We start from the raw sequence: 144,179 nt of genomic DNA, 5'->3' as shown, positions 1-144,179 counted from the left end.
TTTAGTCCGAGTTGGGAAAAGGTCCCTGGGGGCACCGAGTTCTTATTGGATCCAAGCAGTTTGACCCCTCTTCTGGAATGGGGGCAGGGGGCGGGGGACGCCGTTGGCTGGCGTCTGTCCCCGCTCAGTGCGGCTCCGGCCCGGCAGTCCGCAAGCCGGACGCCGCCGAGCTCTGTGAATGGAAATCTTTGGGTGGGTGGATGATGCGAGGGCTGGAGCTCAGCGGAGGGGAGAGGGGTGTGTGAGAGAGTAGAGGGGGTGGGGGATGGCCGCGCAGGGACAGCCTGTAGTACTCATGTCTGGCCAGGGACAGACTTACTCTCTCTCCAGATGTTCTCTGTGTTTATAGCTGCTGAAGCGGGAGACCCAGCTCCCTCATTAATAAGTTGCTTTCTTGCACTGCAGCCAGGGGTCTCAGCCCAGAACTTGCAGCTGGAGGCTTGCGTTCCGCTCCCCTCCCCCAGCCTCCCCATCCCTAACCCCTACCCCGCCTTCCTCTCCTGCAAGCCTCCCAAAATACACGAGCACACAAAAAGAAAAACACCAGCAGATTTTTTATTTCAGAGAGTAAACACTTGGGCCGTGGGGGTCTGGAGGTTATGGGAAAAGAGGAAACCGTCAGGCTAATCAGGCAGCGCACACTTCCCCTGCTGAAATAAAACAGAAATCATTGCTCCGCAGGGTTGGCCGGTTAACCCTGGCGCTGCCAGCGAGGTGGGCGCGGCGAAGCTGGCTGGGAGGTGGGGCGGTCAGCACCCGGGGCTGCAGCTCGGATCCTCCAGCCAGGCGAGACCTGAGAGGTGTGGGCTGCCCGAAGCTGGGATTAAGAAATAGGCGGTTAGAACAGAAGAGATTCTGGACTTAGATTTAATTTTGCAAGAGGCTAGAGGGAGTTCTAGATGGGTCGGGGAGATAGCGGTCGCAGTAAGGCAGTGTAACGCTCTGCCCCCAGTGCTAACGTGCTTCGCTACGGTTTAGAAATGAACTAGAGTTGGGTGGGACTGATGGGTCTGGCTTGTAGTTCTGCCATGTACCATCTTGCCACCAGGAGCAAATCACCGAAACTTTCTTAGCCTCAATTTCTTCATTTGTAATGTAAGGGTGTCCCAACTCACAGAAGTACTGTGAAGCAAAAAGAAAAGTACTGTGGCCCAAAGAAGGCTCGGAACTGATGATTTCATAGGCTGCTGTCAATTGATCAGGTTCCCCCTGCCCCTCCAATCTCTCTCTCTCTTTTATTCTTTCCCTACTAACTGCCTTCAGTTTCCATCTTCACTCATTTGTCCCCTTGCTGTCTGTCTGGAGAACATAAATATCTCATGGGATGGAGGTCACAGGTCAAACACAAGGCCTAATTGCACGCAGAGAAATCATCTTTCCACCCATGTGTGGGCAGCTTGGTTGTCCTCGGGGCGAGTGGCCCCTTCTTTCAGTTCAGCCCTGGTCGCATTTCACCATGGTCAGTTGGTCATCTCCCTAGATCACTATTTTTCTATAACAGGGACCTGTTATTTCACTCCACTCTTGAACATCCCAGCTAGGCTCACTCAAGAGTCTTGCAAATTGTTTGACTCTTTTGGATTTTCTTGCTATTTAAGAAAATAGAACTTTGGAAATCGTTCACATCCTTGCAGATGGGATTAAAATACCCCAACCCAAAGGTACCAATTCTCAAAGTCATTTTACCAATCTTTCCCATACTTCCCAAAGTGGTGCTTGAGAAGTAGAAATGCCAGTGAGTTAAATGTCAATGGAAGCAGGATTCTGGTTGCCTTTGCCTTTTTCACTTGATGAAATACTTAACTCACACACACATATATATACATATTTTTTTAAATCAACCCTGACAACTTTCTGCCAAGTCTTTGACCTGCTGATTCTCACGGAGCAAAGGCTTTTGTCAGAGATGAGATCCTGTTGAAATTATGTATGAGAATGTTTCTAAGGTCTGTTGCTTTCCACTGATTCTCAAAGTGGTCTGGGATCTCCCAAGAGGTTGAGAGGTACTATCCTAAGGGAAGAGGCAGCATTGCGCCCTCCTGCAGCATGTTGTACTTAGAGGGTACACCATGATGTCTTGTTGAACAGCAATGAATTCACTGGTATAAACTCCCTTCCTATAAATCCCTTCTCTCTGCTCTGGTTAATCCCAAGAGAATGTATTTGAATCTGGAAACCATCTCCATCCCATTGTCTCAAGTATCACAGCCTTGCCTGAAGTCTAGCCATGTCTTTCCTTTCTTTTTTTCAACACTCTTTTTATTTCATGCCCCTGTGCAAACACCCATGAAGGTTATGGATCCATGACCTGTCTAAAGTGAGTGGGAGATAGGCATGTGGATGGGCCACATGGGTCTACTTCACAACATCATAGGAAAGCTGCACTGAGATCTGTTTCTTATGGATTTTCTAGTAAGCAATAGATCCCCCCCCCATCATTCTTATCTCAGTCGGGAGGAAAAAGTGTGGTAGATATAGTGCCTCCCCACTCAATGTATACAAAAACAACAATGGCAGATAAACCACTGGGTTATAGAATCTCCCACCCAACTGACCCTAACCCTTGGTCATCCTTTAGTCTTAGCCCCCATTTCTGATCTTTGCTTTCTTTTGGAACCATGGACTGTTCTATCCACTGCTACAAACTAGACCTCTCTAATCTAGGGAGAAAGGTTACCAGCTACTTTGAACTATCCAATTATGTCTCAGCTTTTCCTCCTTGGCCAATATATCAGGTGGATCATCCTAGCTGAGCAGGCTTGGAGCTTACATTCTGGTGAATGCTCATAGTTTGAATGAGTTTTATAAAGAAAATTGTGGCTACCTCTGGGAATAGACACATCTATAAACCATTCCTGAATTCTGGCAAAGAATCAAAATAATAGAAAACCAGGCTAGGTAGGGCTCTCCTGTAATCCCAGTGGCTCTGGAGGCTGAGACAGGAGGATCTTGAGTTCAAAGCCAGCCTCAGCAATGGAGAGGTACTAAACTACTAAGCATGAGACCCTGTCTCTAAATCAAATACAAAATAGGGTTGGGGATGTGGCTCAGTGGTTGAGTGCCCCTGAGTTCAGTATCTCCCCTGACCAAAAAAAAAAAAATAATAGTAATAATAATGGAAGAGTTGCTTCATTCACTTTAACCATGCATGGAATATTTAGGCATTTTCTCAGTACTTTGTGTTTTAAAAATTCTGAGTTTAGATTTCCTGAATAATAAAACCAATCTAGTTTAGATTTTTGGAATAATAAAACCAATCTATCACAATACAAAGTTTTGTTGAATATCAGTCTTTTTTTTTAAGCATGGTCTAGATCCATTTGAATTTCCATTTAGATATCTGTGCATATGCTTATATTTCTATGTTGCTTCCCTCCTGACCAATTACAAAATCGAGAGTATTGATGAAGAATAATTCATAGCCCATTTTTTCTCCAATTTTAAATAATCTCATTCTAGGAAGCTCAGGAGAAGGCCTGACCTTTTAGAACTCTTTGAGAGGTAGGTATCATTCATTAAATATCTTCTTTAAGTGATCTCACGTATGGGGTCTTTAGCTTTTACAGTACTCCTATTATTCCCATTTTACAGATGAGATGAACGAGATTCAGACAGGCAATGTTATCTCCCCAAAGAAACCTAACTTATTCAGAAGGCAGAGAGAGGATTCATAATTAAATTGAAATCTTAACTCCAAATTCATTCTCTCAACCATTATGCAAACTTCGCTTGCTCAGACATTTTTTTCCATCTTTATTGTTACCTTCCCCTTAGTGACTAATGTCTATCCTCCAGGATAAGAGAATATAAGCTTCCCTAGCTTTCCCACAATCCAGAGACCCATAAAAATCTCGTAGAGATGAAATAGGAAAACGAGTCACTGTTGCCTGATTAGTTTTGGACCTTCTTTTGGGTTTCTTTTGGTGCAACAATGGTTATTTAAGAGCATGATTAAGCCTGGTAATTTACAAGACTTTTCCTGAGAATAATTTTCCCTTCCTTGGATATTCTGTTAGGGTCTGAAGTGTTTTTTTTTTTTTCTTCTTCTTCTTCTTTCTCCTTTATCTAAATATGACACTCCCTTTGCCCCCTTACTCTGCCACCCCCAGTTGACCTGCTCTGTGAGCAGACAGAGTCACCCAGCAAGACTAAACCCTAAGAAGTTTCTGAAAGGTTATAGCCTTGAAGCCGTCCACAGTGTACATAGCACGTGCTGAAGTTTACACAGACTTCTCAGACCTCTGAATAGAGAGACTAATTGTGGGGAAGCTGCTTTTCAGCACACAGGATGGGCTGTTCCCTGTGGGTTTTACTATCAAAAGGCTTTTAAAAGTGCAGTGTAGCCATTGTTGAATATTTCACAATGAATTAAATACCATTTCTCTCCTCGCAGCTGTTCCGTGTGAGTGAGCGCAGAGTGTATTTTTTTTCTTCCTGGCAGAAGACGTCTGCTGTATAAACCCAAGCACTGGAGTAATGAGATTATTTGTGTGCGAATTCTTTAGGAAAAGCATTTCTTTATTTTAAACTCAATGTGATGTAGGGCTGCTGCTCTGGAGATGGGGAGAGGGAGAGCCTTAGCAAAGAATGGAATTAAAATGTCTCTGAGCAGAACTGGGAGAAGGGCTTGGGTTGAGGCGTCTAGCTTCAGCATATTTATCCACTTTTCCCTAGGGCTGCCTGCGTCTCTCAGCCCTACTGACTGGGCAATGGAGGAGGGAAATTCCATATTTATTTATTAAACAATTAATCACTTTTCCATCTGCCCTTTCAAAATTCCTTCCTGATCTCACAAGTTTTAAATGGAGCTAAAGGAACACTTGTTTTGCTCTCTGTTTTTATCTCAATGAGTTCTTTTTAAAATTAACTTGTAAAATACATGAGGAAAATGTAATACTTAGGGTGGTTTCTGTGATTTGCATATATTCAGCCTTCATGGTGCTGTACCATTAGAGCTATACCAAGTGCTATGGTTTGGATATGGTCTGAGTGTATCCCTGAGGTCTCATATGCTGGAAGCTTGGTCCCCAGTTTAATACTGAGAGGTGGTGGAACCCTTAAGAAGAAGGCCTGGTGGGAAGTGATTAGGTCTTTAAAAGGATAGATGCTTTTCTAGTGGGAGCATAACCTGGTTCTCCTGAAAACTCCCTTGAGTGGGGGTTATTATAAGCGAGCCTGGCACCTCCCCTGAATTTCTTTTACTTTCTGTCTTGCCACATGGCCTCTCTACCTCTCATACATGTTCCTGCCATTGTTACATTATTTGCCATGAGGTCCTCATCAGAGTCAATCAGATGTTTATGTACTCTTCATTCTTCAGAACTATGAATGAAATAGACCTCTTTTCTTTATAACTACTAAGCCTCAGGTATCTTGTTACAGCAACAGAAAATGGACTAAGACACCAAGAATCCACACATCTTTCTTTGCTTAACTTACTTTTCCTCTTTAATTTTTTAAAATTACCTTTTGTAGAAACTGAACTTCAGGTGAGTAGTGAGTCGGAACTAAGTATAAAATCAATTAAGATTAAATACCATTGTAGACCTAACTCTCCTAAAATATCATCAGGGAGTCACCAGCTGTTCTTTAGCTTCATTGGTGAATAAGAAAAACATGGGATTAAATGAGGGCAAGAGGTATTTAGATTAACTAGGGGGAAATTGGATTCTAAAGTTGGTTATTAAAGGAGTTTGTGTTTTACTTCTTCCCTCAACTATCTTTCTGGGTATTTCAGAAGGAGTTTACATGATTTTTTTTTTTTATTGTTCTCTATCTGTTTCTACTACATGTGACAAAAATTTCAAAAAGTTTTCATGAAATTTGAAGGAAATATTGTAGGGAACTCAAGTGGGAAAGAAAAGGTCAGATATGAAAAGAAAGTTGAGTTCAGAGTAATCTTTTAATTCTGCTTCAATGAGAGGAAGATTAAAAAGGACTCTGACTGGGTGTGCTGATACATGAACTGGATGAATAAGATCGGGGGATGAGGAGAGAAAGTTGGAAACATCCTGTACCTCTCCCATTATTATTATTTTTATTATATTATTATTATTACTCTTTATTTCCAAAATCTCCCCAAGGTCTAAGGCATAGTAGGCAGGTGGAAGTTAATCACTTTCCCCTCCCTTTAATGGAAGTGAAAGTTGGGCAGGAGAGAGAGAGAGAGAGAGAGAGAGAGAGAGAGAGAGAGAGAGAGAGATCTGTTCTGTTCTGGTTGCCTCTGAACCCTATCTTTGTCCTCTTCCTGACTATGACCTGGTACTTTTCCATGTACAAATATATACCATGATTAGTTCATTTAAAAATAATCACTATAAAATAGTACATCTCTTTAAAGAAAATTTGAAAATTAAAGAATAATAATGGGCAAAGGCTACCTGAGGTTTAACACATTGAGGTGTTTTTATGGGCATTTTTCTGTGACTGGTTTACCTGGATCCTGCACAGATGCCCTCAGTTACAACAGAGCTATTGCTCCCTCCCTGCCTCTGTGTCCTCATCTTTATCCTCCATCTTGTCTCCATGAAGGAAACTGTTGGCTACCCATCCCAGAGCTAGACAGTTGGTCCTTCTTCATTCCCTCCTTTCTACTTTATCCCTTGTGTTGGTTAGGGCTCCTTATGTTTATACAATGGTAGAAAACTGGTTCAAACTATCGTAGAGAGAATTTATTGACTTTCAGATGGGAAGTACAGTAGAAGAGGCAGCCTCCTCCTTTTCCTCTCTTGCCTGCTCTCTTCCTTCCTCTCCTTTTCCTCCTCTCTAGCTCATCACTTTGCTTTGCTAGAAGAAGGAAAGTCCATGGTCATAGACATCATCAAAAAATGTTTTCCTTGTCATGCTCATGTATAAAATTCCTGAGATGCATGCCCATCCCTAAGGCAGTTAATGAAATGATGGGGATGGGGTAGTCTAAATGACCGTGTTGGGGCTTGTACTCCCTCTGTGAATAGGAGGCATTGAGGGTACTGTGCTTAGCAGTTCCACTAGAGCTCTACTATGTGAAGAAGAATTTATTTCCTAAAAGAAAGTAGGAGGGGTTTGGCATTATAAGTAGAAGGAAAAAACTCAGGAGAGAAAAGCAGCAGGTGACCACCACCGTGCCCTTATATTCAGGCAGTCATTGAGTCGTGTCAACTTTATCTTCTAAATAGCTCTTGAATTTGTCCTATCTTCGTTATTATTGTGTGCACCTTAATTCAGGACCTGATTGTGTCCTCATGATATTGATGAGTACCTGTGTGTAGAAATAATTGCAGTGTGTTATAACCATGGCTTTTGTCTTCCCTATGAAACTGTAAGCACCTCAAGGGTAAGGGTTTTGTCCTTGTCATGTTCTTGGTACCTAGCTGAGTGCCTGAATTGTCACAGGCACTCAGTTAAGGTCTGTTGAATAAACCAGCCAGGATTATTTCATTTACCAGAATGGTTGTGATTACTGCCCCAGAATTTAAAATCAGTTAAGAAGTTCTAAAATCTCTCCTCTCTCTCTCTCTCTCTCTCTCTCTCTCTCTCTCTCTCTCACACACACACACACACACACACACACACACATACACCTTCAATCCTAAAGTCTTAGATTGATCCAGAAGAGGGGTGTCTGGAGCTGGAGATATAGTTCAGTTGATAGAGTACCTGCCTCGCAAGCACACGACCCTGGGTTCAATCCCCAGCACCGCAAAAAAAGAGGGGTATCTGTATGTGTGTATGTTAATGGTTCTTCTCCCCCTAAAGCTAAGGGACTTTACCATTTATTTCTATATCCCTGGTTCTTAGTCCAATAATTGCCACATAGCAGATGAGTTGATCAATATCTGTACACTGGTTGTCTGAATTCATCGCAGGTGGTGGAGGTGTATGTTGATATCTTGGCTCTTAATTGGATCGTAGGATTGATTTAGTGTCTGTCACATTAGACCACCTCTATTCTGTCCCTTCTCAATCAATGCATATTTAGTGAGGTCTTATTCTGCATGAGGTCCTGGGGCTACAGAGTACCATCCACATAGCCTGGATGGAGAGCTCAGAAAGACATACCAGGCTGGGCAGATTTGAAAGAGCCCTGCGGGGGTGGGGATGTTGAAAGGAATGTTTCTGCTGCAGACCACAGGTAAGACCACTGCAACCAGGATCCCTCTGTGGCCTCTGGATTATGTGAAAGTGAGGGTCTGCCTTGAGGACCACTCATTTCTCCAAACTTGGTCAGCAGAAGGAGGACAGAATTTGATTTGCAAAGGGGTTGTTTTAGATGTTTAGAATAGTGGCCACCCTGATTCTGCTTTATGTATCTCAGATCACTGTTATTCTTTTCTTCTCTGCCCTGTGTTGATTTTCACCTCCCTGGCCCTTGCCCAGCCCCTCCTTGGCCTTCCTGCCTGCATTTAGAGATGAGTTTAGGTTTTGCCTGTGCCTCCCAACCTGAATGAAATATTCCATTCTTGGGTCTGTTGCTCCTCACTTCATTAGTGTTCCTGATGTTTATAAAGCCAGGAGATAATATTTTTAGGTTCCATTTGGAGTTTCCCGGGCAGCCTATTTCTAAGCCACTTAGGAAGTTTAGAAAAGAAGGTCACAGAAATGTTAGATGTTTTTCCACTGAACTTTGGTTAAGCACATGGTCTTAAGATGGTGTTCATAGACCCCACTGGGCAGACTTCACTAGATGATAGAAAATTCTTTTTCCTTCTTTCATTTATCTTGTTTTTACCTCTGGAAAAACAAAGTTGTTTTATTTTTTTAAAAACAATTATATTGAGGTTGTCCATTTAAAGTTGCAACTTAAGTTTTTTTTTTTTTTTTTTTTTAGTATATTCACAGTATTGATCAAAAGTCACCACAATATAATTTTAGAACATTTTTTGTTGTTTCTAAAAGAAATCTCATCTCCATTTGTAGTCAGTCTCTTTTATCCATCATCTCCCTCACTGTCATATCTTAGGAACCATTGGTTCAATTTTGATCCTTATAAATTTGCTTGGGAGGCTGAGACAAGAGAATTTGGAGTTCAAAGCCAGGCTCAGCAACTAAGCAACTCAGTGAGACCCTGTCTCTAAATAAAATACAAAAAAGGGTTGGGAATGTGGCTCAGTGGCTGAGTGCCCCACAATTCCATCCCCAGTACAAAAAAAAAAAAAAAAAAAAAAAAAGCCTATTCTGGACTTCTTGAATAAATGGAACCATGCAATATGTGATTTTTTTAGTGACTGACCTCTATCATATGACATGATACTTTTAAGGTTCATCTATGTTGTAACATTTATCACTTCATTTCTTTTTATCTCCCAAATAATATTCCTTTACATAACTATGCCACATTTTATTTATGAACATTTGAATTGTCTCCACTTTGTTGCTACTACAAATAATGCTGCTATGAACACTCATGTACACATTCTTCATGAACATGTTTCCATTTCTGCTGGGTATAGACCTAGGAGTAGAATCATTGGGTCATGAGATAACTATATGTTTAACTATTTATGGAATGGCCAAACTATTTTCCAAAGTGGCTACACCATTTTCCATTATCATCAGAGAATGTGTGAGGGTTCCAACTTCTCTGCTTCCTCTCCAATACTTATTCTTGTCTCTTTTTTTATTGTAGCCTGCATGGTGAATGTGAAGTAATATTTTGTTGTGATTTAGATTTGCAGTGCCTTAATGATTCATGTTGTTTAGCATATTTTCATGGGCTTATTGGTCATTTGAATATATTCTTTGGTGAAATGTCTATTCGAATCCTTGACTCATTTTTTAAATTAGGTCATACGAGTTCTTTATATAGTTTAGATGAGATGATTCTCTTGTCAGATATATAATTTACAAACATCTCCTATAATGTCAGTTGTCATGTTATAATTTGCCACATAAAAAAAGATTTTAGTTTTGATCTAGCCCAATTTATCTACATTTCTCTTTTGTTTTAATGCTTTTGGTGATGTATCAAAGAAATCACTGCCTAATGTAAAGTTGTGACAATTTACTCCCATTTGTCTTACCCAAGAGTTGTGTAGCTTTGGCTTCTCCATTTATGTCTATGATTCATTTTGAGTTCATTTTTATGCACTGTGTGAAATAAGAGGTTACAACTTCTTTCCTTTGCCTGTGTACATCTGGCTGTTCACATGCCGTTAAAACTACTTTTTCCCATTGTCTGGCTATTCTTATGGATAAGGATTTTTTTAAAAAAATATATAGGTCACCTATATTTATGAATTGCTCTTTTGATCTATGACATAAATAATTATTTGTCTTGACTGGCTCTTCAACATTGCTCTGTATGTAAAGGAATGTTTCCAGGATACCTGAGTTTAGGCTTTCTTGATATTTGTGTATGTGTGTTTGTGTGTTTTTGTTGCATTTAAAAAATCTTGCCATTTATTATTTATTTCGAGTCAGACACTGCCAAACATTTTACATACATTGCCCTATTTAAATCTTACCCCAAATCCTGTGAATTATTATTAACTCCATTTTACAGATCAGAATGCTGGGGTTTACATAATTGAAATAATTTGCCAAAAGTTACACTGCTTGTAAGTCACAGACTGAATTTGAGCTCAGGTCAGCTCGAGTCTGCAATATAGTATCAAACATGGTGCTGGGCCCTGGGCAGGCTATCTGAAGCAATAACATCCCCAAAAGAATGTAGAGCAACTGTTATGTGTGTGGTTTGTGAAGAATGCACAATCTGCCAATCTAGTTTTGCTAAATGGTTATCAATTTCTTCATCTCTAAATAGGAACATTAACACCCTCCCCTTACCTCCTGTACTACAAACCAAAACAAACAGTATTTACTTTTTAAGCTTCTTCAGTATATTTGAACTTAAAGAAATCAGCAGATTTTTTCTAGGATCATTCCATCATACTTGCATGAATCAATTAAATAAATCTCTTAAGGTAAATTTGCCATCTATATCTGTAATATTGATGTTTCTTTTTCACTTTCCTTGCCTTGTCTTTGATGTGTTTCAGAGAAAGTCATTAACAGTTGCCAGGTAAACATCGTGAATCTGTAAGGTTTAACAGAGACAAGAAGTTTAATAAAATTAATATATTTAACTTGGGCATTTTGAAGGCACAAACACTGTGAATCCAAGAGAAGTGGAAACATCTCTTATAGTGGAGGTGTCAAAACCTACTATACCTGAGGTTATTCCCCAAGCCCTCCACCCTGTCTGGTTACTCTTTCTCCCTTCTTACAGATGCCCACTTGCCCCTGGTGCATAATTTGAGGTATGTGGCTTTAAAACAATGAAACATTTCCCAGAATGTATTGTTTGTGTGATTGTGTGTTTGTAATCTCGTGTCATATTTATTCTGAAATTTCTATTACAACATGTTACTATGAAATCCCAATACACATGTATAAGTGGGGGAAAAAAAAACACGAAACATTAGTTTTGTGGCCAGCTGTTCTCATTTCCAAGACTTCCCAATGTTTTCCTGCTGCAGCTGCAGGGAGATATGCTGCAGACATTAAAGCTTTGGGTGCAAGAGTTTATTTCATGTCAGTTTCCCTCGCCCCTTAGTTCCCATGGGAAGGGAGCTGCCTCTTTGCTCTCCTTTCCCTCATCCCCAGCTGTGATTTTATTCCTCCTCTGGTTCCTTTTGGAGCTCAGGCAGATGGGATCCTACGGTATCCACCTCCTGAGGACAGCTCTGCTCATTCCTATGCTGCTTAGAGATGGGTAGGAATTCGTGTTAATCATTTCGTCATCCACCACTCCATGCCTTCTCTCCCTTTCCCCCTACACACTCTTTCTTGGTGGGAAAATCATGACTCAGATGGTTTATGGTACTTAAGTGATAAAAGGTCTAATAAGAAATCTAACAAATTATGACAAAAGACTTGGCAGGAAAAAAAACACATTTAAAGGTCTTTTGAGTGGTAGGTGAGAGTGATTTTGGACACATGAATAATTTGGAAGAGTTGAGCTAATGTGTATCTTTAGTATTTTGCACAGCTGACTTGGATCAGAGTTGTGTGAAACACTGGATAGAGTCTCTGGACAGATACTGTAGGGAGAGACTGGGATGCTTCCTCTCCTCTTTGAATTTCTAAGAGATGCTGTGAAATGATGTTGGTCGAAGTGCTTTGTGATCTTCCATGCTAGAGCAGGTGAAGCATTGCTGTTTCTTCAATAAGAGAAAAGAGAAGATGCTTATTCACATTTAGTTTTGAGGTTTGACACGTAAAGGATTTAAAGTGATCAAAATCCTAAGAGTGTTTCCTAATTGCTTTTCCAAGGGATTCTATTTGCCAAATTATGTGGCTAGCTACACTGAAGTCATTGCTTAAGTAACTTGTTGATGGAATGTATTGACATGAACTGTCAGCATGGCTGCTCTCTATAGTCAGTTCTGAGCTCTTCTTCCTTCTAATGAGAGATTTCTTGTGTCTTGAATTGTCTATATTAAGCCTTTTAACATGGCTCAAAACTTCAGTTGGATTCAGAAAACAGCCACTTCTTGTCCACCTAATATGAGCTACTCTCCAAAATCTTATAAAACATTGTGTTTACCTAATACTTAATCTTGTACCCCATATCCACATGACAGCACTCATGTTTGCAATACATGTTTCTTATTTTCTGTTCTTACTCTTTGGTTAAAGCGCATTGATCATTATGCACCTGATATTTCTATTTGAGTAATACCATGGCCTTTATACGTACATTCATTTCCACTCATTTTTCTCTTTCAATCATGTTTTCTGTTTATCTTTGTTGTAACAGTTTATTTCTGCTTTGTAGGTGATTTTTTAGGACCTCGATAAATTAACAGGTGTGACTTTTACAGGCTCAGTGCTCCCTAGTTCTTTATTTTGAGACTAACCTCTATCTTGAGGAGACAAATCTATATGAAAATGCAGATCTCTTTGTTATTTATGGTACTATGTTATTTTTCTTTGGTACTGGGAATTGAACCCAGGGCCTTATAAATGCTAGGCAAGCACTGTGCCACTGAGCTCCAGTTCCAGCCCTATTGTTGGATTTTTTGCATGTCTTAGAGGTCTTGGATGATTAGTCTTCTTTAAGGTAGCATCTGAGAATGGAGGCACACCATGGCAAAGGAGAGTAATAAAGAGCTTATTGCCAGCCAGAGTCTAATTTTACAGCTTTTGATCCATTATGATCATTGTGAAGTGGGCATTCCACTTCAGCATGTAGGACACTTGCCAAAACAAGGCGACAGCCAAACCAACGAGTGCTTTCACCCTTAGTCTCAGCCAGAGGTTACAGACTCTTTTATTGATATGATTATTTATTAACTGAATAAGCCTGGAAACTTTCCTTGTTGCTGTAGGTCTTGATTTCTTGCTCTCTGTGGAAGGCACCCATACATATTAGAAAATACACCTTTTTTTTTTTTCAAAAAAATTGAGATTGTGATAGTAAAATAACAAAGCGAGAACTGACTCCAAATGCCATCATGCACAGAAGTAAAGTTGTACAAGAATCATCAGGCAGTGGGTTCTGCTAAAAGGCTTTGTATGCCAGAGATGGGAATCATTCGTGATTTTCGCTGTTTTTAAATGTTTGGGAATTTAACAGAGTTCGAAATTCACTTTTGATATTTAAATTGTATATGGAAATACATTAAAAATTAGTTGTCCACTCATTTGTATAGAACATCAAAGAAGATTGGTTAGTCTTCCTAAAAATATTTAGAAGGAAAGGTTTGTGTGAGTCTGAAGATTAAATTAATGAGAAACCTCATAGGCTGAAGTTGGCTTGAAAAGTTAAGCTCAGAACTATCAAGAAGATTTAGAAAATGGCTGGTCTGGTATTCCTCCATTTTTTATTATTAAAAAACTTGTGAATAAGCCAGGTGCAGTGGTGCACATGTATAATCCTATCTACTTGGGAAAGCTGAGGCAGGGAGATTGTATATTTGAGGCTAGCCTCAGCCTGCCTCAAAATAAAAAATAAGGACTGGGAATGTAGCTCAGTGGTAAAGTGCCCCTGGGTTCAATCCCAGCACAAATTTTAAAAAAATCACCCAAAAGATACTCGTATACTTGTATATGATAAGGAATGTGTGTGTACAAATGTGTGAGCATGTATATGAGATCTGGTAGGCTCAGATGAGAGAACTGTGCCATAAAATAATAATGCCCTTTTCTAAGCATGAAGGCCATCTATAGTGAAGATATTGTAGACCTGAATTTATCATCTCAGATCATATTTATTGTAAAATGGATTGTATTCATTCATTCATTCATTCATTCCTTATTTCATTTGCTTCTCCATTTATTCAGTATCTATTCTCCCAACATTTTTCAAGTGTTCACCCTAAGTCACTGTGCTTCAAGCTGGAAATTTAAATTCAAAATGAATTGAATGTGGTTCTTGCCCTTTGGGGGATCTGATTATTTTCAGTCATGTTGTAAGTGCTCCATCAGAAGCCTGTATGTACCCACTTGAAGGCTGCTTGTCACGAGAAGGCAGAAGAGGAAGGGTCTGATTGCATCCATCTGTAAGGAGTCTTTGAAGAAATTTAGCGTGAGAGGTGGCATATTATTGCATAATCATGTTTTTAAAATTTTGATGGGAATATTTTTTCTTTTTCCTGTTTTCCTATGTAATACCTCCCCAGAAGCTTGTGTGTCGTGTCACACAGGTCCGAAAATTCCCAGGAAGAGTGAAGAGCTGCCTGCAGCCATCTTGGGTGTGTCCCCTGGAACCCATGTCACTGGGGTTAAAGTCCTTGGCAAACGCCCCACTCCAGTGGTAGCAGCAGCCCTTCTGGACTGTCATATGGGTGCGACACCCCCAAAGATTTAACACTCTGATAAAAACTTTTGTTTTCCCATAAACTTATTTTTAAAAGAATATCAACTTGGTCTTTGAGCTGGAGGTGACTAGAGTCTGAACTGTGGTTCAGCGGAGCCTGAACGAAATCAACAGTATTGATAAGGATGGCTTTCCAGGGGCGATGGCTAATTGGAGATGGGGGTGGGGCCATGAGACAGAACATTAGCCCATCTATCTCGGCCTCTTTGCAGAGGTTTCCGACTGAGGGAAGCTAATCAGGAGACCTGCATGGGGAGAGAGGCGTGTTATTTAATTAGCTTTACAATGGGGTGACTTGAAGGCACGTGGTGGTTTTAATAGAGGGAGATAGATGTCCTTTTTTGCAGGGCTAATTGTTGGGAAAAAGCAGGGTCTTTGTTCAGGCCCAGCATGAGGGCTCTGATCTCTTGGAGCCTAGGGCTGCCCCTGCTTATAATTTTAGACAGAGCTATTCAAGGCTGCTCTATAGAGAAAAGAAGAACAAGAACAGTATTGTGTATGCAGGATCACTGCCCAAACCTCCCCAAAGTCACTGGGAAAAGAAAAAAAGAGAAAAAAGAAAAGAAAAGGAGAGCCAGAGGACCCAGCCATGTGCATTTTGGAGTATTTTCCCGTCGTTTATTTGCCATGGCTGTTGGAAAGGGCAAAGTTACACTTTCATCAACTTGGAGCTGAGGTGGCGTGACTTAACTAAACACCCCCAGAAAACCAATTAAGTCTGCTTTCCCACAATACGGCATTCGTCTTGCCAAAACAGAGCGGGCAGCTAGTAAGGAGCCTACGTGTGTTCCATGCTGCCAGTCTTGGTGGCAAGGTGCCAAGCAATGGCAGTGCCAGAATGCAAATTGTGGAGCCGATGCCCCTAAATAGCAAAATCTATGTTGCCAGACGGCAGTACCAGGAGCAGCCATGATTCTGAATGTCGGTTCAAGGGATAAGTGGAGAACGTTTCCTCGGATTCTTTTGAACCTTGGTCAGCACAGGTAGTCAACAGCAGTGAGAAAAACCTCATCCCAATTCTGGGTGGCAAGTAAAATGCATGTGTATGGCACAATTCAAGATGGGTAGGGATTCCTATTTATAGCAGCTGGAAAGTCAAATGGTAAGGCCGATTGCTTAAGATCTTATTTTGTTCATGTTGTACAAAATCACTGAATGGGTGTCAAATCTGCAACCCAAAGAAAAGAGACCTCAATATGGGCAGGAGTCCTTAAGGATGCATTTAAGTCTCTGCTGCTAATTCGTAGTGCTGCTGTGAGCACGATTAGAACTTCCACAACCATTATCTCACATCCTTGTAATTAGAATTAATTTCTGTTCATTCAAGAGCGATAGTGTTAAGGATTTGTGTGATTTACTTCCTTAGACCTGTCTTTTTCACAAAGTCATAATTTTAATGGCATACACCAACAGAGGATGTCATGGCCTCCCCTCTTCAAGAAGAACAGTATGTACCCTGGTTTGGATCAACATTCATGAGAAGTTTATTTGCTAACTAAATCCAAAGTCACAATTCTGATTAATTTGGGGGGTGGGTGGTACTGGAGATTGAAGCCAGAGGCGCTTTACCACTGAACTACATCCCCAGCCCATTTAATTTTTTCTTTTGAGACAGGGTCTCACTAAGTTGCTTAGGGCCTCCCTGAGTTGCTGAGACTGGTTTTGAACTTGTGATTCTCCTGCCTCCCAAGTCACTGGGATTGGAGGCGTGTGTCACCACATCTGGCCTGATTTTTAAAATTGACAGGAGCAGCTAAGAGTTTTTGAGTGCTCATTCTTTACCAGGCACAGTAGAAAACAGTGGAAAACATTTGGCATGCATTCATTTCATATTTAGCTCAACTCTGGGCACTTTTATTAACTCCCTTGAAGAAATTGAGGCTTTCTGAGTACAAAGGATTGACAGTCGGAGAATGCTGAAATTCAAATTCAAACTTTTGTCTATCTACTGCCCAAACTTGTGTCATTAATCACATTACCTTCCAGTTTTTGAGAGTTTAAGTGTATTCTATATAGGAGGGACACTTAAATCTGATAGTTTCTTCTTGGCTGAGAACTGCAAGTCTTCGTATGGGCTGTTTGGAAGCAGGAACATTTATTTGGATTCACTTCACTACCTCCACACCTCAGTTTATAGGTCAGTTCAATTTCAAAAAACAAAAAAATCCCTGTGGAAGAAAGTAGTAAAAAAAAAAAAAAAAAAAAAAAAAAAAAAAAAATGTGTGTGTGTGTATGATCTTTCCTGGATCTGAAATAGTTGTTGCCAGCCATCTGGTCTCTCAATGCTATGGAATTCTGTAGAAGTCCAGGGTATTTTTGATTTTTTAAAATTCTCAACATTATTTGGGATTTTTAATTCCTGGAAAGGGATCTCTCCTGGGAACTTGCCACCAGAGAGCTGACTGCCGTTTGTTCTTCCTCCCACAGACAGCTGCCAGCTCCCCACCCAGCTGCACCCTTTCCCCCTCCCCTTGGGTCCCTTGTGGTGCTCCCCACCCAGGGCCCTTTTGTGATGAAGGCTTTCAAGATGATTTCCCAATCTGGGGAGAACACATGTTTCTGATCAACCTGATGAAATACATTTCCATTAAGAGGTAACTTCTCTGTGGTTTCTACTTTCTTCATTCTCCACGTTACCTATCATTACCTATCATTTGGAGCCCCCAAGCTCTTGAATGTGTTTCATAGGCCTGACAGATTACACAGTGCTGCCTTGCATGTCACACATGTGGGATTTGCTTTTCTCCTCTTCATCAACTCAGAGGAAGAAAGGTTTTTATCGTATGGGAGCCAATCCAGACAGATGAGGCGTGAGTTGAGTCTGTTCCACCTTGTGTCATTGGCTGCATCATCCACCTCCATTACAGGACAATGCCCTATGCAGATGGAGAAAGCACAGCTGGCTTCTGAGAAATTACACAGGACTTCTCATCTCTCCTTCGAGGTGAAGACTGGAGAATCAAATATGAACTGTGATCACAGCAAAGTTGACATATCCCTTCTTAAGGTTGTTTGCATCTGAGTGAGTGGTATGGTTGGTGATGCTCAGTAAATTCTAAATATCAGTAATTACACTGGACACCCTAAAGTTGTTTTTCTGGATTTATGCTTTTTGCATATTTCATGATACATACTTTGTGCACACTTTTCAGGAGAGTACACACCAAAAAAGAGGTTTGAAGAACTGGGATTTACCAAGTGTTGAACATTTCACTTTCTCTGGTGTTAGAATTAGCACTGATAAGAGCAGGATTCATATTAATTCATTGTAATACCATCTGTAACTGAGTGACAGATGGGTAAGTGGAGATAAATAAAATGTTATAGATAACTGCAATTGTGCACTCAAAGAATGTTATATTTACAGGTTAGTGAGATGCTTTCAGTGTGGCACATTTTCTTTTCCTTGGGCTTCTTATATAGACCCGATTCTAGAAAAAGCGATGTGAAATAATAATGTGTTCATGATCCCCATTATAGCACAAGAGTAATGACAGACCCCAACCAAGCCCATTATTTCCTTGATTTCTATGGTTTAAGATCAACCAGTTTTTCTCCTATAATGTCTTGATTATCCACTAGCAAAATACAAAACAGTTTCTGAAACAGTATTCCACCATGGCAAGAGAGGTTAGGTCTTCTTTACACATGTCTGTGCCAACGGCTATGTTGGTGAGGCTCAGTTAACCTCCCTGTCTTTTCCCTTCCCATCTCAACACATTTCTATCACCACCCATCTTTACTTTCAACCCACCCACTTCCTCACTATAGGGATACCTGTAGAACAAAATGTCATATTTCAAAATACAGTGCTTCTGGGGACCTGACCAATTAAAGCAAATTTGAGAAGACAAAGGGGATTCGTACCTGGCACTGGGTTCCCAATAAAGTGTGTAGCAATGGACTCTTTCTTGTAAGAATGGAAAAAAATTGAGTTCATTGCATGCATTTTGCTTATCTTACAAATAATGTGCATAGCAATTATACATCTTACCTTCACGGCCGGCAGTGAAATGAAAGATTCAACTCCAAATTCAGAAAGTCCTAAAGACAGTTTCTGAGCAGCAGTCTGTGAAGATGAGCAGCATGCTGTATAAAATGTACAGACTAATCATAAAACAGTTGTTTTGCTATGTGGTGAGTCAAATGCCAATTTTCACAAACAACTGCATGTATCTACACTCAGAGGGAAACTCAATAGAATATTGTGATCTTAGCAATGTTCTCCTTCAGGTGGATGAATGGGAGAATAAGCAGAATATGAAAAATAAAATGTTATAATGACCTTTTTTGGTTACAAAGAGTCAGATGAACTCCTACCACCTTCAAATGAACACTATAGGAGGTAATAGTGACTGAACCTTACTTGCTGCCCTTAAGTAGACAGACATGCATATTCCAGTGCACACTTAGGGGTGTGCTTAGGCTGCTGAGCAGAGAAAGGGCAACCTGTAGGGATGTGGTTAAAGCTTCCAAGAGAGAAATTCTTTGCATGACAAATGTCCGTGTAGGGAAAACACTGAGAAATATCCTCTATGTTCTGTCTAGACTTTCAGTTTGACCTGCCCTTGTATCTTCTGTGACCTTCTGAGACCCCTTCACCTCAATTCTACCCTGGATCCTTTGCATATCTTTTAGTTTGAGGAACTCTCATGGAGCTGTTTTTTGATTCCATGCCTGTGGCCATGTGGGACATTTAAGTTGGCTTGATAAAGGGACTGGATACATTAACAGTTCTCAATGTCATCTTGTAATCTAAGAACGTAAGTTCCAGGACAACAAGCAGGTAGAATCACTGTGACTCCAAGTCTTTACCTCCTCCCCTTCACTACCCATGACTTACTTCATTCCCAGAGGAGATCTCTTCTATTACTTCTCCCTTTACCATCTTCCCTTTTCCTATCAGGACTTTTTCATCTTCTAGTTCCATCTTTTTCTTCTACTTAATTCCCAGCACCACGAATAGGATGGAGAAATTCTTCACCGTATCTCTGCTCCTTGATCTAGGGTGGTACATGTTAGTCTTTTGGGACAACTGACTTTGCATTTTAAAATGAAAGTGAGAGGGTTGGGGAGAGGGAAGAAGGTTCCATAATAAAATTATCTTAATGTGAGGTTCAAACCACAACTGCAGAGAACATCTGTTTTGAAGTTTGCTGTTGTAACCTAAGAGAAAAGTTGGGTAAGATCAGAGGAAGACTGTAGCCTTCCACCCGGATGGAACCACCTGCCAGCCTGGGGTTTGGGGTGGGAATTCTGTTCCCATAGGGGCCAAGTTTCTTGCTAGGAACCTGATTCTCTACTTCTGCCATGTTACTCTGCGCTAATGCCATCATCTTCCACCACCTTGAGAGGCCAATTTAGGACAACTTAAATTGGAATCCAAGTTACATGATCCTCACAGGTTTGTAGGGTAGCCTATATTCTGCATTATCCAGCTCCAGGAGGGCGCAACAATTCTAAGAATCAAGCTCAGTCTGCTTCAGGGAAGCAAACTGGCCTTGGGGGTGGAGGTAGTCTTGATTGGCAGCTCCTTGACTTTCTGTCTGAGCTGTGTCTGATTTGTTGCAAGAAAAATACGTGATGTCTAAATTGATGGATTTTAAAATGTCGCTTGGTCTGTGGATTAGGCCAATCCATCCCACATTGTTGGGGCTGCAGATGCAGTTGAATGGTTCATAATTATAGTCTAAAGAAACTGCAGACAGTAATAGAGCCAACCCAGACCCTTTTTCTCCTTATAGCCCATGCCAAGCTGTCTCCCACAGAGAATGACAGTGTGGTTATCCTGCAGTATACTTGCCCTGAGACAACATTTCTACTGAAGGAAATATTGCTGGATTTCTAGAAATTGAGTCGAATCATCTATCTGTTTTGTTGTACGTGGGATCTTGCTCTGTGTCTCCGGGATGTCTGGAACAGACCAAGTGAGTGACCTTGGCTTGTCAAGGTGATATCTGTAAATTTGCCAGGAGATGCCATGGAAGGAACAGCAATTGAGGGACCTGGTTCTGATCCCAACACTGTCTTCTTCAGGTGGCAGGACCCTGAGCAGAGTGATTTGATCCCACTCAAACTTGTTGTTCTCTTCTGGTAACTAGGAGGACTACATTTGGAGAACATTAATAGGATTCCATCTACCTTGATCATGTAAGGATGAAGATCTAAGATTTGTCTCCAAAGAGGCATCACTAATATGATCTTTCAGAATTCGAACTACAGTTTTCTTGTAATTCTTAAAACAAATACAAATCTATTTTCTTTTCCAATTAGGCTGTGCTGAATTTCTCAAGTGGGGCCAAAGCTGGATACTTTTCAACTAAAGCACTGAAGAAGGGACTTTAAGAGATATTTAAATTAAGCATAATAGTTATCCCCTTGGAGACAGTTCAGGTAAATTGAGGGTTTGAGCTATTCTGTAAAGACATGGCTGAAGAGAAAGAGTTAAAATGATTTCTCACATACTGTAGCATATACTGGATCTTAAAAAATATAATGTTTCATATTCATTGAACATTTTTACTTACCTAGACATAGAGCTAAAAGCTTTGTATACATCATCTCATTTAAGCCCCCAGTCTTAAAAGGTAGGTGCTATTTAAACATGGAGGAACTGAGTTTCAAGATTAAGTGACTAACTATGGTAGGTAATTCAGCTAATTAGTTGGTGGAGTTGGAATCTGGACCCGGGTCTTTTTCCAGAGCCCACATTACCCCTACGATCTGTTTTATTAAAGAGAGATTTCCAGGGCACATAGGCCCCCAACACTTCCCCTCCCTCCTCTCTTTCTCCTTCCTAACTGCAGTTCTTATCACCTATTGTTTATTGTACCTCCCAAACAATAGCTAATGACTGTATTACATGCTCTAGAGCTGGGGGTGATTTTATTCCCTGAAGCAGAGAAGAGGTTATGACACAAAAAGGTTAAGTGGCATTGGGTGAGGTCACAGAGTCAGTGAGCAGTGAGCAACACCACCTCTGAATCCAAGCCTTGGGTAACTGAACTCACCCTAAGGACTTTTGGAATCTGAGTTTAATTAAGAGAGTTATTTTAATTTTCCTTCCTATCTCTGACTTTCCATTTTATTGCTGTTTGATAATGGTAGATATTGAAGCCCCAGGCGTTTTTCTTTCCTAGTGTGTTTTTTTAAAAGACTGAACTTATCATATAGAAACCACTTGCTTTAGAGTTAATGTTTCGAAGTCTTTTTCTGAGTATGACAGGGACAGTTGCCTTTTCTCAGACAAAAAAGGAGACCACAAATGCAGCTCAAACAGGTTGTTAATTGAGAGCTTGAGAACTTTTTTTTTTTTTAAATCTTACATTTATACCAGTAAATCAACATCTGTGAGTCATAAACTCGCTCTGGATCAGCCGTTAGTGGTCTGAATGTTTTTGTACCTGCCTTCAGTAAAGCATATTTTAGCTCAAAACTCAGAGATTCTTTGTTTTGTTGAAGTTTAAAATTTAGGAGCAGACAACATTCTAGCACACTTTTGGAGAGGAAAAGTGAGTGTTCCATGATTGTTTGAAAGTAGGTGTATTTTTCAATTTTTTTTTTTCATTAAGTTTGGGGTGAAATTGAGGGAGGACTAACAAATAAAGGAGAAAGTTTGCTTTTTACACATTCCGTATGTTGAGGGAACTCCTATATAATACTGACATATTTTGGACATCTTTCATCTATCTCCATTCTCCTATGCTCCAATTCCTGCAACCCTTTCTTGACCTTTTTTGACTTGATGTTCCCAGTTTAGGGAGATTCAGCACTTGGTTGGATGTAATTAGCTAAAGCCCAAGGAATGTTTAAAAATACAAATCTGTTTTCTTCCTAGTGTGGAAGGAACAGACTATTGAGTTACAAGCAAAACCAAAGAAGTTATTTGTTTGATTTTTTTTTTCTTTTGAGTGCCTTAATAATCAGTAGATACAGTCTTGAAATATCTTGCTCAAATAAATGAAAGGCAAGGCTTGATTGCTCTTATTTTGCTAGTGGGGAAACTGAAGCACATGTGAACCACACTGGATATGGGGTGTTGGGAATAGAGATTCTGCTCTGTCAGGAGGGCAAAATTGTTGGCATCTTTTAATCCATCTTCACAAGCCATAGCATATGGAATTCAACCCATGAGTTAGGAAGAATTGGTGGCAGAGTAGAAGCCCACAGTGAGCAAAAGAACGATAGTTCCTTTTCAACACATATTTATTGACCATCTGTTATGTCTTAGGCACTGGGCTAGGCATTGTTTTTTTAGGATATAATAAGATGAAAATGTCTTTTGAATTCCATAAGAACATTTAGAAAAATCTACTTGTGTCTTAATGAGAATAAACATTTTCATATATCAAAATGGAATAATCAGGTATGACACAGGCCTTGATTGGATTGTGCCAAATATATAAAAATATTTTAACCTGACTTTATTAGTGATCCTTATCCCAAGGAAAGTTCAATGAAGTCCAAGATTAGATGTATATCTTCTGATTACATATAGGTTCATGTAGAAGAAACTTTCCTGAAGGTTTTTGGTGATCCCTGGCTATCTCATTTTGTTCAACCTCATTCTCTGACTTGGACTCAAACATTTTGATCTTCTGTGTTTAGGAACTGGGTTAGAAACAGGATAATTGACTAGTTGATTTGTCATTGTTGAAGAACTAGAAGGAATATATTTTCTCATTGCTAGAGTGAGAAGTGTTTACAGTTGAATCACAGCAAGCTTTTTAGAGTCTCAGGTTGGTGGGTGTTAGGAGCTGTGTTTAGGCTAACGTGGGGAAGAAAGTGGAAGAGCAGACTAAGGAAGAGAGAAAGGAGTTATTCAGAGAAGTTGCATTTGCAAATAGAAAAGTACTTACACTTGGATTTTTAAAAAATAGCATTTTCTTAGAATAGCACCAACCAAACAAAATTCCCCCAAACGACTCTTTATTTGCTCAGTCCTTATACTAATGTCCCAGTCAATAAGGCTGGATTAGTGTGAGAAGGTTTTCTTGCTGCTCATTTGGGTGTGTGAATGTACAATTCATTCATCAGCTGTTTCCCTAAGCTTTTCCCAGGATCAGAAGTGTCTGTTCTTGTCATCTGGAGGCCAGTATTGTTTTCTCATACCTTCTGGAAACACAGCTGGATTCCAACAGTCTTTGTTCTTTCAAAAATTAGGATGATCACATACAACTATTTTCTTCTGGTCACTGAAGAAAGGGGTATAATCTGGAGGTTGGACCAGGAGCCAGGGACTTGCTTTCTATTTCTGGCTCCTTCCCTTATTTGCTGTGGGAAACCTGCAAGTTACCAATGCTCCAAGGAGACAAAACTGGTTTTAGGTACAGGTAAGCAGGTGTGTTAAAATTTACCAGAGTCAGAGGTTACAGTTAAAGGCAAATGATGGGAGTTCAACATATGCTTAGAAATTTGGAAACAGAATTAAAAATATCTTTTGCAGAGGTTGTTTAGGGAGCTTTATGCTTAATCTTTTAATTAATCAAAGGTGGATATCAATGCTTGACTCCAGCTATGTTACATGATTCTATGTACTGGTTGTTTTGCTAATTAGGATCCACTCTCTCCATTTATAATAAGTAATTATCAGTGGCAAATTGTGAATTATTCGGGATCATATTGTGTTATCTAAGGTGCTGGGAGTCGCCAAATGTAACAGGGGCTGTGCATTGTGATTCTGTCATGACTGCAAATGATGTACTCCAGAAATTCAAACCAGAGCCTCTGCATTATCACTTTTTTGGTGGTGGTGGGAGGATTGTCCTTTTTATCTAGTAGAGGAGAATCTGTGAAAGGAAAGGCAAAGCTTTAGCCAACGGTGACATAATTAGAGGAACAGAATAATTAGAAAGAAACTACAGCTTCCACTTCTTTCCACCCACTGTATAGGTAAAATTGAGTATTTCTGGAAGTCGGCGACTGGGTTCCAATTTAGGGCCTCCATTATGCACTCCCCCGCAAACGCAGGTTTATTTGGGCTTGCATTTTGGGGTTCCATGTAGGATTGGTTCTGATCAAGCCCAGTAAAGCAAGATTTCTGTTTACCGAAGCTGTCCCTGTCAATTACCATTCCACGGGTGGGTTTTGAAAAGCTAAAGGCTCCGTTTTAGAAACAGCCTTGGTTCCTGACTCACTATCCGGCTGGAGTCCAATATTCAGAAAACCCTCTGAGGACACCAGTTCATGAAACTCCTGGGTCTGCCCACAGGCTCGCCCCTTCATCCACATGCCTCACGTCCTGTGTGTCAGTCTTTGTGAATGAATGATGTACACGCACTTGGAAAACTATGCTGCTACCAGGAGCGGCTTAGCAGCGGGTGACCAAGTTCTGAAGAATGCGTGGAGAATCAGACCGACTCTCCCCGAAACGGTCGAAGCAGCCCCTGCTTCTGGCCTGCTCAGTCGCTCGGGATCCTTCCTCCCTGGCGGTGGGTTCGGCGGCCTAAGCACTGCGCGCTTAGCGGCTGGCTGGTTGGGCTCAACGCGCCGCCCGCGCTTCCTTTCACTTTGGGTCTCTGGCGGCGATTGGCCGCGGGTGTCCGGCCCGGCCCCGCCCCCTCGCTCGGTGCCCCGCCCCTGGCTCCCTCCCGCGTGGATCGCCTGGGCCGGGGCGGGCGGAGGCCGGGGTTCTGCACTGCAGGAACGCCCTAAAGAGGAGGGGAGAGCGTTGGAGGAAGAGAGGGAGGGAGATCGCGGCTGGAAAGAGTAAGAGCGAGCCGTAGCAGCGCCGGCGAGGGCGGAGAGGAGGGAGCCGGGCTAGTGTCGCGGAGGAGGGAGAGGGCAAGGCGCAGGCGAGACTGGGACCCAGGCGCGCTCACTTCTCCGCAAAGTGCCAACTTCCCGGGAGACAGTGCCGGGCGCGCACCGTCCAGGCGCTGGGGAAAGTCAGCAGGAATTTGAGAGTTTGGGGGAAGAAAGTCGGATTTCCCCCATCCCCTTTCCCCTGTTAAGAATCCCTATTAAAAAGAAAAACAACAACAGTAGCAGCAAACTTGCTATCATCCCGTCTGTCCCCCACTTCTGGCACCATGAAGGCGGCCGTCGATCTCAAACCGACTCTAACCATCATCAAGACAGAAAAAGTCGATCTGGAGCTTTTCCCCTCCCCGGGTGAGTGGTGACTGCCGAGGCCCCCACCCAGCTCCGGGGTCTCCTCCACTTCTGTGCTTCTTCGGTTCTCCCTTCTGAGCTGTGCGTTTCTGCAGGAGCAGGGGATGCTGTTGGCAGCTGGAGAGAGGGAGAAGCGAGGAGGAAGGCTGTTGGTGGCCCAAGACCCTTGATTTGGGTGGTGGTATTTATTTTCACAGCTGCGTTTTTGTGAGTAGTGGGGAAAAAAGCTTACAGAATTTCCAGCGTCTGCATTCTTTTATTTTATTTTATTTTTTATAATTTTCCCATATAAGCGAGGGCCCTCTAGTCTTTATTTCTTATGATTATCGAGGGCTCAGACACCACCTCATAGGACATCGACTCTGTGTCCCTCAGAATGGAAGCTGGTTGAGTACCCTGGGCAGTAAAAGCTGGAAGGGTGTCTAACGGGCTGGCCCTAGAGCCTGAGAGCTATTTTCAAATAATGTCTTGCCTTCCTGAGCTCCCCTGTCACATGTCCCTGTGCTGTCTAGCTCCTGTTTTCTAGGTTGAGGGATAGGAGGCAGGAGGAGAACTGAAAGTATCCTCTTTGGAAAAGTCCGATCCTATTTACACAGGTTACTAACTTTACTCATTTATCTTCTGCCATCAAGTTGTCCTCTGGTACCAAAGATCTTAGAAGAAGAAAAGCATCCCAACACCAGATGAGACTTGTGTCTTTGGTTCATGGTGTTGTCTAATTCTTTGATTTGTAAGGTTTTAAAGAAGACAGGGGTAGAAAAGAAATTTCATTTATGTTTTAGACACAAATTTTGGTGTTGAGCAGATGGAGTCCAACTGTACAGGATTCCTGGAACTAATGCAGTTCGAGAGGGAATATGCTTTCTTTAGGGGAACTGCCAGCTATCCTTAAAGATTAGTGGTCAGAGAGGTGAAAGCTATAGGGAGGAGGTGATATATTCTAGAAAATAATCATAGTATCATGCATCTCTATTGTGCCCGATTATTAATAAGTTTAGTTACTATGGCCTGCCCTTTCTTTGCCTCTGCCATTTGTTGCTTATTTTAACCCTTTCTTAATCTGCCTAAATTTTCAACACAAGCTAAGTTGATGTTTTGTCATTCTGAGATCTTTCAGAAATGTTAATAAAGACATTTAAGTCAGGTTCTTTCCCCATGGGTCTCCTAACTTTCAATCCCAGGATTGCTCTGCACCGGGAAGATCAAACTTCTTGTCATCAGGATGATGGTCAGAGCAATGCTGAGATCTGCTATAGCCATGGAGACATTTCAAACTTAGAGCTACAATTCAGAAATGATCCTTTATAATGGTTGCATTTGGGGGTTCAAGGGAGCCAGAGTAAGTTTGGTTTGTCACAATTGATCCAAACCATATATAGGAGTAGAAAGATAGTTCACAATGTAGACATAAACTCAACTAATAGGTCCTTTCCTTAAAAATGGCTTGTTTATATGTGTTGTTATGTGTGTTTATGGAGAAGAGACAGATTTGGTCATCTGGGAAATGTCATGTAGATATGTCAGTTCACATACCTACAACAGACCTTTAGTGCTGGTAATGAACAAGGCCCCCTGACAACACATGTTTTAGATCACAGTAAACAGCTGAAGCTTTTTTTTTTTTTTTTTTTTTTTGGAATTTAATACTGAATCTTAGAGATTTAAAGTATAAGGTACTATTATTTTAGATAATGATAAATGTGAACCCTGTGCAAGTAACTTGATTTAACTTTCCCATCTGTAAAATGGGGACAGTGAAGCTTATTGCTGTAGTCAACAGTCATTACAATAAGCACCTTTACAATGAATTTCTTGCTCATAAAGGGTTCCAAGCCACAGAGCAGGCTGTGTAAGTCACCTTCAATACAACAAAATTTTAATTGGCCAAAGAAAGCTGGCAGTCTTCTGCCTTTATTATATTAAGGTTTGATTTCTAGCACTTTCTTGGGGAAAATAAAAAGGAAACTTGAAAATATATGTAGAATAACTAAATTTTAGCTTACCTTTTCCTTGGACTTTAATTGCTTATGTGTAAATATTATGCCTGTGTTATAGAGAGGGAAACAGAGGCACAGAAAAGGTAAGTAACTTGTGTAATAATATCCAGAAAGCCAGTGGCTGAAGCAAAATTAGTTCTAGTTTCCAACTTCTCAGTATATATTTTCATGAGTACTATTATAAGTTACCATTGAAAGCTTAGCAAGAAACTTCAATTAAGACCTGAACTTGCAGGTGCATAGATGGAAGAAACTTGACCAGGCTGCCTGCTTTTCAGTGCAAGGACAAGACATTGACTGAATGCAGGTTTGCCTTGCCCATCAGACCATATAGGACATGTGTTTAAAATTTAACTGTTCACAGCGTGACTTTGTGTCCACAGCTGTGACTTAAATATTTGTCAGAATGATTTTCTTTGAGTTGCTTAATTTCTTATGTGTGGGGACAACTAGTGGATCTTATCTGGCTTCAGTGATTAAGCCAAAATTTCCTTTCTGCCCATTCCCAAATTTATGAGAGCCAAATATTAGCAATAGGGAGGTGGGGTGTCCAAACAGGAGTCAAAAGGCCTGGAGTATTTACCTGCCTTTGTGGTTAGAAACTGGCAAGAACATTTATTCACTTGTATTCTATATCGAAACCTCACAGGATTTTGACAATGTGAAATATCCAATTAACATATACTTTGAAATAACATTGACTCTGAGTATCCCTCATGAGTATAAAGTGGGATATACTGTTGAATTGCACCATTCTCAGATTTTAGATAGGAAAAAACCAAACACAACCATTGAGTTGTTCCTGATTCTTTTCTGGATGTGTAGTTCACCAAGACGGGGTTGAGGCCACCAAGGCTGGGTGCCAAAGCAAACACATTCCCAAGTCATTTCATTTTTCCTCTCCTTCCCCATTCCACTCCACCTTCTTGGTGAGGTGAGCCTAGTTCCAGATAAGAGTTCTAATTCTGGATGTTTACCCATTTATAGGAATGAAAGGACCAGCCCTGATGTGCTTTCTACACAGGGAAGAGAGTGTCTATGGGTGTGTGTGTGGGGACTTTTATTGTTCTGAGAGATAGGAAGAAGCTTCATCCTTTGCCAGCATGGACAGTCTTTGCATCTTCATCAGTGTAGACAGAAAAGCAGAACTACTGGGCTATTAGGATTACTTGCGCACTTCGCTTCCAGGTCCCCACTGACCGCACTCCATTAATGACTAAAAAGCCTGGTAGTTCAGAGCAGGGACTCTGGAGCCAGCCTGTCTGGGTGTGAATCCCAGCTCATCCACTTAGGGGCTGTGTGACTTTGGGTAATTACTTAATCTCTCTGTGCTTCACTCCTGCATGTGTTTAATAATCATTTTACTTCATAGGGTTGGCAGGATTAAAACTATGAATATATGCAAAATCTTAGCAGTGTCTGACCTGTAATAGATTCTATTTAACAGTTAACTGGAAAGCCAATTTATAAAAAGTGACCTCTACCAGTGTAGGATTTTCAGAGGCCCTTGAAATTTTTGTGAGGCAGTAGGGTAGCTGCATTATATCTCTCTTTCAATATATTAGTATTTGAGAGGGAAAGAGGGTAAAGTTAAAGAAGACTACTTAGCTGAGATCTCATGCCAATGAAGCTTCTGTGTTCCAGAGAGCAAACATGGTGAGCAGGTAACTTCCAGAGTGTCTCTAGGCCCAGCTATCACAGTTAGTGGTCCAGGGGCTGGTCAGTTACTTAGGGAGATGGAGGTGTCAGTGTTGCCTCAAAGCAGGAAGTTCACCAAGTCTGGGGTCAAGGGGGACAGGATTGGTAGAAGAGTGGAGTTTTTCCATTATACAGGGTTGAGAAATGCAGCATGTCCAGCTATTATAAAAAACATCTCACATTTTATTTATTTATTTGGTTGGCAGAACTTGCATTCCTGGCATTTTTGGTTGGTTTGTGTTGCTGTTTTTTTTTTTTTTTTTTTTGTCTGTGTAACATTTTTTTTCCCCTTAAAGAGGCCAGACCACCATGTAGGAACATTGACTCCCTCCAGGAAACAAAGCAACCTATGGTCAACTTCCCAAAGCCCAGCTTGCTCTGGGCTCCATCAACATCCCTGCAAAGTCTCTGCAAAATGGAGAGCTGGTTGGTGTAGGTCAAGATTTTCTAGGAAAGAGAATCTCCCAGTTCCAAAGAGTATGGAAGATAACTCTCCAGTGGCAACAGAGAGAGTTTAATTATAGCCATCTCTCTGTTTGCAGAATAAATAACGCATGGCTATGGTACCATTTCACGAGCTTGCCTTGAAGGTGAATTCTTGCCTTCCCAGAGTCACTTCTAAGCTTCACATTTACTTTGGGATGGGGGAGATACTATTCTCTCCATTTTTTTCAGATGAAGAAAATGATATTCAGAGAGGTGCATACTTTGTATAATGCCACATTTCGAAACTTATAAACTGATGGGATGTTGTAGGCATTTTGTACCTAAAATAAAAAAGCCACATTATTCTCAGGAACTCTGGAACTTAAAACATGGGTGTTATGAGAAGGCAGTGCAAATTGGTGCTTTGGGGGTTCAGATGGTTTGGGGTTTCAGGGAGTACAAGGGTTTCCCTGCTATCTCTGCAGTCAGGTGGCTTCATTATCACCTGAGTGCTCCAGACTACTTGGGGAAAGGGTGTCCCCACACCTGGCCACCCAGATGTGTTACTTTAAGAAGATAATTAAAGGTTCCAGCAAAACTGACCTCATATGGTTGAGAGGAGAACTAGGGTTCTTGTGTTTTCAATGTCTTCCAGATGTCCTTGGCTGACTTGCAGGTGGGAAGGTAGTAATGTTCATTTCCAAGATTGATCCTTCCCTGAGCCTCCAGATTCTGCCCATTTTTCCTCCTCTATGGGCCATTCTGCTTTGCTTTGCTTTGTTCACAATCTAGATGATAAAAGATGTCGATCAGCACCCAGGTTCATTTTCTTAAGACAGTTGAAGTTTAATTTCCCTGCTTAGAAAGAGGCAGTAGGAGTTACATTGGAGGTCCATGCAGCAAATAGATTTTATTTTTTCCCATAAGATCATTTTTTTAAAAAAGTCCATTTTGTGTGTCAATGCATGTTGTTTGGAGTTATAAAGGTCTAAGGAAGGAAGGGGAACCCCAGAATTCTTCTACATGCAGACCTGCTAGCCATCCACAAGTGCATGGCTAATGGAGAACCAAATTCCTTGGGTCCTTATCTATAGCTAAGCTATTGGTTCTTCTATCACCACATTATGGGTGGGGGGCGGGGAGGTGTTTTCCCAAATACTTAGCATCCTTGGGTCCACGTGGTCAACACAAAGGAATTTGTATATGAACAACAGTCCCCATGTTTTAGATAGCAGCTACATAGTGACACTTTGGTCCCATTTCTCTGCTCAGATGGAATCCCTAATAGGATTTGCCTGAGTTTGCAGTAATTCAGGGCTGTGAATGTCAAGTCCTTTAAAATCTGTCATATTTTACCTGTTATGTGTCTTTAGCAACTTTTTCTCAGTTGGGTTAAAAACATCTTTTTTCAAAACTTCAGTGGATGTTTTCCAGATTTCATCAATAGGCTATTTCCAATTGACTGCTTTTCTGAAGCCCTTTCTGTGTTACCTGTATCTTTTAATTGTATAGTTTATTTAATCTCTATGCAGAAAGATATTGGTATGTAGTGTAGGTTGTGGTAGGTCTGATTTCATTGGCAAAGAGCCATGCTTACAGATACACTCAAAATATTGCTGTGCAAGCCATAAATATTTATTATTTGTCCAACATTGTCAGATTTTCCAGGTTCTTCCCAGTTGATTACAGCTAGGGTTCCAGTCGGACACTTGACACTCCAAATGTGGCTTCTTACTGCCTTTATATGACTTTTTTTTTTCAGTTGTGATTTTGTGTAACATTCAGTTCTATGTCGGAGAGTTGTAAAATAATCTACCTAGAGAGTACTATTAGACCCAAGTAGAATTGGGGATTTTGGGGTTGTTGGATTTCAGATCCTGATGGCATATAGATAGGGGGATCGTACAATTTATCATCCAAACTAGAACATTCTTGAGAGTATAAAGGAGCACTCTTTATAATACTAGAATGATAAGACTGAGCTAGGACTCTTGTAGAAGACATGGATCACTCATTTAGACACTAAATTTGGATCATACTACTCTTTAGAATGTCTTCACTCAGTTGCTAATCTGAGGGTTTAAACCATGCAAAGTAAGTAAACAAGACGAGATTAAGAATTTGAAACAATTTAAATTCAATGTGGTTTCCCCCAACCATGAGCTATATTTTTACATTTGTTTTTGACACATAATGTAATATTTCTCAGCGCCTGAGAAACAAGTCAAAATCAACCTCAAACAAATTCACATCAAACATTTGAAACCTTTCGATAGCTTCAGGTAGCTGTGATAGCTGTTAATTTTTGCTTTGCAAGGTTCTGCAGAGGAACTGTAAACTTTACATGTTGTGTGTGTGTATGTGTGTGTGTGAGAGAGAGAGAGAGAGAGAGAGAGAGAGAGAGAGAGAGATTATGATCTTTTGAGTTGGGGGAAATGTCATTCCATAAGTGAAGACAATTAAAATTTTTGTTTTGTTTCAATGTTTATCCAAGATGAGAAGTTTTACTGCTGAGATAAAAGGGGGCAAAAAGGGCTGGGGAGATAGCTCAGCTGGTAGAGTGCTTGCCTTGCAAGCACAAGGCCCTGAGTTCAACCCCTAGCATTGCCAAAAGGAAAAAAAAGGGGGGGGGGGGGCAAGGAAAGTTTTTTTTTTTTTTTTTTTTTTTTTTACTTACTACTAAAGTGGATGACAACAAAAACAAAAGTAAACAAGTCCTTGGTTCATCAGAAAGGGTGGAGGGGACTGGTGGGTTCAGTTGCAACATCTTTTTTTGGCGCTACAAAAAGAAAAGAAGAAGGAAGAAGGAGGGTAGGGCAAGAGTAAGAAACTGGGAGAAAGAACTAATGAAAGAATGAACGAACAAGAGGAAATAATTTTAAAAGGAATGTAAAGAGTTAAGCAATGTTTCCTAGCCTTTTGGAGAAGTCCCCATCTGGACCAAGGGTTGCACTTGACTGGGAATCCCAGCCTCAGGTGGCACAGTGGGCAGTCTTGGGTCTGTTGTTTTTGCTCTTTGGGTGTTTCTGAATACTTTAAAATCAGAGTGTATGACTCATCAGGGTGACTTGAGGGATGTTCTCTGTGGGTTCCAGGGGCTTCCATGGCTATTAGTGCAGGGGGACCAGGGTTTGAACTGATGAAAATATGCATGGATCAATGGTTATTTGTAGTTTCTGTGCCTGTTGGGCCCTCTCTTTCATCAGTTCTGGAGTAGGTCAGTTTCGTGGACCAGCATCAGGCAGAGAATGGCATTTCTGAAGCATTTGAAGGAGGTGAAAGAACAGGGGAAGGGCAATCTTCAACATAGAAAAGAACATGAGAAGGCTTCAAGTTTGGAATGAAAGAAAGGCTTACATAGACCAGAAGGAAAAGTCTTGGTTGTAGTAAAGGAAGAGGGAAGAAGGTATAAGGCCAGGACCACTTAAGTAGCAACATGTGGAATCTCAGGATGATTTTTGCCTTTGAAAGTGGGGAGATTTTTAAGGACAGAGCAGTGTTATTGAATAAGCTTATGAGAGAGGTGATTTTTTTTTTTGCATTACTTTTCCTCCCACTCATACTGTTAGTTGTTAAAACCTCTATCTCAGTTTATCAGAAAAGCGTTAAACCTCAGAGAACATGACAGAATCAAGCAGGTACATATTGTCAAGGTACAAATGGAAAATAATCTAGGTCAGGCAAGGGTATCTATTAAACTGCGTGTTTGTAGATATATAGTTTTTGAATTCTTTAGGAACTCCCACTGTGTGATAGGCATTATACCTGTTCAGTTTTAATTAATGTTGTTTTTTGTACAATTATAGTTTTGTACAAGAGTAACTCATTGTTATTCACATTCAAATAAAAATGTGTCCTTGAGTAGTTTTAAAATACCTTTTTGGGAATTCATCACGGAATTTTCAGTGGAAAAAATTTCATGTGATATACTTTTATACTCTAATATTTATACATTTTTCCTATTTGCTATTTCCTGCCTAACATTTTAGTTAATTCTATACACTATGCATATGTTGTTTTGCATCATTGAGAGGGAATCACACATGATAATAGTAGAAAGTAAATATTGTGTATGAAATGAATGGAGGGTCCACTAGGGGGGCCCAGCACCAGCTGGAGGGTCAGGGGGCTTCGATTCTGGCTATGACTTTGCAAATCATCTGTCTGATCTTGGACAAACCATTTCATTTATTTTTTTCTGGCACTCATTTCTTTGTTAGTCAAATAAATTAATGAGAGAAGATGACTTGTAAGGTGTCTCCTAACACTGTTACTTTAGGTAATATTTAAAATAATTGAAGCTTGCAAAGAGTACTGACTGCCATTCAAGAAGTGGGCAGTTTGCTAAATTCTGTTAATACAACTCAGGTCATTGGGGGAGCTGGGGGTGCTTCTGTGAAGGGCAACTTCTGAAGAGAGAGGTTTTAGGAATTGATGCAGGTCTTGCCCACTGTTGGGGAAACCGAGGCACACTGTCTCAGGTGACACTGGATCAAGTGTCACACCTTCCTTTTGGTCTTGCAACATGTAACAGCTTCATTTCTCTGTAAGGCTTTGCTACTGTGGCAGTGGAAGGAAGCTCTAGCGTGGGGTCCAAGCTGGAGGAAGGAGATGTGTGTTAGGGGTCCTGTAGGTGAAGGGGACTCTGTTTGTGCCATCAGACCTGAGCACGTGGTCTGAGTAATGAGCTTATTTCATCTAAGCTGCCCCTTCTTGTTGCTCTGCTCTGTTGAGAAACAGTCCCCTCCTGCATCAGGAATGCGTGCTGCTGTGAGCCACCTCAGCACCTCTTCCTGACAAACCCAGTGAGTCAAGGCCCTGCTGCCTGTTTGCAGAGGGAAAGGCCCAGGCCTGCTTGCTGGGCTGTTCACAGGATGGTGCCTGGGCAGTAACCAGCTGACCCTTGAGCAGCACAGGCTACAAGGTAGAGTCGGGGACAGACAAGATAGCACCTGCTTTGGCTCCCCAGCCTTCCAGGAAGCTACAACTAACTGTGTGTTGGGTGTGGTCAGCATAGTCTGCCTTGCTTTTCAAAAGCCGCTCTTGTCGTAGTGGAAGTATCTTTTCCCTGCACATCATTGCTATCTGAAATCTCACTTTATTTAGTTATTTCCACATTTTGAGCAGGATCTGTCACAGTTACCCTTTTCTTCGAGAAGCAAGGACCTAAATTCAACAAGCCAATGTTTTTGGGAAAAAACAAGGAAAATGACTGTCGACCCCAGGGTAGAGTTTTATTTACTGGTGTGCATTTCCACTCACCTTTTCTTTTCATGTTGCGTTTTATTTTCTATTAGATATTGGATACTAACTTTGTGCCAAGAACCTCCTTATTTTACTCTAACACATGATATAAAGCATAATTCCATTTTACAGATGAAGAAACAGGTTAAACAATTTGCCCAAGGTCACTAAGCTGTGGAGTGGAGTTTAGATTCAAACCCAGCTGTAGCCAATTCTAAAATTGGGCATCTGCTCTCTTAAGAATTCTCGGAGGGCTGGGGAGATAGCTCAGCTGGTAGAGTGCTTGCCTTGAAAGCACATAGGCCCTGAGTTCAATCCCCAGTACTGCCAAAAAAAAAAAAAAAAAAAAAAATTCTTGGAAATATTTGGATGTTTGTTGAATCGGGGTGAAATACTAAGATCTGCTATACATATTGTTTACCAGTTTATCTTAATACTTGGTTATAATCTAGTAGGTAGTGTTTGACATGCGCCTTTACTACATTTGAGCCCATAGTAATCCATCAAGGTACCAAAATTTTACAAATAAGGGAGGTGCAGAGCAGGGAGGCCAAGTTGCTTCCCCAAGGTTGCATGGCAATGAAGTGGCAAAGTTAGATGTGAAGCCAGAATTCACCAAGTGCCCTCACATTTGCATCCAGACACACCCATTTCCAATATATTTTTGTTTTAATTAATAGTAAGTGCATTCACTTAAACTTTAATACTAACAAACAGTAGTTTAAAGTCAAAGTGTCAACAAGACATTCTCTTCCCTTTTGCAGGTGGTAGGTTTCCTCTGCATACTTTATATGTACTTAAGGAGTCCCATGCAGTTGGTTGACTATTGAGCTATGAAGCAGGTTGCATGAACCCCAGTCACATAGGATCTAGAGAGGTTGCACCAATATCCATGATAGGATGGCAAGATAGTTCCTTCTCAAGAAGGAAAAGGAGGATGGGTGTGGTGGCACACACTTGTAACCTCAGTGACTCCAGAGGCTAAGGCAGGGAGAACTGCAAGTTTGAGGCCGGCTTGGTAACTTAGCAAGACCCTGTCTCAAAATAAAAAGGGCTGACGATGAAACTCAGTGGTAGAACACCTTTGAGTCCAAACCCTAGCACCACACACACACACACACCCAACAAGAAAAAGAAATGTGAACACATTTTTTTTTTAAATTTAAAAAGATTTGGAAAAAACATACACACACACACACACACACCTACTTCAACAACACATTTTATTAGGGAGATAATCTGATACAACTAAAATAATATAATCTGATACAACGTATAAATATACACACATACACACAAACACTTATATGTGTGTATATGTATTTATACACCCAGAGTTTAGCAAAGTTGTATTGGATTATCTCCTTAACACAATGTGTTGTTCTTACATTCCTAGCAATAAAAGTAAGCTTCCCTCCCACCCCTATCTAGTTTTGGTCATGCTAGAAACCAGAGCATTCCAGAGCCAAATGACAGGTTGTTAGCCCAGGAAGTATTCCTTTGGCATGTTGCTATTTCCTTACAAGTGGGTGTAAATCCTAGGTAACCAGTGGTGTCCTTGGGTGCCTCTGGATTATTGGGGAGGAGAAGGTGGCCATGGGAAGTAGGGGGTGGGACATCTGATTGTAGCAAAAATACAGAGAAGAGTTTTAATTTTGGCATTTTTAAAAAATCTGGGACTTTCTTAATGCTTGCCAGGAAAATTTTAGCACTTGTAAAGTAAATCCTAGAGTGACCACAGTGTATGTCTCCTTAAACTAGAGTTCAGGCTCCTGGCTTAATACTCTCCATTTGGAACAGCTTTGGGTCAGGCCTAGGGGTCCTTGATCTTGCTGTTGCCAGGTTGAACATTTTCTGTGCTATTGACTGAGTGGGTCTGCATGGGTGGTCATCCCATGTCCTTCTGTTGTCTGGAGAAAGAATCAGAATACCTGAATCTGTTTTCACTCTGAGACCCCAGATGATAATCACATCTCTGCACTATCTCTGTATGTTTTCTTATTGAAGGAGTTTGCTTCCAGTGAGTGAGTTGCCTTTCTTTGGGAGAGAGTGGGAGAGATAATGAGTTCACATTTCAAAAGTGCTCTGGAATCATTGGTGATACAAAGAATATTATTAAATTAGTGGGAGATAGGATACAAAGTGGTGTTGCTGAATACATAAGAACTCCCCATGGGTGAATCATGCACATGTGTACAGGAAATGCATTCTTGATTTCACATAGATCAAGAGTTCAATCTTACACCTTCCCTGTCTCCTAATGGAAATCAAATGTTCTTCAAAACTGCTGGGTGCTTTTTCTTAGTCTCTATATGTAGCTGTGTTGCAGGTACAAGGAGTAAAAGAAGTGAAGCTAATATTTACAGAGCACCTACTATGTGCTAAGTGCTTTATAGAAATAATTACTTTCTTTAAATAATTCTACAATGTTAGTGTTTTAATCCTCATTTTTGTAGGTAAAAATTGATTTCAGAATGGTTCAGATAATTTGCCCAGGGTCATACACTTTCAAAGTTAAAATATGAACTTAAATCTTTCCTGATTGTAATGGCCTGCCTACTTAGAACCTATTCTGAGAGAAAACTTGACAACATTCTTTTAAGAGGCCTTGGTTCTGTGCAGTATGTTCTCTTTCAGACTCCTCATTTTTTATCAGGGTGAGGAAGAAAAGATTCAGTTTATCTATAAATATTTACCATAGAGATGTGTAGTAGAGGGAAAGGAGAAAAAAAAGAAAAACATAGTTCATGTATTTTCCATGGTACATCTGAAAATGCACCATGGACAAATGAAAGAAGATAGACAAATGAAAGGTGGCTTACTAAATTTAATAAACTTGGGGGTTCTTTGCCCTCCCCCCCATTTCCAGACTGGGACATCGAGGAATGAAGAGAGGGCTCCACCCATGCTTGAGAATTTTCCAGGGAGGGGACATTTGGAGACACAAGTCTAGGCCTCGAGGCCACTTGATGCAGCAGGAATGTTTGTAGAAAAATAAACACACACATGGAATGAATCAACATCTACGTGGTGGACCTAGGGTTCCTCTGATTCAACTGGAGATTTTTTTTTTTTTTTTTTTTTTAATAAAGCACCTATTTCTGGATTTAAGTAGGTTTCTCTTAGGGGATCTTTGTGGTTTTTCTATCTTCTGTGATGGGTGGGTCCATGGAAAAACTTCGAAATTTCATGCTGGATACAGAGTCTCCAAAGGATTTGGGTACTGGGTAGACAGTGACTTAGTTTTTAATGAGATGGGACCCTGACAACTTGCCCTGGACTCACAGGACTTTGCCCAGCATATTCTGCCTGCTGGCATGGTGCAGGCAGTGAGCAGTGAACAAAGATAAAGCAAATCTCCAGTTGCCCTTAGCTGCCTTGCTTTGTAAGAAAATAGTATTTTCAGTGCTTTTATAGGCTAACCAATTCCAGGGAGGTAATATTTGAATTTCCAAAAATTGGTACAAGATACACACAAGGCTCCTCCTACACAAGCTAGTCACAGTATTTGTTAATCTTCCCCAAATTCCTGTTCCGACAGAGTCTAAGTGTAATTTGTCTCATTTAGTAATTGGTACTTGATTCTTGTTTTAATTACTCAGGTAGGCTTATTTATGCCACAGATTTCTTAACATAATCTTACGATATAGAGAAATTCACATTTTCCCATTTGGTAGAGAAGATCTCCAAGTCAAAGGGAAAAGATTTAAACGTGTTTTTTTTTTTTTTTTATAGTAAATGATCTTCATTTCTGAATCACATCACCTTATTTTATGATGCGGGTTATAGTAATATTCCTCACTTGAGGCAGATAAGACAGCCCTGGGTTTGAATTCAGACTTACTGCTTACTAATTTGTCCTCAAAATTATTTAACTTCCCTAAGCTTTGCTTTTCTGATCCTTAAATGGAGATAATAATAAAGAGCTTTCAGGACTTTTTCAAGGATTAGAGATAATTCCTGTAAAATCCTTTTTCACTGCCACAGGGTCTCAACCAACAGTATTATCATTATCTCGTAGGCCACCAAATTCTGTACAAATGTTCATTGCTGCTGACGCTGTTATTACTTCAGCGGTTGTTAAAACTGTGGTTACCGTTAACCTGGTTACAGAAAATTTTCCACTTGACACCCCCATAACCAAGTGGGCCAGAACAGTCCCTGTGGCCAGTTACATTATTTTCCAATCCCTCTCACGCGTACTTACCATGCCTGAGTTCGGACTTGGGTCAGTTTCCAACTCTGAAGTGTTATTTTCAGGCTTTACCCTGGCCTCTTCAATGCGGTGGCTTCTTAGAATGGTTATCAGGACCCTGAATTATTTTCATTGATGAAGTACTCCTCTTTGTCTTGGCATCCTTTCTTTCCTGAGAGGTATCCTGAGCATGGAAGGTTTAAGAGGGAAAACCATAGACTGCTGACACAGAAAGGGGCTTACCCTTGTCCCAGGTGTCACTTCCTAAACCTGACTGCCCTCCTCAAAGGGACAGTGAAGGTCCAGGTCAATAAATTCATTTGGCAACCTCCATAAGATACAAAAATATGGGAAAAAGCCCATTGTCTTTTCTTGCCCGGTCTCTGGCCTGTCCCCTACGTGTGTGTTAGACTATCCCCACTCTAGCCGACTTCCTAAAGTGCCGTGCAACTAAAGAAATCTGTAGTAACCGTGTACTTCTGGGGTTTGCCAGTTGCTGATTGCAGTGGTTGATTTACAGCCAGAATCTGGCACCTAGAAAAGGGGATCGTGTGTCTTTAAACAGCTGTGCGCCAGTGTGTGTAAATGTGCTTGCTAATCCAGTGACTAATTCAGTATATTATAAAGAAGCAATGAGCCAGCTGCCAAGGCAGGGCTGGATCCCAACTGGAGTGGTGTGTGAGGCTCAGAGAATTATTTCTTGAATTCTGACACACACACACACACACACACACACACACACACACACTTCCCTGAATTTCATCTTGTCGGTTCCCTGAACCAGAGTCAGCACTTGCCTTTTCTGGTTCCTGCCCCTCCTGCTCCTTTTCCCTCCTCCTCCCTGTGTTTACTCATCTGAGGGTGGGGCCCTGCTCAATCTTAGTCAGGGCCAGGGAACCAATCAGAGCTGCTTCAGGGCATTCCAGGGGACCGAACTCACAGATCCCTCTCGGAAAAGAATTTCCCAAAAAGATCCCTTGCCGTCACAGTGTTGTGACTACGCCTTCTTCAGTTCCCGTCCAGGGATCTTGTGCCTATGTTTGTTTGCTTGAGGTTCACCTTCTATCTGCCCCCGCCTCTGTCACCTCACTGGGGTTGGGAGAGAAACCTCCAGCCAGGGAGCAAGAACCAGAGTCTAATGAATACTTCTTTCCTCAGTGAGCCTTGTAAAAATGCAAACGTTGCTTTGGAGGAGGGCTTGGGCGGCCTTTGCTGGAATCATCTTTGGGCAAGGGTTTTTGTTTGTCTCTTGGAGTCCTCGGTCTTTCCTCTGAGTTCTCAGCATAAGTGGTCCCAGAAGCTGCAGACACCAGGTGTCTGCCTCTGGAAGTGGACCTTGCCCAACTGCTCCGAATGTCACAGTGAGCATAGCCTAGCTAACATGTTAAGCATTACCATGTGTCAGAGGTGGGTGTGGGTCGCTCATCCTCTCTGTCTTCCCCTCTCCGTAATGCCATCCATCTATTGTTGGCACTGTCCTTGTCACTGTATCTCCCCTCCCCATCAGCAGGCTCTTTCCTGGCCCCTCCTTCAGTGCTTCTGAAACCCAGCGCCTGCCTCAATCTCCATTGCAAAACTTCTCACATTAGCCATCATTGTAGTATTTCTCTCTGGTTGTGAGCACATAGCTATTGTTTGAGCAATAAGGTGCCATTTGTTTTGTTCACTAGAAGGGAAACTCCAAATGAGTGTCCCTGACTCTCAGTTACCAAGCAGATTCTGTTGCATTACATGGTGGGTCAGTAGTAGATCCTTCTCTTTTAAAATTTATTGTTATTTAAATTGAGATAAAATTCACAGGACAAAAATACATCATTTTAAAGTACAGGGTTCAGTGGGTTTTAGTACATTCAGAGTTGTTCACAGTCGTTGCCCACATCTAATTTTGGTATCTTTTAATCACCCCCAAAGTAGCCCCATGCCCACTCTCAGTCCATAGTTCTTTGTGAATTAAAGAACTGCTGTCTATCAGGGAATGAGGAAGTGGGCCCCTGTTGCCAATGAGAGCTTGGAACACACACCTGGGTGAGCTCTGCATCTCCCCATCTCCAAGGACCTTTTCAGTTCCTTCTCCCTCCTCACTCAAGCTCAGGCTGCATTGAGATTGCTCTCTTGGTTGGACTCCATGGTGGAATGAGCCAGTGTACGTCTGGGCTGGGTGGAGATAATGAGCGCTTTCACCAGCTGCATGCAGACAGTTCAGTCCGGGGAGCTTGGGCTGTGGTGGCTGCAATTTCCTAATGGCTTCCTGATGAGGCAGAGCCATTTATTAGCAGCGGATGAGGGCTTTGCATCCTGGTCTCTCCCTTTCCCACCTGACCCAGGCAGATGGAGAGTGGCTTGGGCTGCCTGCCCCTTGCATTGATCCCTTTTCCTCTACTCTCCACCTATTGGTCTGTCTTGTCCATTGATCTGGAGATTGGGTTTGCCTGGCGACCCTGTCAGCCTCTCTTGGGTTTGCTGCTGGAAGAAGCATCCAGGCTGTCTGCTCTGGGCCTGTGTGGGCGAGACTTTGGGGCAGCAGTGGGATTGCCAGAATGCTGTAGTCTGTATGTTTGGGGCCATTAGGAGAGACCCATTGTGAAAAGAAGAGGGAGAAACCTGTGTGGGCTACAATAGGTCAAAGCTAGGTGTGTCCTTCCTTGAAGCTTTAGGTCTCTGCTACCTATATACAATTTGCATTTAGAATTGGAACTGCTTATATTGCTTCAGGCCTTCATGCTTTTGGGGGGGTTAGACAGTTTCATTATAGACACAGAGGTTCAATTCATAGACCTTTGCCCTTGATTTTATGCCTTGGCTTTGTCACTGGGGTTTGTTGTATCCCTTTTTGGTTACCCTGTTTGGAACACCAGCGGGGCTGGAATGGCAGTGTTAGCTATCAAATGACACCATGACTTATTGTTCTTCTTTTAGTGAGTTTTAGATAAAGGTCCCTGAAATTAACTGCTTATCTTTGCTTTTTCTGGATAGACAGGGATAGTACCTTCACATTTCAGAACTGGTGTCCATAATGGTATTGTGCAATTAAAGTTGGGTTTCATAGATTTCTTGTTTTATGATTCCTTATATACGGCAGGAATCTGCTCGAAGGAAAGTCTTCAACAGTAGAGTGTGACCATTGTTACTCAAAACTTATAACCAGCAGTGGAAGCAGATAGCGTCATGGGTCCATTGAATCCTTTAATATTTGTTGGATCTTTAGATAATTTGTCTCTCTGTGGGTCTTAAGAAATGGACAGGAATATTGTTTATCAAGAACGATGAACCAGGGTGCTTGTTATGCAGACCTGGAGGACACTTTCCCTCCCAATTCATGGCAGTAAGTAAACAGCAGTGGTGTAGAAGGGGGGGAGGGAACAAAGAAAAAAAAAATGACAGGGAGTCACAAGGTCTAGAATTAGTAACTATGTGACCTAAGGCTATTGGTGTCAACTCTGAGCTTCATTACCCCATCTGTAAAAGAAAATGTTTTAAGTAGATGACGTCTAAGGTTCCTTCTCATTCTGAGTTCCAGGAATAGCGTAGGACCCCTGACCAACGATAGACCTCAGCTCCTCCTTCTTTCCAGCAGCTTCCTTTTCATTCATCTTATAATTGTGTCTGGTTGCCAGGAGGGAGAACCTCCCTCTGAGGAGTTGTTAAAGTTTTACAACAAATTCTGTACATTCTTCTTTTCTGCTTTTTTGGCTACAGATATGGGTTTATGCAGCACATATCCAGAGTGAGGAGGACAGAGGAGCAGAGACAAGGAAACGTGTGAACACTGAAGTAGAATACATGGGGTGGTACTTATTGCTCCAAGCTATAAAAAAGGCCAAAGCTGAAGAAAATAGGGGCCAAAATTATAGATTAGGTAGGTCTGCGTAAACCATAGAGTAGCCTCAGATGACAGGGTTAGTGGTGAACCTAATGGTTTGGGGAGAGTAACCCATTCTCCCTCCAAACTTGGTCTCTCTGGGTCCTAAGTACCTCGTTAGTAGCTCTGGAAACTTCAGTTCGGACTCTGAAATTATTACATAAGTGCCTTAAAGTAATAGGATTTCTGGCTCATTAGGGACACACATTTGGGTTTACAAAACTGAGTGGGGCCTGTATTCCATAAATTGTGGAATATGTAAAGCCTGAGACTCTAAGCTCCAGATGTTCTGGTTTGGGGCCATGCCATTGGTTTTTGGTGCGTTTTGTGGTGCACGGGCATTTTTTGAAGACTGTGATAGGTGAAGAGGGGATCTGTGTCCTGCACTTGCCAAACATGCTCTGGGTGGGAATTTTTGCATCTTCTCTGATGTCAGCCTTGCTTCAGGGTAGAAATGTGTCTCTCTTTGCCTTCTCTCCATTCCAACCATGTGGCTCCCATGTGGCTGTCTTACATTACACTAGGATGAGTCAGCAGGGCCCTTGGAAAGAACTGAATATTTAGCCTGTAGGGAGTTAAGGGTGGAGAGAAGTAGAATCAGTGTTGAATGAAATACTGAACCAGGTCATGTGGCTCACGCAGCCACTTGGATCTTTACTGTGTGGTGTATTTTAGGTGGTCAGTGCTTCATCTGAGTTTCAGTCTCTACCATCTGCATAGAATGAAAGATATACTGGAGTGCTTGCTTGCTGTCATCTCATGCATATTATCTCATTTATCTTAGTAGTTCAAGTTTATTAGGGCATCCTCCACATGGTCTGAACCCTGAGATTGACTCATGTACTTGTTTTTTTTTGGTGCTGGGGAATCGAACCCAGGGCCTTGTGCTTACAAGGCAAGCACTCTACTGACTGAGCTATCTCCCCAGCCCCTTGACTCATGTACTTGTGAAGATAATGAAGATAGTGTGGGGTTAGGGAAGGAACCTAGTTCTTTCCATGTAACCAGTGTCAGCTGTTGACCCTAGTGATGTCTAACCCTTACCTGCTCTGTTTTAAGCTTTTAAATTATAGGGCATTAAGTGCTTGCCACTAATTTCCTCTCAATATGGAAACAAGACCTGGCATATTCACCCTGAAATATATCCCCAGCTATTTAAATAAAAAGGTGGAAAATTATCTTATTTAGGACTCCTTTCTACACACTCTAATATTGTTTTCCAGGAACAAGGAAGGAAGTCAGTGACAGAAAGACAGAGGCACTGGTAGAAAGCTGAAGCCACTCTGCAGGGGAATCAGTATTAATTCCTGAATTTCTTGCTTTTGAGAGATTATAGCTTTGCACTTAGAATTCTTATGGCTGTAATGTGAACTGGTCCAGGGGGTGCTGTTGCTGTTTATCATGCTTTAATGCCATGAGCTTTGGTGACACTCAGAAAGAAGGAGGTGACTACTGGCAGGGACTCGGTCCTATGTCTCTTTCTCTGTGCCATTCTCCAGGGCCCAGACTCTGCAGTTTTAGTTTGGTGTCTATTGCAGGCTAATCTGACCACTGATGGCCCTTTTGAGTAAACCTGCAGGAAAATTAAGAATATAAATAACACAGTTGGGAAGGGTTAAAATTGATTATCACTCCAAAGTCATGTTGGAACAAAAGGTGAAATTCCAGAAACTAGAGAAACCATCTACAGGGGCTGAAGATGAGGGAAAGAAGAGATTTCCATTGAGATTCGTTGCAAACATATCTGTGAATGTCAACTCTTGACCTCTTTATTCCGCTCTAGAGAAGTGAGGAGGGAACTTTCCCATGGAAAAACTCTTTTATGGTGTCCTTAAACATGTTTAATTAACAGACCTGATAAGACTGTTGGCTCAGGAACCATAGAGCTGACCTCCATCGATTCCAAGAAGCAAACTTCTTCACTGGGCTAAAGACATCCTTTAGGCAGAGCAGGAACTGTGTGAGCAAAAAAGAAGCCCATTCCTAAGCAGGCAACATTCTTGGTGACCTCATCTTCCTCCTAGCTCGGGTCCAGTTGGAGCTATGCATACAGGGCAGACTTCCAGTTCCTCCTGTCTGGGACTCACAGTGGCAGATATAAATAGACCAACACTTTGTCTGTAGCCATTGTGCTCTAACTGCCCATTGTTTCTAGAAGCAAAGCTTTGCTTTGCTGCAGCATGCTCTTGCTGTCTCTCTCTTTCTCCTGTCTCTCCACTCTTTTCCCCTTTCTTTCTGTATTGTGCAGAAGTCTGAATCTCAGCTCAGCCATTCCCATCTGCTGCCTTTGCATTCGTTTGGTGTTTAGGGAGAAACTTGAAGCGGGGAATTGACTTCACATGGTAGAGCTGCTGAATACCGTGGCCTCATCTTTTGATTTCAGTAATACTTTTGTCTCAGTTTTTCCATGATATATTTGTGGTCAAGATGAAGATATGTGGCTCTGATGATAGTCAAGTCAGGAGGATTTGTAACTCATTGAGCAACTATACCCAGAGGGTCTTGATTAATGTGTCAGTGTCAAAGTAATGCATGGTCTTTAGTGTTATGTTATGGGGCTCAGTACTTGGTCATTGCCTTTTCAACATTTTTATCAGGGGCTTAGAATAGAGAAAGATGCAGAACACATACTTAGTAAGTTGCAGCTGGTGCAAAGCTGAGATGGGTACGTGATAGGACGAGGATGGATTCATGACACAAAAAATCTCTAGGCCTGGGCACATGGATCAAAGCAAACAAGGTGAAGTTTAATGTGGAGAAATGTAAAACTCTACTCTGAGGTTAATAAAATCCAGTCAATATGTGCAGTTTATGTGGAGCATATCAGTTTATATGGAGAGGGGTAGCAGTGTACTTTGAGTGACTTTGGGGGTGTGTCTATTAATGTTGTCCTGGTCTTCCATGACCAAAACTTGTGGGGTACAGTGATCATTTTGGTCTCATTTTGTGCTTGAGAAGTATGTTTGTCTGTAGATGCTTATGAAGCTCTTTAGGGACACAGAAATGCTTTTAGATGGGGGTGGATGACCAAAAACCATGTTACCACGAGTAGTTTGAGGAATCTGGGAATTTAAAAACCTGGACAGAAGGGATGACAAAGGAGAGCAGTTGAAAAACTTTTAGATAAGAAAGATTAAATTTGCAATGTGTCTTCAGCCAGAAGAACTGGGGTCGATGGGTAGAACTAAGAAGGCAGATTTAACCCAATGTGAGGGATCACTTTTTAATCATTGTCATGGCTTATGAGTGAAATGGAATGGCTCGGAGTAGGGAGCAACTGGGTGTCTGAGGTGAGGCAGCTTTTGGGGATGGATGGTGGGTTTCCCCAGGTTCTGCCATGTCATGGATCACCCCTCGTTCCTTTGTCGATTAGGCAGTGTGGGCTGGATGTGTTATGTGCTTTGCTTTCCTGCTGGTGCCTGGCATAGTGAGAATCTTTGTCTCCTACACTGGGAAAATGGACTTAGCTATTCTTATTTTTCGTCGTGGTTTCCCTGGGTTGAAAACAGACAGTCGTGCTGTGTGAATGTGTATGAGTGTGCATTTTCCTTCTCTGTCCAGATTTATTTATTAAAAGAAAAACACATCTGCATAAAAAAGCCTTAGAACTAGGAAGAATGTCCACTTTGTTTTTCTTTCTGTAGCACCAAGACATGTGGGGTTTCAGCTTCCTCTGAGGGGTTTTTGAAGACTGGCTTTCATCTCAAACAAGGCTTTTTCCCATTGGAAAGACGGTCCTTTTTTGGTTTAAAAATGTATTTATATAATGTATAAATAAATAAGAAAGTGGGGAGAGAATTTCCTTTCAAAACTTATGGAAAAATGTTTTCTGAACTTTATCAATTGAGAGTAAGTCGCTGCCCCATCCCAGCCTGTCCCCAGCCTGCCTTCTCTTTTAATTCCAGTTAAAATTTTTCTAATATTTCCTTCCTCTGCTCTCTTCTTTCTTTCTTTTTGCATCTCCTTCTCTGCCAGCTCTTCCCCTTCTTTCTCTTCCCAGGTCCTGCCTGGGGTCCCTCCTCCTGTGGCCATGGCCCCATGGCACCCAGCTCCTCTCTCCTTTCTCTGAAGCCCCTCTTCCTTCTGCCCTTCCCAGGCTAGGTCTGAGCCACTGGAGTACTCGCTGGAAAGAGGCCCGTCTCAGTGTTTGTTTCCTGCGTGGGAGGGAGAGGCAGGCCTTGAGAAAACAGTTCAAAAGTGCAGAAAAACTTCACCTCTTCCAGCCTAAATAAATGGGCTCCACTCCATTTGTTTGCCCAGATTTTTCCTTTGCCCATAGAGAAACCTCCTGATCCTCTACCTTGCCCCGCCCAGCCTTCCTGGTGATTCTCAAGGACCCCTCTTGGCCATGTCTTCATTGCCCCAGACCAGTGCCAAGTGGGCCCTGAGCCGAGGCTGGAGCAGGCCAGTGCTGGGTAAGATGTGTAGTAGTGCCTGTGATTCTGTGTCGTGCTGCTGTCTGCAGAAAGTCTTAGGATGGAGGCTCATCCCTCTGCAGAAAGAACTTTTTCTGTAGCGAAAATGAGAAGAAATGTTCTTGTGTCCCATCATGTCTGCTTCCCCTGTTCTTAACTCTGCAAGTCGCCACAGAGAAGAAATACTCAACTTTCATGTCTGAAGATCTGAATTTAAGTCCTGGCACATTGCTTTGCCGTTTAATCTTCTTGGGTAAATCACTAAAGTGACGGTTGCAAACCTCAGTTTCCTTGCCTGAGGGGAGGAGGTTATACTAAACTTGGTTGTTTTGAGGGACGCACTCAACTATTGGAGAAAATACTTTCCCAAGTGAAAAATTCTATCCAGATAGCCCTAATGATAAATACAGGAGGGAATAAGTGAAATTAAAATAAACTGGTTATCCCAAATTAACTGGCATCTTCGGGATCTTAGAGGTGGAAGCTTCACACACTCCTAGGAAGATGTGGAATATCAAATGTTTTCCATGTTCTCAGGTGGGGCTATTCTAAGTCATGTCAATACCAAAAGCCTGACCCTGTTGTATTTTAGTGGAGGGCAAGGCAGGATTTCCCTCATTCAGAATTGTAAGGGCTGGGAGTGTAGCTCAGTGGTAGAGTGTTTGCCTAGCATATTGGAGGTCCTGAGTTACATCCCTAGCATGTGCCTGGGCACACACACAAGTGCATCATGGGAAGAACCAATAGGATGCAGTATGGTTGGCTGTAAAGCTGCAGGAAAGGGCCATGCTCCCACTTTCTCCTTAGTGATATGGAGACTGTGGCTCTGTGGTTTTTATGACAAAGAAATCATACTGTTCTGGAACATTTAGGACTTATAAAAATAAATTATTTGGTGAGAGTCAAGTGTAATCCTGTATGTAGGAAATGATTTGAAACATGTGAAGCACTCTGTATGGGGTTTGAATGATTATCCAAAACTAAGTTATTCTTTAACTCTCTCTCTTTTCCTTCCTTCTTTCATTTCTTCCTGTCTTTCCTTTTTTAATTTTTTCCTGGTGCTGGGGATTTATGAGAGTGTCATTAATCTAAAGGTCCATAAATGACTATGGTAAAATGCAACTTGAGTTTTGGCAAATTCCAAATGTAGAGAAAAGGGTTTTGAACGCAAAATTACACTTTGATTTTGTGCCATATTGATAGGATTTTTTTTAAGACCAAAGACCCATTGGATTCATGTAACTGTGAAATTTCATGGCAAACATATTTCAGATAATTGCCTGAAAAAGGATTTCCCCCTTAGCAGATTGAAGGATGCAGAATAGGTATGAAATTAATCCAATGAAAAAGAAAGAGCCAGTTTTAGATGATTTCAATTTCCACTTGTATCTTAGAATGCGATTTTTTTTTCCTCCATTATGCTCATTTTCTCAGTTGTTTAATTGTACCTGGGGGAATTGTCACATCCTTCTCCTTGTTGTCTCTCTAAGCATTAGGTAATCCAATCATATATTTTTTTCAGTAATATTTTATAAGATGTTAAAGCAAGCCACCAATAATTTATTGAGCATCTACTATGTATTAGGCCTTGGCATTTTCACATGCCTTTCATGTAATCCTCATTGAAAGGCAGGTAGAACATGGTACAGAATGAAAGCAAGCTGCTCCTCAGGAACTTTGAGACTGTCTCATGTACCTTCACTTGACAAAACTGCTAGAGATAACACATATTAAGAAGTTTTTTTATTTTTACTTTTTTTTAGCAGGGCACCTTCATTCAAATATGTCCTCACTTTCAGGCCATTTACCCAATGTTTTGGGTGGGAAATTTGAACTGTTCTAAGGAACACAAAGAGAAAATTTAAATGCAGGACCCAGGGGGTGGTTCTGCTTGCTGGCTCTGATCCTGGAACGGAAGAGCCTTTCTGGGTTTCCCTGAACACCTGGAGTTGATTTGGGCTGTGCTCTGCCTTCCAGTACGTTTGCTGAGCTGGAGGATGGTGGAGGGGCTAGGAAAGAAATAAATCCAGTGATTAAAAATAGCTTTTGCATGTCAGGTGCCTGAACGAATTTGGGAACCTGCCTGCAATCCCTTTTGTCTGGCAGGTCTGAACCCCGACGCTGCCGAATTACAACTGCTTTCATTTGTTTTTCCTGCTTCCCTACCATGTAATGGTCAAGGGCTCATTGGAACCATGTGTGTGTCTGGTGAGTCACCAAATCCTCAGGACTTCAGTGGTAATAATGTGTTAAAACTCCTTTTGGGGGATGGGGCAGGGGGTGGCTGAAGGGAAGGAGGGAAAAGTCTGAGGTCACTTCCTACAGATGTTCAAAGTGCCTGGCTGTCTCTGCAGGCTTCTTTCTTAGGCCCTGCTGCAGGACCCAGGGCTGGCTTCATGGTGAAGTTTGGAGCATGCTCTGTCCTGTAGCAAACCATCTCTTTTGTCCTAGGGCAGCTTCCCTGTGTGAAGAGGCATCTACCTCAGAGTTGGCACATTGTACCCAAACAGCGTGCATTCCCTAGTGGCTGTGTGCATTGGCTGTAATTTGAGACCGGCTCCCATTTTTGAGCATTCAGGTCCGTGGAGGGTGAATTGGGGATTTTCTGTGCCACTTCTCTTTTCTTTGGAGTGGTGTCTGTTGGCCAATGCTTTAGAGGTGGTTGGGCAGGCAACCAGGTGTATGTTTCCCTAATTGATAAAGGAGTCCATTGCAGGTATCGTGGCAACCTGTCGTTGGGGACAATGATGGACTGTTTGATTGGATGGGTGACCCCAAGCAAGGTCACTGAGCCATTTCTTGTTTAGTTATTGTTGAGACAAGACTTCTGCTTGTCCTCTATCACTTTGTCACATCATTACATTTACGAAAACCAAGCCAGGGACTGAGGAAGGACACTTCTCTCCCTTCTTTACATTAACCTCAGCCAGAAGTGTTGTGGATTATATTAACTCCTTTGGATGGAAGTTCTGCCTGTCAGGCTTCTAGTGCCTCTAGTGGAGGATAGGAAGACCCTGGCTCTTGCTACTCCCCCTCCATTTTTTCATGAATGACAGAGGGCAGTGAGATCATGAATCTCTTCATTAGGTACGTCCTCTTGGAGGCCAACAGCAACTTCTCAAGGACAATCAACTCCGGAGCCATTGCTATCAGTTCCTATGGCCACAGCCATTTTGGTCTGAAGGAGTAAAGGGACCTTGTCACCTACACTGGGGCTTGTTCTAGGAAACTTTGCCATGGCCCTATGGTACTTTGAAGTTGTCCTTTTGGTACTTGCCAAATCTCCAGTATTTTTTTTTTTTTCTTTTCTTTTTTTGTATGTTCCTAGTTAGGGTTGAAAGTCCATGAGAATATGGTCCACTAGGAAGAATATTCCCTGAAGCCTTCTGTACGCAGGATGTAGGAGTCAAAGGGACCAGCTACCATCTTCATTAGAAATCATCCCTTTCTGATTCAACTTTGTCAACTTCTGGATCATGATAGTGTGACTTTAACAGAAGTTCTGTGATCCAAATGGGCCAATAAATATAGACTCAATGTAAGCACGAGGGGAAGTAATTTGAAGCTCTTTTCTCTGTCCTTGAGTATATCATCCTTTTGCAAGCTTTGATATCATGATCCTCTGTTATGTCAAACAATCAATCTGAAAATAAATTATTAGTGAAATCACATGTTGCCTGGGATTAGCTTTGTAATTCTTCATTGTGGTGTGTACATGTGTGTATGAGATGAAATTTTAACTGGGAAGGTTGGTAGATTTTGAGTAGGGGTTCATAATACATTTCCTTCTACTTTTGTGTATGTCTTGAAATTGCCAGGTGAACACTGTAAAACTTGTTGAAGGATAGAGACATCACCTCTTAACTGAATGCTTCTTTCTTTCTTTCCTCCTTTCTCTCTTTCTTTCTTTTCTTTATTTTTATTTTTTTATTTTTGCAGTACTGAAGATGGAACCCAGGGCCTTGTGCATGCTAGGCAAGTGCTTTACTATGGAACTATACCTCCAGCCCCTTAGCAGATCTCTTTTAGACATGAATCGAATAAGTGACTTACCCAGTGATAATATATCAATGGTTTAGTGAGATCAGAACTCCCAGATTTTGACCAACAAGCCAAGTCAACCTCATGATGTCCCTCTCCTTTTTCCTTATCTTCAGAATCCTGTTTTTTTTTATTTGGATAATTGTTTTTTACCCCCTATCCATATAAATCAGAAGCATTCTTCCTTAATTACATAAAGGTTAAGCCTTATATTATGTATACAATGACCCATTAGGGTGACTCAGGTTATTAATGGCAGGGAAGGAAACCAGGTTGTCATTTAATCCATCTGCATCATGTGGAAGGAAGGAACCCTCACTATCCTTAGTCCTAGGAAGGGAGAAGAATATAGATGATTCTGTAAATGGCTTTTAATAATGTCTTTATGGGGCTAGCCATATGAAATGCAGGGTTTCTTGGAATAGTTTTAAGTGTTGAATTAGTTCTTCAAATTTATCTGATTTTCAAACAAAGAAAGGTCTCATTGTCTCTTAGCTCTTAATTTTTTTTTTTTTTTAAATTTGTGATCTGTTCCCATTTGCAGTGTAATAGAGCAGAAAGATCCTGACTTTTAAGAGTTGGAAGACTGGCTTCTGGCCCTAGTTGGTCTCTCCTCCTGTGATTTAGACCTTTAATCTGAAGAAGTTTTGTTTCCTCATCTGGAGAATGGGAACCCTGTATATACCTTTCTATACCCCTGAGAGATAAAATAGTATATGTGGAGGTTTCTGGCAATCTGTATAGCAGTTCTCAGATGTAAGGCACATCATTCATCCTTGGTATTTGGTTCATGCTGCTCTGATTGTGACATAATCCAACTCACATGGCTAGTCTCATTGTAATCCACTGGGATTTGGCCCTGATCAGTGGTATACATGGCTGGGACCTGTGCGATGGATTTCTTATCTTTAGCTGTGTCTCTTAACACCCTAGGATTCCAGATGTTCTAGTCTTCTCTTCGTCATTTATTGGGCACATGGAGAGAAAAACTGGTGAGGCCAGTAAGACAATATGTCTTGAACTTCTTGCTGAACAAAAGCTACTTCAAGTTTAAATTCTATGTAATATTGTCGATATGAGCCATTCAGTTTCAGAGAACTCAAGAATGGTATAAAAAGACACATGAAACACCCTTGAAGGGTTCTTAGAAATGGAACAGCCCTTCACTTCAAGTTACATACGAGCGAATGGAAACCCCTGTTTTACATTTCACTTGAAACATGTATGAGGTGGTTGGGAGTTAGGCCACAGTGAAAATGAGCAGATGTTTCCCGCATTGAAAATACCACAGGCTCAGTATGCCTTGCAGATGCAAGGAGAGCTCCTACTCACCTTGACACTGTGCAGTCTTGGATGGTTATTCATTCACTAACTTAAGTACAACTTTCCTTTCAGACACCTAGAGTTATTATAATAAATATTAACTCAGATTTAGGATCCTAAGAAATGACCAGTGAGCAAGAAATCTAATTATAACATTTATGTCACCAATTTCCAGAGCATGTGTTGAAGAGTATCCACTGTACACTGTATTGGCACTGTCTTTCTTCAGGGTGGGTTCTCAGCATTTTGAGACAAATGTGTTATTTGAATTTGTATAGTGTAATTATTAACACAAAGGCCATTTCAGTATTTTTCCATAATTAGTTAACATCTACAGAGGTACTAATTAAATGTCTAAGTGCTGTTCCTAAAATGAGAAATATTTGGTGCTAATGTGAAAGTATTATAATAGGTAGTGAACTAAAATATTTAAAAAATAATAGAGATGTCTGCTTGGGCTAACCCACCTGTAATGATTTCATCATTATTATTATTGATCTGAGTAATTACCAGAACTGCTACAGTTATGAGCAAGCTACCCAGAGAGACTTCTTGCATTAGTGTTTTATATGATGAATTTAATTCTTTCTGTTAATATCCACTTATGAGCAAAATTATTCACTATCATTGAAGTACAATACCCATACCACTGAAAAAAGACAATTCTGACTAACTGTTCACTTACATATAGAAGTTTTTTTTTTTTTTTTTAAACAAAATATCACATTTTTCCAATGTGGGGAAAGCTCTGATTTTCTCTTCTGCATTTTTTGGGTCCAAGGACATTGCTGTGCCATCTACTGGAGCTTGAGCTCTGGATTTGATATCATTTGGACTTGATCCACATGCAGGTATCTCAAGTGTGCTGGGATGGGTTTACAGTTGGACTCTGAGAACTTTTTCAGGAGATCCAACACTTGAATCCCACAGCCAAAGGGACAGTGACCAGGTATCACCAATGGGACCCCTGTGCCACTTTGGCTGACTGCACGTGGACTCGGGGTTTTAAAGAGGGCGGTGAGGTGGACAGGCAAAATAGTGACTCCAGCTGCTTCCTTCAGAAAGAACAAGTGAGAATCCGGAAATGCCAGCTCCAAAAACAGGAAGCAGAAACCTGAGTGGGGAATCGTCCACTCAGCACTCCTGCCTAGACCCTGTTGCCAGAGTGTGTAGTTAGAGGAAGTGGACTTAGGGAAACCTCTCTCTTAGGCTTTCTTCTGTCACCCTTGACCTTCACCACACAAGGGCACCACGCTGTTCAGGTGCTCATGTTTAGGAGGTGCCTGAGGCCTCCCAGCCAGTCTGATCCTTCAGCTCCAGTCTGCAGCAGAACTGCGGCCTGTCGGTTTGGCCTGGCCTGCATTTTCCACGAGTTGTCCTGGCCAGTTTCCGTCATCAAGTAAAGTCCTTTTCATCAAGTCATAAATTTAACAGAGGGAACAAACACAAAACAAAACTCGCACAGTTCAAGTTCATGAATTTATGTTGGATGGGAGTGAAGGGAGGAAAGTTGATTCAAGTTTGGAAAATTTCAATTCACAAAGTATTTGTCGATTGACTTGAATGTTTAGCCTTGTGCTAGGAATTGGGGATTTTGTAGTTGCCCCTTCTCTCAGAAGCAACACTCTGGTTAACTGCAGTCCTTGTGTTTGTTTGTTTGTTTGTTTTTTGGTAGTGAAAATGACTTCCCTTATAAAGGGGAGACATTTCTGGACCTGCCACTTAGCTGTTCTCTGACTCGTCGAGTGAGGACGAATGGGGAGCATTGATGTTTTTCTCAGTGACTCATTTGATGATTCCTTCATTGTTTGAATGGATGGATGTTATGTAATCAACATTCCATCCCTTTCCCCCATTTTATTTTTCCCTAACAATCTGGGATTTTCCATCATTTTGTCAGTCTTCCTGGAGGGAGGCATGGTGATTTTTCCATTAGATTTTTTTGGGGCATGTCCCAGAGCAATCCAAATCATTACTCTCTGGAACTTTGGTTTCCCTTTCATTAGCAGAGCCTGGGATAGCTACTACAGTGAGCCCTCCTGTCCTTCCTGGTCAGAGATTGGACTATGAGCAGTTTCCTGAAAGCAAACAGGAGGGAAGTTGCCACCTGTTCTTTGTTTGTGCAATATAATTTCCATTCATTTTGACATTCAGAGGCAATATATTTGCTTCTTTTCTGGAGATTGCCATTTATCTTTTTCCTTCTACGTTCCCAGTTTTTTTAAGCCAGTAACACATTATGTATGTTCAGGGATTTCTTTTTAACTAGACAAAGTTTGGAAATGACTACAAAGGAACTTCTGTAGTACCTTTGTGTGAAACTTGGCACTTTTATAAGTCAATTTCAACCTGTGGTACACTGAAGATTCAGGCCTCTAAAATAATCATTGCAGTGAAGTGCATCCCGGCCAAAGGTCACAGTAAGGCTGGGAGGGATTAACTTTGGGTGAGAAATTGAAACTGAGATAAATTCAGGAGATGTTTGACTTTAGCCACTTTGCAATAGTTACTTTGCAATAGTTACGAACCTTTGCAATAGTTATGAACCTGTGAACGGGGTGGGCAGTTGCGGGAGGGGCAGGACAGAGCAGAGGTAAAGATACACGTGGGTCTATCTAGTGATGACACGTTGGCAAATCTGCAGGTGTTGATACACCTGTATCACCTTTGTAAACCGAGTTTTATGGATTTTACCTGCTACTGTATTCAGCCTTCAAGTTTGCCTGCTTACCTTATCAGCATCACCTTCTTTCTAGTCACCAAAGCCACCATCAGCTTTCACCAGAACTAATGCCCATAACTTTCTTACAAGTCTTCCCACATCCATTCATACTCACTTTCTAAACCATTTCTTACAGAATAGCCAAGGCTATCTTAAAACCAAATTGGTCAGCTCATTCCTTTGCGTAAACCTCAGTGACTTTCTGTTTTCCTTAGGATAAAATGGTAGATTCCTTAGCAGGTTTCCTGCTTACCTCTTCAACTTCATCTCAAGCCACTGTGCTCCTTGGTCACTGTGCTTCAGCTGCATTGACCTTTTTGGAACTCACACATGTCAAATCCCCTTTTGGATCTAATTACCTTCATCTGTACTATTCCCTTTGGCTAGAATTATAGTCCTCTTCCTTACTGCTCATCAGGGTCACCTGGATTCTGTGTTAAAAAACAGATTTCTGGGCTCTACTCTGACACCAATATGCCTGGTATGGGTCTGAAAATTTGAATTTGATAATTTCCAGTGATGCTGATATAGCTGCTCTGTGCACCATGCTTTGAGAACCATTGGACTGGAAGTCTTTGCTTCCTACATGCCCATGCATCTCTCAAATCTCAGGTCAAATATTTCTCTTTTCCTAAGAGATGCTCTTCCTGGATTCTCCAGGCTTGCAGGAATTCCTGTTTATGTTAACATGCATCTTGTACTTGTCTTTTGAAACCTTTATTGACATTGTTTTTGACCATTTAATTGTGTCAATAGATTTTTAATGACTATATTCACTGCACAAATCAGGTATCTAGGGGTCATTTGTCTTGTTTACTGCTGTTTCTTTTTCTGATTCCTTGCATATAACAAGTGCTAAATGATTATTGATTCAATAAATAAATATTCCTTTCTTTTTCATAGATAACTGTAAATATGTAGTAATGCTAATGTTTTCAGTGAATTTGAAAGATAAGAAGGGACTATATATGGTTAAACTTCTAGAGGCATACAGAAAGAATAGCATATTTTATTTGTTAGGGATGCAGGACATTATAGGCAAGAATTAGGGTTTTTTTTTTTTGTGTGTGTGTGTGTGTTTTAAGGGGCCTAGCATGTTGTGGAAAGCCCCTTAAATTTTACCTGCTCTAATGAGGATGTTAACATAGTTCTTTTTCAGCTTGCTTTCTTCAATCTATCCATACTCTGTCTTATGAATGCTTAATTGTCAATTTAATTTGTCATTCATATGTTCTTTTTTATTATTTGTTCTTTTTTATATATGACATTAGAATGTATTTTGATACATATATTTGATACATTTGATACATACATGGAGTATAACTTCCCATTCTTCTGGTAGTACATGATGTGGAATTATATTGATTGTATATTCATATATAAACACAGGAAAGTAATGTCCAATTCATTTTACTAACTTTCCCACTCCCAATCCCCCTCCCTTCCCTTCATTCCCCTTTGTCTAATCCAAAGTACTTCTATTTTTCCCTTCCCCTCCCCCACTCATTTGGAGTTAGCATCCACATATCAGAGAGAACATTTGGCCTTTGGTTTTTTGAGATTGTCTTATTTCACTTAGCATGATAGTTTCCAGTTCCATCCAATTATTAGCAAATGTCATAATTTCATTGCTCTTTATGGCTGAATAATATCCCATTTTTTCTTACAGATATGGAATGTGCAGATGTCCCACTATTAACTCCAAGCAGCAAAGAAATGATGTCCCAAGCATTGAAAGCTACTTTCAGTGGTTTCACAAAAGAGCAACAACGACTGGGAATCCCAAAAGGTATGCTGTTGTAGTTGGAAAAAGAGAGACCAGGGCCAGAGCTGTAGGGAAGGCTCATTCTCTCATCTATAGTGTGGCAGACATTGGACTAATTACACTAGAATCAGCAGCTCTGAGTTGTCATAGATGTCCATCAGAACAACCATAAACACACATATGGATGATGATCCACCTCCCAGTTTTGTCCTTGCCATTTTCTTCTTAGCACAGTGACTCGAGTCTGTGTATTCAAATGCTCTATTGATCTTTGAAAACTTCCAAGGCCAGGCCCTATTCAAAATGGATTTGGTCTTAATCGCTGGTGGCATCCATATTTTTTAAGTTCTTTAAATGATTCTAAAGTGCCAACAAGTTGGGGAAACTTTGTCTCAGAGTCATTCTGGGCCAGCATTTGTTGAAATCAGTGAGCTGTATTTCCTGAAATTTACTGATTTCTCTTTTCTCTTCCATGTACTTTGGTAAAACGTGTTTGCCCGTAGGGTGTTCTTATCTGAAAGGGTTTATTAAATTGAAGGGGTCTGGAATTGTCAGAAAGAAGAAGTGAGTTTAGAACACATCGTCCTTCACCAAGGAGCATTTTTCATGAGCAATCCAGAGTGGAAGGGACACATTTCTGTTAAGAGTAAGACTGTCTTTAGATCAGGACAGTTCTGCTGTTCGATGAGTGACCTCCAGCCTCATTAAACATGAGCTTTAGATAGAGTCTGTGAATGTGCCTATACATCTTTTTCCATGTTTTACAACCTTCCCACAAACCTCAGAGGGCAGCGATACCCAACAGCCTTTCACAATCACAAGGCAGAATAAAGTGAATTCTGACCACTGGGTTTTCCAGCATCTCATGACGCAGTCTGCTAGATTGAAGTGGGTACCCTTGGAGCACCTGTGATGTGACCACTACTACCTGCTGTCTGCTGAGTTTTTTGAGTGTCACTGGCAGGTATAACCGTATTAAACCTCAGGTCACATAAGAAGATTATATATCATCTGTACTACAGTGCTACTCAGAGCAGAGCCTGTGGTATGTACAGCTTTACCTGGGTATCGAGAATGATGTAGGCACATAATAATGTCATTTCCAAGCACCATTTGAATGATTTAGGAATACTAATTGCTACGATTTATTTCTAAGCATCATTGAGTAAGATAAAAATAATTGAGAATAATGATCCCAAGTACATTACAAGGCTTAAGAGTAGGGATAGGCATGTGCAATTTGTAGAAAACACTTCAGTTTGTTATTATTGTTATTAAAGAAGTCATTTATTCCCTTGTCTGGAGATTTTTTTAAGTCTAATGGAAATAAGTCAGTGAGAGAGGAGATTCATGGAAAACTTTGCCTCCATGGAAGGCAGGAAATACTCACATAAGTGTGACTTTGTGGCTGACTATAGTTCCTCCTAGCTGACAAAATAGAGGAGGTGGAATGTTGAATGTGGAGAGGAGGGTAATGGAGATGCGTGTGGTCTGAATTCACAGGCTGGCACCTCCTAATTCAGTGGATAGGATAGTGTCCTCATGTATGTGTAAGTTCTTCAGCATCTTCTCCAGAACCCAATTTATTCCATCTTCATTGCTCTCTTCCCTTAGACCCCCGGCAGTGGACAGAAACCCATGTTCGGGATTGGGTGATGTGGGCTGTGAATGAGTTCAGCCTGAAGGGTGTGGACTTCCAAAAGTTCTGCATGAACGGAGCAGCCCTCTGTGCCCTGGGTAAAGACTGCTTCCTTGAGCTGGCTCCAGACTTTGTTGGAGACATCTTATGGGAACATCTAGAGATTCTGCAAAAAGGTAAATGTGTGGCAACTGTGTGTGTGGCAGGTGGGGCGTTGTGTGAAGTTGCTGTAAGAGCAGGTAGGACTGACCCAGTGGTGAGACACCAGTGCCATTATCTGTGGCTGCCAGCCATGGCTTAAGCGGTTCATGGGGGATGTTCCTGGTGTTGTGCCTGTCATCTAGCAGGTGCTCAGTGTGTGTTTGTTTCTTTTTCTTCTAAGTATTAGGAGTTCAGATTTTAATCTTTTGGCACGATTGTACTCCTGTAGCTTCTTGTTGGGCAAAATTCTGATCTAGTCTTTCTCTTAGAACCATGCACTATTTGAAAAAGCAGTGCCCACAGCCAACCTTGGAATAGATTTAGGGTTTTTTTTCTTGGCAATCTTAGTACTCCCTTGTTCTATAGCCACATAATACCTGGTCTACAGGAAAGCTTAGTTTCTCCAAGGTCATTAATAGGACAGGCTTCTCTGCCCACTAACCGGACGGGAATTCAGTGGCCACAATACCTTTTACATCTGGAGCAGCAACTGAGGTTATATCAGGACGCTGTGTCGCAACCTTGTAATGACATGGCCTTCCCTACCGGCCTCCTCCAACCTTTTTGGACCAAGTGACTCATGTCCCACAGCTCTGGCTGAGTATAGAAACAGCAACAGGCGGCAAACTGGGGTGTTTTTACACTTATTTTTCTGTATTTCTTCTTAAAATAAATCGTAGTTACCAGCAGTCAGCATTGCCCTCCAGATGACTGTAAGCCTAGAAGCCCGTTGCCCTCTCTAACCCAGGCCCACCCTCTCCCTGTGGTCCACCAACTCCAACCCTTGGCACAGACACAGGGGGAAGGGTGCAAAGCTCAGGATTAGCACTCTTGTTCCGTATAATGCCTTCCTTTGTTTAAGACTATTTTCCACTCCTGCAGGGCTCAAGAGAGACTTGAATTAGATTCTTAGGGGCACAGAAGTGAAATCTTGAGTCCTTCTTTTTAACCTCTCTGCTGAAAAATAATAAATAAATGAACACACTCGACTGTCAAGTGAATCTTTCTGCGGCTGCCGCTACCCAGGGCTGGCGGGCAGCTTCACAGTCTTCTCAGCACCAGCATGTTATCAGTGTAGCTGCACGCACGCCCACTCCTAGGTGTTGACATGAGCAACCTGTTTATAGAGGGAACAGATATGGCAGACTCCTCACAGATCTGATTTAACTGCTGGCTTCTAAACAACAGCAGATTCCACCAGACCATGTAACTCAAATATGTTCTACAAATATAATGTTTCTCTGTGTTTATTGTAATGGAGCTGCCAGGTGCTCTTGGGTTGTCTAAACCTGCCCTGATCATGTTATAATTAATATCTACAGAGTGCCTCCTTGTTTCCAAAGTGCTTCAAAATACATTTTCTCATTGTATTATCAAAATAACCCTGTGAGATAGGAAGGGCAAGGACTACTGTGGTCCTTGTTTATGAAACAAGGCTCAGATTAGGTTATTTCCTCAATTTCCTTAAACTTTTTGATTTAACTTTTAAATATATTTTTCATTTAACTTTTTCATATTTATTTTTGTGGTACTGGGGATTGAACCCAGGGTGCTCTTCCACTGAGCTATATCCCCCATACTTTTTACTTTTTGTTTTAAGACACAGTTGCTGAGGTTGGCCTTGAACTTGTGATCTGCTTGCTTTAACCTCCCAGTCATTTTGGGATTAGACATGCACCACTGAATCTGACTTTTTTTTTTTTTTGGTACTAGGGATTGAACCCAGGGGTGCTTAACCACTGAGCTACAACCCCCAGCCCTTTTTATATTTTATTTAGAGACAGCATCTCACTAAGTTACTTAGGACCTTGCTAAGTTGCTGAGACTGGTCTTTAAAATTTAACTTCCTGCCCTGTGTTCTTTCTGTGATAATGGGGATTCATGTGGAACTTCAGGACCCTTAGATAGATTTTACCTGCTTTTTTGCAAAGGAATAACATAAGGATAAATAGTATGTAATTGAGTATGTTTGAGAAAAGAAATCATATCATCCCACCCAATGTTCCATCAAGAAAGGCAGTGAAAAACCATCCCTCTTCAGATTCATGTACTTGAAGAAATGAGCAAGATGTTTGTACTGAGGCCATAGCTTTGGTTCTGTCATGAAACCAAAGCCACACAGCACCCAAGAACATAGCTGTTTGGGGTGGGGTGGAAGGCCAAAGGTACAGGGGATGTTTCAATCTGATAAGCCACTAAAACAAAGTTTAATCATTTTATCTCAACTGGGAACTGTTTTTTTCCCCTGTACAGGCATAAACTTGTTTACCCATCAGCCCTTGTGCCCAACAAGCTATCAGATACCTGAGGAAAAGCCTAAACCAACATGCTGTCTTTATGTCTGATTGTTACAGTCAGATGGCTCCGTAAAAGAGTCAGAAGCTAACCTATGTGATTCTAGGGTAACCAGAGGATTCCAAGCTTACTGTGACTTGGTGGAAAGCATTTCTGTCCTTGGTTACCCTTCCTCTCCATCCCTTTCTACTTCACTGGGAAGGTGGCATCTGGCAGCAGTTTGATTATGTTGCTCTTCTGTCTCTTTACCCAAGCCCTTGTGGTTCACCAAGTGAAGTCACCTTACCAGTGTCCCCACTTCTTGTCTGGGCCTGAACTTGAATTCTGAGAGCAGTGGGGAAAACACAGAACAAAAACCAGACATCTGTTATAAGAAGTTGAAGATATAAGATCTACCTGCCTAAAGATTGCAATGTATTTCTGAAAAGGTTTCCACTGATCAGTTTGAGGGTTAGGCAGTCTTGGTAACCTCCTGAGAGACAGAGTCAAACCTTTGATTCTAATCTCTAACATGGTACTTGCACATATAGCTGAAAGATATTGACAGTGAGTGCTGGGTGTTTTCCCAACCCTGGATGATTACTCACTGATTCTCTTTCCAAGATATTAAATCCCATTTTTCAGCTACTGAAATAATAAACTTAACCATACTTTCATGATCTCATCCCTAGACAAGGCCCCAGTCAGGGTAGACTCAGACACCAACTCAGTTAATGAATTTGCAGATTTCTTAGAAAAAGAGTTGAGATCATTGTGGTCCTGAATCCAAGATCCTTTTAGGCCAAGTGTTACTTGCATGCTGGCTTCTTTATCTCACTCCCTACCCTGTCCATTGCAGAGGATGTGAAACCGTATCAAGTTAATGGAGTCAACCCTGCCTATCCAGAATCCCGCTATACCTCGGATTACTTCATTAGTAAGTTGCATCTTCGCTACTGTTCCCTTGCTTTGCTCATTATAATGGGACACTAGGAAAGGTCCCATCTCAGTTGATCTCAGCCTCCTTCATGGTAATTCCATGGAAAATCGTATTTTCTTAACTGTAGACACATTGTTATTTATTTTATTACTTCACAAATACAAAGGTTCAACCTATGTCCCTGCCTTATGAACCTGCAAATTCTTCGACACTACAGAGGAACATTACAACCTGGCCCTAAATTTTTGATCTATTTGATCCTATAGACTATAGTGGCCATCAGAGGATTGTGTTAGGAATTTGATCTTGGTCTTGTTCTTTCCTTTATAACTAGTGGAGTTGACAGTATTTCCTCTAAAATCCTCATTTAAGAGCATGCCATGTAGCTTTGCCAGAAAGCAAATATTTATCCTTTATAGTTAAGGATAGCTAAGTCCTAGGGAGGTGGCTAGAGGAACAGAATTAGTGCAAGGTTCTCCTTATCTGATGGCTTTCAAAGGGAGTTGTAAACAGATTTATTTTCATTTTATCTTTTTACTTTGCTTCAATTTTTATTCCAATAACGGCAATAATATTAGCTACTGTATGTCAAGAGCTTACTGAGTGTCAAAAATATTGGTAGGCATTTTACATAAATACTATCATTTGATCTCTATTACAATGCTCTGAAGAAGATTGCAATCACCCTTATTGATAAGGAAATTAAGCCAGAAAAGGGAAGTTTCTTATCAAGGGTCACAGTGGGATTAAAAACCCAAGGCCTTTGACAAAGTTTTTCCCTCTTAATCTCTAAGGTAGCCAGCTCATTCCATGTTGTAGGGCCTTTGTAGGTGGTGAAAAACTGCTTGTTTTAGGTATACATTTCTCTCTCTCCAATAGTAAATGTTCTTCATCTCCAGGCTACGGTATTGAGCATGCTCAGTGCGTCCCTCCATCTGAGTTCTCAGAGCCCAGCTTCATCACAGAATCCTACCAGACACTCCATCCCATCAGCTCAGAGGAGCTCCTCTCCCTCAAGTATGAGAACGACTACCCTTCCGTCATTCTCCGGGACCCTCTCCAGACAGACACCTTGCAGACTGACTACTTTGCCATCAAACAAGAAGTTGTAACCCCAGACAACATGTGCATGGGGAGGACCAGTCGCGGTAGGTTAGATCTCTTTAAAAACTCTTTGGTTTCTAAGAATTACCTACCTACTTTTGTGAATTTTGTCAGTCCTAATTTACCCCCTTATTATTAGCCCTCTAGATTCCTTAGCTTCAGCTTTCCCATCTTAGAATGTCCAGGTGTTGAGACTTTTCCATCCATCACATCCATCATGATGACAAAAGCTCCTCAGGGTCAGAATTTAAGTCTGGTAGGATCAACAATCAAATGACTTATTTGGGTAAAATATTTTATCCAAATAGTAACTCTAGTTGAATCTGGTCACTTTTTAAGGGCTTGCTCTCTTTCCTCTGAGAGGATTTTGCTCAAGGTGTACATAAAGAAAAATTGATTCATATCATGACCATCTTGAAAAACCTGTAAGCTTTGTATATATCCTGATATTTTTTCCACTATTTTCCTGAGTCAGACTCTAGAACCTGACTTGGTACCTGGAATGACCTCTGCTGCTCAGTCTGGGATCTTTAGCCTCCTGTGACTTCTTTGGTTTGGGAAGATACAAGATGGTTAACCAACAGTTTATTTGGAACCAGTCATCAGCAGAGTGGTGAAAGTGTGTATTTAGGTAGAGGACCAGGGAAAGAGGTGTCCAGAGACTTCCAAAAGAAGGTACTCTTGTTGATGTGGCTATTATAATAATGATAAAACATTCACTGGCAGTGAAGTAAATGTTTCAGAATAGAGTTGGTTGACATGAAGCAAGAAAGGTAAAATACACTCAACTTTGAAGATCAGTGCAGAAACACTCAGAGGTATACATAAAACCACATAAAAACGTGTCCAGATTGTTTTGTTTCTAAGAAAAGTGCTGTCTATTATAAAGAGGGGCTTGGTCATCCAAGAAAGAGCTAGCTGATTTCTGAAAAGCTAGAAAGGATGATTTTTCTGATGGATAAATTGGAAAGAATTATAAGTAGGAAGAGGATCAGGAGAAAGCTAAGCCAAGTGATTGATGAATCATTTGCTCTCAGAAGTCAGACTTGGGCCAGCCTATCAGTGATTTCTCTTTCAACGACTGACTCCCTGTTCTGTGGTTTTTGGCAGGAGATCCCAAGGAACCCATACTTTGGAGAATCACCAGTGCACTTTGTAGGCCATACACGCTCTCATCTTCTCTAAGCAATCAGACTCACACTTCCTCCCAGAAAGCTTTGGGATAACCAACAGTCCCTGTGCAGGGAAAGTCCCTGCAAAAATCAGAACCCATAATTGTCCTTCTTAGGGCCCCAGGGTGTTTGTGTTTTCAGACCAAAGGGGATGGGCGGGACCAGTTCTGCCTTCCCCTTTCTGAGTCTTTTATTTTGGGTGCATGTCTATTTTAATACATTCACACAGTGTGTATGTGTCTTTCTTCTCAGGCAGGTCAAAGAATTAGATCAACTTTCTTTCTCATGGTGCTTTCTCTGCATATATGTAATGAGACTGAGTTGTGGGTTTGGGGTTCAGCCATATTGTAACTTTGGATAGATCTACTGTCACATTGTTTTGAAATTGCGTCTGGCTTTGCATTTGTGTAATTGCCCCTTTCCCCTCTCCTTTTCTTGGTTCTTGGTTTTGGTCCCCACCACCCCTTCAACCCCAAACTAATGACTGTAAACCAAAAGTGACCCTTGTAAAGGAACATGAAGTATTTCTCTTTGGCTCCACTCTCACTTCTTCCCTCCAAGATTTAGGCTACAAAAACTTAAGGGAAAGACCATTTTGTGTAGGTCAGCTTTCTGTATGTTAGAAGTGCTGCAAATAAGACCAATTCCAAGGGCTGACTGAATCTGAGATGGTGTGATAGGTCCAGACTGAAAGCATTACTGTTAACAGATTGTTATTAATAATCATGGTATTCATATACTGCATTATAGTTTACAAAGTACTTCTCTGTCCCACTTACTGGGACTCTAAGGACTGTCTTTGTGTTAATCTGTTCAGCGGGTTGCTGTAGGGCTCCTGTCTACTGTTATGAGCGCTCTGAGGTCTGTTTTGTGGAGTCACAGAGTTTTGGAAGGACCTTGTTGAGGCATTTCTGAGAAAAGCTGGCCAGTGGATGTCTCAGAGGTCACGTGCTTCCCTGCGTGAGCACAGTAGCAGAACCAAATGTCTAATCCAGTTGGATTCAACCCATTTTTGGAGAAAATACCCGTAAATGAATGTTTCCAGCTCTAGGGTTGTGAAATAGAGCTAAAATGAAAGCTGCCTTCTGCTATAAACCGCAGTTCTCAACTGAGTTGCATTTGGCTCATGTTTGGGAGGTTGCCAGAGAGTGGTTATAGCCTAGTTTAGTGCCCTTGCTTATTGGACTCCTTGGAAACTCAACTGTCTTGCTTGTGGAAATTCTGATCTCCTTGCCCTCCAAATATAAAGGTGGCTGATAGAGATAAGAATCATTTCAGGAGACTTAAGCATTGATAGTATCTGAATATTGGTGACTTGGTGGGATGTTCTTCATGAAAATATAAGTTCTCTTTCTTAGACTTTTGGCATGCTTGTCTCACAGAGAAATTGAATGACTCTTAAGATCAATAGCTGGTATGAACAAACACCTTTTTATGAGATGCCAGAAAATTTCCTGTTCTACTATAAAAAGGCCAAGGCATTCTGTTTGTGAACTATTTCTCTGAGTCATTTAATGTGAACTGGAAGAGACGACTCCTTTACTTTTAATGATAATAAAGAGGTACAGATGTGACAGGGAATGGGTAGGCTAGACTGACCACTCCATGAGGCTCTTTGATTTGCCTTCTGGAGTTTACCCTTAGTGGATGAATAGAGGAAGGAATAAGATGAAGCAGATAATACGTCCTTTCTATTATAAGCAGTACTGGAGGGAATAGGGATTACAGAAAATCTACAACACTGGATTGTATAAAAAGTACATACTCGAATATATTTTATATGTATTTTTAAAAAAATTTTGGGGACAGCATATTTTCCTATGAATTTAATTTTAATTTGGGCACCTGTTCATATTTGAACTTTGTTTGTTTCACCAATCCACACTGTTGAAGGGGAGAATATTCTGGAAGTACACTAATGAGAGGTTATGCAAGCCAAGCTTATTCTAGAATTTGAAATTTATAGATCAACCAGTCTTGAACAATTGGAAACATTTAGAGGTCTTTCTGTAGAAAAGTTTGTACCTCCTTTTGCCTCTTGGCATGTGCTACATCAAGGTGGCCATCTAGTCTATAATTTGCTGTAAGTTGCCTGAAAATTCTCTGAACATAAAATATAGAAAACATTCCTAGGAATCTTTTAGCTCTTAGATGCATTTATTTTCCTCAAAAAATTTTTTTTGTTAGCCTCCTTTTTAATGGCATTTTTTGCCAATGGAAATTTCTCCAAGAGCTATTGTGCAATCGTAGCAGCTGTTTATAACCTGGTTTGGGAAATTAATGAACTTGCATGATCTTGTGGTCAGTTAAGAATGCCTTGAGCAACTCACAGAGTAGAGAATTTCTGACACTGCTATAGCCCTTAACTCCTTAATCAGCTTCTTTTTTTTTTCACTCTCCATACTTCCCCAGTGAAGCATACATTTCAAGTACAGAATCATTACTTGAAAAGGATAATGAATGTGATTTTGTATTTAAAAGATTGATAGTTTTTTTTTTTTTTCCCTCTAATCTCCTGGAAATAGCATCCCATAACTTCCTTCTCTATTTGGGAAGGCATAAAGGCAGGACATGTATTTCATTTGAAAATAGTATTTGGGAAAAATGTTAAAAATAACATTTCAGTTCCAAGGTCAAGAAAGGTCAGTCTGCTCTTAGTCTAATGGATTTTTTTTCTTATGATCAAAATACTTTGCAAATTGAAACTTTTGAAATCATGTCATTGGCTTGAGGTGGAAAAGGATTTCCTCTGACACTGCTCTGATTTCTTCATTATTTCAATGGTTCTTTTATATCAACTGGAAATTCCATAATATCATGTATGATTCTCAGCTTTGAGATTTCTGACTTCAGAATTTTTGAGATCCCAAATACTGCTGTGTCTCTCTGAGAGATACGAGCAGCATTTGACTCTGAGCCTCTGAACTAGGAGCTATAAGCCAGGCAGAGAGAAGCGGTGGCTTCAGATTGCAACCCAACCCCCTTTCCCAGAGAAAATCTGGAGCTTCTATTCCCATGAGCCCCTCCCTTCCTCCACCTCTCTTGCAGATCTTATTAGCCACCTGTCCCATATGAGGGTTTTTACAGTTGTTTTTCCCAATTCCTCCTCCCCTCTCCTTTTCCTACCTCCTCCTTTACCTCCAGGTAAACTCGGGGGCCAGGACTCTTTTGAGAGCATAGAGAGCTACGATAGTTGTGACCGCCTCACCCAGTCCTGGAGCAGCCAGTCATCTTTCAACAGCCTGCAGCGTGTTCCTTCCTATGACAGCTTCGACTCAGAGGACTACCCGGCTGCACTGCCCAACCACAAGCCCAAGGGCACCTTCAAGGACTATGTGCGTGACCGTGCTGACCTCAACAAGGACAAGCCTGTCATTCCTGCTGCTGCCCTGGCTGGCTACACAGGTAGGCCCTCTGCTCTTTCCTAGGCAGGCTGTCTGCACATTCGTATGGGGGCTGGGGTGGAGGTCAGGGGAAGGCACTGTGCTATCTACCCAGAGACCAAATGACACACTCTTTCTTTTTGGGTAGAGTGGAAAGATGTCTCTAAGAGTTTGTCAGTCTCTCAAGCTACTCTGCTTGTGAATAACCATTGATTTTTGGAGGCAAGTAGTATTCTATCCCAAAGTGGAATTTCTAAGACTGGCAGGAAACTTACATTTTTGGCCTTTTCTATATCTAGGGGAAGGGAACTATAATGATTTGGTGTTCTTGGAAACTTGGTCTAGTGGCCTGGCATCAAGGAACATTCTCTGGCCTGCTCTTGGGAGGTCTTTCCAAATACAAAACCAGCAACTGCCTTTCTCAAAGGCATAATTGAATGGCCTATAAGCTAGGCTGTTTTGTAGTACAGTTATCATTAGGCTAGCTGTTCTAATGTGGGAAAAGTGTTCTTTGTGGGCTTAAACACTGTCCAGATCCATCCTGGCCTTACATAGGAAGCCTTTTTTCCTCACTTAGTTTTATGGTCATTTTTTTTTTTTCCCAGGAGTGAAAACTTTAATTATAGTAGCAGTGAGTGAAGAAAGATGGCAGAAAACAGAAGATGTACATTACAAGCTTGGGCTTTGGTTGAAAATCTGGGAATAGAGTAGATCATTGATTGTTCAAATGAATTATATGGCACATAAGCTGCCGATTCTGGGAAATAGTACAGTTGGTATCTGAGAAATGTCCAACAAAGCATTAGTTGATGTGTTGCTCATCCAATCCTTTCTCTAAGATGTGTTTTCTAAAATGTGTTGTATTGTGGGTGAGCTTGTTTTAGGCTTTGATGACTGAGATGTAGTCTAGGCCTTTATTCTCTTCTAATATCCTCTACCCTGGACAGGTTATGTGTGAACTCTGTGTGATAGAAGACAGCAGAATCTGTGTTTCTATGGACATACCTGTCTGATCTGAGAGTGTTAGGTACCTGTTGTGCAGGAAGTCTCAGGATTTGTCTGAGGAAGTCCTACTTATCTTTGAAAACAAAACTCAAACAGTTAAAATTACTCCCCCCTCAAAGATCAAGGGTACATTACTTATTTTCCTTTCACAAAGATTCCAGTGTGGTTTGCCTGGACAGTGCTCAGGAATTGTGTAATCATGGTCTTTATACAGAATCATAGGTGAGGAAAGATCCCCTCTTCATTCTTTCTAAAATATCCCATGGTCTTGGCTTGAACATGGCTAACAGGTGGGCACTACATTTCAAGGGAGTCCTTTCCAGTCTCTGGATGGCAGATTGTTAAAGAGTTTACCCATTTTCATTCAAGACATCTCGGAATGAGGAAAAGTATATTGTATCTCTCTCAGGATGTACACCAGTGCCAGTGCCTGTAGGTAGAACTAGACTCTGGTTGGATGCACTGATGGAGGACGGAAGGGAGAAGTCTGCTTAATTGGAAAGAGAAGTAAAAGCCCAAGATAGTTCTAAAATGATTGACATCACCATTGTTTGGATATTGTTTTACAGGTGCTTGCCCTCCCTCCCCCTCCCTCTTTTCCTCCCTTCCCTTACCTCCCTCCCTCCCTCCCTTCCTTCCTTCCTTCCTTCCTTCCTTCCTTCTTTCCTTCCCACCTGCAATTAGGGGCAAAATAGTAAGTGGAAGAGAGGAGGGATTATGAGCATTTATAAGTCTTAAAGACTGAGGCAACCTTTTGAATTAAAAAAAAAAAAATAGTACTTTAAGTATCTGACCATGCTGTTGTTTCTTCTTTATAGTTGGGGTTTAACTTTGCAGACTCTCTCAAATAGTGGTGAGAATAATAGCGCAGAAAACAGAAGTCCTCTGTGTTCCCTCCCGGCTCTATCACACTGGGTGATTTTAAACAAATTCACCTTGTACCCTGTTCTTCTTTTAGTGAAGTGGAAGTGTTCATCCTTATCTTGCTGGTAGAAGATGTGTGAAAATGCAGTTGAACCAAATCAATTAATTAAGCAAATGAGTGCTAGACAGTGTGCTAGACATGGGAGGAAAATCCCCTATTTATAACAGATCAATTATTTCAGCAAATGAGCATGTGTTGAGTGCAGATAAGACAGTAGCCCTCAAGGGCTTGCTGTCCTACAGGATGCAGGTTATTGTAAATGACCTTAGACTCAAACTGGATTCTCTAATTGTTGTGGTCTGAATGAAGGTTGGGGTATGTTAGATGTATGGGAGCAGCCCCAATTTTTATATTTTTACTGTGTATTCCATGTCTAGTTAACACCCTTTGTCTGCACTGCAGGCCAAAAGTACATGGTGGTTCCCGGATCTTGTACCCTTCTTGCAGCCCCTTCTCATTTAAGATGCAGTCTAAGGAATGGGGAAGAGGATGGAACATACCCATTCTGCTTCTGCCTCATTCCCCACCAAAGGCAATGCCTACAAATTAGTGTCTGGCTTTAGGTAGACATTTAAGATGAGGCAAAATTTGAAAAAGTCCTTTGTAACATGGAAATCATTGTAAAGTGGCGGAAATACTTTTTTCTTGTTCATAAAAGTTACACATATTTTCTATCTCAGGTTCTGTCCCTGTTTTCTATCTTAAATTTCAATTGTTCCAAAATGTGTGTGGCCACTCAGGAGCAACAATTCTATCTATACATCGTGACTAGCTGACCCAAAGTCATGGGTGGATATTTAGACTCAGAGCTGGGAAGACTCCATCTTTCTGCCCTTAGACCACAAGCCAAGCTTTTACTTGTATCACCTTCAAAGAAATACATTTTACTTCTTCATAGGATGTCTTAGTTACTGCACTGTAAGTGTGGAAATCAGTTACAAACTGAATTTTCACATTCTCTTGCACTGTTACATTCTTTCTCCAAAGATAAGAAAATTGCATCAACCTTCACTGGGCTCCCATAGCAACTTGGTAAATTAGGTCGAGATGTGGGGGCAGATAACGTGGCTTGAAAGCCTGCCTGTTAGCTGAGTTAAGAATACATCAAATGCAGTGTTGGCTTCCGCCAAAATGTACCTCCTTACCTTACTGTGAACTGCTTACGGTTATCAAGCTGATACAATCAGAAAGCTCCATTTTCTCTTGTTCAAAGATACATTCTGAACTCCTTCTAATTACAACACAGTCTGAGGAAAGCAGCCCAGTGTTTTCTATATGTTTTATAGATTTTAGTTAAATGCTTTCCTGATCCTTGAAAAACATAGACCTCTCTGATTCTTTTTAGTTTGTTTGTTTTTCCATTTCAGCAGAAATAGAGCATTCTGTTGGATTATCATATAGAACTCTCTCTTCCCCTCTCTTCTTCCAGGCCCATTTATAGATGGTGAAACTGAGGCACAGAGAAAGTGACTTATTCAAGGCTGTGAAATTTCAAACTATAGGAAGGTAGAAGTTGCTCCTGAATTAAATCTTAAGTGCCAGATGTTTCATTCTGAATACAAAATCTGTTCTCCTTATTAAGGGTTCAGAGAATGCTCCTTGGATCTGTCTGTTGCTTCCGTGGAGGGTTGAGAACCTTGTCTCCATCTTATCACTTACACACACTGTACACATGAGGGTATGTGGGAGAGAGTAGAGCTAGACTTTGGCTTTGGTCCAGAGTTACTGGACTGTGAATCACCTTTATTGAATGTCACTCCAGGTGGCCAGACATAACCACAGATAAGGGTCCATTCCTACCATGTCTGCTGTTGTTAATGTGTGGGTCTGGTGGAAAAGCCCTTGTTAAGGTCTAGGTATATCCCTACCCTTTGAGTTGCAGTTATGAATGAAGTGGTTCTCTTTTTACCTGGAGCCTGCAAAAGGCCAAGCCCAAAGTCATCCATTAACTGTCATGGAATTGTGTTTGTATAGATTTTTGTAAGCAGATAGTCTCTCAGTTTAAGACTCAATTGGGACTATCTGGGATTCAAGTTCCAAGTCTCGTGTGTGTGTGTATGTGTGTGTGTGTGTATGTGAGAGAGAGAGAGAAAGAGAGAGAGAATCATATTAAAATTAGCACTTTAGAAAAACTTCGTTTTATTGAAAATTTGAGATTTTGTAAATAAACCCTTTTGCACTTAAAAAAAAAAGAAAGAAAGAAAATTAGCACGTTAGTAGAAAAAGAAGCCTCATATACTTCCCCTATAGGTCATAAATTGCTTCTGCCCTGAAATGAACTTTCTTCTTGTCATTTATAGATGGCACTGGAGCCAATCTGAAGTCATATAAGAAAGTCCCCAGGCCAAGCCCAGAACTTTGGAGTTCTAACTTGCAGTTGAGTTTTAGATATTAGTAATCCAAAGCTACTGCTAAAACATGTTTTTGAGAATAACAAAGTTTACTGCAAAAAGAAGTGTTTCTAAACCCTTCAATTCAGAATGCAACCTGAGATTTGGCAGCATTACATAAAATCACAGTTTTCTGAAGGAAAGCAGGGTTGCAAAATAATTTCAGTGTACTTGGGTACAAATGACTGCAAAAGCTATTGGTAGTGAACCTAGATAAGGAAAGGTGAGAGGGGTCACCAAGGCAAGCTACCAGGGTAGTGTGAATTTATGCAGATTTTAAATGTTCTAAACACAGGTGGCTATGTTGTTAGGGCCAGTGCAGAGCTTTTCAATTTGGGGGGATTACTGGAGCCAGCCTCTGGAATACAAAATCTCTCCATACAAATGATATTGATTATAAGACGATGTGAGTTGAATGAAGTCAAGAAAGGCCAATTTGTTGACATGAGCGTAGAACTCTGGTGCCCAGTCTGTGCAGTAGCCACCATTTCAGAAGCCCAAAGAAGTTAAGCGACTTTATGGGGGTTTTTGGGTCAGGCGAAGCTAGGGCTGGCTCCCAGCATTGTGGAAGCCATCAGTCTCAGTGCTGTGCACCTGATGGGTAAGAGGAAAAGAGCTTAGGAATGAGCAAGCTGAGAAACAGAGCATCTTTGCTTGCTTACTCAGAGGCCATGGTGGGTAGCAGGTAGCAGGGAAACCAGCCAGATCCCTCAGCTTAAACAGACCTTCCTGCTGGCCAACAGCTCAGAAGCTAGGAGGGATGCTGATTTGCTGTGCTTGGCAGTGGATCCTAAGGGATGGACATGTGGGATGGACTTGTGTGTGGGGGTGTTCCTCAATAGAGTAATAGGCTAACATGTTGTTTGGTTGTAAGATTGACAGGGGAATACTTAGGAAGACTAGGGAGGAAAATTCCCAGAAAGATTTGAACTAGATGGGAGGGAAAGCCCTTTTTTCAGTTTTTCTGCAGAAAAGCTTTACTCCTTCTGCTTCTTAACTAATTAGCTTTGTGATGATGTTTCTTAATCATCTTCCTCTGGTATAGTTAGAGGACTTGACCTCACTAGTAACTTTTTTCTAAATGTCTTTGAGAAGATGTGGAAAATGGAGGTTCCCTATTTCCGTTGGTGGTTTTTGAAGGCCACAATCGGTGGCTGAACCACCTGTCTTAATTTAGCTCTGGTAGTACTTTGGAAGCTGTATTTCAAGCAGAAAAAGTTCATTTACACTTTACCATCTGCCCTGACCTTGCTGCTATTTATCTCTCTCTGAGACCTTGTGGGTGCCTGCCTGGATTTGGGACAGCAGGAAACTCACCACTTGACCCTTTTATCCTGTAAACTGTCCTCCTGACTGTCTGAATCTCACATTTTTGGGGTCACTGTTTCTTTAACAAAATCTCATTACAAATGATGGAATTGGGTGGTAGCTGTTCTGGAATTTCACTCTGTCTCCAGTCTGAAGCTCCGCCTTTTTTCCTTTGAAGCAAAATGTTTCCCTTGAGCAAAATGCAGCCAGCATGCTACTGAAATATCCACAAAAGTCCTAGTTGCCTTTAAGTAGTAAGCCTTGGAAACCCCCTGTCACTTCTATTGGGAAAGGCCCTGCCAGATGTCCCGGATAGTCTTACTTTGCCCCTTGGCATCTCTTTCTTTTCCCTGGATGGCCTTCCCTGCCAGGGAGAATAAGTGGTAACTATCCGGGTGGAGGCTCCATTCCAGAAAAGCACAGCCCCTCCCCTGTTCTTTGTCAGATGACTTACATGTGATACCTGAAGATTGGTTGCAATGTCAGCACCCATCTGTCACTTGGGAATGCCTTCAGATTGAAGTCCAGGTTAGACACATGAGAGGGTGGCCATCCAGTGCTGCTTTATTACCAATTACATTTCAGTGCCTATGTCCTGTAGAAATTATGAGTCTGCCAATGGCCAGCTCTGTGACCTTGGGCATTGCTCATATCTCCATGCCTCTTTTTTCTCATCTGCAAAATGGTAATAGTTTGGTCTCATAGGCTTATTGTGAGAATTAACAAATGAGTTTTTGGAAAGCCCCCAGGACAGTGTTGGTACATAGGAAGTACTCTCTAAGTACCAGCTGTTACTACTATTCCATATTATTCTCTAAACTTCTTACCTTTCCAGGATAGTTCTAAGTTCTTTGAGGTCAGGGGACAATGCATCTTATTCATAGAATTCTAGCAATTGCAGAATTGGGGTGCAGCAGTTCAGTTATGCAGCTCAGTCAAAATGAGTTAAGCTCCTACTGTATGCTAGTATTTTTCATATAGTCTATTAGTATTTTAACCCCTGCTAAAAACCACATGAAGAAGGTTCTGTTATCCTTATTGTACAAATGGGGGGTTGATTTTTTTTTTTTTTTGAGGATGTCTAGCCCAAAGCCATGTAGCATACAAGGAAGATGCCTTTCAAGTTTTTCACAATGCGTGACAATTAATAAGAAAATAGTGTGTTAGTTTGGGACTGCTGAGAAGTAGATGCCAAGACTTGACTTGCAAGTCATTTATGGGAGGAGCATCTATGAAGGACAAGGAGGAGGGAGAAAGAGAAATTGCTGGGAGCCTTTAGACTATGCTGCAGGTCTGGAAGGAAGGAGATTTGTGTAAGAAAAGCCACAGCTGTAGCTGAATTCCAAGAATGTTTGGACAGGCTGGAGGGGAATCCTTGGTCAGAATTGCCCAGTGGAGGAGATCCATGTGTCACAGGAGTGGGCGTGCATGACCATGTTCAATCCCTGACTGCAGCAGCCCCCAAGGAAGCAGAGCCTTGGGGTGGACATGGTAGAACCATTCTGCAACAGGAGATCTGAATAGCACAAAGTTTTGAATGCATGTCAGACCTGACCCATGAACATGGGTCATATAGGCCAGCACAGCTTTTCCATCTGGCTCAATGTAAGTCGGGACTCAGGACCATGTGTCTCAATGCTCTTGGTGGCCCATGATGTGCTTCTGAGCTCAGTGCATAATGTTGGCTGTAACTCACCCAAGGCATTGTTTTCTGCGTGACTCACCTCCCCCTGAGAGATAACAAGAGTGAAAGTTCTCCCAGGATGATTGAATGTGAAAGTTTAAACTCTGCAGGGAGGTTGGGAGGTGCTGGAGAAATGGTCCCAGGCAGAACTCTGTGGAGGTGTTTGACCTTCAGAGCAAGGAGGTACAGTTCTTTGTGAAGGTCTCACCAGTCTGGGTTCTCTGGCCTTGATTCTTTAACTGCATAGGTAGGACACTTTCAGCTCATCACATTATGGGGAACCAAAAGATTTTGCTATGTATCTCCATATAGTGCTGTTAATATTATGGTTTGTTTTGCCCCAAGCTGGCCACAATGCCTTGCACTTGAGGGGTGTTCAGAAATCATTTTCTGGGTAAATGCTTGAAAATTCCAGTGTATTAGTGATTGCTTGGGATCCAGTTCACCTCCTCAAGACTTCTAATGTGCTTGACCAATGGTTTCTCTCATCTATGATATGCAGGGAAAACTTTCCCCCAGGATAAAATCAATTCCAGAAATGAACTTGAGAATCCTACTGAGAAAGATATAGTTTTCAGACCTTCTGCAGTCCTGTTCATAGTTTTCAGACTTCTGCAGTCCTGTTCTCTAAACCTAATCAATGAACCCATCCTTTTTCTTATTATGTGTATACTTAGGAAAGCATTTCTTTTAGATATTTAGGAAAAAAAAAAACACATTTATTTGATTTTAAAGAAATTTCTCATCCACTAACCCTAAATCCAAGCCTAAGCCATCTCTGGTGATTTCTTTAAAATAATCAGTTCCCTAGAAGAAAGACATCAGGAGGAAAAACCTATGAAGAAACCCACTTCCTGACTTGAACTCACTGTCCCGCTGTCCAAGTTTACATCTGAGTGTTAGGCTGAACCTAGCTAGGCACCATTTGTGGTGGGTTTAGAGGAGAGAGGTGGCTGCATTTGAATAGAGGCTTCCCCTTTAAAAAAGGGGACCTGTCTCCTTTCTCCTGCCCCACCCCCACATGTGTCCTTGAACAAGTGCAGGTGTGCAGAAGGAGCAAAACAAAGGTCTTTCCTCCATGTACTAAAAATGTATAACTGCCTGGTTCTCAGACTCAAGCCATACTGACCAAATGGGCTCCACTTAAGTCTGTGCCAGTTGGGTGAGGCAATCCTGCTGGCCCCTGCCAGCTGGCTGGGCTTGCTGCTGAGCCCCGTCCTGGGCACTGATGGCAGGACAAGACAACCTCCTATACCTCAGTTAATGCTGGCAGGATCTGTCTCTTTGGGACTGCTGGCCAACTCACTCTGGGTCAGTGCCACATGATGATAGGGTGGAGTGAGCTTGGTGAGAACATGAATGATTAGGGAGAAAAGCACATTGGTGGGGGAAAGAGGATCTAAGTCCATCTGTGGCCAAGATTTCCCCAAACCAGAAATGTCTCTGATACTTTCACTTGCAAAGCAGTTTGCATCTGGTATCTCTTGGTGTAGACCTACTTTTAATTAGAACAAAGATCCCTCACATTAAAAATTTTAAGTGGTTATTTTCATTTAAAATATTTAGAAGTTTTACATTTATCTACTTTAACTTTTTTTTAAACCTTCAACTTTCTACTTGCTGAAAGTTGCCATATGAAAGGCCAGTTTAATTCTCAGAGGCCTAATTAAATTTTACTTAATGCTTTTGCAATTAAAAAATTCTATCTCTTTTTGTTTTTTGTTTTTCTTTAAAGATTCTGTTTTTAAAAATGCTTTTTCCTGCTCTTTCATTCTTCTGTTTAATTTCATTGTTGTATTTTCCGTTGCTTCCAAACTGGTCTGCACTGAGGTTGTTCTTTAGGGTCTCTCTCTTTCTTAAAAAAAGATAAAAATAAAATATACATATATATTTGCATATTAAGAACTTAATTTATATCTCTGTAATGTGAAGAGGAGCAAAGATTATTATTTCCATTTTAGGCATAAGAAAATAAAGCCCAGAGAGGTTAAATGCGTTGCACAAGATTGCACAGTGAATCAGGGATGAATTGAGATCAAAGTCCTGTACCCTTGACTCCCCATGTGGGACTTTCCCAGGGGCATGTTTATATTTTAGTTTTATAGGATGCTGTCATCTCTCAGTCCTCTGCTGCCTAACATATGACATGTTTTCTTTTAAAAATTTTTTGAAATCTTCCCTCCTTTTTGGAGGATCTAACATGTCAAAGATACGAACTTGACAGTCAAAAGGTGGTTTTAATTGCTTTGAGAGCTGTTTTCTAACTTATTTCCTTTGTTTGATACTGATTATCTCAGCACTAAGTAAATGCAAGTTCTTGAAATTACTGTTCATCCTCAGTTTCCTCAGGTGTGTTTTTTAAGCACCTGATAAGGATATTCTTTGTTGTTGTGAGTCAGATTATTAGAATTTGTATTCCCAATCACTGCCCTTGAATGCCCAGCCATTGATATAGGAACATATTTATAGAATATAATGACTGTGCAATGATTCGCTAAACCAACCCATTGTTCGCTGGTGGTAGAATGTACCATAGATGCATTATGTTAGAGAAGAGATGAGGTCGGGTGCAGGTGGTGGTATAGGAAAGCCAGAACTCAGAAGAGATGGGAGACAGCACCTGTGGCATGACATAGAGCCAAATCCAAGCCGTCTCCGCTCTTTTCTTTAAAAGCTCTTCCCAGGGCCTTGATCACCAATAAATCCAGCTGTGTCACCCACAGGCAGAAGAGTCTGTATAGCTCCAGGTTGGATTTGGTTGAAAAAGCAAGAAACCATCAGACTGTTTTTTGTTTGCCATTAAATTTCATGTCACAGGGACTTAATGGAGCTAGAGATATTTTGCAGTCTTTGGTGACTGGTGACTTAAGAGGGGGTTGACAGCAAGGTGGTGATGCTTAGATGCTGGGGTCCCCCTCTCCACCTTCAGAGGTGGGTTCTCTTGCGGGAGTATGAATAGAAGATACGTTCGTGAACAGATGGGTCATTTCTGGATTCGAGTGTTCTGTTTTTGCTGTCATCGTTTGGCTGTGGGTAGAGACACCTGGCTGTAAGGGAGGGGCCCAACAGGCCCGTTCTCTGTTTTAAGGCCACCTGCCAGATGTATGCTACCAGGGCAGAGTCAGCCCTGTTGCAAGGGTGACCAACCATGAGAGTTTCATAGGTTAAAATAAGTGTGGTGTCCTGCCCACACTGAGGTATTTGATTTGAATTTCAGAGTAGAGCTAAAGGATTTTAGCTTCTCAAAGTAACAATTAACCCCCAAAGGACAGGAGGTGTGGTAGTTTTTATTTTGGGGACATGTTGATGCAACATAGCCCAGGAGTCACCCATATTGTTTGGCTCCAAATATAATTTAAGAGAAGGAGTTTGGGTGTCTTTGCAAATCCTCATGTCTTGTTATCAGGGGAGGACTCTTACTAAAGCCATTCAGTTAGCATTTATGGAGTACCTACTAAAGATGAGACATTGAACCTGCTCTGGGAACATAAGGAGCAATAAGATAGAAGGAGCTGAAACTGGAGTCATTCAACAACAAATTTTTGTTGGGTGGTGTTTGTTAATGAGGGATTTGTTGGTAAGCCACTGTTCTAGGCTTTGGGTCACAGCAGTGAAAACACGAAGTGCTGCCCTCGAAACATAGATTCTAGTGATGAGAGAGATGGACACTGAGCAAACCATTAGGGTTGGTCTTGGTGTTAGCAGACCACAATGAAACTAGGAGGAGTCTGCTCAGCTGCCCAGCATTGACCCCTGTCTGGAGAGAAGTCAAATACCTTGTTAGCCTCCCACCAGGAACAAATGACAGAAGGCGCATTTGTGGTTGAAATGGAAACGAGGAAGGAGTAGAAGGAAAACCTGAAGTCCAACCCCAAATCCTTGTTCGTTCACCACCTGTGAGGAGGTCATTGCCATGGGCAGACAACCCCCAAACCTGGAAAACAAGAAGGAAGATACAAGTTGGCAAGTGGGAAGGCTTATTATCAAGAATATCTTGCTAAAATTTCATTCTAGCCCATTACTATATATTTAAGTTGCTCAGTTCTTAGCCTCAGATTAAGGGACCAAAAAGCAGGGGACTTTTAATAACCAACCTTCATTGAGGTGGTAGACTTTGAAGTTCTTAGATAGGAAAGAGAGACTTAAAGTATGGCCAAAAAAGCAGAAATTTACTTAGAGCTTTACCTATTTTTCCCCCCTAAAAAAGGAATCGTTGTCTTAGATTCGTGGTGTCTTGAGGGTCCTCTCAGTGAGTGGGGTTGCGGGTGTGTCTTCAGTTTGATTTGCTCTTTTGGCCTGAAAATCCCTCTAGGTACCCACTTGATATTTCTGTGTCAAATTCTTCTGGTGGGGACTGTCAGTGTAGTAGAAAGAATTTCCCTGCTGTTCAGAAGCTGAGAAGGAAGGAGCAGTCAGAGAAAATTCCCCGGCTGCAGGCAGGCAGGAAGGCGGGGGGGGGGGGTGACCCGCAGGGGTGTGGAGACCCAGAGAGATGGGAGACCCGGCCTGTGGTGTGTGGCGCCCTCCCTCCTGCACTGCTTTGGGAAGGGACCTCCTCCTAACAGGGACCCCTCTGTTGTCGTGGCTCAGAGCTCCACTTGAGAAGCATAGTTTCCCAGTGATGCCACTGGATTCCTGATGTGTGACACTGCAGGGCAGCATGGTGAAGGGCGCTGTTGACTGCTTGGGGGCCCCAGACAGGGACACCATTGTGAGTCACATTTAACATGTGAGCTCCCCTTTCCCATGACTGGAGCTATTCTTAGTGCTCGTCTCTGCTCCGGGGGATGAAAGTCACTGGGACCACTGTCCACTTGGGTAGGTGAACGGGGCTGGGTCCAGGGATGAGGGGGAGGTGCAGGGAGAATGGAGGAAGAGGCTTTGTAATTTTAGAGGGATGAGCCCTGTGGCCCTGTGGATTTGAGTAGATCGATGCTAGGTCGTGCAGAAACATTCACTGGGAGAATTGTCACTAAGAGTACAAGACTCATTCATTGTTTCCACATGTCTGCGGCATAGACTTGGATGTGGCTGGCAGATGTTCAAAGCCAGTGTGCGCTGCAGCCCCAGAGCTGCCTCCATGCCGTGTGTCTCCACTTGGCCCTAATTTCCCCTTCTAGACCTGAAATGAGGGTGACACCTTGCCATAGTAGAAGTAGCCTCCTGTGTGGGACCATCCAGGGCACAGAGTTGGCCTGAGGCCAGAATTCTTGCAGAGGTGCAGAGTTTGTGGCTGGGAGAACCTGAGAAGAATTCCAGGTCTTTCTTGTTTCTGTTGCTCTGCACAAGGAAAGGGCAGTTTAGGAGTCAGGAGAAAGGCCCAGGAGGGAAAGGGGAGGGGAAGGTTGGGAATAGATCACATTCCTCTCCTTTGGTGCAAGGACCTGGGCTTTCTGAAGAGGGAGAGTACCTGGGTGCTTATCAGCCTGGGGTGTTTACAGGGGCGGGGACTTGGGCTGACATTGCCATGGTGTTGACTTTCCTACTGTGAAGTTAACCAGAGACATTTCTTAACATTCAAGTTCCTGTATTTTCTTTGGGCTCATCCCTTTCCTACTCTTCCCCCACCCCTTATTCCCTTTCATGTAAATAGAAAAAAAAAAAAAAAAAGAATTTGAGAGTACAGCGCCTGGAACTTGGGTTCCCAGATTTAACATATGTTTATTCCTTCTGGACATAGGATAATTCACAGTGAGGTAAAAACTTTCTCAGACAAGGGCTCACCCTGTCCTCTGGCCATATTTGCAGAAGTCAGGGGTCAGATATACTCAGAGAAAGGGCTGGAGCAAAAGACTGCATGACATTTCAGTTCTAGAAGTGGCACTGAAGGAAAATCGTAATAATTCTGTCTGAGGTGCTCCTGTCTGAGCTGATGCTGACGATGTGAACTGAAATCCCCTTCTTGACTTGTGGCTGTGAGTGTCACGGGCAGGAGACTGTTCTGTATTCTTGGACTGTCCTTTCTGGGGCTTACAGATGTGCTTGCTGCTCCCTGCCTCTAGCTAGGACTGCCTGGTTTTCTCTTGTCTTTTCATCCCTTTCCTCAGCCTGGTATATGAACTCTTCTATCCAAGAGATGTTAAGACAGTGAAAGTAAAAGCCCAGGCTGGGAGGCAGTATTACGGCTGGCTGTCTAGTATTCTGAGACTACTGCAAGAGGTGGGGAAGAGTTTTTTTTTTTTTTAAAGCCAGGACATTTTATACTTTTCTCCACTGTAACCAGATGGGTAGTTTAGATACCAGGCTTTTTTGACTTGATCTTGTCTAGGGGCAACATGGTGTTGAAATGAAGAATTTGGGGCCACACCACCTGGGTTCCAGTTCCAGCTACTCCACTTGTGATAATGAAATCTCTGCACAAGTTAGAGAGCCACACAGTGCCCCAGTTTTCTCTGCTGTAAAATAATAGAAGCAAATAGAATAACCACAGCATTTAGACTCCTAGACTTATTGTGAAGAATCATGAGATGCCTGTGAAGTATCACTCAGTTGTGTGTACAGAGGGTGCACAATGAATCATGGCCTCTTAAGTTCTTTTCTCTGCCAGGGGTTTTAGAGAAAACTCTCACCTCCAAATATGTAAGGTCTGTACTGTTGGCATAGGGGTATTCTCATATCAGAACTTTGGGATAGCTGATTTTTCTGTTTCTGTCTCTCTCCAGGGTTCTGATTGAATTTCTATAGTCACTATGAACTTCATCAGAAAACCTGTAATGTCCAGGACCTCTTGCAGGTGCATTTCTTAAGAGCAGTTTACTTTCTTACCTCCTGGGCCCATTAGAATGTCTTCTCAATGGATTCCTCATATAGTGTCATATTTACTTTTGTGAACCCAGATAGGGAACAGTAGCTGCCAACATTTCTCAACTCCAAGAAGTCCCCCAGAAACCTGAGGGGTGTACTAAATGATTTTTTTTTTTTAACAGTAGGTGGGTACAGGAAGCAAATGCTCTACCTGTGTTGCCATCTGGGCTGTATCTTTGGGTGGTCATTTATTTTGAAGGCATTCACCAAATTCTTTTATTCTTGAATACATGTAAGGTATACTTTCTGCAAGATGGTTTTAAAGAGCTAGAGGTATATTCTCAGAAAGCTGAAGTAGAGCTATTTCACATTCCATGTTTAGCTTGGGTGTGCTGAGTAGGGGGGCCTGGAAACCACCATTAGGAAGTAGTTACTGAATAAAGGTTTCCTTTGGCTCTTGGATGATGATACCCATCAGTAGCTGTTTCCTCCTATGGGGTTAGTGGAGGTTACCCTGGTGCTTTGAGTCTGACCTTGGAGCAAAGTCGCATTGCTCTTCTCTCCCTTTGCTGTGCTAATAGGAAAGAAACAGTAAGAACATTTGCACTCAGCTTACAGCAGGGAGGTGGAAAGTAGATTTGAGGAACAAGTAGAATGATGTGGGGGAAGATGCCTCAAAGGAGTATAAGATAGAATAAGGAACTGCTCTTATAGAACATGAAGAGCATTTTTTTTAAGATGAAGAGGAATCCTAAAAATTATTTCCTGTTGCATCAGATACATTTAAAATTTCCAAGGTTAAGGGTTAGAGTCTTAGCAAATCAAGTTTCCTCATGAGATGGGGAATCCCAGGCCTCATCTACGCAATGGGCCATTCCCAGTCCCATCCTGCTCAGATTGGCTCTGAGATGATGTCATAGGCAGTGTAGACATGTAACAAGCAATACAGGCAACTGGACCCGGTGTTGTCTCTCTAGCAACGCCCATAAATTAGATGGGAACCACTGGCAGCATTGTCATTTCAGAATAGAAAGGTATCCTAAAAGGAAGACTGGGTGACATAAATCCTTTAGCATAGGAAATTTAATATAAGGGTATACTGGGCATTCCAGAAAAAAACTCTTGGCAGTGTAGATGCTGGGACGAGAGAGAGAGAGAGAGAGAGAGAGAGAGTTGGAGTTGAAATTGAGATATATGAACCTATGAAGACAGTCTGAGACAGACCTCACCCAACTTCCCAACTTTTGGGGTCTCCTTGGGTGGCAAGTTAATTCCTCAGATAGTAATAATGCATTCCTTTCTTCTCTGGGTGCTTGCCTGTAAGTGACCCGGGAGGGTGGAGTGATGGTGGAGAGGAATATCATACCTGAAGGACACCCAACATCTGTTTTCTTACAAAAGGAAGAAAGTGACCCTTCTCCTTCACAAATCTGGGGTCAGAGGCTCCTTACTGCAGAGGAGTGCTTGTGAACTGGGACTTCTGCTTGGGGTTGGCAAAGACATGCCTACATTAATACCTTTCTTACTTCTCGAGGCAAATATCATACTTAGTTTTTGACTTCACAAGGGATTATGTTTTCTCAGATATCTCAGAAGATAGAAGCTGCATTTTCTTTCTAGAGTTTGTTTAGCAATAAAAGCGGATTGATTTTAAATCAGTCAAAATAGAGCAATTGATACATTTTCCCTCCCTTCCCTCCTTCCTCCCTCCCTCCCTCCCTCTTCCTTCCTCCCTCCCTCCCTCCCTCCCTCCCTCCCTCCCTTCCTTCCTTCCTTCCTTCCTTCTCTCCTTCTTAGATCTTCACTTTTCCTTTTATTTGGGTGCTTTCTCCAATATTTGCACTGTAGGTTGCCTTCCTTTCTCCTGGCTGGATGAACTGGGAGAGGAGAAAGGGAATTCTGTGAAATGGGATTGGTTGCTCAGAGCACTGAGTTTGTGGTGTAATGATTCACTGTGACTTGTGTTTCCAGGCAGTGGACCGATCCAGCTGTGGCAATTTCTTCTGGAATTACTCACTGATAAATCCTGTCAGTCTTTTATCAGCTGGACAGGAGATGGCTGGGAATTCAAGCTTTCTGACCCAGATGAGGTAAGAAAGAAATGACCTGAGAGTTCTGGATTGAGGAAGATGAGGAAACCCTGGGAAGGGGCCGAGGTTTAGATGACATTTTCTAGGATTATAATCCCAGCTCTGCTCCTTGCTTGCCTGTATGACCTTGAGCAAGTGATGCAGCCCACCCGAGCCTTTTTTTCATCATTGGGAAAGCCGAAAACATCCACAGTGCCCATTTGTTTTCCAGGATTGACTGATGTATACTTGAAATGCCTGGCGCATAGTAGGCTCTTTGTCAACAATGTTGCCTTCCCTGACTTCCTAGCACAGTGGCTCTGTGAATGGCAGGGGCCAGACAGTTCAAGAGGCCTTGGAAGATTGGTGCAGCTGTTCATTCATTCATTCTTTCATTACATAAATGCTTATTGAGGGGTTGTTCTGTGTCATGCCCAATTTCCATGATAAAAAACAATGAACCACAGAGACAAGATCTCTGTTCTGGGCAGACATGAGAAAATATTTGTACTCTAGTACAGAAAAAATGCTTCCTGCTGTTGAAGGGTAGGTAGGATTGAAGCTCAGCCCCTCCCTTTCACATACTCCCATTTTATTTTGTGCTTTCAAAGCAAGGAAATTCTACGAATAAGGGGAAAGAGGAATCTATACTGTGGTTCTTCTTTTTTCTCCAAATCAAAAAAATTTAACCCCATTACCTAGAAGTTCAAGGGCACTGCATATTCATCTTAAAAAGATAACTTGCCTACTGTCATTACCCAACCCTAGGACCTAAAGTTCAGAATTGTGTCATTTGCAGCATTGTGAATGGAACTAATAGACATTATATTAAGTGAAATCAATCAGACACAGAAAGACAAATACTGCATGTTCTCACATGTGGGAGACCACAAAGTCGATCTCGTAGAAGTAGACAGTCGGGCTGAGGGTGTAACTCAGTGGTAGAGCACCCATCTAGCATGCATGAGGCCCTTGGTTCAACTCCCATTACCACCAAAAAGATAAAAAATAAAAAAAGAAGTAGGTGATAAAGAGTGGTTGCCAAAGCCTAAGAAGAAGTTGGGGGATGGGGTGGAGAGAGGATGGAAGAGGCTGGTTAATGAGCACAGGTTGCTGTTGGATAGGAGAGATAACTTCTAAAGTTCTGTAGCACAGTAGGATGACTATGGTTGACAACAGTTAATTGAATATTTCAAAAGAGGTAGTAGAGAGATTTTTGAATGGCCCTTATAGAAAGTACACATAAATGTCTCAGGTACTAGACATGCCAATTATCTTGATCATCACATGTTGTGTACATGTGTTGAAAGGTTACATTGTACCCCACAAATCTTATTATATGCCAATTAAAATAAGAATATATATATATATATATATATATATATATTTTTTTTTTTTTTTTTTGCGGTACTGGGGATCAAACTCAGGGCCTTGTGCTTGAGAGGCAAGCACTCTACCAGCTGAGCTATCTCCTCAGCCCCAAGAATATATTTTAAAAAAAGAAAAATGGAATTCAGAGGAGATAGTTCAGAAAAATATCTTTCATGTGTCCATGAATCTCATCATCTTATTTGAACCTCACAGGCCATCATGAATGGGCATAAATATAATAAACATATTTTAAGGTCATCCTTGTAGCTTTTTACCCATCAATCCTCCTTTAAATTTTTTTTTCTCAATTTTTATTTTTTTAAATTCCAGGTGGCCAGAAGATGGGGAAAGAGAAAAAACAAACCTAAGATGAACTACGAGAAACTGAGCCGTGGTCTTCGCTACTATTATGACAAAAACATCATCCACAAGACAGCTGGTAAACGCTATGTATACCGCTTTGTCTGTGATCTGCAGAGCCTGCTGGGATACACCCCTGAGGAACTCCATGCCATGTTGGATGTCAAGCCAGATGCCGACGAGTGATGGACCAGGAAGGGGCTGGGGGACCCTTCTGACACCTTTCAAAGAACAACCGCTTTGGTTGGACTCATATTTTTTAATTGTTATTCTATTTTTTATTTTCCAGAACTCATTTTTTACATTCAGGGGTGGGAATTAAGGGAGCTGCAGCTGTAGTCCATTGTACGTGGTCACAAAGGGAAAGCCAGGACTTGTGGGGTGGGTGGGGCAAGACATTCTTGAGCAAATTTTCAGGAAAGAAAGAAAGGTCTTAGAAGCTTGAAGTATCTGACTTAAGGGAGGAGGAAGAGACTAATAATATGTCCAATCATTTTTTTTACTTCACCTATGAAAAAAAATGCATCTTGAGTTATGGACCCACTAGAAAGAGAAATTGTCACATCCAGACTCATGAGACTGATGAAAAGCAATTGGTTTGCTTATGTTTTTAAATCTGGGAGGGAGAAAAAAAGGACGGGGGATAAAAACATTTTCTTTGGGGAATGCACTAAAAGCCAAGAATTATTTACCTTTTATTCTACTTTTTGAAACAGAGATGGACTTCAGTGGGGGAGGGGCCAAAACTGTTTTTGTGTTAAAATTGATTTTAATTAAATTTTGTGCCAGTATTTTTTTTCTAAAAAATCGTCTTAAGCTCTAAGGTGGTCTCAGTGTTGCAGTATCACATGTTTGTTCTTATTTGCTGACTGAGGATTCTGTCACAATGAAAGAAAACTGTTTATATAGACCCCATTGGAAAATGAAGCTCTGTCACTGAGGTCAGGGATCCCAAATTCATGTGACTTATATATGAAGGAAATATTAATGCTGATTTGGGTACAGGAGAACTGCACATGTGAATTTCATTGATAATTTAAAAATAATTATCACACCCCATTACTTAGTTTGTCACTAGTGAAGTCTCGGGGTCTGGACTTAATGTTAAGCTAATAAGCATTAAGTCTTTGAACTGAATGTATTTTGCAGCCCTGGTTTTAGACTATATTCAATGTTGGTGCGCTATTGAAGTTGTGGAAAGGAAATCAAAGGGGGAAGATTAACTTGGTTCTTGAGTAAGTCTCTACCTGTAACATAAGTGACTTAGAATAGAAGCTATATGCATGGGCATTACCCTTCTAGTCTTAAAAAGTAAGTCCTAAAATGCATGTCATTCCAAATCAACACTCTATAATTTCTCCTTTATGTTTTATTTCCCCGTAATCCCCACATTTACTGTTCCCCACCCCACTGTTATTCAGTAGGCAGAATGTACAGCTTTCTGATAAGTGAGTGAAAGAGTAACTTCAGACACGAAGAGTATAGTCTTGCTGGGTTTTAGAAGCCATGGAAATTAAGAGAGCATTTCAGTTCAAGGTGACTTGGCTGTCTGGGAAAAGAAGTACAGGCTTTCCTTTGAAGAACTGAAGCTAGTTAGGTAGGATGTCAGGTGAGACTGAGCATGCAGAGGACATGAAGGCCTGGGTGGTATTGGGGCCTCATGCTTGACTCTCTTGTCTTGGCAGAGGGTAGAGAGTTCACTGTGGAAGGGAGGAATGACTTGAAGGCAGAGGAAACAAAGGAAGGAGCTTGAGTGAAGAAAATAAGGTGGTCCATGAGATACAAATTTAGTTTTAGTTCTCCCCAAGTTTAAACATAAGCATAGTCAACTGTGGCGGTCATCTTTCTGCTGGTTGTGAGGGGGGCTCTGAAAATGAGGTTTGGGGGCAAAAACCAACATCTAACTGGGGAGGAAGCGTGCCTAAAAAATCAGAATTCCTCCCGCTTTTTACACCCCAGTTAAAAGATTGACAGCAGACTTCCATGAACAAGGGGAGAAACAAGATGAGCTTCTCAGGGCTGGTCCCTTTTGGGACTTAGCTAAGAAACTGGAAGCACTACCTTCTAGCCTATCTTCATGAAAATTGACTGCTGACTCCCAGATGTCCTTTTAGATCCTAAATTTTCAGGAACAAAGCTCTGTGATCCATGAGTATCCTCATACTGATCAATTGGAGCATCCACATGCAAAGTAAAGGCAGAATTGTCCCAGTTATGTATTTTGATCTTACGGATGCAGGTGCCTTAATGAAGCTCTCAGAATAATTTCGGAGCTGCTCAGGGAGTGTTAGGTGGAACCATTCGGACTACATTATTTTCTTTTAGATGATATGATCTTTGTTGGGCACTGGCAAAGGGTGTTTGTGTGTGCGTGCGTGTGTGTGTGTGTGTGTGTGTGTGTTTGCAGACATGCAAAACTGCAGCTGAAATAATACCTGAGTTTTGTAGTTAAGTCTTTCCACATGTTGATAAGGGTGAGAGTAGAACCAAGGCCAGGTATGGGTCATTGCTTGCTATTTGCAATCAGGCATAAAATCCCTTTCTCAAGTCATCAGCCTTTCCTATGGAATTTATGCTGAAAACTCCCCTTCTGAGTCTGTGTAACACCCGCAATCCCTATAGCAGATAAGATGTAAGAAAGTGCCTCCTAGCGCTCCCCAGCCTGCTTCTTTACTAAGATGCCCTTTCTCTAGGGCCACTGATTTCAGGATTTGTAGATAGTGTATTAGTTCAGACAGCTTTGTCCATCTGGCCAGATGCTTTCTCCCCTCTTGTCCAAAGGCCAGAGACCATCCCAGGAAGAGTGGTGGTGGGTGGTTTATACACTGGAAATGTAGCAGCATTGTTGCATTTATGCTTTTTAAAAACACGTTAACTTCAGAGGAAGGACGGGCAAATCTGGTCTAACTGGGTGAAACCCTTATTTTCTTGGAGATGCCTTAACCAATATGGGTTTTGGCTTTTGGGCTCAGAGTCACCTGTGTTCCTTTCTCCACTCAAGGCAAGGATGTCCCTACCTGGAGCCCTGATTTTGTGCCCATGGGGATTGGTGGTAGCATTCAAAGATCAGAGGCGCTCTTCCTCACTTTGGAGACGAACACTCTGGGTTTTAAAGCATTAACCTGCCTAACCTTCATGGTGAAAAATACACCTCTTTTTTAGTCATGCTGTGCATGTTGCTTTCTCTGTTGGGGTCTATATAAATTTGTTGAACTCTTATCTACATTCCAAAGAAGTGTCAAGGAACCATAAATATATGTATACATATACATATATGAAATATATATATTAAAATAAAATTATCTCTATCAGGAATACTGCCTCAGTTATTGAACTTTTTTTTAAAGAAAACTTTTTTTTTTAAGCTGAGAAGTATTGGGGTAAAAAAGATGTTATATTGTGTTTGACTATTTTCCAACTTGTATTTTCATATAATTTATATTTTTTAAATGCTGAAAATTTAAAAGCAAGATTAAAAAAAAAAAGGAAAAGCAGGTGCTTTTTAAAAATCAGAACTGAGGTAGCTTAGAGATGTAGCGATGTAAGTGTCTATGTGTTTTTTTTTTTTTTTAAATGCAAAAAAAAAAATTTCTTACCGGGGAGTTTTTTTGTTTGTTTATTTTAGTAGCTGATGCTGGCACATCATTTTGCTGGAGAGTTTTTTATATACTGTAGCCTGATTTCATATTGTATTTTAAACTGTGTGAAATTAAAAACAAAGAAATTCATTCATAACGATGTGGTTTTGACTTGATTCTTTCCTGTCTGGATCATGTAGTGAAACAGGACAAATTAACCGGCTAGAGACAAACAAGAAGAGATGCCATCCAGTCTTTCAATCCCACTAGTTCAGGACCATGTTAAATAAAGATTTCCTAATAAAGGGTTAACTCTCACAGGATTACAGGGAGGTCATCCAGCATCCTGATTATTGAATATGTTGTGTCACCCTTTTTGGAATGCCCCTGGCCTTGTCATACCTTATTCATGTCTGAAGGACTAAGCCACATGAAGAAAAAAATTTAATGACTCAACAGGTAGACATTTCAGTGAGGTGCTGTTCCTGATGTGAATATAGAAAGTGGAATACCTTAGGTGCTCTGAACAGGGAGCATTATTTTTGTTTCTTCTTCTGATAGTATCTTTGCTCTGAAGCAATTTGGGACCCTCTCACCTATTCCTTTGGTCCTGTTTCATTAGGACTGATGAGATCTTTGAGAGTCCCCAGCAGTCCATGTCATAAATAAAACACATATTTCTAAGTGCACAGAGAAGAGTGCTTAGGAATGCAATCTGCATGGTGCCTTTTCCTTGTTGTTGGAACTGTAGAAGGTGGATGTTTTTAATTAACACCAACATTTGCAACATGAATCCCAACTCACAGCTGGAAAGAAAATTTTTGCTGAATTGTTCACAAAGAGAGCTCTGTTTTTGGAAAATCTCTTTTTTCAGTCCTTGCGCTTGAGGTTTGCTGAGTACACGTTAAACACAGACTGTGTGGTCTAGTGGTCAGGGAGCCCAACTGGCCATAAAGAAGGCTCTGGACCCTAAATCCCAGAGAGACCACTGCCACTCACTGGGAGACTTTGGGAAAACAGTTTGAAGTTCTTATATGTTTTAGTTTCCAGCTGCAAACCTGGGCAAAGCCACAACTCCTAAGGCAACCTGTGGCCACATGAGAACTCCTCTCTTCCCTGAATAAGCAGTTCATAGGTTTCTGCCTCAGTCAAGGTTTTGGTCAGAGAGTTTTCCTTCAATGCCAAGTTGGTATTATCCTTGATTTAATGCTGACTGGAGTAGAAGATTAAGATGTAGTTGAATAAAACCAGTTTAGGTCTCTTTCTCCAAATAGAAGCTAGAGTTCTAATGGGGAGCTCTCAAGAAACAGCTTGGTGGTCTCTCTTAATACCTCCATATTGAAGCTGTAGTAGGGAAGGGGCTGAATGAGAGCAACACCTTCAACAGCAATTGTAGGATTTGGGAAGATGGGGAAGGGCGAGAGGAAGAGACCCAGGGAGTCATTCAAAAGAAGGTGATGATCAAAATCTGTAGATATCACATGCTTTCTGGAGGTAATAGAATAAGAAAATTGGCCAAGTCTGACTGCTGACACAGCTTTGGAGAAAACTCTAAAACCAAAGTTCTCCCCTGAATCCTCCACAAAGCTTGAGCAACAGAGTTGTATTAGTTCATATTCTGTTGCTATAAGAAAATACACGAGAAAATAAAAAAAGGAAAAGAGATTTATTTGGCTCATAGTTTTGAAGGTCAAATGTCAAGATTGGCAGCCCTATCTGTTTGGCCTCTGGTGAGAACCTCACCAGAGCATGTGCAAGAGGATAACTCCCATGATGAGATAGGAAGCCAGAGGGATTCAGGGACTAGACTTACTCTTTATAGTAACTCACTCAGATGAGAGAACTAACACATTTCTTGAGACCAGCATTAATCCCCAGGGCAATGCCCCATGACCTAATTCCCCCTGTCTAGGTCCCATGACTTAAAGGTTCTGTCACATCAACATCACCACACGGGGGGCTCAGTTGCCAGCACAGGAACCTTTAAGTGTCACATTCAAATCATGTTTGAACCATAGCAAGCACTTTATAGTATAATTGAAATGTAACTATTTTAACCTGAGAAGGAGGAAGATTGTGACTTGTGCTTTGGGTAAAACGAGGGAGGCAATGTAAACTAGAGGTGGCACACTGACAGATTGCATGACAGAGATGTTGTGGTTGGCCTTCAGACAGTGGGGAAGCCCACCTAGCCAGCTCAAGTGAATCATGTACTACAGCAGGGTAATGGGACAGTTTTTGAACTCTGGCATTCCTTTATAGCAACACCCCATGAGCATGGAGTAAGCAGCCCTCTTAGATGAACATGAATCTCCCATGTCCTCTCTAGTGGGTCAATTCCACACATTTACTTTCTTGCCCAGTCCCTGAGGAATTTGAGTTTGTGACCCTTGTTGCAGATGTCTATCCACAGTCCATATTTACTTGGCATGAAACACGTTTAATTCAGTGTACAGAGTACAAGAAATCATCTGGGTCATCAAAGAACTACCTAACTTCTAAGTCCTCGTTCTTTTCATTATGCCATGTTGCTACCATAGAACTCAAAAGGTCTCCTTCAGTCATGTGTAGGACCCTGGTTACCAAGAGATACACTGCATACCCAAACATGGGACAAGGACAATCTTTTAGCAAGGATGCTTTTTCACTTTCTAAGTCCTTCTGACTGCTTCTTTTCCCCAGTGACTATTCTGGCAGTATTTTGTGATATGGTTTCAGTTGTACAGAAACCCTTCTCTAGTGCAGATATAGACATACCTGGTCCCCCAGTAGCTGGTTTGAGGACCTGGCCCTGGTCATTTGGGTATATATGTTGGTCAACTTTTCATCATTGTGACCAAAATACCTAAAAAGAACAACCTAGAGGAAAATTTTGGCTCACAGTTTCAGAGGTTCAGTCTCTGGTTGACTGCTCATTGCTCTGGGTCCAAAATGAGGCAGAACATCATGGCAGAAGAGCTTAGCAGAGCTCTCCTCTGTTCATGGCTGCCAGGAATGAGAGCAAGTGAGAGAAAGAGAGAGAGAGAGAGAGAGAGAGAGAGAGAGAGAGAGAGAGAGAGAGAGAGAGGAGGGAGAAGGGGTCAAAGGGCATATGAGTCCTTCCAGGGCACACCCTGGAAGTAGATGGGCAGAGGAAAGGATTCTCCCGTTCAATCACTATTAGAGTCCTCCAGCCATGCCCCACCTGCTGACAGTTACAACTCCACTCTGTCCATTCAAACGAGGATGGACTGATTAGGTCATAGCTCTCACAATTCAGTCATTTCACCTTGGAGTATTTCTCATTAATATAAGAGCTTTTAGAAGGCAACTCATATCCAAACCATAACAGCATACCATGTTGATTTAGCTTGCTGCTTGTTGTTCACTGCTCTGTGAAATCCACCCAAGCTGTGAGAATCTTCCCCAAAGAACAATAAATAACAGAATAGATGAGCATTTTCCAGGCATGTTTTTGGAAGGAGACACAGATTAAAGATACTAATTAAAGTAGGTGTTGACCAGTTGGTGAAAAATTTTAAGTTGAGGAACAAAAGCATTAATTGAGAATTTAGAACCCCAAATTAGGTGGATCTGGCCTTAGTGCCCTTTGGTCATTGCCATTTCCTGGTTTAATCTTTGTCCCCATCCCTTTCCCCTTTTCCATTTTCCTGGCAAATACATCTGTCCTGGGAAAATTAGTCTCATTCAGTTGCCTGGCGTATCTCAATGTGCTGACGTCCAAAGTAATGATAGTGATGATCATCTGCCCATAGCAACACTAGGAAATCAACAACGACCAGGTCTTGTGATACCATCCACAATCCCCAAAGCCTGTTTGAGTTTACAAGCCTATCTCTAATCTCTTGTCCCTGCCATTCAGGCTTTAGTGCTCTCTCAGCCCCAGTGTTTGTACAGAGCTTTGATGTCAGGTCAGCTGTGGTTACTCCATGTGATATGACATAGAGGAGCAAGGGAGATTTCAGCAGCCACTTGTGGGAATTGCTAAGAACAAGAAATAGCCACTATCTTTTCTCTGCATACTCCACACTATCAGCCTGAGCCACTGGTTCTGAACAGTAGCAGACTATTTTTAACCCCCTTATAGGCACACCTGAAATTTCAGTTATGACTCTCCTTTCACCCTCAAGGTCTATCTCCCAGATGTGCATGGAGATGATTAAGAGTCTAGAGATTCTGGAATAAGTGGCAAAGGCTTCATAAACATGAGGTTACTGATGATGACTGCTCTCTTTGGTCTGGGATTTTTTTTTTTCGAGGTAAGAATATTCCAAACTTTAGAAGAACAGATGTGACTGGGAGCTTCTGAACAGATTTGGAAATTGTGTAGTATTCATAAGGAATGGTTGTGGTCCTCACAGCTGTCAAGAGAAGGCAAGTTCAAAACTCTAATAGTGATTGAACTGGAGAATCCTTTCCTCTGCCCATCTACTCCTAAGGTAGATCTATTTTGTTCTATTTGTTTTGGCTTTGATAGCGATAATAAAGTTTACAAATGCAGTACAGTCAAAGCACTTTTAATTTGCCACCAATACACATCAGGAAAAAAGAAAGGAAGAAAAGGAAAGGAAAGGAAAGGAAAGGAAAGAAAAGAAAAGAAAAGAAAAGAAAAGAAATGAAAAGAAAAGAAAAGTAAAGGTAGGAGTGATGGTAGAGGCATTGATCAATGTGACCAGTGTTTGGGGCTAAGGGATATTTTATTCTGTTTTCCCTATGGTCAAATTTTCATGATGGTAGCACAGAACTGTGCACTTAAGCCCAAGAGGATTTAAGGTATTCTCCTCACTGACTGATCATGGAGCACTGGAGAGTACAGCCTCCTCAGGATAGGCCTTGGAAACTGTATTGATTCTAGGCACAGGTGTTTTGCACAGGAGCAAGTAGGGGCCAGGTGTGTGCCACCTGCATGATGGTGACACCAGTTTACTGCTCTGGAGTCCATGTGTGTGACCTCTTGAAATCCCATATCAGAACCCTTGCCACAAATTCTGAACAACCTTACCTCTGCCACCACAGGTAACAACAACAAACCTGAAACTTAGTCAGAAAAACCCATTAAAACCCAGGGAAAGCATGCATCCTGGTATATCTGGGATAGTCCCAATGTCTACCCATTGTCCTAGCATGACTGCTCGTGGCAATTCATTGTGCCTCATACTGCTTCACACATCCTCCTTATTAAACCCAGTGAAGGCCTAGAAGATGGTGAATGGGAGAACAAGTGCAAGCATTCTCAAAGTCCACATTTTAGAGTCAAGAGGGACCTTAAATGTGATCTACTCCAGTCTTTTCAATTATGCATTCAAGAACTCAAGCTCCAGAAAGGACAAAGGACTTTCCCAATGTGACCCCATGAGTGATAGAACTGCTGCTAGAAAGTAGTCTACTTCTCCCCATGCCTTCCCCCGACCCCTGCCAGCACTGTCCTGACCTTCAAAATGTATCAAATCTCCCCCAATATCCTGGCAATACATCCTGGCTTAAAGCTGACCCCCTAGATGATTTATATTGATCATGATGATTATTTCTATTCTATCTGGTAGACTCAAGAATCTTCTAACTGTTGAGGTTTGGACTGGGGATAGGAGTATAAGAAAAGTGGATCCTGGGGTGGTGGGAGGTCTTATATAGTTTTGTTTGCAGAAACTCAAAATGCAGGGTCTCTGAAGTCCCAGTTCATGGGACTATAAGATGCTATAACTAGAAGTATCTGACATAATGACACCACCAAACAAATTTATTCAGATAACTAACATTCATCGAGCATCTACGATGTGTTTGGCATTTGGGTTGAATACTTCCTTAGTAAACCCGTAAGAAAAAGAAGGTAAACAGGACTTTTTATTTTAGTTTGATTGTAGTAAATTAAGGGTTATAGCCAAGTAAAGAGAGAAGTCCCAGTGAGATGACACTATGATTTGCCACTAGGAGAAGATAAATCTAAAAGAATTTATGGCCTGAGGGTGAGTAGCAGTTAGGTAGGTGGAAAGGAAAAGAAGTTCAGATAAAGAGAAAGCATGTGCCAAGCCTAGAGGTGAACAGTATGTGGACTGAGAGAGAAATTGAGTGCTTTTCGGAACCAGAGCATAGAGCAGAAGTGGGAGGTCATGGGAGAGACAATGCACAAGAGTTGATCCAGGGACTTGCAGGTGCCATGCAAAGAGTAATGTAGAGTCCTGGAGATCTTCCCCTAGGCTGAGTACATGACACGACCATGCTCAGAAAACTCATTCTGAGTGCGGAGAACAGAGGAGAGGAGACAAGGATGGGGGCAGAGAGACCAGCTGGGAAACTGTTGCATTTGCTCTGAACAGTGCTACAAGAGAAGTGTCAGGGGGCACATCAGAAAGGTATTTAGGGTGCACAATTGCCAGTACTGGGTGATGGGCTGCTGTGTTGTGGTGGGCACTGTGCTAGGACCCTGGCTGTGGGTGGTATGAAAAGATGATGTTGTGGATTCCTGTCCTCAGTTACAATATTGGAGTATGGATTTTAGATCTAGAAAGAATCTTAGTGATAAAGTTCTTTATTGTATAGATAAAAGGTCTAAGGGTAAGAGAGTGTAGGTCACTTGTCTAAGATCACATTACTAAGTGGTGACAGACAAAAGTGGGACTTTGGTCTACTTACTCCATGGCCAACTCTGTATCAAGAGAGAGTTGGGGACTTCGTTGCTTTAAATAGAATCAAGTTGTCTTTCTTTCTTCTCTCCTCCCATGCCTCTTTCCCTCCTTCCTTCTTTCTTTCCTTCCTCCTTCCTCCCTTCCTCTGAGGATAAGCTTACAAATGGAAGTGACAGTCCTCTCTACATGACTGACATAGACTGTCTCTTCTCCTCAGGGTGCTAATCTCTCCCTGGAGCCCTGGGCATCTGCCTCCATCCCAAGCTGTAATTGAAAGAAAAAGACAAGGTGTTCATTTCCCAGCACCAGCTGCTGTGCTGAGACTGCTAAGCCTCATTTTCCAAGTGAACCTTGAGCATTATTCCCAGAATCCTACTTGAGACATAGGAAAGAGCAAGTGTCTCTTTGTCCAGTCAGTATTATTATGTCTTCCAACTCCAATTCTGTATCTGGGTCTGAAACCCCTTCTTGTGGGCTAACAGCCTCCTGCTTTTAAAAAAACTGCTTTGTATTTTTGTAACCCTTGGTGGTTCTTCCTCTCTTTTTTAAATCTATTCCATTTATTCTCCATCTTGAGTTTCCTCCCTTTGTGCCTCATATCTTGAAATCCCAGAGAAGAAATTTGGTAAGTCAGAGAAAAGAGGCAGTGACATTTCAGAGTATGGACTCTGAGGCTAGACCCCATGGTTTTAAATCCTGGCCCTGACTTTTGTGAGGGGTGTGAACTTGGACAAGTTAGTCAAACTCTCTGTGCCTCAATTTCTTCATCTGTGAAATGGGGATAATAGAACCAAACTCATAGGCTTGCTGGGTGATTGCCAGTTAATCTGTGTTGGGTCCAGACATGTAGTGAGTACTATGTAAGTAGGAGCTATTAGTATATCTGAACTGTAGTTCAGGAAGTTCTCTTCCTTCTTTGAGAATCATGTTTTCCCTGGGCTCCTAGACTTCAGCATTCAGGGTGAGAACTCTGGAGGGCCTGTCTGGAGGAGTATTTGCTTCCTACCTTTCCAGTCCTTGGACTGGTCCCTGGGTTCTGAGGCCTCCCTGTCTGCTGTGCGCCCTGCCTGCCCTTGCAGCTGCAGGTGGGCCCAGCAGCTGGCTCCTGGCATGCAAAGGCAAAGGCTATTCTGCCAGCTCCAGGACTCAGCGTTTTCCACTACTCCTCACTGTTTGTTTCCCTCTCTGGGTTCCCCCCTGCTGAGCTGGGACTTCTGAATGATGTCCAACAGTAATGCTGGGCCTGCCCAAAGTCCTCTCCCACTACTGAGCTCCATGCCTTCCTCTCGCCTCCTCCCGTTGGCAGGCAGAAGGCAGCGGGCCTGGCTGGCCCATGCAGAAAGCTCACACACAAAGTGCCATTGTACGAGGCTGGTCTGTGGGAGACAAATGAAAGGGATTTCAAAATCAACGGCAAGTTATTTTTATCCATGGAAGGGCTGAAATGTCTTTATTTTCCATCTTGGAAAACAAACATTAAGGGTTCATTGTACTGCAGAGGGTGTTTTCATTTATCTTGGTATTCAAAAATTTAGGAGGGAGGTTCCGAAAGACCTGGAACCAGAAAGGATGAAATCCAGAAAACCAGGCAACTGCAGTAATCTAGGCTGGGGAACTGGGAGAGTGGTCCTGAATCCGGGGCTGCTTCTTATCCAGGGCTCTGAGTGTGCAGTGAGGTCCTCCTGGGTGGGCACCTTCCTGCTCTCTTCCAACTACCTGCTGACACCCCTGGGCTTCCCTGGATTGCTTTTGTCATCCAATCCCCAGCTTTCTATGTCAGAGTGGTTGCACTCAGGCAGGGGTCTCCAAAGTTCCCAGTCCAGGGATCACACAGTAACATAGGATAAGGAAGGAAATCGTTAGAACTTCCATTCATAGTCATTGCAATTCAAAACGGGAAAGACATTTTTATTTACTCAATAACGAATACACCTATCAACCCTGGTACCCTCAGTAAGGCTTCCTGGGGGTAATTTGCATATATGCAAAGTACTATGTGGGAAAGTGGGAAATATGCGTGTGTATGTGTGTAGGTGTGTGTGCACTGGTCTATATTGTTCCTTTTCCAGCATATGAAGGTATTTTAAGGTTTATATTTGCACATCGAGTACATTTACAAACCCATGTAATTTTAATAAGATAACCCTTGCAAACTGGACAGGTAGCTTAGTGTTTTTTGCAGTGAGACTGAATTGTAAACAACATTCAGAAGAATTCAGGCTCAGGAAGACAAGAAAAAAGCCATATTACTTTTTCTACTCTTGAAATAAATTATACTCATCAGCTGAAAGTTGAAATTAGGTTGATGATGATTTAATTTGATTTGACAAAATTTAGCCAAAGCACTTTCCAAATTATCAGGACTATATTAAATGTAGATTTACATTCATTGTCATTAATAATGATTAGGGATATTAAATTGTTAGACAATGCTATCAGATATTACCAGGTGAACATAATTTATAAGTAAATAAATATGCATGTATTAAAGGTGTCTCTTAAAGATGTTTATTGACAGAAATATAATGTCAGGACAATTTTGAGAAGATTACTCTGAAGGAATATTTGTTGAGGGTCAACAAGATTTCTGATTGTTTTGGGAAAAGCCCAACATTTGAGATCAGTAAAATTCAGTTTAAATTATGGCTCTACCACTTAAATAGGGTTTATATGTTCAGTTTATTAGTCTGCTTTGGGAAGACATGAAACTTCTCTGAGCCTCAGTTTCTTGAAAATGATAATACCTCCCAGGTCTGTTTTGAGGATCAACAGCATACATCATGTTAAGTAACTAAAAGAGTTCTTGACAAGCAGTAAATGCTTAAGAACTATTCTGCTCTTCTTGTTTTCTCTTTGCTTTTGCTGGGAAGCTAGAGACCAACAGTCTTGAGATGGAATCCATTCTCTTCGAAATCCTACCACTGGCTTTAGGACAGCATCCCCTCATGACTGAGAAGGTAGGCCTGTGCTTTTCAGCTCATCGCTGATGACTCTTGGCTCTCGGAGGGGAGAGGGTTTGAGCGTGTTTCAAAACCACTTTGGCGGAGCCTCCTGATGGCTTTCTAACCAGTTTGCAATAAATGGTTGTATGCTGGTTTTCCTCCAGTTCCCAGCAGACAACTCTGTTTTTAGAAGGTATCACACAACAGTGCCACAGCTGGCAGTAATTGGCCCCCCATGATGCAACTCGGCCAGAGGTCTCAGAGGCAAAAGAGCTATGGAAACTAAGAGGCCTCCACTGAGCCTAGGGCCTGGCCTTTGGCAGAGCATTTGGCACAGTCAAGCTATGCTCTAAAAAAGGGAAAAAAGGCAATGTGTGTGCACATGGGAGAGTGGGTGTGAGAAGCCAGTAGACTTCTTCTAGTTCCTTTCCTTGATTTTCATCTTACATGGAAGGATGAGAAATGAAGGATACTGAAGCTACCTAAGCTTGAGAATCATGATCTTCCTCACTACCACCTTTCATCCACATTGTTGCTCAAATTAGAATTTACTTCATCTGATAAAAGTCATGTACTAGCTTCAAGAGATCATCACCAGCTTGCAGGCATGGTACATATTGGGGCCCCTTACCCATCCAACCCACCATTTTAGACAGAACTTCAGGATCAAGTCTTAGTTCTAGACCCACCACTCCTTGCAAGGGTGTCCTTGGAGAGCTTCCAGGAAATCAGAGATTCAATTCCAAGCTGTAAGATCAATAAATGTTTCATCAACGGTCCTACACTGGGGGATGCAGGAGAAGGCAAACAAGGCGCCCAAAGCAGGTTGCACTCAAAGCATCAGAAACATGTTGTGAACATTGAAAGAGACCCTCTCCAAAATAGTTTTATTAAATACTACTTTATTATTTTAAAAGGTCATACACACATGCACACATATGTCAGTGTGTTGCTATTTGGAGGTGGTGTAAACTTAAAGAGGCAGGGCATGGTGGGAGGTCTTTAGGTACCCTCAAAGGAGATTGTGGGACCCTGGTTTGTTTCTCTCTCTCTCTCTCTTTTGTTTTCCAGTCCTGAAGTTTGTGGTTTTGTTCTATCACTTTCTCCACTGTGAAATGATACCATTCCCCAGAGGACTAAAAACAATGGGTCCACCCAATCATGGACTAGTACTTCCAAAATTGTGAACCAAAATAAACCTTTTTTATCTTTAAGTTCAATATCTCTAGTATCTGTTATAGTAACGAAAAACCAGCACAACACTGAAAAATATTTGGGACTAAATTAAAAACCAACTGATGGTCTTTACTATTGAAATCTTGGTATAAATCCTTTTAGTACACACACACACACATACATATATATATATATACATATACATACATATGGCATTGGTAATAATTTTTATTGCAATCAAATTTATATACAATGATATGAGAGGATATTGTTTGGTTTAAAAACTTTTAATAAATATACCATATGAGGAACAATCCAGACGGTTCCCATATCTACACTCTACAGTTAATCACAATTCTGATTTCTATTATCAAAGATTAGTTTTGCCTATTATTTGTCTACATAATTCATGGGGCATTGGGTAGGTTCTAAAAGGTATTGCATCAGTAATGGAGCAAAATTAGCTATATCCTAAATGTTTTGCTCTTCCTGCTTCATAAAGTTTAAAATCAAGACTTTTAAGAGTCAAACTATTTCCAAGTTACTTAGCTCAAGAATATTTTTAGGAATTCAAAAATATCCAGCAAGTCTACATTGTCTGGCACCTAATAGGGAATAACCAGGTATATAAAAAAACAGGAAAATATGACCCATAATGAAGAAAAAAAAATTGTCCATTTGAAAATTTCCAAGAAATGACACATACAATTAGTGCCATTTTTACACTTAGTGTACACAATTAGTACACAAGGACACTGAAAGGCAGCAATACTTTTACATGTTCAAGAATCTACAGAAAGACTAAACAAGCTAAGTAGAGATGCGAAACATATAAAAATATCCAAGTTAAAGTTCTAGATATGAATGTTATAACATATGATATGAAAGATACCTCACATGGAATGTATGGTAGATTCAGTACTGCAGAAGAAAAAAGATTAGTGAACTTAAAGTTACAGTGATAGATACTATCCAAAATAAAGCATAAGAAGGGAATACTGAAAAAAAATGAGGAGCATGTTAATGAGGTGTGGGGCAGTTTTAAGTGTCCAAATACAAACATATATTCGAATCTTCAAAGGGATAGTGACAGAAAAAAATATTTGGAGAATCATTCATGGATAAAACTATTCCAAATTGTATTAAAACTTAAAAATCACAGATCCATGAAGGAAAAGCCCAACAAACCTTAAGGGTAAGAAACATAGAAAAATAAACACTAAGGCACATTGTAATCAAATTTCTTAAGGTTAGTGATTAAAAAGATCTTAAAAGTAACCAGAGAAGTGAACACATAGCATACAGAGGATCAAAAGTAAGAGTGACAGATTTCTCATTGGAAAGAAATAAATCAGGAAGACCCTATACACTATATTTAACATAGTGAAAGAAAAAAACAATCAGCTTAGAATTCTATATCTAGTGAAATTACCTTTCAAACATAGCCAGACACAATATATTGAAAGATTTCAACACCAGTAGAAATGTACTGTATGAAATCATAAAGGATATCCTTCAAACAGAAGAAAAATGATACCAGATGGAAATCTACATGATAGAATTAAAAACCTTGGTAACAGAAGTTATGTGGGCAAATACTTCTCTTAGTTAAAGCCCTTTAAAAGAAAATTAATCATTTAATGCAAACAAAAACAATGCGAGGTAGGGTTTACCACATATGTAGAAATAAAATATGTGACAATAGTAATACAAAGTTCAGAATGCATGGAATGGAAGTAGATTGTTGTAAGGCTTTATAATATATAGAAAATATTATCATATGAATCAAAAGCTGACTGTGATAAGTTAAAGATATATTTGATGATCATCTTAAATCAACCATCCAAAAAATACAGTAAGGGATATAAAATGAATACTAAAAATATACAATCATTCTAAAAAACAGCATAAAGAGAGAGGAAAGGGAATAAATTACAGATGAAACAAATGGAAAAAAATAGCCAGTGGAAAAGTTAAAAACCTATTATATGAATAATCACATTAAACACCTCAAAGTCAGAGAACTTAGATTGGATAAAAAGAAAGATTCAACAAAACATTACCTTTAGGAAATGTTTTGTATAAAGACATGTGTGGGTTAAAATGGAAAGATGAAAACAATATGCAATGTTAAAGCTCATTAAAATAAAGCTAAGGTGGCTGTATTCATATCAGGGAAAAGTAGACTTTAGAGCAAAGAATACTACCCAGGATAAAGAGGATTAATCATAAAGTAGTCAGCTCACTAGGATAACATAACAATCCTAAATGTTTATGTACCTAATAACTGGCTTTCAAAACACATGAAGCAAAAACTGATAAGGAAGAAATAAGCATATTCAGAGTTACAGAGATTTCAATTGATAGAAAATGTCTACAGACAGTCCACAGTAAACAACTAGAAGATTTGAACAATATGATTAACCAAATTGACCTAATTGACAATTTTAGAACATTCTACCCAACAACAGCAGAATATACTTTCTTTTCAAATATTGGTGAACCATTTACTGTGATAGAATATATAATGGGTTATAACACAAATTCTAATAAATTCAAAAGGAGTCAACCACAGAAAATCTGCTCCTCATTCAAGATGGAATTAAATGAGAAATCAATGTCAGAAAGATACATGGAAAATCCCTTAGTAGTCCCAAGTCTGTATTCATTAATAACTCATGGGTCATAGACAAAATCAAGATAGAAATTAGGAATTATTTTCAACTTAACGAAAATAAAAGCACAACCCTAAAAAATGTGTGGGATATAGTTCAAGTCGTGCTTAGAGGAACATTTATGGCCAAAGGGCTTTATATTAGAAAAGGGGAGAAAAACACCCTCAAATCATTGAACTCAGCTTCTTATCTTAAGACATTAGGAGGGAAAAAAGCAAATAAAACCCAAAGAACACAAAAGGAAATACATTAAAAGATCAGAGACCAGATCAATACACTGCACAACAGAAAAGCAATAGAGAAAATTGATGAAACCAAGAGATGATTCTTTGGGATTATTAAAATCAATACTCCTCTAGCTAGATTTATAATAGGGAAAAATAAGAGAAGTGCCAACATCAAGAATGAGAAAGGTGGCATAACTCATGAGGATAAAGTAATATACACTATATGATTCCACATATAAAGTTCTAGAAAAAAGCAAATTATTCAGTGCTGTGAGATAGTTGATGGGGAGGGGCATGAAGGAGGAATGGATTATAAAGAAGCACAAGGAGACTTTAGAAGCTGATGAAATGTTTGCTATTTTGATTATGGTGCTGGTTTCATGAGTGCATACCCATAAAAGCTGATCACATTGGACATTTTACACACGTGCAGCTTAGCGCACTTTAATTAGAGCTTAATACAGATTTTTAGTAATGTTGCCAGTGGCTGATTAGCTCAGTTGTTTGATGCCTGGTGTTAACAAGGCCAAGCCCCTGAGCTCAAGTCTTTCACAAGCCAGTTAGCTTCTATACTTTCAGTAGCCACAAAACTCACCTCTATTTTTCTAAGTTTTAGAGTCATTGATGTAGAATGTAAATGGCTCAAGGAAACCCACAACCACTATAAGGAAAAAATAATTTCTCAAAGTAAATTGTTTACAGACAATGGATATTAGCAGATTCTGAATTTATGATGGAGAGCGCTGGTTTTTCTTGTTTAAAAAAATGGTTTCTAACTGATGCTGCCTAATTCTGAATTTCACTTCATCCTCACTGAAGACTTAATTAAATGACATATTAAGGACAACGAGCCAAGTATTGTCACTTAACATGCATATTTTCATGTCATTTCTTTGTATCTAAATGTCTGTTTTTCCTTTTTCTTCTTTTTAGTAAGATATAAATCATACCATTGAAGTATGATTGACATATAATAAACTGCACAAATTAATATGTACAATTTGATAGGGTTTCACATAAAGTACACTGTGCAACCATCACCGCATTAAAGGTAATGAACAAACCCATAACTCCAGTTTCCTGAAGGCCTTGTGTAATCAATCCCTTTCAACCACAAATTTCCTGTTCCCATCGCCTGTCCTCAGGCAACTGATCTGTTTTCTGTCATTGTAGATTAGCTTGAATCTTCTAGGATTTTGTGTAAGTGGAATCATATATGCTATGTTTCTTCTTGTTTGACTTTTTTCCTTCAGCACAATGATTTTGAGATTTATTAATGCTATTGCATTTATCAATTAATTCCTCTTTTATTACCGAGAAACATTTTATTGTGTAGATATACCATGGTTTGCTTATGCATATATCTGTTGATGTGCATTTGATTTATCTACAGTTTTTGATCACTACAACAAAGCTGCTATGAATATTCACTAAAAACCCTTTTTTAGAGATATATATGTTTGATGACCTTGGGTAAATTTCTAGGAGTGGGATAGCAAGTTAATGTAGGAGATGAATGTTTTACTTTTTTTCACATCATTTTTATAATAGATTTAAGTTTATAGGAAAGTTAAAAGATAGTACTGATAGCCCATACCCAAATTTACTATTAGCACCTTACATTAATATGGTGTATTTTTCACAGTTAAAGAACTAACATTGATACTTTAATAACTGAAGTCCTTATTTTATGTAGATTACCTACGTTTCTACCCAATATCCTTTTTGTTCCAGGACCCCATCTAGGTCACCACATGGCATGTCTCTGACAATCTTTTTGGCTGTGATGTTTGAGCCTTTATTTTTGATGACCTTGATTATTTTGAGGGACACGATTAAGTATCTTGTCTAATGTTTCTCAAGTGAGATTTATCTGATGTTTTTCTCATGACTAGATTGGGGTTATACACTTTTGAGAGGCTATGTTCACCTTTTAAGAAACTTCCATACCATGTTCATGGCATTTGAGCTATATTGCATTCTTACCAGCTATGTTTGAGAGTTGTAGTTGCTCCTCATCTTTGTCAATACTTGATATGTCAGCCATTTTATCTTTAGATGTTCTAATGAGTAGGGTGAGATATCAAGGTTGTTTTCAATTGCATTGATATTTGGTATTTCTTCATATGCTGATGGGCGATTTGTACGTCTCCTATGTAGTGTCTGCTATGACTTGGATGAGTGTCCACCAAATGTTCATGGGTTGGAAACAATGGTGGTACTCTTGGGAGGTGATGGAATCTTTGGGAGGTGGGTACTTGTGGGTGGTCCTTCCACCATTGAACCTCTCTTTACTTCCTGGCTCATAATGTAAGCCACTTGCTCTACCACATGCTCCTGCTATAATGTACTGCCTCTCCACATGACCAGGATGATGGGATCACCCAGTCTTGGATCTCCAGAATCATGAGCTAAATCTTTTCTCTTCATAAGTATTTCATTGTAGTAATGCAAAGCTTACTAACACAGTGTCCAAATCTTCTGCCATTTTCTTATTGTGTTGTTTGTGTTCTTTTGAGTTGTGAAAGTCCTTGATATATTTGGGATACAATTTTTGTTTTTAAATTATTTTGGTCAAATATACGTGCTTAAATATGTTCTTGTAGTCTGTGATTTGGTTTTTAGTTTTCTTAATAATATCTTTTGAAGAGCAGATTAAAAAAATTGAAGAGATTCAATTTATTTTTTCTTCTATGGTTTGCCATGGTATCAGGAATATCCTACTTAACCCCCAAATTTTATACTGTTTACTTATTAAAGTTGTATAGGATTAAGTTTTCCATTCAGATTGATGAGTCATTTGATTTAAGTTTTATTGAATATAGATCAAAGTTAAGTTTTTGCACAGCAATATTCAATTGTTGCACTACCACTTGTTGAAAAAATTAAGTCACAGTATTTTTAGCATGTTTGTAAAAAATCAATTGAATAAATATGCATAGTTCCAATTCTGAACCCTCCATTCTCTTCTAATAGATGTTTATATGTTGTTCTGAACTATTTGCCACCAATTCCAAAATATCTTGATTATCACAGTATACAATAAATCTTAAAATTAGGTAGGGTGAGTCTTCCAACTTTGTGTGTGTTTTCTAGTTGTTTAAAAAATAAACATTGCTCTGATCCTTTGCATTTCTGTACAAACTTTAGAATCCATTTATAAGTTCTACAAAAGAGAAGATGGAATTGATATTAATATTGGATTGAATTTATAGATACTTTTGTAAAGAATTATTATCTGAATAATATTTGGTCTTTCTACCCATAAGCATCATATACATTATCATTTATTTTAGTCTTTAATTTCTTACAGGAATATTTTATTCATTTTACTGTAGAACTACTGGGCATTTCTATTAGATTTGTTATATTTTTGTGTTTTGTGGCAACACAATAAATGGAAATTCAAATATTTTTACTTTTCACTGTTCACAGTGTATAGAATAAAGTTCATTTTTGTACATTCACACTATGTCCTATAGTAATACTAAATTCATTTATTAGTTCTAAAATTCCTCGGGTTTTCTTTCTTTCCCCTTGGATTTTCTTGATGTAAAAAAATCGTGTTATCTGCAAATAAGCATAGTTTTTCTTTTTCTTTCTCAATAATTATGTCTTTTTATTTATTCCATCTTTCCCTCTTTGGTTTTATCACAACCTCCTGAACCATCGTGATATTTGGATATAGTTTGTGTAATTGAGAGTGAAGTCAACGCTCAATGATCTTTCCAAATTTCTTTATTCTCTGACTTTAAGGCAAATACCTATCACCATATAGATCAAAATAATAAACAATTATTAGTCTCAAACTTAAAAATGAAATATGAATATATTTAATATGATGATGGACAAATATTATTTTTGTTTTGCTTTGAGTGGAATAATGGAGTATATAACCTGTGATATGTTAATACCTATCATTTGCATGCTATTTTGGGAATTCAAAAAGTAGAAAAATAATAAAAAAATTCCTGGAGAAGTCATAAGTTTGATGTTTTAAAAATTCCATTTCTGTAGGCAGTAAAGGTTTTTGTAACAAAGAATGGGAAATAACCACGGAGGAATAATATTTGGTGTAATGAGGGAGATTGTAAAGTTTAACTCAATTTAGAAAATTCATCTAGAACTATAATCCCCTATCTCAGAGTATCAGGACTAACAACATAAAAAATAACAAAATAGACATAACAATGATACAATAATACAACAGACAGAACTTGGGGTTCTTAGGACAGAGTTACAATTGCAACATTTGCTTATATTTGTGCAGTAGCTTATAAATAAAATTACAGCTTACTTTGGGACACTTGCCCAAAACCTTTGCAATCAATAAGGCCTTATTCAAAAATGACCATCTTGACATGTTCTTGTAATGATCATCAAGGGATACAGAAGAAGCTCAGTGGTAGTGAAATAAAGGGAACCACAGTGAGGACATTGACTTTCCCTTGGCCAATAAGCAGTTTGGTAACAACTGTAAAAAACAATCTGTGATTGTATCTGCTGCTATTTGTAGAAAGTTGTATGTATGTTTGTTTCTGCTGATCATTTGTTCACAGTTCATTCTATATAACATTTTTGGTAACTATTTTTTTTCTTAGGTTTTACACATCCTGAATAATGGTACCAGCTCCTAACCCTTGATCTAGATAGTCCTATCTGTGCTATAACCCTATATGTGCTATGAAGATTAGTAGGTAGGAAAGGGTATTTCAAGGGTTCCACTTATTACTACTATTATATCTATCACACTATGTTTATTGAGTAGCACCTTTGAAATTTTAAGGTACAAGAACTTGACTTTATTTTCTGCATCTGTAAAAATTGGAAAAATAGTAGTTAACATTTTCAGAATTTCTGCTATTAGAAAAGTACTGTACTAGATACTTCACATAAATCTTAAAATAATAGCACCCATCTTCTAGGGCTGTATGAAAATTAAAATAGATGTTGAATGTAAAGCACAAAGCCCAACTCCTGAATATTAGGAAAAATCATTACGATGTTAAGCTGTTACTACTACTACTACAGTTAGATATTTGAATTGTTGACCATTTTAATCACAGTTCCATGCTATGATATTTTTCTTCGCATATATAATCTTGCATGTCTAGGACAAGTTCCTAAGGTTGAACTCTTTCAAGTGGTATAATTGTTGAGACTCAGTTGTAAGAAATAAGGAACACCTGAGCTCGCCTAAAAAAAAAAAAAAAAAAAGTATATTTAGATTAGAGGTGAGTGATGTATCTGTGACAGTCAGGAAGGCAGCTGGAACTGGAAAAGTCCAGAACCACGGATTTAAAAGTCTTCAGCACTTCCTCTCCATGTCTTGTTTTTTCCCACTGTACACCTGTGGCATTTTTCTTTCTCAGGGCAGGCATGAATCTCCCTCTTTCTCTGTGCCAATTTAAAAGTCTCCAGGACAGGACTCAGCACCTATTCCTGGCCATGGGGATGTGACTGTGGGGAAAGGACAACTGTTTGCTAGGGCTGGGACCTTCTCTTCTGGCTGGGACCTTCTCTTCTGGGTGTTCACAGCAGAGGCAACTCACTGAATTTCCACTCTTATTAGGTCAAAATTCACATGTGTAACAATTTTAAAGTGTATTCCCATATCTCACTCTAAAAGGTTCTCAATTTCCACCAGTGGTAAATATGAGCAACCGCTTCTAAATCAAACTAAGAACTTTCCAACCTGTTCCATTAGTTCCAGGTCTTTCAAGTCTAATGTATAATTTAGGTAAAGATGATATTGGAGAGAAAGGATCTAATGTTATGTCATTTTTTTTCCTAATGTAGAACTCTTCTTATATGTCTTTGGCTCATTATTATATGTCCTTTACTGTAGTCTCCTTTTCTTCTGTCCCTAATTTGGGGTGTTCTTAAAGAAGCCAGGATCATCCTCACCCCAGGTACCCTCTCAAAAGTTCACTTAGCGTTTTTGTAATAACGATTCCAAAATCTTTATCCTCCTTCTGACTTTGCTACATTATGTTTTAGCAACATAATTTTTATAATACTTAAGGCCAGAGGCTGAGATATGGTCTTGGAGGGCTCCCTTTCCTTCCCCTACCATATCTAATCTCTCACCAAGCTTGTTTGTCAAACAAGTAGGCATTGTTTTTTCTATCTCCCTACCACTTATTTCTGTGCATAAGAAGGCCACAAATGACAGACCCTCAGCTCAAGTTTAAATTTTCTGTTTAAGTCACATGTATGAATTAACTCATCTCTGGTCCCAAATTCTCTTAGTGGATCAGGTTCCCATTTTTGGACCTCATAGTCATGGCCAAAGGTCAGGGTCACATGGCAGAAGTATGAATGGCCCTAAGGGTGGGATGGGATATGTTATTTCCAGAAAAGGTTCAGGGAGGAAAACTCCATAGGTGACTGTAACATGAGTCATTGAAACATCATAGAAAGAAGTGCAAGTGTCATCAGTAATCAGAATTGGGATATACTTGGTAACTTTCTGGTGAGCTTTACATTTAAATATAAATATTCTGGGTAAATAAAGCGCAACTTTATACTGGAATATTTTGTATAATTATTTCATGAAAAAAACCTGAAAATAAAAATAATGTAGATGGAAAAGGACACATCCCAACTTTCTTTCACTTAAGTAGAAAGCCATATCACCTGCTATCAGCAGTCTTTTCAGCCTCTCATTATTCACATCTAGACATGCATCAGGAGAATCCCCTGAGGACAAGGTCTGTAGCCTCCAGCTCACTGTTGCTTTGAGCTGCTGGAGTGACAACAGCATTCTGGGTTTTCCCAGCTGTGAGTCCAGAGGCTTTAGCATGAGTTGTTTTAGGATTAGGAAGAGTCAGCGAGGAGGTCTAGAGGAGGCTTCCTTATAATTTAAAATATCACCCCTACTGCACCAACAATTAAAATGAAACCCATAGGAAATAGTTAAACTCAAGGAGACAGCCACTCTTTTGACTCCTAGAATATTAGGCAGGTTGGATAAATGCATTAAGCGCTGTCTGCCTCATCTCCCACCCTATACCCCTTTCATGCGGAATTGCTTTCATTTAGGGGGTTGGTTGTATAATCTCATGCCTCTGGGCTTATGTAACTGTTGCGTTTGGATTTTCTGTGTGGCAGGAGTTCACTCCTCTTGGTGATGTAGTATTTTATTCCTCTACCACTGTCCAGCTCCAGTATTTTCTTTCCTACACATTCTTCCCCCCAGTTTTCCCTTCTCATCCACTTCTGCTGGTATAACAGTGCCTGCCCATGGAACCCATCACATTTTCTCTTTTACTCTTCAACATTCAACAAATCAGTTGAACACCAGCTTTATGTTAAATAGTGTGTCCAGTATTTGACTGGACTTGAATAGGTTGAAAATGGATGATGGAGAAGCATGATTCTTGCTTTAAATTAGTTTTCCAAATCTGAGAGACACCAAAAGGAAAATGCCATATGACATAATTAAAAGTGACAAAGTGGATGTGTGTGTAGGGTAAGGCATAGGCAATGTTCTTCTCTTCCCGCTGGCTGTTTCCTTTAAAGTAGTGGGAATTCCATTAGTGTAACACTCCCTGTCTTTCTCTGCTGTATCTTTGCTGTGCTCCAAGAAATAACATATCTGATTGGTGAGTTTTGAAAGAGGAAATTAGTCCTGTCCATATGGGATTCATGTTCTTTTCTGATAGTCCCCACCCTAATTCTGGCACTGGTATAGGTCCTCAAGTGGGGAAGTCTGTGTCTATTTCGACCTTGCCTGGTAAGGAAAGTTAACCGAATTCTGGGGACATTATTAGAAAGATCCCTTGTCCAGTTCCTCTATGGTACAAGCTCACCACTATCTGTGTCAGTTTTATCAATAACGAGAGTAACACTGGGGCTTCCTGACTCATATTCCTTATTTTTGATCTTTTCACTCTGAGTTCAGGTAGGGAATAGGCAAGCTATGTTCCAGCCCCTTGAAACCTCACCTCTCTAATAAAGTGCAAAGAACTCTGAGAAAGGGGAACCCAGAGGATCAGAGAAGTCCAAAAAGAAGCAATGCAAGAACTCCCAGCAAAGCAATAGGAGTGTACTTGTGGACAGAGAAACTGTTCCTAACACAGAGAGCTATGTCTCCAGAGGAGCAAAGTGTTTTCATGGATGAATGCACCACCAGGTTGATGGGCTGATGAATTGGGACTTGAGGAAAATAGAAATCGTATTATAAAAAGCTCTGCCATGTTAAGGAATTTAGTTATTTTTCTATAACCAAAGGGGAACCCATTAAGGAATTTTGAATTGAGGAATCCTTTGAGGAAATTTGGGCATCAAAAATATGTGAACAGAAGTAAAAAACTGGCTTCGTGGAGATGAGTGACAGTTTCAGGCTGTTGACTGCTTGTACACTAGTCCATGTTAGAGGTGACAATGGGAGAGGAACAAACTGAGGGGACTCTAGAGATCTTAGACAAGCAGACTATAGGATATGCTGATGGGATTTCAGACTCGAGTCTCTGGAAGCATGGAAAAGATGAAGTGCCTCTGACTAATAATGCATGTGTTTTGCCACCTAAGATACTGCATTATAATTCATTGACAATTCAAGGACACTTGGTCATAACCTCCTGAGAGTATGACTTCCATTTGAGTATCAGAGGGACTTGCACATTGCCTGATACCTGTACACTGAAAACACTTCTTTAATTTTTTAACATTTTTCGAAAACAATTTTTTTTTTGAAAAACAGTGCTATAGTTAGGAAATGGACTATCTCCCAAAGTTCCATGTGTTAAGGGTTGGTCCTTGTGGGGTACTATTGGGAGATGGTGGAACCTTCAGGAGATGAGTCCTAGTGGGAGGCCTTTAGGTCTTTGAGGGCCCCTGTATTTTTTTTTTTGAATTGTTGAATCAAACTGCACTTATTTATTTTGTTTATTTTTTATTTACGAACTGAGTAGTTTTGCTGTGTCATTTGCCTCTGCCTTAATGTGCTACCATGGACCTAAAGCAATGGGGCAACCAGATCATGGACTGGAACCTCCAAAACACTGAGGCCAAATAAACCTTTTCTCTTTATAAGTTAATTATTTCAGTTATTTTGTTATGGTGATGGAAAGCTAAGACACAATACAGTATTTATTATGTGTCAGGCACTATTCTAGATGCTTTACAAACATTTTTCACATATTCTTTGTAACAATGCTACAATATATCTTAATATTCTCCCTTTATAGATTAGGGAACAGAGGCACAGAAAGATAAAGTAACTTACCTGGTATAGTACAAAGTGGCTGAGCTGGGTTTCAAGTTCAGGTATTCCGGCTTCAGAGATATCTCTCCTATTTATTGTATTACACTGAATAAATAGATAAATCTCTATACTCTACTAAATTAATATGCCTAAATTGACTTCCATTCTCCTTCAATTGATGAACATCTTTGAAACTTAGCCGACTTAGCTGAGATGTCCACTGATATTACACACTTCCTTGAACCAAGGCTGGGTTCACAGCCCCTCCTGTGTATTTCCTTTGTCCAATCCTTATCTCTGTCCTAGGACAGACCTACCCTCTTGCAGCTGCCTATTTATTTCCGTTTCCCTCCTAGCTTGTGGCTACAGGATGGCTACAGATTGTGTCTAATACGTGTCTGTGGACTGAGCACCTACCCTTCGTTTATTTTGGCTAAAATCAGAAACAAATGATCCAGCAAGATAGATCCAGCAGTGTGCCAGGATGACACTTGAGAGATGGAGTAGGAGTTGACCAGGGGCAGGTGAAATGCAGGCAGAACAAGAGACTGCTCTTTAGGGTCCCAGTCTTCTAATCTCAGGAAGAGAGACTTCCCTTCCAGTGAAGGTTCCAGACATCTGTTTCTCATCTGCCTATTCACTTATGATTTTCTTCCTCTTCCTCCCTCTGACTCTTGGGGTTGGCTGCAGCTGGAAAGCTCGTGTGGAAGTGAAGTTCTCGGTAAATCACTGAGAAGGCTCCAGGGCTTTGGGGCTCATTTTTCACTGAAAAAAAAAAAAAAAAAAATCAAAAGAGTGGAGGCAAGTGAGGGTGAGAAAAGGAAAGCCAGCCTGGGCTATCTCTGTATAGTGAATAGGGAGTGAGAAAATGGGTGAGTGTGTATGTGAATGTGTGTCCAGGTGTTGGCTGGGATCCTTCCATAGCATCCTTGGTAGGAGGCAAGGAGTCAAAGCTGCCACATGACTGAGGCTGGCAGATCTCCCCACAGTCTCATGCCCTGTCCCACTAGCGGTGAGGCTGCTGTCCTTCTATGAGAAGTGTCTTTGCAAAGGCCAGGTCCTGCTCTGTGCTGGCCGCCCACACACTTCACAGGAAAGTAAACAGGGCCAGGGAGCTCACGCCCAGATGACTTGGCATTTGTGGCCAAATTGAAGCCAAGTTAGGCAGAGGAGGCTGTGAGTCCATAAAAATTAAGTATTGGGAAATGCCATCTTCTAGTAGGGTGGGTGGTAAAACTTCATTTCTCGAGAACAAGGTTGCTTTTTTAAGTTGAAACTGCTTTCAACTTAGCAGCTGCTTTCATGTTGGACATTTGGTGAAAACCAGGTTAGGGGAGAAGGTTCCACAGGCTCAGAAAAATCACAGATGAACCCATAGGATAATCGAGTGCCTGAGTTCTCAGAGACACTGCAACTCTGTGTAAATCATTTACCATTCAGGACTTATTTCATCAGTATTTATAACTCAAATGATGCTGTACCAGGAATAAATGTATTTTGCAATGAGATTCTCAAGGGGTAATACTAATGATGACTCTCTGTTACAAACGTCATGATTTTTAGGGGACTTTCTTTTACAGGAATTTCAGACATTGTTGATTCTTTGAAAGACTTGGAACCATCTAGAAGGAGCTATAGGAGGGTAGTGTGTGGTTTGGGGTTCATCTGTGATCTCCTCCATTTCTTGTCCCATCAAAGTCCTAGAGAGATGGTAGAACTGATTCTCAGACTAGGGAGCTTTCAATTAGTGCATTGACCCAACTTAGTAGACTAAATTTGAGACTCACATAATATACAAAAGGATTTCTGTGTCATGTCCAAGGGTAAGGAACAGCCTGGGAAATTCAGTTTCCAGAAAATGTTGAGGGTTTATGAGAATAACAGAAGAGATTTGAAATCAAGATCTCTGACAATCCAGAACTTGAGATTCCCATTACTCAAGTGTCTTTTTTTTTTTTTTTTTTTTTAAGAATTCCCAGGAAAAACCTCCTGCTCTGCACAATATTTGCTCTCAAACTTCCATTTAACTCTGAGAATAAAGTAAATGACTAATGCTCTGGTATATGATGACAATGTACTGGCAGGATTCAAATGAAGAGGTAAATGATCTCTATCAGAGCCTGAGGGAAATGGGCAAACAAACTCTAGTTCCTGAACTAAATGGAACAGATACTCCCCACCCTACTATGGACAGAGGGGCAGAGTCCCATTTAAAAAGGCTTTGATTTTGCTGGACATAGTGGCTCATGCCTGTAAAAATCTCAGCAGCTTGGGATGCTGAGGCAGGAGGATCACATATTAGAAATGAACCTCAGCAACGTAGCAAGACCCTGTTTCTAAATAAAAACAAAAAAGGAGTTGGGGATGTGGCTCAGTGGTTAAGCATCCCTGGGTTCAATCCTTGGGGTGAAAAAAAAAAAAAGCTTTTATTTTAATTCCCTGTACCTGGACCTAACTTTTCTTAGAATGAGTCTGTGCCAGAGATCCCACAGGGCTAAGGAAAATACATTTTTTAGATTTTACTCAATCATGAATTTGACAGAATGCATTACCAGGTTTAATCCAGCTATATTATCCAGCAGATTGAGTAATAATAGTTAAAATAACAGCAAAGATAACATCTAGCATTGGCAGAGTCTTTGCTATGTGCCAGGCACTGTGCTGACTGTTCTTCATAAAACATATCATTTAATATTTACAACACTAAGAGGAATGTGCTCTTATTACCCCCACCCTATGAATAAACTGAGGCAAAGCAGAAAGCAGTTAAACAATTTGGCCACATTCATACAACTAATAAGAGGCTGAGTTTATTCAGACCTAAACTGGTGGACTGCAGAGTCTCTACTTCTCCCACTGTGTTTACTGCTTCTTTGGAAACAGATCTGGGATGTAAGTCAACACTTAGCCCACAGTCTCCTTGAAGCATCACTTGATATCTCTTTGCTACTGTTCACTAGTAAACATGACTGATATTTGGAGTACAAAGTGGGCAAGTCTCCAAGGAGTTGAGATGCTGAGTACCTTTCTTCTTCCAACACCCCCAAGATAACTACTGACAAAATCTGTACTTCTGATACTCCATGTTAATTCCATGTCAGTGGCTGAATATGGGTGAGAAGGAAAAAGGAAGTCTTGGTTACTAGGACCTACTGAGAATGTAGTAAAGGAGTACAACTAACCCTGGGAATGTCAGGGTATGATTTTCTCTGAGCAAATCTGAAGGAAGGGTGAGGAGAGGACAGGTCTTCCATTGCTCCCAGTTTCCCATCTCACTTGGATATACATGATGGAAAGAATGAGTATGGCAGAATATTCGCAGGCCAACCGAAGAGCATGCCCTAGAATTGAACAGCTCAGCCAGAGGGGAGCTGGACCCTGCCACAATACCCTGAGAATACAGTGGTGGCCAGCCTTGTACAGCGACCTGTGATTCTTCATATCATTTGGACTACTCTCAGAAACAAATTCCCTGCACTGGAGAGAAGAATACCCCTTCCCTCAGCCCACACCAAGGCTTTAGACCTGTGGTTGGTATCCTCTGTTCCTTTGCTCTATGGCTCCAAGCTTAAATGGGGAACCTGTGTTGACATTTTGGAGGGGAAACAACAACAAAAAAGAAACATGTTCCAATTCCTTTTCCTGCAGCTACGATCCTTAGGGAAACTTTGCATTTGGGGAGTGCTACAGCCCACAGGGAGCTTTGTGTATCTTCTGTACCACCTTCAGCAGGATACAGGCCAGGGATGAGGGATCTGCATGAGAGGAAGCAGCTGAGGGGAGGGATCCTGTGCCTCCGATGTTGAGCACTGAAAAATGCCATAGCCAAGGTGGAGCCAGTCAGAAATGGCCCTTCTTGGTGCTGGAGGGAACTCAGGCTTTGAATGTATCTGAAAGGCTCTCCCAACACTGAGGCTGGAGGGGGCTGGGATCTCCACTTGCCTGCCTCTCTAGGGGGTCCTCTTTAGCAACTAAAGAGGATGCACTTTTTTTTTTTTTTTTAATTTTCCTGGTTTGAAACTTGATATAGCCTAACGGCAGGTCACATGGACAGTTGGTAGAACCTTGGTTGTCTTGTTCAAAGGCCCAGTTTCCAGTCCAGCAAGTTACCAAGTCCCCTCAAGCCTAATCTACCAATCAAAAGTAAGAATACTAGACATTTTGTAGGCTAGTTATGAGACTCAACTGAGACTATGAATGTCAAGATGGCTCATGAATTATAATGAGCTACTCCCATATAAGAGATGACTATTATTACCTAAGCAAGGCAGTAGTTTATTAGTTAATAATATATGGTAATTATGTTATTACTTAGTAATATAAGCAGCTAATATATAGTAGACATTGCATTAAATACTGTAATAAAACGTCTATAAAATCTATTTAACTATAAATATATACATATAGTGCCCGAACTGTGGCTATTGAAACCCTCCATTGGTTTCCCACTGGAAATAGAATCCTAACCACACCCTCTGACAGTCCTATAAAAGTCACCTAGTACTCTGTTTTATGACCAGGCACGATTCTAGGAACTGGTAATAAATAAGACTGGTGTTCTCCAGGGGCCTACCTTCTCCTGCAACAGACTAAAACCAATTATATAAAAAGAATGAAGATGATTTTGGACGTTAATGGACACTTAAAATAACATAGAAGACAAGGTAGACTGTTACTGAGAGTGGGAAGCACAGCAGTTTTAGGGTGTTGGTTCTCTTCTGCGGAGGTGATTTTGTGCCGGAAACCTAGAAGAGGTGAGAGCCACCTTGTGTGTGTCTGCTGGCACTGAGAAGAGCAACTGTGAAGATCCTGCAGCAGAAGCACACTAGAAGACTAGAAAGTAGGCCTGGTGGGGTTGCCAGAACAGATGCATGAGTAGGGCCGGTGTACCAGTAGGCTTTTAGTTCCACCAGAGGGTGTGGTTCGGATCTTATTTCCAGTGGGAAACCATCGCAAGGTTTCAGCAGGAAGAAACAAGACTGATTCAAAATTTAAAAAGAGCTCTTTGGCTGTTGGCGGGCAAGACTTAGAGGGAGGCAGGAATGGAAATACTGAGATCCTACATTAACTCAACTGATGATCCTAAGAACCTAAGGGAAAGCATATTCTTATATTAAGGGGGACACAAAGACTTTAGGGAGCCAGAGTGGCTTTTTGCAAAGCTGTACTGCAGTGAGTCCTGGAGCCAGGATTTGAGCCCAGGTGGTTGGGATTTCAGAGCCTGCGTTCATGAACCTTGGGTATTTTGTTACTTTCATCAAAAGCCCAAAAGCCACTGCGAGTACTGCTGTTAATTGTGGCTCACCAGCGAGCTGAGCTGGGGAGAGGCAGCGTGGGCGGGGCTGGGCTCGCTGGGGGAAGAGCAGCAGCAGCTGTTATTCACATCAGGTCTGCAGGGCTGGCTGGGCCTGGTTGTAGCAGGAGCCTTGCTCCACCCTCCCACGGGTTTTCCCAGCTCCGTCACAGGGTCTCCATTCCCACCATGGCATGTCCCAGCGGTTCCGTTTGTGTGTGTACCCAGAGCGCTCCACTGAGGCCTGTGGTCACGGAATGGCTTCGCTCCATGCTCTGCCACAGGTTGCAAGCCATAGGGTGAAGGTCGGACCGTTCTGTTTGCCACAACAGCTGCGTCCATGGCAACAGCGTGTGATATCACTGGAAAAGCGATTTGTAAAAGTACTGAGCTGGAAGGAGCTGCGGCAGAAGATAGAGGGAGCAGGCTCTATGAAGATGCTCCAAGGGCTCATACACGCGGGCCCTTTTTGCTGTCCTTGGCCTATCAGACCTTTTCATTCAGGCTTAGTACATCCAGATGTTCATCCCATAGCTCAGGCGGATCTAGGCCAGATGTGAACTGTTTCTTTTTCATTCCATCTCACGAATATTTCTAGTCACCTGGCTCTCTGAGCCCCACGGCCCCTTTGGGCTGGAGGGGGTTAATGGGGACCAACCCTCCCTGGGGTGCCTTCCCTTCTGCTTTGTGATGCCCCCAGGTCACTCTCAGAGGCCAGCAGGATTTGCTGTCCAAAGGACTTCAAGAGACATACAAGCAGTCTTTTCTTAGAAACAGGAAACTGTATTTGGGCCAAGTAAAAATGAAGTGAAGCACCCAGAAACCTGAGGGTTGCTCCAAACTCAGCGGCCTGGAGGCAGACAGGGAGGGTTCAGCTTCTGGCAGGGCTCCCCGACTCCTTCTCATGAATGAGATCGATCTCAGCTGTGGTCTCCGGCGTTCTTCATTGCACTCAGATCATTATGTAAGTGCTGTTAACAAATCCATTGAAATACTCTCAGCAAGCTCTTTCTTCAGTCCTTTCAGTATATGAATCAACACAGTATTACTTAGTTATTTTTCATAACCTCATAACTTTTTCAGTGGACAGATACTACTCACTATTGGGATTGAAAAGACTATTGTGCTGCTTAGGCAGACACAGAGGAGAATGTAATAAAATGAAGTTCATGTTTTTTTCTGAACATGGCTGGAGTAGTAATTGGGAACGCACTCACTTGGGGTGTCATTTGCTGAACTGCTTCATAAGTCTGTAAATTCTTCTTTCAAGGATTAAGTAAATGTCTCTATTCTCCTAGGGGATGAGGGCCACATCTCCTTGTTCACAATGGCATCCCCAACACCTAGCTTCATGCCTGAAATTTGATTGAATACTCAATAAGCAGATGTAGGGTAAATGAATGAACAAATACATGAATTAAATCAATGAAGCTAGTTCTTGATTCATCAATATCATAATAAACTTGCATTGGAGTGGGGAGTGTGGGTGAAAAATAGGATAGAGACAGGGTAGGTCTGATGGTCAGGAGAAGGAACATGAACACTGAAATCAGAAGAGCCGGCGTTTAGTCTTGGTTCTGTGACCTCAGACAAGTTGCTCAATCTCTCTGAGCCTCAATTTCCTCATCTCTCAAGCAAGATCTTTAACATCTCCTGATAGTATTTATTATAATTATCAGGATTAAACGAGACAAAGTTGGGAGAGATGTAATGGAGCTGCTGCACACTTTTGATGAGGTGGCACTCAAACTTGGGTCTGCCACTCATCTCTTGTAAATGTACTGTGTAATTTATTTCCCCACTGATACAACTCAGTATCTGGTTCCATAATCAACCAGTTTCCTACACTCTTCTTTCAGGCCACAGAGCTGGAAATCCTCCTGACCCAGGTATGCTTGCTTCCCTTGGGCAGGTGTCTTCACCCAAGTGTGTTCAGTCTTTTCCCTTTGTGGCTACCCGAATTGTCCACACAAGGAGTCCAGGTGAGCAGAACCTGGTTAGAATGTCTTCATGAGTTTTTGATGCTGTGGAGTGACAACCACTGGTGGAATATTTTCGCTTCCAGCGAAAACTAAATACTGAGGCTGGTGATGAGCATTAATCACTGAGTAGGACTCAGCATTCCTTTATGAGCAGCAACTCCTGCTGAGAGGGGAGGGCACCAGTGTCCAAGTCCTCCTGCTCTGCCCTGCTCATCCCATCCCGCCACCACCTACGCTTGCACAGGCGCCTCAGTGACAGCTCTTCTGGGGGCAGCCTCCCCACCCACCCCATGGCACTTGGGCTTTCCAATGAGCCTGCCAGCTGAGGGAGTGGTTTCTGTGGTATGGTCTGCCACAGCTCATTTTCCATGAGGGTCACCAGGCAACCACCAGAAAGTGACAACTCCTGACGCAAACTGTGCTTCACCCAGAGACAAGCTCCGTATCCCATTACTAAGGCTGGAGTGGCTCCAGGTGGGCTGTGCCAAGGGTGGTGTTCTCGAGAGGTCAGATTGGAGGATTCGAGCTGTATTCTCAGCAGGGTTCATAAGCTATGAGATCTGGGGCCAAGTTGGTGAGGCCGTATTGCAGAATGGGGGCAAGGAGAGTAGGTAGAAACAGCAAAGTTAAAAAAAAATCAGACATTGATCTCAAATGAAACATTTTCCTTTTTTCCATACTAACTGGAACATTTTCCTGTTAAGGTGTCACCCAGGAAATAAATCGTTGTATTACTTTAAAAATAATAATGATATCTCATTTTTATATGATGATTTACAGGGTTGAAAGTGGATTTATTTCCATGTTTGAAATTTATTCTTCCACTAGCCATTTGGGGTAAGTATAGGAAGGGGTGTCCTCTCTGTTTTAGCAAAGGGGAAATTGAAGCTCATAGAGAAATTTGCCAGCTCTTGTTGTATCAGTAAGCAATTACCTGACAGAGACCAATCTTAGGTCTTCCTCTTACATTGAACTGTAGCATTAGTCCAGTCTGCTTTCCTAAGGTCTCTGTTTTCCCTTGAAATTCTAGTTATTGATCCAGTCATTTACTTATTTATTTATTTATTTTTTGGTACCAGGGATTGATCTCAGGGGTACTTGACCACTGAGCCACATCCTCAGCCCTATTTTGTATTTTATTTAGAGACAGGGTCTCCCTGAGTTGCTTATTGCCTCGCTTTTACTGAGACTGGCTTTAACCTTGTGATCCTCCTGTCTCAGTCTCCTGAGTCACTGGGATTACAGGCATGTGCCATTGCACTTGGCTCATTTACTCATTTATTAATTTCAAATACCTATGGAATGCCCACTACATGCTACGTATTTATAAAGCAGGAATTATGCCATGCAAATACCCTGCCCTTTGTGGTTTTTCTTGGGCATGTGCTGTATGATCTCTTGGCTTAGTATCCACACACCTGCTGTGTAACAGAGGTGTTGTTAACCAGTAACAGAGGAGAAACCCTCAGAGAATAATCTGTGCAGGGTTACATGTTACAAGTAGGGAAGAGAGAGACAGTTCAATATCTGTCTTCAAAGCTGTGCTCATAACCATCAGCAATTTGTACAGACACCTAATGGAGAGAGATTTGTTTAAGCAAGCATCCTCCTTACCAGAATCGCTCCATATCCACTTTGACTACCAGTACCACCTACATGATTTCAACAAATCATATCCTTAAGATGTCTGTTTTTATTTTTGACTTTTTAAAATTTTCTGTTTATATTTCTTATGAGGCAAAGGAGCAGAGTTTAGGGGTTCCAGTCAATATCAAGTGTATTATGGCTAAACAGACTGGTATCATGATAACATTTTTCAAATCTCTCTTATGCCAGAACTCTGTTAAGTACTTTGTACATAATACCTCACTTAATTTTTACAAAACTCTGATGAAAGAGGAACTGTAGTCCCTCCTTAGCCAAGGTTCCACATTCTGCAGTTTTAGCTACCTATCCTTGGAACTGTTATATGGAAAATTCTAGAAAACAATAAGTTTTAAATTATCTACCATTCTGAGTAGTAACTAACGTATGTGCTACCCACCCATTAGTTATCCAGTATCATTTTTGTCATCAGATAGATGAAGTATGGCAGTGCTTGTATATAGATTTCAGTACATATTCAGTGGTTTCAGGCATACACTGGAGATCTTAGAATGTATTCATCCTGGATTCAGGGATGGGTGGGTGTGGAGGGTGACATTATTTTCATCTTTATTTTACAGATGATGAGCCTAAGAATAACCTAGCGAAGGTTAGAGTACTAAGTTTGTCATCCAAGATTCAATTCACTTCCTATGGAATAAAAAATCCTGACAGATTGTCCTAAGGAGTAGTTGTGGAAAATATTTAGTGGCTAGAACTGAGGGAGAGGAGACAAAGGGGTAAAAGTCAGTGGATTTTTCGTGTTGGCTTTGTTAGGTTACATGTTTATCTAACATATTTAGGTGGTAAATTGGAATTGGTTCTAAATGAAAACTTTTTCCTCCAAATCTGAACTATAGGATTATAAAAAGTCATTCATCAATCCACTGAGAATGTGGGAGGAGCCTCCTCACATACTTAGCATTGGATTTTTAAATGTCTACATTTTATGATTCTTAAAATGTTATATGCTTATGGCAAAAATAAGAACATAAAAAAAGGTGAAGGAAACCAAAACTTTTCTAATCTTACCACTCCAAGACAATCCCTGCTACCACTCTGGCACATTAATGTCCTTTCTAGACCTTCTTAAAATATACAGTTTCATCCCAATAGTTCTTTTCCATATCCATGTGCAAGATCACCTCTCTCTTCAGAATCGAGTTCTCCCTTGATTCCCATGGGGAAAGACAGATGCGCACCAACAGCTCTGGCTCCAGGCCCGATCCTCTTTTACCTTGAACTTTCACCTTTCGGTTGCACAGGAGTTAATGGGGAAAGTCAGGTCACCCTGGCCTTTGTTGTCTCCAGAAGGACTTCGCTGACCCACGCTCCCGTGCAGCCTAAGGGCATCAGCCTCTGCTACTGAGCCATACATTTCCCCTGACGGGAGCTCTTGCTAGTCCTCCCTAGACTGCACACATGTGCGAGCAGACAAGCAAGATTCACGGCTGTCTGGCTTCTCCCTGTCCTCCCCCAGATGAGTTGAAGCCAGATGACAGCACCAGACAGACCTGAGGAGGATCGATGGCAAGCCAAGAAGAAATGAACGATATCTGGTCCCAGCTTGGGCTTTGGCTTAATCACTACCACATGAGCACAATCAGGACTGCACAGCATCGTTGGGATTAGAATAGCGTTTCCTTTAGGGAGAAAATGGGGATAAGAGCTGTTACCACATGAGATCTCTACCATCCCAGATTTCACCCTTTCAACCATAATCACTATTCTTAATATTTATCGAATGCCTCTCACTTGCCAGGCATGGTGTTAAATGCTCTGGATGGATTTACCTCATTAGTTCTTATAACACACCACTAAGGAAGGTATTATTGTTATCCCCATTTTGGAAAAGAAGACTCTAAGGCTCAAAGAGATGAGATCATGTATTCAGTCAACTTGCTGGTAAGTGGTGGAGCTGATTTGAAACTAGGCAGTCCTCTGTTGTTTTAGTCAGCTTCTTTGCTGCTGTGATTAAATGATATGACCAGCACAATTTCAGAGGATGGCGGAGGGAAGCAGTTTACAAGGTGATCAGGAAGCAGAGAGAATCTCCACTCTCCAGATACAAAATACATACTCCATAGCCATGCCTCAATTCCCACCTACTCCAGCAACACCCTACCATTTGATTTTTAAATTTCTACATTTTAGGATTCTTAAAATGTTATATTAAGAACATTTCATGATTAGGTGAAGATTTGGGGCTCCAGGCAAGGCATCATGGCAGAGGGAAGCAGCTTGCATCATCAGGAAGCAGAGAGACAGAGAGAGTCTCCACTCTTCAGATACAAAATATATACCCCAAATCTACACCACAATTCCAATCTCCTCCAGCCACACCCTACCATTTCACTTAATCCCAACAGGGATTACTTCATTGATTGGCTTAAGACTCTTATAACCCCATCATTTCTCCTCTGAACCTGCATTGTCTCACCTGTGAGCCTTTGGGGGATACCTCACATCCAAACCAGAGCATCTGTTAATCCTAAACCTTCTCTTGAGGTGCATTTTCATTTATTCCTTTTACTCATTCATTCATTCATTCATGTATTCATTCTTCATTCACTAAGCACATGAATTCAAGCTGCCACCATCTCTTCCTGGATAATATGCGACAACTTCCTAAATCTTGTCCTTCTAATATAGTTTCAGTGTTGGCTGCATGCTGGTACTACCTGAGAAAGTTTTAGTGATTCTGACCACGTCCCTCTCCTGCCGAAAGCACTTTTCTCAGCTGAAAACTCCAGTTCTTGCCGTGGCCTGTGGCTTTGTAACATCTGGTCTCTTCCCCAGCATCAGTCTTACATTATACGAGCCATCCCTCACTCTCTGCATGCTGTCATTCTGACTTTCTTGACTTTCTGAAGTGCTGCATGTTTCTTCCTGCCTCAAGTCCTTCCCTGCTGTGCACAGTTCTCTTCCCCTCTGCCTGTTTGACTCCTATTAATTCTTTATGTCTTAACTTGGCATAGCTGATTACAGAAATGGACACCCTCCTCATGTGGCTACTGTTCACACTTTGATGTTACAGCTCTTCCCATTGAGAGCTAGAGTCTCACAGGGTAGGGCCAGTGAATTTGGGCTGGTCTTGTGACTTGCCTTGGTCAAAAGACAGCAGCAGAAGCATTGTTGCACCAATTCTGAGTCTGGAACTTAGGAGTCCATGTAGGCTTCTGTTCACTTTCTTGGAAAGGGTTCCATGTGAACAAGCCTGATCTAGCCTGACGGAGAATCCCAGCTGAAGTCCTTCTAGACCAGCCAATTCACAGCTGAGTTGGAAGCTGACCACAACACCCTGAGGAAATTCAGTGGAGAGCAGAGCCAGAACCAGATTAGCAGAACTTTCCAACTAATCCATACATTTATGAATGATCATAAAAATGAATATTGTTTTGAATTATTACATTTTGGGTTGATTTGTTATGCAACAATAGATAGCTGATGTACTTAGATGTCATTTTCCATTTTCTTCTAGTGTAGGCTTGATAGCTATATTTACAGACACCATGATGTTGTGTACTTGTCAATTGGGCCATTTATAATAATTCAAAGATAAAAGTTGTATGATTGAAATTGATATTTTTTATCTTTCTGATTAGACTTTTGTCTCCATGAGATCAAAGGCCATATATGATTTGTTTCTTGAAATATTTTTTATCTTTTTAAAATTGTTCTTTTAGATATACATGACAGTAGAGTGTATTTTATTTTATTTTATTTTATTTTTATTGTAAACAAATGGGATACATGTTGTTTCTCTGTTGTACATGGTGTAAAGGCATACCATTGTGTAATCATAAATTTACATAGGGTAATGTTGTTTGATTCATTCTGTTATTTTTCCCTTCCCTCCCACCCCTCCCACCCCTCTTTTCCCTCTATACAGTCCTTCCTTCCTCCATTCTTGCCCCCCTCCCTAACCCTAACTCTATCCCTAACACTAACCCCTTCCACCCCCCATTATGTGTCATCATCCACTTATTAGCGATATCATTCGTCCTTTGGTTTTTTGAGATTGGCTTATCTCACTTAGCATGATATTCTCCAATTTCATCCATTTGCCTGCAAATGCCATAATTTTATCATTCTTTATGGCTGAGTAATATAGTAGAGTGTATTTTGACATATTATAAATACATGGAGTATAGCTTATTCTAATTAAATCCCATTCTTATGGTTGTACATGATATGGAGTTACCTTGGCTATTGTGAATTGAGTTGCTATAAACATTGATGTGGCTGTGTCACTATAATATGCTGATTTTAAGTTCTTTGGGTATATTGAGGAGTGGGATACCTGGTCAAATGGTGGGTCCATTCCAAGTTTTCTAAGGAATCTCCATACTGCTTTCCAGAGTGGTTGCATCAACTTGCAGTCCCACCAGCAATGTATGAGTGAACCTTTTTCCTCACATTCTGAACATTTATTGTTACTTGTATTCTTGATAGTTACCATTCTGACTGGAGTGAGATAGAACCTCAGTGTAGTTTTAATTCACACTTCTTTGCTAGAGATGTTGAACATTTTTTCATATATTCTTCTTGTTAAATCTTTGAGTAGTATTTTGTGTATTCTGAAGATTAATACTCTGAGGTGCAGAGATAAAGATTTTCTCCAATTTTGTAGGTTCTCTGTTTACCTCCTTGATTGTTTCCTTTGCTGTGAAGAATCTTTTAGTTTGATACCACCCCATTTATTGATTCTTGATTTTACCTCTTGTGCTTCAGGAGTTTTCTTGAGGAAGTTTATTTCTAAGTTAACATGGTGGAGAGTCGGACCTACTTTTTCTTCTAGTAGGCACAGGGTCTCAGTTCTAATGCCTGGCTCCTTGATTCATTTTGAGTTGAGTTTTGTGCAGAGTGAGAGGTAGGGGTTCAATTTCTTTCTACTACATATGGATTTCCAGTTTTTCCAGCACCATGTTGAAGAGGCTGTCTTTTCTCCAGTGTATGATTCTGGTGCCTTGTCTAGTATGAGATAATTGTATTATGTGGATTTTTCTCTGTGTCTTCTATTCTGTTCTGTTGGTCATCATGTCTGTCTTGTCCAATACCATGCCATTTTTGTTACTGTAGCTCTGTAGTGTAATTTAAGATCTGGTAGTGTGATGCTTCCTGCTCCACTTTTATCATGAAGGATTGCTTTGGCTATTCTGGGTCTCTTATTTTTCATTATTCTAAATGGAGAAAAACAAAGTATTCACTCTAAAAGCAGGAACAAGATAGGGATGCCCTCTTTCACCACGCCTATTCAACATAGTCCTTGAAACCCTAGCCAGAGCAATTAGAAAAAAAAAAAGAAAACAAATTAAAGGATATGAATAGGAAAAGAAGAACTCAAACTACTCTGTTTGATGATACACTTCTATCATTAGAACACTCAAAAAGCTCCACCAGAAAACTTCTAAAAATCATATATAAATTTGGCAAAGTAGCAGGGTATAAAATTAATACCCCCAAATCAATTGCATTTCTATACACCAATGATGAATCAGCTGAAAGAGAAATCAGGAAAACCATACCATTCACAGTAGTCTCAAAAAACAAATGAACAAACAAAAAACCTTGGAACTCAGTCAACAAAAGAGGTGAAAGACCCCTACAATGAAAACTATAGAACACTAAAGAAAGAAATTGAAGAAGACCTTAAAAAAATGGAAAGTTGTTCCATGTTCTTGGATAGGTAGAATTAATATTTTTTAAAATTTTATTATTATTTTGATTCATTGTACACAAATGGTGTACAAATTTTGCTTCTCTGGTTGTACATGAAGTAGAGTCACACCATTTGTGTAATCATACATTTACATAGGGTAATGATGTTTGTCTTATTCTATTATCTTTTTTCCCCCACCCTCTCTCCACCCCTCATTTTCTCTACACAATACATCCTTCCTGCATTCTTGCTTTATCTCCCCACCCCGCATCATGTATCATCATCCACTAATCAGAGAAATCATTTGGCCTTTGGTTTTTTGGAATTGACTTATTTCACTTAGCATGATATTCTCCAACTCCATCCATTTACCTACAAATGCCATAATTTTATTCTTTATGACTGAATAATATTTCATTGTGTGTATATACCACAATTTCTTTATCCATTCATCTGTTGAAGGACATCTAGGTTGGTTCCACAATCTGACTATTGTGAATTGAGCAGCTATGAACACTGATGTGGCTGCATCACTGTAGTATGCTGATTTAAAGTCCTTTGGGTATAGACCAAGGAGTGGGATAGCTAGGTCAAATGGTGGTTCCATTCTGAGTTTTCTAAGGAATCTCCACAGTTTTCCAGAGTGGCTGCATCAATTTGCAACCCCACCAGCAATGTACAAGTGCACATTTTCCCCCACATCCTCGCCAACACCTATTGTTGCTTGTATTCTTGATAATCGCCATTCTAATTGGGGTGAGATGGAATCTTAGGGTAGTTTTGATTTGCATTTCTCTTTTTACTAGAGATGTTAAACATTTTTTCATATATCTGATGATTGCTTATAGATCTTCTGTGAATTGCTCATTTCCTTAGCCCATTTATTAATTGGGATATTTGTATTCTTGGCATAAAGTTTTTTGAGTTCTTATCAGAGGACTCATCACTTATGAATAGAAATGCATTACATTTGTGAATGTTGATCTTATATCCTGCTACTTTGCTGAATTCATTTATGAGTTCTAGAATGAATATTGTCAAAATAGCCATACTACCAAAAGTGCTATACATATTTAATGCAATTTCTATTAAAAGTCCAATAACATTCTTCACAGAAATAGAAAAAACAGTCCTGAAACTTATTTTTTATCATTTATTTATCTTATATCATTTATCATATCTTATTTTTGCACAAATTAAGTACTAAAAAATTTGTGATAAAATGAATGCAAGAATGAATGAATGGGTTCACTAAATATTTGTACAATGTTTTCCACATATTGGATACTATGTAAGTTCTAAAGGTCTAAGACTGAACAAGGCATAATCCTTACTTTTAAATTGTTCACATTTTAAAAGCTGGGACATGAACATGTAAACAAAAGTTTTATATCAGGTCAATAAGTGCAATTGGAGGTTGCATTTAGTGTTTATGAGAGGAGGATACAGTAGTGGGCTGAATATACCTTGTGAAAAGAAGTTTCTAGAAAATACAGAGGAAATACTTGAGATGATGGCTTCACATCTGATGGGAATGTTGCAAAATGCATTTAAATAACAAAAGTAGTACTGCCACTGGCAACATAATTTTTCATTTTTTAATGATTTATTTATTTGGATTCATTGTAAACAAATGGGGTACAACTTGTTTCTCTGGTTGTACATGAAGTAGAGTCATACCATTTGTGGAACTGTACATAGGGTAATGATGTTTGTCTCATTCTGTTATTTTCCCTCCCCCCCATCCCTCTCACCCTTCTTTTCCCTCTATACGATCCATCCTTCCTCCATTCTTGCCTCCCTTCCCCCCATTATATATCATCATCAGCTTATCAGGGAGATCATTTGTCCTTTGGTGTTTTTCAGATTGGCTCATCTCACTTAGCCTGATATTCTCCAACTTCATCCATTTGCCTGCAAATGCCATAATTTATTCTTCTTTATGACTGAGTAATATTCCATTGTGTATTATATACCACATTTTCTTTATCCATTCATCAATTAAAGGGCACCTAGGTTGGTTCCACAATCTGGCTATTGTGAATTGAGCAGCTATGAACATTGATGTGACTGCATCATTGTAGAATGCTGATTTGAAGTCCTTTGGGTATAGGCCAAGGAGTGGGATAGCTGGGTCAAATGGTGGGTCCATTCCAAGTTTTCTAAGGAATCACCATACTGCTTTCCAGAGTGGCTGCACTAATTTGCCACTCCACCAGCAATGTATGAGTGTACCTTTTTCCCCACATCCTTGCCAACACCTATTGTTGCTTGTATTCTTGATAATCACCATTCCAATTGGGGTGAGATGGAATCTTAGGGTAGTTTTGATTTGCATTTCCCTTATTACTAGAGATGTTGAACATTTTTTCATATATCTGTTGATTGTTTGTAGATCTTCTGTGAAGTATCTGTTCATTTCCTTAGCCCATTTGTTGATTGGGTTATTTGTATTCTTGGTGTAGAGATTTTTGAGTCTTTATATATTCTGGAAATTAGTGCTCTATCTGAAGCTGTTCCAGTTCCTTCTAGCTTTTAGCCCTGGTATTGAGAAATCTGCTGATATCTGTATTGGTTTCCCCTGAATGTAATTTGATTTTTTCTCTTTTCAGAGAATAAAATTTGTCTTTATTTTAGTATGTTACTATTTTCATATAATGTTGCCTTGGTGTGGGTCTGTTTTAATTTTGTAATTGGAGTCCTATAAGCCTCTTGTACTGATTTTCCATTTCATTCTTCAGATTTGGGAAATTTTCTGATATTATTTCATTGAATAGATTGTTCATTCCTTTGGTTTGTTTCTCTAAGCCTTCCTCAATCCCAATAATTCTTAAATTCGGCCTTTTCATGATATCCCATAATTCTTTTAGATTCTGTTCATGATTTCTTACCATCTTCTCTGTTTGGCCAACTTTGTTTTCAAGATTAAATATTTTGTCTTCAATGTGTGAGGTTCTGTCTTCCAGGTGTTCTATCCTATTGGTTATGCTTTCTATGGAGTTTTTAACTTGGTTTATTGTTTCCTTCATTTCAACGATTTCAGTTTGTTTTTTTTTTTTTTTTCAGTATCTCCAACTCTTTATTGAAATGATCTCTTGCTTCCCATATTTGGTCTTTTAACTGTTGATTGGTGCGATCATTTAATGCCTGCATTTGCTCTTTCATCTCCTCCTTCAATGCCTGCATTTGCTCTTTCATCGCCTCATTTGCTTCCCTGATTGTTTTAATTATGTACATTCTGAACTCCCTTTCTGACATTTCTTCTGCTGTGCTGTCATTGGGTTTTATTGATACAGTATCTAGGTTTGTTTGGGACACTTTCTTCCCTTGTTTTCTCATATTGGTCAGATGTCAGTGGGACTCTGAGATATTGCAGATATCCTCTATTGGCTTATAGTGTCCCTGTAGATTTCCAGTGTATCACCTCTTAGCCTTCAGTAGCCTGAAGTCTTGGAGGAACTTGTTAATGCAGTGCTTCTGAAGAAAGCTGCCCCTAGCCCCCTACTTGTTCCAGGGCTTGGAGCTGGCTCTGTGCGGAAAGGCTCTCACTGGGGGGCCTGCACTGCGCAGCTGGCCGTGTGGGAGGAGCCCACCACCGGAGTGTGCAAAGCTACCTGGGGAAGTCTCTAGTTGCCCTGCCCTGCTCTGATAAGCCACCCCTATCCATGCCTGCCACCCAGGCCAAGCTTCACCCAGTGGGGGAGACTCACCCCGTGACTCTATTTTAGTCCAAGTCTCTCAATGCCTCCCCTTCTTGAGTCCTGGGTTCTGGAGCGACTGGAGATCAGTCACCCTCTAGGCCGCCATCTTGGATCACCCCGTGGTAAGAGCCTGTGGCTAGAGGGGGCAGGGCCGCCTGGAGAAGTCTCTGGCTGCCCTGCCCTGATCCCAGAGGCTGCTTGCGGATTGAAGCTCTCCGTTGGCTCAGGAACTTGTGGCTGGCTCTGTGTAGAAAGGCTCTCACTGGGCGGTCTGCTCCGAGAAGCTAGCCTTGAAAGGCACCTCCCGCCGCAGGGGGCCGGGCTTCTTGGGGAAGTCCCTGGCTGCCCTTTCCTGGTCCCTGAAGCCGCTTGCAGGCCGGAGCATGCCGCGCTGGGCTCTGGACTCGGAGCTGGTTCTGATCAGAAAGGCTCTCACTGGGGGGCCTGCTCCGAGAAGCTGGAGAAGCTGGCCATGTGGGAGGGGCCCACCGCCAGAGTGCGCAGGGCTGCTTGTGGAAGACTCTAGCTGCCCTGCCCTGCTCTGATAAGCTGCCCCTATCTGTGCCTGCCACCCAGGCCGAGTTTTACCCGGTGTGCGAGACTCACCTGTGGCTCTATTTTAGTCCGAGTCTCTCAGTGCCTCCCCTTCTTGACTCCTGGGTTCTGGAGCGACTAGAGATGCAATCACCCTTTAGTCCACCATCTTGGATCGCCCTTCTTCTCCCCCTCCTAATTCCTCCTCCTTCTCCAACTTTGACCTGGCTAATGAACCACCCCCATACTGGTCTCCTGCAGTAGAGGCCCCTCCAGCCCCTACTCCTTCATCTTCTTTGCCTTGCTCTGTTTCTGCTCCCCCACCCCTCCACCCAGCCTAATCAGTTTTCCATCACAAGGTCCCATGCATATGTTCTAGCCCCGCTTATGGGAGGTGGATAGTGTGGAGGGAGTGATCAGAGTCCATATTCTTTTCTCGCTCTCCGATCTTTCCCAGATAGAGAAGTGGCTAGGCTCCTTCACCTCCAACTCCACAAACATCATTAAGGAATTTCAGTATCTTAGTCTTATGACCTTACCTGGCATGACATTTATATGATCATGTCCAACACCTTGAACTCTGAGTGCAGGAGTGCAGGAGAGTCTGGGAACAGGAGCACAATTATGCACATGAGGTTCACCAATCTACCTGACCCATCCCTGAAGTCCCATCCCAATGGGACTAAACACAGGAATCAGATGTCTGCAGTAGGATGAGTTCAAAACCTGCATCCTTGTGGGTCTTTGAAAGACTGCCATTAAACCCATTAATTTTGATAAAGTTCAGGAAGTAAGACAGGACAAAACTGAAAACCCACCTGCCTTTCTGAGTTGCCTCACAGAGGCCATGCTCAAATATACTAATTGGGACCCTGAAACTCTGGAGGGATGACAGTTACTCATGACTTATTTTTTTTTTCCCCAAAGCTATGCAGACATGAAGGCTAAATTGAAGTAGTTGGAGAGGGGATCCCTTATCCCACAGACAGAGGTTCTAGGGGTGACATTCAGGGTGTATAATGGAAGGGAAGAAAAAAAAAAAAAACTAAAATACCTAAACCAAAGTCTTTCAGCCAGCTATATCTGCCTAGCTGGCCATTAATAGGGACAACCTAGCTTTCAGAAGACCTCCAAGTCCATGCTTCAAGTGCAGAAAAGAGGACCACTGAACACAAGCTTGCTTCAACCCCCAGCAACCCCCAGGTCCTTGTCCAAAATGCCAACAATGGGACGTTGGGCAGTGGATTGCCCTGGTGCTCAGAGAAGTGCCAGGTCACCCTCACCCCCCTGCCCCCAGTGACTTACTGGAATTGGCAGACTGTTGGGTGTTAGCTTTGCAAACTGCTCTTATTGAGGTTGCTTCCGTGTCCTTTAAGACATGCCCTCTTTTAAATCTAGCCACTGTCTTACCCCTACCTTCCAACATACATGCTTCAGCAACCCATAGCTGCCTTGAGATTCTGGAAGTTATTTCCCTGCCCCTCCAATGTTCAGGAGGGGGCCTTACACAACCCTACTTTCATATGATTCACTGATGGGGGCTCTTTTCTTCATGAAGGGATCCAATGGACTAGATATGCCATTGTCTCTCTGGAAAAGGTTGTAAAATCAGGACCACTACCTAACAGTACCACCAACCAACAGGCGGAATTAATTACCCTCACTAGCACACTCACCCTCGCAAAGGGAAAATCCCTTACAATCTACACTGACTCCAAATATGCTTTTTAAGTTATCCTTTCCCATGCCACTATTTGGAAAGATAGGGACCTTCTTACCACAAAAGGGAACTCCATCACCAACTCTAGCTACATCCTAAACCTCCTTGAGGCTCTTGGCCTCCCAGCAACTATAGGCCTTGTACATTGCCAAGCTCATCAGACAGATCAATCATTCATTTCTTCAGGCAACAACAAGGCAGATGAGGAGGCTAGAGGAGCAGCCTCATCATCCATACCAGCCCCCATTATGACTCTCCATGATCCCTTACCTCCACCGCCCCCCAACAGGGAGATACTTTCCTACTTCCATCATCTATTCCATCCCAACCTTTCTTCACTCTCACAATTTGCTAAGACTCATTTGCAACTATCTTCCTCTGACAACTCATTTCTGAAAGAACTCTTCCACATGTGATTTTTGCCCATGAACCTATCTTACAACCATCAGACCCCCTACTTTTCCAACTCACCAGGCCCGTGGTGCCATTCCAGGAGTAGACTGCCAACTTGGTTTCACTCATAAGCCCACAGTAAGAAAATCTAAATACCTTTTGGTTATGGTAGACACCTTCTTGGGATGGGTTGAAGCCATCCCCACTTCCAACAAAAAGGGCACTAATTGTTTCTACCTTCATCCTTCATGAAATCATTCCTTGCTTTGTAGTGCCTACCTGCTTCCAGTCAGATAATGGGCCTTAATTCATCTCCCAAGTTTCCCAACAACTTGGCAAGGTTTTGGAGACACTTGGCACTTCCATATTCCCTTTCACCCAAAGTCACTGGGTAAAGTAGAAAATAAACTGAACTCTTAAATGTCTTAACCAAACTTCCTTTAGAACTTCACCTTGACTGGGTTAAACCGCCTCTTGCTCTTCTGCATCTTTGCTCAGTCCCAAAGAAACCTGCCAATATCTCTCCTTTTGAACTGATGTACAGTCATTCCATCCTTCCCCCAGGGTTATTGCCCCTTCTTCCCCCTTTTCCTTCTCATATATTCATTACTCTCCTAAGTAGGGACTCCATATGGTGATATTGGCTACACCAATGACTGTTAAGGTGCAAGGTTTACTGGGATGGCTACACATTTGTTGGGTTAAGTTCTACTCTCAATCCACAAACTCCTCTCCAGCTTCTAACCCTCAGGCTTCTTCCAAACAATACTTGGCCACCCCGTGGGGACCTCTCTGCCTCAGGCTGAAGACCATCAAGCCCTCCACCCTTCTTTCCATTCTGGAGGTCAAGGACCAGAACACCAAGGTACCAGACAACCACACCCAGTCATGAAGACTGGACTGCCTGCTAGATTCTTGCCTTTCCTGCTCTTCACCCTGTCTGCCATTTTCCTAACTATTGGAATTTTTCCCCAATAGATCTGTCCAGCTTGTGTTACAGCACTATCAGGACCTTATAAAGGATGAATCGGAACCTGGCTACAAGTGCTCTCCCTAGGGGAACTATCCAGTCCCCACCCCCCACCTGCTGCAAAGACATCTCCTTCCCCTGAATCAGTTCTATGCCCATGTCCAGCAGGAAGCAGTCATTGAAGATGGATCTTTGTCCATATTCCCAAGAAGGATCTTCTTATAAAAATAAAAATGGGAGAATGAAAGGAACAAGGCTGTAGCCATTTTTCCCCTGATTCTGATTCTTCCCCCTCCCCACACACTATTTTTCAATCTAGATTGTTAACTTCCTCCTAGTCATTGATCCAATTAACCCGTGGGCTTCCACTACTTGAGGGTAGTTCCCCTGCTATTAGTGCTCTTTCTATTTCTCGCACCCTTAAGGGCAGACACTCTCTTCGTCAGATTATTAAAATCTCTTGTGGAAGTTCCCACATCCAGAGTGGTTTTCTGGGTGATTTCACAAACAAAATGAATAAATTGGTTTGATTTATCCCAAGATTCACCTTAATTACATAAACTTGAACTTTTACATAAAAATTCTTCTAGGATAACAGTTTCTCTGAAACAGACTCTTCATTCCCTTAAAATTGACTTAAATATTAGAAGTTAAGTTTCTTTATTTTCTAGGAAACTATTCTGAATCATTGGAAAATACTAGATTTATATAAATATGTGTTATTTTCTCTAAACTAATTAGGACATAGGTCCTTTAGCATATTCTATGATCCCATTTTTTTGTAAGTATTTAATTGTCATATACTAAGTATTCATAGTTATGGGGTACAGTGTGACATCTCAATGCATGTATACAAGGTTTGAAGATCAGATCGGGGTAATTGGTATGTATATCACCTCAGACATTCATTGTTTCTTTGTGTTGGGAACATTCAAAATTCTGTATCCTAGCTATATGGAAATATTCAATGAATCATTGGCAACCCTAGTTATCTTATTGTGCTGTAGAACATTAGTAGCTATTCCTCCTTTCCAATTGTACCCCTGTCTCATTAACCATACTCTATTCCTCCCTTTTCTAAAGTCTGGTAACCATTATTCTCTCCTTTTCTTCTTTGAGATCAATATTTAGCTTCCAAAGTAAAAATGTATAGTATTTTTATTTCTGTGCCTGGCATATTTTCCTCCAGTTCCATTTGTGTTCCTGCAAATGACAAAATTTCATTCTATTTTATAACTAAATAATATTCCAGTGTGCATGTCTACCACACGTTCTTTAATCTCTTAGTCCATTACAGAGGTGAGAAATTTCCTCTTTTAGATACACAGGAGAGACCCCAGCTTCAGTTCTACAACTTGAGGCAGAGGTCCAAGTTAATACACAAACACAGGTACTCATCAGAATAGGTCTCCAAGGTTCTATCTCCTTTGCAGAAGGTGTAGAAGACAAATAGACAAACAAAAAAGAATAAGTCAGATTCTCTACTGCTGTGTCTTCTGAGAGATCAATAAATGCTCAGAAGGTAGAATTAGATTCCCAATCATTGTTACCTTCTGTGAGGAGTAACACACAAATCATACCCAGAACCAGACTTGACCAAGTACAGAAATGAAAACAAAGACAGAAAGTCAGGAGAAAGAGATCAGAGAAAGAATCGTGGTGTGTTAAGTTGCAGGTGCCATTTGGAAATCATTCTGGGAATCCAGGAAAGACCTTCCTGGGCTTAAATAATCCATGAGATGCCATTTCAGGTGAGAAGATATTGGCTCTGGAAGGTTAGTCTGTGGGACCTCTAAAACTTTTGTAAAGAATAAATTTAAAAATGTTAAGAATGTGAGTCTCATTCAAATCTAGTAGGATGATTTTTCTAACATATATATTAATACATTATTGAAGGAACCAGTCAGGTGTTGAAACTGGTTCACTGGCTCAAAGGGACAGCTTTGAGGAACTGGGTATTTAATTGGCATTATAAAAATAAAATGAAATAAAATAAATTCATTAAAGAAAAAAAAGCCTAAAACAAAAGAGTAATCAGAATAGATATCAAATTGTTTAAAATCCTACAGAATTTGATATCTATTCTTATTATTGCAGAGTAATAAAACTGTAACCTTTAGGATTTTTTTTTTTTTTTACTAGATCAAAATATAGAAGTCAATCTGAAAATTTACAATTTCTGGGAGCTAATAAAATTGTAAAAGGAGAGTCAAATTCCCCAAGAAAACTAAAGAATCCTTGGGTGGGCATATTAAACAATGCTCTACTATAAGATTGAAAGGAAATACCACCCACACTTCTTTCAGTTTTTCCATTTTTAGACAATTTTTCCCCTTAATATTTCATTACTCTATTCTGCTTCTATGACTCAAACATGTCTCCCTCCTACCCCCAAATTACTCCACTTCCTCTTGGATTTTCTGAGCAGACTTGAATCCTAGAGAGCAAGCATTTTAGACATGGGTGTTTAAATCTCTCTTGTAACCTAAATCAGTTTCACTAACTTTTTTCCTCTGAGTCATCCCCAAGATTAGACCCTCATTTCTTTTTGTCTGTTTTTTTTTTTTTTCCCCCCTAAAATAATGTACTATTACTCTGGTATGGGAGAAATTGTAGCTTAGGACTCCAAAATCTAAAACCTTATTCTAGACTTAGGTAACTAATTAAGCTATGTATTTTATTCTGGGGTGATGGTTGGACCTGTGGATAAACCATATAAATTTAAATTTTTTACACATTTCCCTCTTATGGCTCAAAAAGAAATTCAAAATAACATTAAAAAATTATTACCTCATGTACATATATGACTGTATGACTGATGTGATCCTACAATATGTATAATCAGAAAAATGAGAGATTACACTCCCTTTATGAATAATCTATCAAAACGTATAAATTCATTCTACTGTCATATACAATAAATTAGAACAAATTAAATTTTTTTTTTTTGAAAAATGAGCAACATTATGACTATTGATCCAGGACTATTCCTGGTTTTAAAATGTAAAGCTAGCATCTCATATTAGTACTCTTTGGCACAAATGCAAAGTAGTTACTTTTGAAGCTTCAAATCTAGACCTACTGCTCCATTGAGTAGAAAAGTTAAACCAATAAACACTGTTCTGAGTATCCCATCTTCAAGACTGCCTGGCTCCTCCCTTTCTGCTGTAGTTCCTTCAGATATGTATTAGGAAGATTTTCTTATTCCTTTGATCAAATTCTTACTAGAATTACCACAGTTTGCACATGTTTACCAAGTCAGTCCCTACCCCCTGCCCCATTTATCTGACATTTTGCTAAGGTCTGTGGGTGTTAAGAAAAGCTACTCATCTGCAAACAAAGCTGCAATAAGCTTCAGTGACTTAACAAAGGTCAAAATCCCATATGGTTTACATATATGGTAGATCTATGTTTACCATCACAAACTGCACTACTTAAAAGTCAACCACACAACTATAGAAACCAGCCCCAAAGTTTAAGGTTTAAGTTTGTAGTTTCTAAAATCTATAGGTTAAAGCCCACAATCCAGGCCCCATTGAAAGTCCTTATCTACAGGTTTGGTTTAGTTTCCAAATTCAAATCTCTGACTATTTCTAAAGACTTCTCATCTTTGAGTTCTGAGGGAAAACAAATAGCCTCCACTTTGTTTCCCTGCCTTACTTCAGAACCAAGTGAAAGACAGTCTATTCTGTTGAGAGTTTGAAGGCAAAACTTTTGTCTTTATTAACAATGAAAATTTGAAAATACAGCTTAGGTGTGAAGGTCATGTAAGAGTCTCAGCATTGCATGAGTCATTCATTTCTTCACTGCCCCAAAGTGCAGACAGACTACTTAACAGCTATGCAATGGTGGAGATAGTGTGGGTGAAGAGTTGGCCAAGTCACATAGCCACACACATTCTGAAGGCAGATCTAGATAAGGTAGTCTTCAGCAGACTAAGGGAGTGATAAGAAAGTAGGAATGTCCTCTAACAGAGCTCTTTTCATTATGGAACATAAAATCCAATATTAGTCATAGAGAACTGGACTCATTTTTCTCCCATCAGGTCCTTGGAATAAAAAAAAACCTGACAGTTGTTGGGATCTCAGAGTGTCCTCTTCATTTATGATTCTCATTCATTTATTCAGAAATATTTATTGATATTTTACTATGTACTCCACATGGAACCAGAAACTGGAAAAACAATAAGATGCATCTGGTTCCAGCTTCCATTAAATTTCCAATTTAGTGTACAAGATAGAAATTGAGGAAATGCTTACCAATCATGACTGCCAAAATGCAAGAAGACACAAGGCACTCAGAGACTCAGGTGTTTGATAGGAACTTTTTCTCTGAAAATGGAGGAAAATTCAAATTCACCTGGTTTAAGTTAAAAAAAAAATAAAAAGAATTGGATTTGCTCACATCATTAAAAAGCTGAAGTCTTCAGGCACATCTGGCTCTGGGAGTCTCAAAATCATCTGAATCCGAGTTCTCTTTCTCCATTTCATTGCTGGGTCTGCTGTACATGCACATTTTCAGAATGCTCTTGGAGACACAATGCTCTAGATCTTGCATCTCAACCTTAAACTCAGTGGAGAAGAACATGAATCTTTATTCCAGCATTCTCAGAAAAAATCTACTTGGGTTAAGAACCCATCTCCATGCCAATCACTGTTTGGTGTGGAGTCCCACCTAAATGAGATAAATATTTGGTCTAAGAGTAGGGTGGTTGTGGGGGTGGGGGAGAATAGTTCCTTGGAAAGGGTGGACTGAGCTTATTAACAGAAGCTTGAATGAATACAGGGGAATAAAGCTATTGATGCACACTAACAGAAGATTTTCTGTTAGGAAATATGACATTTTAGTGAGCTGAAGGACTTATTTAAATTATCTAAGAGTTACTTAAATTATAAGGAAGGTAGAGGGAAAATCACTTGTGTAGATTGCCAGGGAGTGTTTCATGCCACCATGATCAAAAAATGATCCAAGAGTAGGAGAGGGATGGCAGAGAAGGTTGGAGACACAGACAGGTACCGGCTCACATCTAGTCTTGAGGGTCATAAATAGGTCATTTAAATGTGGCAATATGGGTCAAGGGGGGAGGGTAAAGAAGAGACTAAGTGAAGCAAAAGTTTAAAGAGGAATTCACCTAGGTGACTATAATATTCTGCAGTGAACATTCCATTATAATCTCAAGAATCTGCCCATTAAAAAATGTCTTTAAATGTAGAACCATCTAATATTTTTTCCTTGAAGTATGTTATCCTTTAGCTGAGCCTTAGAAATCATCTTTCCTGCCAGAGATGTTTAATCTAATGGCAATTAGTAGGAAGGGGATATGACTTACATACTGAGAAATGATATTATCATCTTTCTATTTTGATTTTGACTCACATATCCTTCAATTAACTTCTTTATCTCTCAATGGCTGGAACTGGGCTCAGTTCCAAGCAATAGTAGTTCAGTATTAATTTTAAGAAGAACGAGTGTGCAGTGTCTCAGCATAGCCATAGTTTCAGGAAACACAAGACGTTGGGGCTGAATCATGGGGTGAGCATGAGGCTCCATTCTCCCTGGGCATCAAGATAACTCAGAAGATGAAACAATCTTAGAGAATATAAAGGCAATAGAAAAGTCAGCTGGAAAACTCTCTTCAAATTGCTGCCAACACTTCACTTCACCATTCTGCAGATTATTAAGAGATCAAAAACAACCTATGAACTTAAGGGGGCAAATCAGAACTTTTGCTGCCAATACTAGTGAGAAAGCTAATGACTGACAAATATTTGTATCTCAATGAAACTGGAATAAAATCAACAATTCCTTTCTCAGGGAAATGAAGATCAGAAAGAAGTGTCATAGAGACAGACTGGAATGATATTAAAACATGGTGTGAATCCTATTGCTAAAGGAGGATTAGTAAAATTGATTTGACAACATTCTCTTAAGCTTTACTTTTCTGAAGCCATGGCAGAGAAAATTAGGGGGATTGCTGGAACTGGCAGAATCTGTCATCTTTCAGAAAACTAGGAAGTGACAAATTAAAAAATAGTCTTGTTTATGCCAGATGTGGACAGCTGCTGATTCAGAAGTATAGGAAATCTTGGGCTAAGAGGAAAAAAAAAAAAAAAAAAAAGGGAAGAATATATATGATATATAGTGGTAGATAGGAGTCTGTGTTAGGAATAGGGAGACATTGAACAGGGCATCTATGTTCCTGAGAATCAAAAGTGTGGAAAATAGAAATTGAGATCTTGGGGATAGGAGGGTAACAGGGAACATTTGAGAGCTATCTTAATATTGGTCCACATAGAGAAAAAGGTAAAGACCCTTCCTCCTTGCACTTATGTCTGCTAAACTCCCCAGTTTAGAATGCTTCTGACAAGAAAACCCTGCATTTATGTTGCGTGAAGAAGGGTCTTCGTTTGGGGACAGGAGTGCCTAAATATATATGCAGTGAGTCTCTTTGCTTCTTGGAATAAAGCTAACTCTCTCTCAATTTGCGAACTAAAAAAAAAGGAACTATTTTAAGAGCAAACAGTTTTTTTTCAAAGTCAGCTAGAAGAAGAACTAGAAAAACATTAGGCTGCACTGAAAGGAAATCAGGCTGTGGCGTTTTAAAATTTAGGTCAAATTCCAGAGCTTTAGTACTGAATTCCTCTGGGCAATTTCTATCAGATATATCCTTAATAGCCTGCATCCAGTGTCAGAAGAGATTTGTAAGCAGTCTGTAGACTAACAGAGTTGAAAAATTGCTCTGAGTTTATTTGATCCGATCTTTCAAGGAAGAATGATTGTTCTTTTTAATATTTCTTTTTGGGATTCAAAATGCCATGCGAATGTCCCCTAATTGTTTGGGGTCAGATGAAATCTGGCAGGGCAGAGATCGTCTTTGGTTTTGCAAATTGAGGATTGCACAACTTGAGGAATGGATAACAACTTCCTAAAGAATGACTTTCTCAGCATATGGGAACCACAAAGGAGTTAGGAAGGTCTTGAAGCAAACCGGCTGGCAAGAGCCACATTCTGCGGAAGATCACAAAGAATCACTGGGGGCTCTCCCTACCACAGCAAGAGTGGATGCCACAGCTCATGTAGGCCCACTTACAATATTGCTAGCCTTTCCCCGCCTCTTTTTAGCCTTGTTCTGAATCAGAAGGTTCAGTTTTTAGTTGCAGGGTTTCTGGAAAAATAGAAGCTGCCATTTTTTCCCCCCCATCTTTCCCTTCTAAAGAGATTGAAGGAGGCAGAGTGAAGTTTGTGTACAGTTTGCATGAGAGTCAGAAGTGCTTATAACTGTGTAAGTTAGGGAAAGACACAGCTTACTACAATGGTTGCTCAGAAGCAGACTGGGGAGATGTGGTGACACATTACTGGAGATCCAGGCAAGGGTGAGTGTGTAGTAGGACCTGGTGAGAGAGGACAAGGGCTATTAACAGGTCAGCCTGCTTCCGGGTTCTTCATTATAGTACAAGGTTATCCTTGTGGTGGAATTTTTCCTGTGGAAGTTTCCTTCCTTCCCTCCCTTCCTTCCCTCCCTCCTTTCCTTCCTCCCTCCCTCCCTTTCTTCCTTCCTTTCTTTTCCTTTGTCCTCTCCCTTTCCTCCCTTCCTCCTTCTTTTCATCTCTTTCCCCCTCTTACCTCCCTTCTCTTTCTTCCTTCCCTTATCTCTCATTTATCTAGACATAAATTTTTCAAGATCTTTCCCCTCTGATCCTTCACCTCTCCCACCCCATCATTGATGAAGCAAAGACAAGGAGTATTTAGAGAATGTTTAATGACAAGATAGTCAGGATAGGATTGTGGGGGAGGTAAGAAATTGGTGACAATATGGGGACTACCAGAACTTTTTGTGTGGTGGACAGCATCAACTTCTCATTTTCTTTATGATTTTTACCTTCTACATCAAATTTTGCTTTTTTGTGCCTTTAAATTTGGGTGATTAATTATCAGAGATATATATTTATTTTCCTTACCCTTTAATAAACTTGAACTTCTCTCTGTGGAGAAAGGATTACATCAAATAATAGAACAATAGAAAGGGTGCTTCTTTCCTGGTATTTGCTTCTCCACATTGAAAGTCCTTCAGACACACTGTCTCTGGGAGCTGGGGAGATTTGACCTGTTCACATTGCTTTCCCCTCACCATTTTCCCAGAAGTAGGTACCCATGGTCTACTGAGCAAAGACCTGTTGAGAAATCCAGGTCATGGCCAAAGGATGCTTTGAAGGAATAGTGTGTGAAGCAGCTTTACACAGAACTTCCCAATTCATAAAATGTAACAAAAGTCAAGACTGCTAGAGGTCATGAAGTCCAAACGGCTTCATTTCACAATGAGGGAAACTGGGGTTCAGAGAAGGTAAGTGACTCACCCAGGACTCCTCCTTAGGATGAGTTGGAACCTAACATTTAGAGGCCCTATTCCTTGTCTATTGCACTTTTTGGTCCACTAGAAAACACTCAGGACTCTTCTTTCCCATCTCTAAACCCTGGAGAAGTTGAGAGGGGACATATGTGGGTGGCTTTACTCCCAGGTGTTTCCTGCATTCCTCAGACTTGTCAGCTGCCCCACTGGAAGACTGTCTTCTTCTCCCTGACTCTTGAGATTCCTGGTTCACAGTCCAGGCCGACACTGGACATTTCCTTCCCAGGGGCAACCAGGGCAGGTCAGCAGTTTCCATCTTCCCTAGATCAGAAGTGGCAAGGCCTCAGAACTCTTGCTTCTTAAGACTCAGCTCAATCTCTACCTGACTCAGCAGAGGTTTCTGGATCCTCAGATGAGTGCTAACCAGAAGCAAGTCGATTGTCTTTCTGTTTCTGTAATGAGAAGACCAAAAAAAGCTGACGATGACCATTGAGGAAGAAAATGCACACGCATAAACACAGCAATCTCTACCCTATAAATAACCCTAATTAAAATGAAAACACCCACACGCTCTCATCTTTTTTATTTTTTCTGCTGGACATCATGGGAGGTCCTTGTAGCAGAACCTCTGGCACTTGCCAACAATAACCAGGCTCTGAGAAAGACGTTGCTATGCTTCTCCAATTTTTCTTGCCAGCTCAAATCTTAACTATTTTCTGAGACTTCATTCTGGTCCTTTTCTCTTTCCTTTTCTGTCTTGTCAGGTAATTTTTAGAGCCCCTATCTTGGACTCCATATTCCTTCCTGAAGTTTCAAGCATTATCCAGTTGATTTATGAAAGCAGTTCCATGGGGTTTCATTCATCATGTGTTTAACATGGCGTCATGAGGGTTTCCCTTGGAGGAAGGCGTTGAGGCTATTCTAGTCTCATTTTAAAAATGGACCAGATAACATTAGACATAGCACAGAAGTCTCTTTCTCTTATAAACCAGTGGGAGTCAGAGATATAGCTCAGCTGTCTGGGACTCAAAAGGAGGGCACCAGAATGACTGAGTCTCTGCACATGGAGGTGCTGCTGCAGCTGGCCGGCCTTAAGCAAGCTGACTTCATGCACATTTCTCACCAAAGTTGGAACTAGGCCTGTCCTTCTGTCTCCTGAAAGAGTGATTTAAGTTTTTCATATTCGGACCTGCAGGCTGGAGTGATTATAGGGCCCAAACTATACAGCTCCAAAACACTCTGTGGGAAAGACAATGAGAGAAGCACGAAATAATAACATTATCCAGCTTAGAATTAGCATTTGTCAAATTTTAACTTGGAAAATATGACCAT

General features: G+C 40.9%; 1 protein-coding gene across 2 annotated transcripts; it reads left to right on the top strand.

Moving 5' to 3' along the window:
• Positions 1-25,484: 25,484 nt before the first annotated feature.
• On the top strand, positions 25,485-89,685 carry Ets1 (ETS proto-oncogene 1, transcription factor). 2 transcript variants are annotated; one of them, XM_047517089.1, is made up of 8 exons: positions 25,485-25,915; positions 57,505-57,624; positions 59,215-59,415; positions 62,574-62,651; positions 63,554-63,802; positions 68,075-68,335; positions 84,341-84,459; positions 86,140-89,685. In XM_047517089.1, the coding sequence occupies exons 1-8, from the start codon at positions 25,834-25,836 to the stop codon at positions 86,353-86,355; spliced, it is 1,326 nt and encodes a 441-aa protein (XP_047373045.1). In that variant the 5' UTR covers positions 25,485-25,833; the 3' UTR covers positions 86,356-89,685. The 2 variants fall into 2 exon arrangements, with proteins under 2 accessions (XP_047373045.1, XP_047373046.1); XM_047517090.1 differs by lacking the exon at positions 25,485-25,915 and adding an exon at positions 49,839-49,957.
• Positions 89,686-144,179: the final 54,494 nt, after the last annotated feature.

This window comes from Sciurus carolinensis, chromosome 11, assembly GCF_902686445.1.
Source record: "Sciurus carolinensis chromosome 11, mSciCar1.2, whole genome shotgun sequence".
Lineage (NCBI taxonomy): Eukaryota > Metazoa > Chordata > Mammalia > Rodentia > Sciuridae > Sciurus > Sciurus carolinensis.
The sequence above is the reverse complement of the archived record's forward strand: the minus strand, read 5'-3'. Positions and strand labels throughout refer to the sequence as shown.

What these genes read in the sequence shown, in the direction of transcription:
- Ets1 (XM_047517089.1), top strand. Translation starts at nt 25,834, where the DNA reads ATGAAGGCGGCCGTCGATCTCAAACCGACTCTAACCATCATCAAGACA. An exon ending in GGAGCTTTTCCCCTCCCCGG is followed by an intron (nt 25,916 to 57,504) that starts GTGAGTGGTGAC and finishes TTTTTCTTACAG; the next exon opens with ATATGGAATGTGCAGATGTC. An exon ending in TCTAGAGATTCTGCAAAAAG is followed by an intron (nt 59,416 to 62,573) that starts GTAAATGTGTGG and finishes TGTCCATTGCAG; the next exon opens with AGGATGTGAAACCGTATCAA.